General features: G+C 39.9%; 3 protein-coding genes across 4 annotated transcripts; all 3 read left to right on the forward strand.

The window, feature by feature from the left end:
- The first annotated feature begins 406 nt into the window (after positions 1–406).
- fam98a (family with sequence similarity 98 member A) lies at positions 407–7216 on the forward strand. Its single transcript, XM_004554624.5, has 8 exons — positions 407–572; positions 1273–1421; positions 1663–1797; positions 2894–3075; positions 4523–4603; positions 4689–4805; positions 5628–5795; positions 6035–7216. The coding sequence occupies exons 1-8, from the start codon at positions 535–537 to the stop codon at positions 6632–6634; spliced, it is 1470 nt and encodes a 489-aa protein (XP_004554681.1). The 5' UTR covers positions 407–534; the 3' UTR covers positions 6635–7216.
- Positions 7217–9471: 2255 nt separating this feature from the next.
- LOC101470923 (cadherin-1-like) lies at positions 9472–74497 on the forward strand. Of its 2 annotated transcripts, XM_076891936.1 has the most exons (13): positions 9472–9778; positions 62695–62835; positions 63924–64079; positions 64673–64814; positions 65129–65301; positions 68518–68646; positions 69264–69449; positions 69600–69847; positions 71760–71902; positions 72720–72811; positions 72996–73128; positions 73263–73478; positions 73580–74497. In XM_076891936.1, exons 1-13 carry the CDS (start codon positions 9575–9577, stop codon positions 73711–73713), a joined length of 2097 nt encoding a protein of 698 aa, XP_076748051.1. In that variant the 5' UTR covers positions 9472–9574; the 3' UTR covers positions 73714–74497. The 2 variants fall into 2 exon arrangements, with proteins under 2 accessions (XP_076748051.1, XP_004554682.2); XM_004554625.3 differs by lacking the exons at positions 62695–62835; positions 63924–64079; positions 64673–64814; ... (7 more) ...; positions 73263–73478; positions 73580–74497 and adding exons at positions 17686–17831; positions 17937–18519; positions 19427–19991; ... (2 more) ...; positions 23470–23585; positions 29662–30896.
- Positions 74498–77690: 3193 nt separating this feature from the next.
- On the forward strand, positions 77691–105953 carry LOC101464797 (B-cadherin-like). The gene is made up of 18 exons (XM_012920019.3): positions 77691–77880; positions 78581–78695; positions 81975–82063; positions 82211–82432; positions 83672–83812; positions 84845–85000; positions 85731–85872; positions 86181–86353; positions 86909–87037; positions 94371–94556; positions 94711–94961; positions 99798–99940; positions 101527–101618; positions 101763–101895; positions 102290–102511; positions 102616–102746; positions 103122–103265; positions 104338–105953. The coding sequence occupies exons 1-18, from the start codon at positions 77830–77832 to the stop codon at positions 104551–104553; spliced, it is 2736 nt and encodes a 911-aa protein (XP_012775473.3). The 5' UTR covers positions 77691–77829; the 3' UTR covers positions 104554–105953.
- The last annotated feature ends 16390 nt before the right edge of the window (positions 105954–122343 follow it).

The following is a 122343-nucleotide window of genomic DNA, read 5'->3' on the forward strand; positions in this document are numbered from 1 at the left end:
CAATGCCAATATGTGCTTTAAGGGTAGAATCAGGTGAAATGCCACTATATATTAGAAGAAAACTGTTAATAGTTAATTATTAGATACATTTGAAAGGTCATAATAAAAGTCATCCTGTTAAGAAAGTGTTAGAAAATTGTTGGGAAAGAGGAAAGGATTTTTCAGGTACAAGTACAGTGACTATTTGCAGATTTATACAGATGGATCGAAAAATCCAAAAATTAAACAAGTGCGGCAGTTGTCATTCCAGAAGAAATTCCTAAGGAAATTGAAGTGTCGCAGTATAACCCAAGAGATGGCAGTAGTGCAACACTGATAGACTGCAAGCTGCCGTAAAAAAGCGAAGAAAAAACACGAACGCAGTCACCGATCGCGCTCCAGTCCAGCAGGTGGCGGAAAAAAGCTCGATCCAAGTTGGGGTCACAGCCGCCAATGAATCCAACGAAGAAGGAGAAGAAGTTAAACGTGTATGCTGAGCTGGCTGATGTGGAATCTGTATTTCGTGATTTTAGTAGATAACTCGGGAACAGTAGGATGGAGAATGACATTCTTGTCTCTCTGGAAGATTTAGGGTAAGTGAAAATACGGTTATGTATCCCGCTGTGGAAACACTGTGTGCCTAGCCACGCTCCAGGGAGCAGACCTGCCCATTCTTTTCTATTTTAGCCAGCGCAATACAAATATAGCTTGAGCTAAACGGCTAAATTGGTGTGGTAGCTAGCGTTCGGGCGGTGTTGTGTATTTATTTATTTATTTATTTAAATTTAAAATCGCTGCTTATGAGTGTCATATTGATGTGTGTACATAGTCATGCAAATCGAGCCTACACAGTGATTTGACATGATAAGCTACAGGCTTCGTCAGCAGCAGCAGCAGCTGCTGCCATGAAAATGCATACGAGGATAGCTCCAACACATTATTTTGCATTAACCAGTTCAGACCAGTTTTCTAAACAAGATAGAGAAGATGGTTCCAGATTAATCTCTTATACGCTGAAATTTCCAGTAGGTTCTCCCAAGTCACTGGGGCTCTCGTGCCACTTTCGTTGCCTCATGTAAGCCTGACAGTAAGAAGAGAGTCCTTAAATAACCACATTTTAAAATGTGCTTTGGTTCTGTTTGGAGACGCTCTGGCTCTCTTAGCAGGCTTCATTTCTACTCGTCATCAAGAGTGAGAGAGGTTTTATGTGTTTTTTTAATTTTTGTTGTTGTTGTTGTTTTTTAATATGAGCTCTATTTGTGTGTGCGTGATGGATGGATTGATTGAGTGCAGGTACCAAGGCCCTCTGTTGGAAGAAGGAGCTCTGGAATCTGCTGTGAGCGGAGGAGCAGCTTCACCCGAGTTTACCAAGCTCTGTGCTTGGATCGTCTCAGAACTCAGACTCTACTGCAAGCTGGAGGAAAATGTCCATGCTACCAACTGTAAGCGCTGCTCATTCACTAGGACATGAAGCTCTTCCTGATGCTAACAAATGTAAAATATAATTGTTGAATAGTTGTACAGCAGATTATCAATGAACATCTATTCCAGTGTTTGTTATTTTCTGGCCTCCAATTCCAGTCCATGATTGTGGGTATCATACATGAGTTAATGAAATGAGATCTAACCAACTTGTTTATCTAAAAGCCAACATTTAGAAAGTGCTTTTTGTTCTTGTTCCAGGCCCGAGTGAGGCAGAGGGCTTCCAGCTGGAGATGAGCGGCCTGCTGTCAGAGCTCACCTGTCCATACTCTGTCCTCACCAGTGGAGACATTACCCAGAGGTTCCTGAACAGGACAGACTGCCTGCTGCTTATAAGTACGAAAAACACTCTTAATAACCACGCCTGTCTTTAAAGAGCAACTTAAACCTGACACTTTCTATGAACTGCTTAGACACACACAGGCTGTGATAAAGGCCCACCTAATGTCAACATGTCTTCTGTATTTAAATGTCTAATGTGGATGAAAGCAAAAAAAAGTGAGAGGAGAGGAAAGATGTGAGTCTTGTGCACTATGCTCTCACTGCAGGCAAAACAAGTGAAACATTCACTGTGAGTGTGCCACTGGTGTTTGAGTTTTAAGGACTCATACATTCAACAGGTGTCCAGTTTTACCTGTTGGTTGGAGAAGGTGTGGCAGCTTTACTAGTAATATGCTGCATTTAGAAATGAAGTGTCTTTATTCTGGTAGGTGCCTTCATCTAGTTTTACTTCTTTCACTGTGGATTACTCTCATACACGATCCATAAATCTGCAAATCTGTCTGTGCAGTGGCTGGTGTTCATGCAGCATTACTGTAGTCACCCATGTTGTCATCCTCTGAATTTCCTGACTTCATCAGCGCATAAACGGAGTAATTATACTATAAACACTGAGGTCCACTGGCTTCATGTTTTTGCTGTAGTTCAGGTCAGAGTCAGGTCAGGAAAACATAATGACAAATTACAAAAATCTGTTCATCCTTCCATCTTCTTAACTGCTTCTCACACCTGTGATAAGGTGAAAGGTGCTGTACAGTGGACATTTCACCATTCTGTGGCAGGGCTGGAGTCAAACATGAGCAATAAATCTAAACTGAGCTTGAACAACTACGAACATAGTTTGATGATGGCAGGAAAATCAGCAGCGGATACTGGATCTGACCTGTCTGGACAGAACGCAGCCATGGCTGTCGCCACAGTTTTCACCCTGACACTCTGTGTGTCTTTTAACTTGGGCAGTTCCCAGTCGGTTTTTCAGAGGGAAGTAAATGAAGGTGGAGTATTGCTTCACTGTCTTGGCCTCAAAACACAGATTAGTGCCAACTTGTAAATCTCAAGTGGAGCTGATTTGTTTGAAATGTGACTTTCAGAAACCTGATCTCACTGTCAAAGCAATAAGAATTTACTCAAATTCATTTTTGGGGGGTTTCAGCTTTTCTGGTTTCTGAGTTGGAGGCGTCGAGGATGATCCTGGTTAACAAGCCTCAGAAGAAAGCCCAGGAGTCTGGAAGCCCTGCGTTCCAAGAACTGAAGGGCATCTGCATGGCACTGGGCATGTCCAAGCCTCCAGCCAACATCACCATGTTCCAGTTCTTCAGTGGCATAGAGAAGAAGGTCAGTTAGACACAGAGGTGGTGTCCACTATAAAGTAGGGTCTCTAAAAAAGAGCAACACCATATTACATCGTGTTGTGATAACTCGCACTGGGTGAGAGTTAAAAACAACGAGTGAAGGAGCAGCAGCTGTAAAGGTCACCTCTGACCTTTGAAACAAGCAAAAACATCTGGGACAAAAGGGTGCAGCAGCTCATACGGATAAATGGGGCAGAACCTTTAAGAGACATGAAGACAAATAAAAGGATTTTGAATTCATAAACGAGCAGCCACTGAAGTTATGCTAAACTTGAAGTGATGTGCTCTCACTTGCACCAGAAAAAAAATCGAGCAGCGTGTTTTGCACCAGCCGTAAGCGAGCAATGGAAGCCTGGCTGATCTCTATGAGAAGTGCATTGCAGTAATTGAGATGAGAGGTTATAAATGTTTATGATGATTATTTAATATTTTATTATCTGATAACATCTCATCTGTGTCAGCACTCTAGGCAGACTTTAACATTTGCCTGCCCCAACCCAAAGATTTCCCACTGCTGCTAATTTATTCGTTTTCACATATATGAGATAAATGATTAAAATATAACTGTTTTGCAGTGAATAAACATAAAATGGCTAAAGTTTCAGGGCCGAGGCAGAATTTCATAATGAATTTTGCACGTTACCGTTACAGAGAAATACAAAGCCTTCTTGTTATTGGGGTTTTTTTTGTTGACCTCTGCAAAATGTACCCAAACTATTACTACCAAGGGGCAGTGTTTTACCAGAATATTTCGTGTAGTTGCCCACCCTCTAACATGAAGAAAATAAAATGTATGGTTTGCTCTTAGATTCCACAGCAAAGTAAGTCTAATTGAGGTAATCACATGCAGGGCATTTAGTCTAAAATGACAAACAAGAAGTCCATTTGGGAAACATTAGCACTTTATTAATATAGCCATTGCTTTGTGGCTTCCAATCAACATCATCACTCATTGTTTTCATCTCCAAAGCTGTAGAAAGCTGCTGTCATGTGGACTTTTTATCATTTGGAATAGATACTTGTCATGTCCCCGTGCTCCTCCTCTTCAGGTTGAATTATGAGTGGATGCTGCACCATCTTGTGGTAGAAACTGATATTACATGAAAGCACTGCTCAGCACTGTTTTCACTCTTTTTGACATTTAGTGTAAAACAGGTGTATAAGCATGGTACTCGTGTTCATTTTAGAAAGTGTGTAAACTTACAATGAGTGAACGAGTTTTAAAATGTAGGCTTAAAAGCAAAGGAAGGATGTGAGCTGCCTGCCAGCAACACTGAGAGAAATGAATGTTTTGCAACAACCAACCATGAGGCTGACAATCTGAAGTCAGGGAAAGGATTCCTGCCCTCCTAAAGTGTTTTTTCTTTGAAAGCAGATACTTTTACAATTCAACTTGCACACATCTGCACATGCTCTCTTTTTCCTTTCAGCTGAAAGAAGCCCTTAGTCGAGTTCCACCAAACCATGTAGGGGAGCCGTTGTTAAAGAAGCCCCTTGGACCTGTGCACATGGTAAGTAAAAATGGTGGAGAAATGCAGAACAGTCAGTGAATAGTATGTGAAGACTCTTTCTTCTCTCTTAATCTTTTTACCTTAGGAAAAAATTGAGGCTATAAACCAAGCGCTAGTGAATGAGTATGAGGTGAGAAGGAAGATGCTGTTGAAACGTCTTGACGTGACGGTGCAGTCCTTCGGTTGGTCCGATAGAGCAAAGGTACGTAGCAACGTGGCATCCTCCTAACCAAGTATGAAGCACGTGTCTAGCTTTTTAAACAGGAGCACTGTGGGTTACAGAGGTACTGCTCTTTGCTCTCTTTCATAGCAAATGTTCTTAATTGGGTTAGCTACAAAATCTTCTGCTCTCTTAAATGTTGTTCTTCTCACTATAAAAATGTTGGGCCAAAACCAAAATAATCCTTATTTATCTTTTGCCGGTGTTTGTGCTGCCGTCAGTTTGTCCTGCATCTGAAAATAGCTATTTTGGCTCTTCTCCTGTAAGGTCACCATTCATTTGGTGGGTGTGGCTGCTTTGCTGACAAACAGAACTGCGTGCGACATTACGGCCACATGCTCTCGCTGACATCATATAGAGCCAGGAGTAGGAGTTTGTGCCTGAGCTTTTGGCTCACATGTACATACGCTGGACTCATCATTTAAACTTTGGTTATGTTTAATATGAGTATCTGAACAGGAGATATGACAGAAAATATGAAAAGGCAGAATAGGTGGACTTGAAGTAATAACTTCATCCGGACCACAACTTTTCATAAGTAATTATTATTTGAAAATAATATAAAACGGTGAGAAATTCCTGCCTCTAGAGGCTTCCTGAAGAGATACAGCCTGAAATCCAGAGGAATATAAGCTGCTATAAAATGATGAAAAGAGTAATCATCTTTTCAAATAATTCTGCCAGTTGATTGTTGATTCTGAGTCTCGTGTTTAGTCATATACTTTGAAAAATACTGTTTAATACAATAGATGTGTTACTGTCCTGTTGTGGATTATGGGCTTTATTGTGCTCATCTCTCTTCAGACACATGCTGATAAGTTGAGTAAAGTTTACCCTCCACTGCGTTCAGCTCTTGCCAACAAAAGTAAAGTCTCTGTTGCTCATCTTCTTGCCGCTCGCCAAGACTTCTCCAAGATCCTCCGCACAAGCAGCGGCAAGATAAGAGAGAAGACGGCCTGTGCCATCAATAAGGTGGGCTCATCAGTGCAGTGACACCTGTCCTTCTTCCTTTTCATGTCTTTTACTCTGTTTTTATTTCAGTGTAAAATGCGTTGATTTAATACTGACTGTTTGGTGGTAATAAACATATAAAGCTCAGCACAGTAACTTTAGTTTGAAATGTTTCTCCTGGTCATCCACGCGTCACGTCTAGTGGCGCTGTGGTCAAGCGTCCCACAACTGTTTGATTTCAGCACATTTCCTCTCCTCAGGTTCTGATGGGCCGAGTACCAGACAGGGGAGGTCGGCCGTGTGAGATTGAGCCTCCGCCTCCAGAGATGCCCACCTGGCAGAAGCGTCAAGATGCTCCCCAAATCGGAGGACACTATGGCGGCGGTGGGCACGGAGGTGGCAGGGGAGGATACGATCACGGCTCTCAAGGTGGCCGTGGGGGCTATGAGAGGGGAGCCGGGGGAGGAGGACACGGGGAGAGAGGAAGTAGAGGAGGAGGTGGAAGAGGGAGAGGCAGTTACAACCAGGGCTACTATCAGGATGCAGGAGGTCATCACGGGGGAGGAGGAAGAGGAGGTTATGGAGGAAACCACCAAGGAGGCTTCCAGGATCCCAACTACCATGGAGGAGGAGGCGGCGGATACCATGACGGCGGTCATTACCAAGACAGAGGTGGCGGTCGAGGAGGTCGGGGGGGTAGAGGAAGAGGAGGAAGGGGAGGAGGAGGACAAGGAGGGGGCTGGGGAGGAAGAGGGGGGCAGAATTTTAACCAAGGAGGACAGTTTGAACAGTTCTTCCAGCATGGTGGGCAGCATTATAGCCAGGCTGGCTTTAGTCAAGGCAGACATTATACTAGCTGAAGGCAGGGCAGCACAGCAGAGTCCACGTCGACTGCTTCTCGTTCATGAACTCATCTAAAATGCCTTATCAGCTGATCTTCAACTATTATAATGGTTACAAGCTGACGTTATAGAAACACAGGTAGTATTTTTCACCAGACTGTTATGGTCTCTATTCAGGGCAGTTCTAAAGTGGCCCTTTGTTTTCAGTTGTTTTCATATAGATCTGCTATAAGTGGTTAGTCGACAAGTTGGACTCTGCTTAATTAGCCTTATTGTGGACATTTTTTTTCGAAAACTAAAGGTCCCTAAAATTTCAGTGTGTGTGCATTTGCTGTATCTGAAATTAGAGGTGCACACTGATATTACAGGATTCTTGAAATTCTTCTAGTTTTGGTGAATATGAGAATGACTTGAAGGGAAAAAAGCATCATTTTCCAGTCTTAGTTTTGTTTCGGTTAATCTGACTAGAGTCCTTTGTTACTTATTTAAAAAAACAAAATGATGCTATCTTGTACTCCTAATGGAAGCTTGTGTGCATACAGGTATGGATGTTGAAAGGTTTGCATGGATGAGTGAATGAGAAATAAAAGCTGAAACGAGTGTCACAGGTTCAATGGTCTTGATTATCTACATCAGATGGGGACATTCCCTCATTGCCAATTATTTACATCAGAGTTATAAACTCACTGGGCATTTTATTAGGCACACTTTGATGAAATGATTAATTCTAATATAGCAATCTGTCTCGTGCGACACATACAGTTAAATTTGTTGTCTCTCTTGAACAGTTGAAAATGGCATAGCAGTCCTATGTATGCAATATGCTTAAGAGAAATGCTATTATAATTTTAATTGTTTTAAGACGATACAGACTACCATAAAAACTGACCTGAATGCTTTAAAGACAAGGCACAATTTAAAGGGAATTGTGCCAAGTGCATCTCATGACTTGCTTGAAGGATGCCAAAATGAGAACCAAGTGCAGTTATGGCTGTTCAATAGAACCTGTTCCTGAATCTGGAAGTGCAGGTCTTTTGAGCCCTATGCTGTCTTCCAAATGGCAGCAAAGAGGATGGCTGATAAAATGGATTGGTAACGTCCTTTACAATGTTGCTGTAATGCTGGGCTGACAGTGTGGATACCTAACTTTGTGCAAGAACCCTAAAATGAGGAGCAGTAGGAGTTTCAAGTTGATACCATAGAGGTATCTACTAGGAGGCTGAGGGGTGGTTGCCAGCGGTTTGACAGCAGCTGTGTAGTTTCCCTACCAAGCTGTTGTACAGTATGATAGAATGCTTTATATTGAGCAGTGGTAAAAAGACTAGCGGTTTTGCAGAGAGCTGGAGCAGAGTTAACAGTCAGCTTAAGGTCCTCACCAGTGTTGATCAAGTTACTTGAAAAAAGTAATCGGTAACTAATTACTGATTACTTCCCCCCAAAAGTAATCCCGTTACTTTACTGATTACTTATTTTCAAAAGTAATTAATTACTTAGTTACTTTTTAAAAACACGATTTACAACCTGAAGAGGTGATAAATCGATAGATCTTTCAGCCCAATTCTACTTTTTCTGCATAATCCATCATACAAAATGTAATCAAATGGAAAAGTCTCTTTTTAAAACTTGTTTTATTAGTTTTAATCTTTTAACTTTATGCATCAAGCAAAAATTTAACTGTATGCACCATTCTCTGACTGGAAGAAATTTGTTTAACGTTTAAACCTATTTTCTGCACATTCCAGCACATAAAATAAAATTTGTTTTCGTGTTTACACTCACTCTTTCGAATAGATGCAAGTAAAACACAGCAGAAAATAAATAAAGTCAAAGACTCAGCGGTCCTGTTGCTCTATTTTCACCTGTAAAGCAGGAGTGGGGCAGGCGGAGGTTTACCCTGGTGTAGGTGAGCTGCAGCGGTCAGTTGAAGAATCGGCGAGTTTCTCTGAATTTCCCATTACGTCATAGCGCACTCCCAGTGCTTGCTTGGAAGTTTAGGGGTTTTTTTTTTCGCTGTAAAAAGAAGTTTTCTTCCCACACACAACGGACACTAATGTTTTTGTCACTCTTTATGGAATCAAACTCAAAGTAAGGTCAGTACGTCCACGCTTTAAACGCTGCACGCTCACACTCTCTCCCGCACTCGATATATGATCCACTGTTGATCTGCACACAGCTGTTGTCACGAACGTCGCACTCGCTTACATCACTGTCATGAGGCATTCTCGCAAAAAAAATCATGGTTTTAGTAACGCAGTAACGCAGCGTTCCTACGGCAAAGTAACGGTAATCTAATTACCGTTTTTGCAATAGTAATCCCTTACTCTACTCGTTACTTGAAAAGAGTAATCCACTTCCTCTCCTGATGGTTTTTAAAAATGACGTCATAAAATTGTGCACTGACCTGCTTCTGAAGCCAGCTTCAAGGAGCTGTTTTGAGGTTCCTACTTGAAATACATACTCTCACTAACCCCCCGACCGACACCAATTCACAATTATATAGCCTAGTAAATACTTGTCACGTCAAGACAAGTTCACAGCAGTAAGTACACTAAATAAATTACTAACAAAGCGGTTCACACATTCATAGTATGTCCATAACAGTACAAAATAATTACTTGCATCATGACATTGATTTAATGCAAGACAACACTTGCATTAAATTAAGGAGTTGTATATTGTCAAGGATTTTTGTGTTTATATACAGGGTATATAATTTAAATATCCCTATGGTGAAAACTGGGAAATGACGTTATAGTCTGAAACATTTAGTGAATGTCTAAGCTCTGACCAAAACAAAAAATAGTGGACTGTATTTTGAAAAGATTACTCCGGAAGTGTACTTGTTGTCTTTCCGGCGGAAGCTGCAGACGGCGAGAATTGCAGCGGCAAACCCTAAACACACACTGGGTTGAAAAGAGCTTCTCTTATTCAGCGTTACGTGTCCTCTTGAACACAGACATGTATCGCCCGGGTGAACCTGTTCGCCAGGTGCCTCCACCGCTGCCGTTCGGACCTCCACCGCCTCACGGCCCTCCTTTTAGACCCACAGGGCCCTGCTCTGTTCCTCCTCCTGGACACTTACCCCCCAGGCCCTGTGGACCATATCCGGTCGCGGCACGAGATTATCTCCACAACAGACCGCCGAGTGGGCATTTCGTTCGTGTACGTACCCAAGACTAGGTAGTACTAGCTTAGTGGTGAAGTAACATGATTGGGAAAAGGGAGTTGGCAACCATAACGCTAGCGTACGAATTCATAGACCACTGTGAGATACAGCTCTGACACTCCTGTATGTGCGGGAGGCCTCAGTGCACAGCATGCACCTCTCATTGTGAAAGAAGTGGTTGGTTTCTGTATCCTAACTCAGTTTTTTGTGGGTAAATGCGAGTCACGTGACTGACACGAGCACGCTACACAACGTTTGGCTTCACGCTTCATAACGTTGTACTACAAATATGTGTAGCCGTTTCTTATTAGGTCTACCATATTTAGAAATAAATTTAATATATGTATATGATCGATGCATAAAGCAATTTTGAGAATTCATAAAGTCATATGTAGTTCAGAAAAAAACAAAAACATTTTATTTAAATTAAAAAAAAACACATTGTTGGGAGGGAAACAAAGAGAAACTGGCTTCTTTTTCCACTCTAACCGTGTTTACAGGCCGTTATCTGTTTTACACACTCAATCAAATAACAAATACAAAATAAAACAAAAAGCAAGTTAAGAATCATAATGTCTCTTTCAGTGGACATAAAAAAAGTCTTCGGCGTAATGTTAAGTCTTTTGTGCTATTTGGTGCATCTCAAATATATAAAAGAAATAATCCTAAAAGTAGCTATATTAATACTGAAACAAACAAGAACAGAAAGTAAAATATTCCCTCCAAACAAAACGTATAAATACGAAACATGCAATTCAGTCCATGCTCCGCCCATCTAGTTATAAAGCACCAAATCACAACAACTGTCCTGCAAGGCATGGCCAGCGACACTCCCTTTTCTGTCAATGTAAAGAACTTTAAAAACACATTAAATCCCTTAGATATGTTAATAAAAGACAAATAAGTGCAATTTTAACTGTATGTATCAGTTTTTGTACATGATAAAAGAAATCCGTCAGCGTGGGCAAGAAATAAGTGTGTAAACATGCAGAAAACATTCTGGTAGCTCACTGGCCAGACTGTCTTTTAATTATAAAACGCAAGACTTCTTTTAATCAAAGCCATTTTTTCCCCTACCACCCTAAGGCACATAGTGGAAAAAAACAGGAAAATTTCTGTCATTTAATTGTTTCTGTTACTTAATTACTTTTATCCGGTAAGTTGTAAAGGTTAAGGACATACAGTTAAAGGTCTAGCATCTACGCTGTCCAAAGACACACTGGGCTGGATTGGAGTCTTTGTCGAGCCAGTTCTGTTCCCTGGTCCTTATGTTTGACAACCATGATGTAGACAGATACAGTATATAGCCTACAAATTTCTGCTAGACTAAACATCATTTTAGACAAAAGAGTGAATGAAATTAAAAAAATGTAGTTTTTGAAATGGTAAAGAAAATCAAAATGTCTTCTTAAGAAAAAAATGTTTAAACATTAACGTCTTGTGTTTCAATTTTGAAAAGTAGTCACATTCCTTATACATTTTTAATAATGTAAGCTGGCTGCAAATAACTACTAACATTCCATTTGTTACCTGCTGTCTAAAAATGACCCTCTTAAATTTATAGAGGTTGCTGGTAGAAAGACATACGAGAAAGGAAAGAAATTTTAGAAAAGGTATAAGAAATACACTGTTATCAACCCTAAAACAGCCGTAATAACTCGGAATGCTTGCAAACTTGCAGACATAATTAATCTTCTTTAATTATGTCTTGCATTGGTTAAAGGTTTTTAACCCCCGGATAAAGTACAGAAATGCTAGTCCACCTGTTTGTTTCTTTCTAAGATATGGTTGAAATGGTGCTGCTGTCTTCTGCTGATCCATTTTTTTCTGTAAAAGTAATTAGTACTTGCTAGCTTCCTATCTAATCAGCAACTGTTTATGTTTATATGTATGTATATATTAACATGGTACTTAGCTAGAGAGGGCTACTTTTGGGTCAATTCATACGCAACGTTTTCTGTCTGCTGTGGAGTACTGACAAGCGGCTGGCTTTGTGGTTAATTTGTCAGTTCCGTATGGATCAGTATTTGCTCTAACTGCTTCACATCAACAAGGGTAAGTTGGCACTTTTTTTTCTGATGAAAAACAGTCTAGATCATTTGTGAGTTGTAGTGTTTTATAGTGTCTCTGTATGTTAATTGCTAATGCTAATGACAATAACTGAGCCGTATCATGAAGTGTATCTCCAGGGAGTCTCTTGTTGCTACAAGTCAGTGTTTGGACTTCACTTTGATTAGTCTGTTCTGTTGAAATAACAAAGTCTGAGTTGACGTAGAAAAATGTTGGTGATCTCAGGAAAAGAAGTATTTAGATAGCATGACCCAACCAATAAGGTCAGCAGTGTAAGCTACTGTTGAATGAGCTTGCTGCTGTTAGATATTATTAGATCAAATGTGGAATTATGCCAAACATCATATCCTACTTAGATCATCTGACTTTAAGGAATAAAATTAATAAACCATTCTAATGCTGGGACATTCATCCCCTTTTAGATAGCAGAAACCATCTTAACAAAATGCAGCCACTACAGATCCCTTTGTGGATGTGTTAGTAAGAGCATCTAGCGTAAAAACCCAAGTAGCTCTTTATCTTCAGTAGTTTGTGTGAGATTCTTCACCGGGAGTGTGATTCTCCCTCTGTGAAGAGTTCAGCTGAGCCAGTGAACCTGGACTGCATCTGTACTGTTTTAAATGTCATGTAATAAGGTTAAACTGTTATGTAACCTGAAAACTTGTAATGGAGAAGTTAGTTATCCCCTTCTTAGGATTGTACCATTAGTTTATGTCTCTGTTTTGTGTTACCAGTGAAACATTTTTATGAACATAATATATTTTCTGATAGTGTTTATTTACTCTACATTGTTTCCCATATTTTGCAGGATAACATTTTAAAATGAAATCGAATTGGATTTTTAAATCCTGAAGATGCACTGAAGAATTGATGGGATTTGAATTGTCCCTTATTTGCTTTTAGGAATGGGCAAATACAAGTAAATATGTTGTACTGATTCATGACTTTTTTCTTAAGAAACATATAACATGTCATTTTTAGCCTTCATGTAGAGATTTGTCTTCCTTTGTACAGCAGGAAAAAAACAGTACTATCTGTGGCTGCTACTCAGTTTGACTTGGTGGAAGTTGTATGTTTGTGTGCCTACATTTATCAGAGGAAACTATTGTGTATTTTAGTTTGTTTAGTTTTACAATAGCCAAAAGTCTTGCTAAAGAAACATTTTGGAAGTTGCATGTTTTATAGTCACATGCGGTAATTGTACAAGCCAGAGTTCAAGAAGCCTTGGAAGCATTTAAACACCATTCTGATTACCATTGTGAGCACACACGATTATGGCCATGGCTGATTTTTATAGCATTTTGATATATTTATTGTATGTGGCACATGTTACATTAGGTAATTAAGGAGCTCTGTTTTTTTAACCTGTCACAGTGTCTTCATTTGCTTGGTTATGTTGTGACAAAATAACAAATGTATGTGTACAAAAACCTTTCAAAAAGTAAAGAAAACCTGTGTCCTGTGCTGTTTTTTTTTTTATTTTTTTTAAAACAATTTCATTTTTACTTTAGAAACATCAGCTAGTGTTACTAGAGTAGAGCTGGCTTTTTATGCTTTTATTGAGACTCAGCTACTCCATTTGCATCCCTTCAAAGTCACTGACTGCAGGTTGTCATTCACACAGTGGTTCAGTCACTTTTTACAGCATGTACTCTGTTCAGAATGACCTGAAAGGTGATGTTGATGCTTAGCACTGTTTACTTTATTAAAATTCCTGAGAAAATAGTTGCCACCAGTGTTGGTCAAGTTACTTGAAAAAAGTAATCAGTAACTGATTACCGATTACTTCCCCAAAAAAGTAATCCCGTTACTTTACTGATTACTTATTTTCAAAAGTAATTGTTACTTAGTTACTTTTTAAAAACACGATTTACAATCTGAAGAGGTGATAAAGCGATAGATCTTTCAGCCCAATTCTACTTTTTCTGCATAATCCATCATACAAAATGTAATCAAATGGAAAAGTCTCTTTTTAAAACTTGTTTTATTAGTTTTAATCTTTTAATTTTATGCATCAAGCAAAAATTTAATTATATGCAACATTCTCTGACTGGAAGAAATTAGTTTAACATTTAAACCTATTTTCTGCACATTCCAGCACATAAAATAAAATTTGCTTTTGTGTTTACACTCACTCGTTCGAATAGATGCAAGTAAAACACAGCAGAAAATAAATAAAATCAAAGACTCAGCGTTCCTGTTGCTCTATTTTCACCTGTAAAGCAGGAGTGGGGCAGGCGGAGGTTTACCCTGGTGCAGGTGTGCCGCGGTCAGTTGAAGAATCCGCGAGTTTCTCTGTGAGTTTCCCATTACGTCGTAGCTACTCGGTGCTTGTTTGGAAGTTTAGGGTTTTTTTTGCTGTAAAAAGAAGTTTTCTTCCCACGCACAGCGGACACTAATGTTTTTGTCACTTTTTATGGAATCAAACTCAAAGTAAGGTCAGTACTTCCACGCTTTAAACGCTGCACGCTCATACTCTCTCTGCACTCGATATGTGATCCATTGTTGATCTGCACACAGCTGTTGTCACGAACGGCGCACTCGCTTACGTCACTGTCGTGAGACATTCTCGCAAAAAAAATCATGGTTTTAGTAACGCAGTAACGCAGCGTTCCTACGGGAAAGTAACGGTAATCTAATTACCGTTTTTGCAATAGTAATCCCTTACATTACTTGTTACCTGAAAAAAGTAATCAGATTACAGTAACGCATTACAAGTAACGCGTTACTGCCCATCTCTGGTTGCCACACAACCCCACTCACATTTAACTAATAATAATCTGTATGAACAGTTCCAGTCTGGTTTTCACCCCTCCCATAGCACTGAAACAGCACTTATAAAAATAACCAATGATCTTCTTATGGCAGCTGACTCCGGTTTACTTTCCATTCTTATTCTCCTCGATCTGAGTGCTGCTTTCGACACTATTTCTCACTCTATACTTCTCAGTAGGCTAGCCTCTATCGGTCTCTCCCATACTCCACTAGCCTGGTTTAAATCATACCTGTCTGATCGCACTCAGTTCATTCAACTCAAATCCTTTACTTCTCAGCCCTTTCCTCTGACCACTGGTGTGCCCCAGGGATCTGTCCTGGGGCCCCTTCTTTTCATTATCTACCTTCTACCGCTTGGACATATTTTCCGTAAATACAATATCCATTTTCACTGTTATGCCGATGACACCCAGCTTTATCTGTCCACTAAACCTGATTCTGCTCTTCCCCCATCCTCCCTTACCCTCTGTTTAGCTGAACTAAATTCATGGTTCTCTTCTAATTTTCTCAAACTCAATAGTAATAAATCCGAGCTCCTCTTGGTGGGCACTAAATTAACATTATCCAGAACCAACAGTTTCTCTATTACTATCGATAACTCACCGGTCTTCATTTCTTCCTCTGTGAAAAGTTTGGGTGTCATCCTCGACTTTATCTTTCAATTCACACATTAATAATGTTACTCGGTCTGCATATTTTCAATTGCGCAACATTAATCGTCTCCATCCTTTTCTCACCCCACATGCTAATGCCATTCTTGTCCATAGCCTTGTTACTTCCCGGATTGATTATTGTAATTCACTTCTTTTTGGTCTTACTCAAAAATCCATCCACAAGCTCCAACGCGTCCAGAACTCTGCTGCCCGTATCATCACCAGGACCCCTTCTGTCCACCACATCACTCCTGCCTTGCAGCAGCTTCATTGGCTCCCGGTCAAATATCGCATCAATTTCAAAATACTCTTGTACACATTTAAGGCTATTCATCATCTCTCTCCTCCATATCTCTCTGATCTGGTTAAGATCACCGCCCCATCTCGTTGTCTCAGATCTTCTTCTTCCCTTTCACTCTCCGTCCCTTCCCCCCATCTTGCAACCATGGGCAGCAGGACTTTCAGCTGCTCTGCTCCACGACTCTGGAATTCCCTAAATCCTGATTTAAGAAATATCTCTTCCTTCTCACTCTTTAAGTCCAAACTCAAAACCCACTTGTACAAAATAGCTTATCCCACATAACCTCTCCACTCTGCTATTTTATTTGTTTATGTCTTATCCTTTTATGTTGCTTTTATTCTACCGTGTACAGTGACCTTGAGTGTTTTGAAAGGCGCTTTCAAATAAAATTTATTATTATTATTATTATTATTATTATTATTATTAGTCTGGTGAGATTATTTTTCTCTGCAATTCATGAATAGGCATGTTACTGAACTTGCATTTGAACAAGAAGATGTGATACAGAGTTTCCTCCATGAAGAATTTTCCTCATCTTAAAATGAAACATGAACCTTTTAAAGTAGAACAAAAGTTTCACATTTCCATGGTGGTTAGCTAGGGCCTTGTATCTTAATTGCAAAATCCTAACTCTGATATGCTGAGACAGGCAGGATTCACATGGATGAATTTCTGGCTTCAACACTCTTATTTGCCTTGAATTGGGTAACATCATGCATCGCTGATCTAAATTACAGATCAATTGCTTTGCTTTGTCTGTACTATAAGTGGAGAGACATTCAAGATCTGAAGCACCAGTGCAGACATTCAACAGTCATGATTATTCACTTGTGATTTGTGCAGTTTGGCATCTAAATGTAAGAAATAAGTTATTCATTGCAGTGAATAATCACCCTGTCGTATTTGAACAAAATTACTCCGAGGAAGGCACCTCGGCTGATGTTAAAGGCTAATCAAAGCTTGGCTAGCTTGCCTTGTGATGATTGGTTACTATTGCTATGACATTTGTGCCAGCAAAGTTACCCCCAAACATCAGGAAAGCTTATGTCAAACGTTGGAAGCAATGCATTGATGTGAATCCTGCCTTGACTTACACAGGTGATAATACTGCAAGGGTTGACTCAGCTAAACAAACTTTAACTGACTATAACTATAACTGATTCTTCTTCACAAAAAGAAGAACCTCACTGCTTAGTACTCATCTATGTAAAGCTCCAAAAGGAGCCACTCACTGCATTCAGATCTGCTGTAAAAGCTTTGCTATTCTAACATTAAGATAAGTAAAAGACTATATAAGCAAAGACACAGTTGTTATGGAACAAATGCAGACTAACTGAAACGTAAAATTAAAGTTTTATATTGTCAAGAATAAACAGTGAATAGTTTAGAGCAAATACTCTCAAAAGTTGGAACATTATTTTACCCTGGCAGCTTAAGTTGCCGTCACACTGGAAACGATTCCCTCATTGCATATTTACTTTGAAGCTGACGACTGGTCACTTAGTAGAATGCCGGGAAGTTGAGAGATGTTTCTTGGGTCCTGCTCGCTTTGAGTCACCAGCTGTTATTTTCCCCGTACTTGCTCGACGCGACTTTCTATGGTCTCTGGTTGTTACATCAGTGTAAATTGCTTCCAGTATGGATGCAGCTTCAGTCTACAAAAAAAAAGACAGGCTTGACACTTGACGCAAGTAGTAAAAGCATTAATCCACTCTGTAGCAATAGTGACAGTTATACTCTGTGCTCTACATAGAATAAAAACTGTCAAAATTACTATGGGTTGCAAGATGAGGCAGGTCAAACATAGGCTGTTGTAAGATTTTGTAAAAAAATTCTAAAATAAGCTAATAATTACCTGTTGTGACCAGACCACTTAAATGGCTAATCTTTTGTTTTTAAATGGAAAACCTTCTAAGTGCAATCATTTAGTGTGATAAACCAAAACTGCATGGGCTTGACCATTTTTAGATAAATACTATCATTTGGGAAATGTCTATTTAAAATCTCTTTAGAAGTTATTCCATACAAAATAAAAAATGCCATAGATAATCTTCTGCAGTTATAACCTGTACAGCACTATAACATGAAATCTTAATGCTCTCAGCCCCACTGTAGCAGCTTCTCCATAGACCGTAGTACACCAATTGCTTTGGGAGGAAGCCAGCAGATTGTTACTCCTGCTGAACCATCAACACATCCGGTACCACAGTGGAATCCCCCTCCAGTGGAACGTCATTCTCTAGATAATAGGTCTGTGTGTGTGTTTGTGTGTGTTTCTGTCATTGAAATAGTGTGTATAAGTCAAAGTTTCAGCATTAAAATATTCTTTTGTTTGTAACACATGTTTGTTTCCAGTGACCGTGCTGGTGAGGAATTCCTGAGATGCATTGCAGCCAACAAACCTCTCCCAAACTATCTGAAAGGCAACATGGCATACAACCTGGCTGACGCATTTAAGTCAGCTAGTATCTTGAAAGAAGCAGTCAAATCAGACCGTGAATTCCAGAAGCATGTGCCTAGAAGCAAGAGCCGTAGTCGAAGCAGAAGCCGAGGCAGGTCTCGAGCCAAGAGTCGCGGTCGAAGCAAAAGCAGAGTACGCAGCCGAAGCAGGGGAAGAAGCAAAACTCAAGCCTGTGGGAAGAGTCGAGCTAGAAGCAAAAGTAGGGCTCGCAGTAGGAGTCGGAGCAACAGTCGAAGTGAGAAAAAAAGTCATGTACGGAGCAAGAGTCGAGCAAGGCGATCCAAGTCACGAAGTAGCAGTAGTGAAAAGAGCCGAGGCAAAGGCAAAAAGAAAAACAGGAGCCCCGGACTCATCACTGTCAACAGCAGTAATAATCTGCCAGGAAATAGTCTATTAGAAGGATTGAAGCTGGTTATGAGCAGCCAAGATTTGGAAGATCACCTGCCATCTCTCAAAGATATCATCCTCACTATTAAGGTAGAGCTTATTACTTATTCCACAAGTTATGCTAAGATCATTGTTTTGCTGGACCAAATTGAAACCAGCTGCATTGTAATAAAAAAATCAACATTAAGAGTTCACAACAACAAACCCTAACATTATAGTAATGTTTGCCAAGTACTAGTATGATTTAGCATTTGTAAGTCATTAATTAGTGTATTTTTTTGTTTGTTTTTAAATTAAGACAATCTTGCAGTGCAAAACAGAATTCTCTGACATGCTTTATGTAACTTGATCTAAAAATGACATTGTGTATGGAAGTAACTAGTAATTGATAGAGATTTCAGCAGCATTATTTATATATATATATATGTATTTATAATATAAAGAAATTATCAAATTCTATGTAAAATGTCTTTAAGTAGAAGTGCATATGTCAAGTCAAGTAAAATTCTTGTAATTGCAGAAGCTGTTTTTAGGAAAATAAGACTTTTCAGTGAAACCTGTACAAATTATGTGCTGTATCTACCCTGCATGTTACATTGGGACAATACTATTACAAATTGCTATTATATTTAAATAATAGCAGCTTAAATTAATAGGAGCTTAAATTGAAATTTCTTAACACAGCACATAGACGTCTCGGACATTGGCAGTTGTAAATGTTAAAAGCTATAGTTTATAATGGCGAGGTTTCAATATAGGCCATATGATCCAGGAAAGAATGTTAGTCTTAAGTTAAAGCATGTAACAGTGCACTGGAGCTTGAGGTTTTTAGTTGGTGTTTATGCTGAACTTATTTATGCTGAAATGAGAATTACATTGACCTACAAAGGCTCGTGGGTGAACAATTGATTGCTTTAGCCCTGAACCTTTAAACTGAGCAGTATAATTGTGAGCAGCCACAAATTCAGTGTATCTAATTGTGATTTCTTCTACACAGGCTCCAGATGAGGGCAAAAAAGTTGAGTGTGTATCTAATGAGCCTACACACATGGAACATGACAGTCAAGACAGTTTATCAATGCTGGAAAAGGAAAGCATGCTGCTTCCGCATGAAAGAGTTGGTGGTGATTTCTCATGGCTTCAAGGACAAAGTCAAGAAGATGCTGCATACCAGAAAGCTAATGAACTTGAAGATGAAGAGTCTTTCTTGTATGGGAATGAACCAGCTTCCCAGATTAATGAAAAGGCCAAACTACAGAAAGAGAGTAGTTCCCTTTCCACTCGTTGTGGACATCTTCTTGATCCAAATCAGTCCCTGCAGTTGGCTTCTTCAACTTTAGTCCACTCCAATCTGGACAACATGGAATATGAGAAAATCAAGACCATATTAAAAAGCCTGGGTTCATCAAGTGAGATCAAGGTGAAGACGCAGGGTCAGAATGAGCAGGAGTCATCTCCTACACTTGTCAATTCAGACAAAGCAGCAGCAACTTTAGCATTGCCAGCACTCAATAACCCAAATGTACGTCAGGCTCTGGAGTCTCTGCAATCTCTGATCAAAGGTGAGAGATTTCTATTAAATGAAAGATTCAGCATAGTTTACTCATGCTACTGAGTTCTATTTTTTTCAGTATTTTGTGTTATTAACGATAACAGTTGTTTGATTTACTTCATTATGGCAGATTATGAGTTACACATAACATACTTTTAAATTTTAAACCTGAAATTGTATGTTATTTGACTTGTCTGTGAATACAAACCATATGCAGTGTATTTAAAATAAACATAGATAATTTCAAAAGATGCACTAGTTAATGGACTACTGTTTTCAGGACTTGAGTTTGGCATTTAGCTAACTTCGTCTTTTGTTTTTGAACCAGAAGGGATTTGGATTTTATATTGGAGGAAGAGTGGAGATGCCCAGAATCCATGTTTTTTTGAAGTCCAGTATCCACAGTTACTGATAATTTGTGGTGCCGCTTCATCTTCCAGTGTTTGTAGTGATTGATCCACTGTGTTTTATCAACTCCATTTTCAGTACAGAAGATTGTACAGCACTATCTCACAAGTGTTATGGAGATGCTGGTTTCTTTTACCAACAGGACCTCTATCTAACGACAGTGCCAAAATTACTAAAATGATTTTCTGATCTGTTTATAAAGTAAACAGTAATAACATACTGTTACTTTATTTAACAGCATGTTATTGGTCAGCTAACTCATCTGACGCTAACCCCATAGAGCAGCGGTGCCCAACCTTTTTTGCGCCACGGACTGGTTTAATATCAGACAATATTTTCACGGACCGGCCTTTAAGGTGTCGCGGATAAATACAACAAAATAAAATGAAAAGGCCAAGACAAAACTGTGGTATTTTGTAAATATAGTAATAAACACTAATTCACTGTGTAATTGTGTAACTTTATTAGCAGCGTCCTCCTGAAATGCTCCAACAAATTTGAGAGTAACATAGTCCTCTGTGCCACTTGCTCTCGCGTAAATATTTCTTTCAAAATAAGACACACAACTACAACACGGGAAAAGACCCAGGGAAACAGAGTTAACGATAAAAACCCTGAAAACCATACATTTCACAACCAAACCTCAAATCTTGCGGCCCGGTACCAAACGACTCATGGACTTGTACCGGTCCGAGGCCCAGGGGTTGGGGACCGCTGCCATTGTTATATTTATATAACATACAGACGAGGTAAAGGGTGCTCAGGCTCCTAAACACGTGCTTAACTTTTGGTGAAAGAGTCTTGGTTTTCTTTTTTTCTGTTTTCTTTGAACTCTTCTTTTTCCAGGGTGGAATGATTGTACAGCATACATTTTTAATTACTTTAAAAAACAAGAATTGGGTGCACAAGTTTAAATTTATTTTGAATTTTCTTTAAACCACACTGTGTTAACATTGTACATACAGGCTCAAATATATACGTCCCCACTAATATTTGGTTAACCGTCCCTTAGCAAATTGCACCTTGACCTGATGCTTTTAGTACCCATTAACAAGCTTCTGGCGTAATCCTGGCTAGATATTTGACTAGTCTTCTTCTAGCTGCTGATCTGAGGAAATGTAAAAGAGGAAAGATTTTGGAGGTTGTAGTCCTCCTTCATTATTCCAGCCACTTTGTGCAATGTACCAGTACAACTGTTTCATGTGAGTGGGACAGTTTGCGTGTTCTTTTTATTCTTGGCTGTGCTGACATATCCAAATAACTTGTACTTATTTATAATTGTTTGAATTGATGATTCTGGAATGTGTAGTTGTTTAGAAATGTCTCCGTGAAACATCCCCTGCATGTGTAAATCTACAATTATCCATCATAGATCTTCACAGAGTTCCTTAGACTTTTCCAGTGTTCTAGACATCGGTCAATACCATGACTGCTGGCAACCAACTTTTTATGCTGGAAAAGAGAAACTACCAATTGTAGTCAACTGGTAGTTTTGACAAGTCAATAGGTAAAAGCCTTGTCAAGTTAAGATTCTGTAGAACCCTCAGCACCACTTATTAAAACATAGTGAAGTGAATGTATAGATTTAAGCATACATATAGTTTTTGCACTTTGTAGATTAGAGACAATCCATCAATTTAAACTTAGGAACCAAATTCTTGTTTTAAGTAATATAAGGTGTTGTACAATCAGTCCACATTGGAAAAGGGTTAGGGTTAAGACTCAAGTGACTACTGTGACTACAACTGTAAATGTGCATACTTTTCAGATGTTAGACATTTCTGTATTGCAAATGCTTTTTGATTGATATGAGGAAATATTCTATAAGTCTGAGGTACTGGATTTCTGATTTTCACATGCTGTTAGCCATAGTCATTGATATTAAAACAAAATAAGCTATTTCACTTTGTTTAATGAATAGGAATGAAATAGGAAATATATATGTAAATTTATCCCCTTTAAATCAAGTAAAAACAAGAATATTTTTACCAAATTATCAGTTTTTTAAAATAGACTCATAAAGGGTAACTTTTGCAGTGGACATGAAAGGGGAAAATGGGAGAAAATTATAAAGATCAGACCTTTTTCTTGTAGCAGTCTGTAATGAGTTTTATTTAAGCAGTGAAGTTGGGCATTTTGATATGGGAGTCTGTGGAGATTGAGTTGCTTTTGGAGGCATCCATGAAACTGCATTTTCTGGCTCCCTGAAATTTGCTTCCTTTTTAAAAAAAATCCTGAAAGGGAATTGGGAAAGACCAAAAAAAATAATGGTTTAAGTAAACCATTGTTTTTTGTATATATTTAAGCATATATACGCATGCTTAAATATATACTTCACTCTCTTTTAATCCAGTTTCTGGGTAACTAAACTATAATGATTTGCTAATTATCACACGTTTTGCATTAGATTTTTACCGAGGTAAAATTCTTTCACTGTGTTGCTGGTGTGGTTGTGATTTTTTTTTCTTTTTCTTTTTTAATGAAAGAGGTCATAAAACATTTTAAATTTCATTAGGTCAGCCATGAAGAAACTTATAGAACGCCCAGCATTATTGTTGCCTGAGGGATGGCAACAAGCACAAAAGTCTGCTTGTGTGAAACGAAGAGACTTGTATGACAGCTATTTACCCAGCTGATGTCACCTGGTCTGATGTCTTAGACCTCTGTTATTATTCTTTTATACTTTTATTAGTGAAAGCATAGTTATACATTAATTACCGTTAATCTTTGATCCTTCAGCTACAAAGGAGAAACGAACAAAAAGTGACTGCGCATCTCAAGCATCTGATAAACATAAGGTGAATTTTCAAACATCATTTGTGTAATGAAGTGAGATACAGGAAAAAATGCTAAAGCACCCGCTTATTTTGAAATTCGAATGTGTTTCACAGGAGGGTGACAGTGAGGAAAGGAAGAGAGAGAAACAAGAGAAAGTAAATAAAATGGAGTCTTTGGCCAAAGAACTGGATGAACTGTTAAAACAAGATGGTAATGTAGTGTTCGTTGTTTATTTCCATTTTGTTGTCTCCCACAGTCTAAAATATTCCTTACACTTAAATACTTTTCTTCTCCATTTGCAGGACTGGGTTTTATAACTCCAGTTACTGGCTTTTACTGCCAGAACTGTGAGGAGTTCATTGGAGATTTGAAGTCTGCTGAAAACCATGCAGCTATCCGCCATCATAGTAACTCTATTGTGAGTACCCATTGTACATAACTCATTATGGATGAGGCACATGATACTCTACATTCTTTTGAAAAACATAAAAGGATAAGTATGTAACCGATTTCAACTTAGCTGACATCTTTTTCACATAGTCAACGTGCTCCTTGCATATACAGAAAAAAAATGTTCAATGATTTTCAGTTATATTTGATTTAAATAGGATCATAACCCTTCAACTTCATGACTACATATTTAAAGGTTTTAATGCCACTTGTGCTTATGTTTCATGTTACTCACCAAAACACACTGTGTGTATCTTTGCATGTTGCTGGAGCTATTAATTCTATGAAAAAAACCCCAGATGGAGTAGCCCTGCACCAACATTTTTGCCAGTGCAATTCACCAGTTGCGATTTTCTTTCTTTCAAATTTCCTTCTAAAGAAATCAAACAGCTCAGAACAGTTGCGTCATTACATACACTCATCATGACCATGTCTTGATAATTTTGGATTTTTTGGTGATTTCTTTGAGCTGTTCTTTTTCCAGGTTAGACTGATTCTGCAACATATATCTTGAGTGATTTTAAAAAACAAGAATTGGATACACGAGTTTGAATTTATTTAGGATTTTCTATCATCCACACAGGGTCAAAAGTATACATATAGGCTCAAATATATGCATATACTCAAAAATTTTAATGAGTGGCGTCAAAAGTTCTACAGTATATTAGTTAGTAATAAAAGTATATATTAACTTAGTAATAAAAAAAGAAGTGTATGTGTATTGCACACTGTTATTATTGCACATTAATTATAATGCACCTTGTTATAAATATAAATATTATTATTGTTAGTTTTTTTTACCATTGTTACCTCCCTCCCAAAAAAGTCCAGGGAGGTAGCCAATCAGGTCAGCTATTTGCATTGATCAGGGCTATTGCCCTGTTGTAAAAGCTGTCCTTGAGTCTATTTGTTTGGGACCTCAGCAGCCTGAACCTCCTGCCGGACGGCAGCAGCTTAAACACCCGGTGTCCTGGGTGTGTGCAGTCCTGTAGGATGCTGTGTGCCCTCTGGAGACAGCTCCTCCTTCAGGTCCATTTTTTCTAAGGATTCTCAGAAAGTGGAGACGCTGTTGGGCCTTCTTTAAAACCACAGAGGTGTTAGGTGTGTCTATGTGCACACCCAGAAACTTGAAACTGGAGACCCTTTCCACACACTCCCCGTTGATGCTGACAGGCTGCAGCTCAGACTTCCTCCTTCCAGGTGAGAGATGGTGGTGTGGAGCGTTGTAGCAATGGCATCTTCAGTTTATCTGTTAGCTCTGTATGTGAAATGGAGCAGGTCGAGTGTGGGTGGCAGGCAGGACATGATGTGACGTCGGACCAGTTTCTCGAAGCACTTCATTATAACAGGTGTTAGAGCAACTGGTCAGTTGTCGTTGAGGCTGCTAATGTTAGTACGCTTTGGCAGTGGGACAATTGTAGCTGACTTTAGGCACGGCGGGATGCAGGACTGGGACAGTGAACTGTTGAAGATCTTAGTGAAGACCCCAGCCAGCTGGTCTGCACACTCTTTTAGGACCCTTGTGGTTACCCCATCTGGTCCGGCGGCCTTCCTGGGGTTCACTGCCCTCAGTGTGCGCCTCACCTCATATTCCTGCACTATGAGGCTTGGGCTGCTACTGCTGTCCGATGTTTCTACTGCTTCTGCCTCTGGTCCCTTCACTTAAAGCGTGCGAAGAAGTGGTTCAGCTCCTCTGCAAGCACCGCGTTACCCTCAGTCAACGTGGTATTGCAGGGGCTTGTAGTGCTGAACTCCCTGCCATACCTGTCGTGAGTTGTTGTTGCTGAAGTGGTCTTCGATCCTTCTCTTGTACGCTGCCTTGGCCTCTCTGATGCCTCTTTTCAACTCAGATCTGGCTACACTGTAATGCATACCATCGCCGGATCTAATCTAGTCTATTGACTTCTCATTACTGTTCATGATTGACTACGACTGATAGCCTCTCTTTGCTACCATAAAAACAATTAGTTTTACAACAGTCATTATACTGATCAATACTCAGAACCAATGTTCCCCCTAAGTTGCGTGCGTGCGCAGTTGCGCACTGCTGGCACGGTCTCTGCACACAGAAAATCTGCATTGCGCAAAAAGAAATCTAACCTGAATTGAAATGAAAATAAATACGTTAACAATTCTGTTTTGCAGTGTTAGTGTTAGTAAATGACTGGCTGCTCCAGTATGGCAGCCACCTTATCCCATAGTCGAGCCAATGATGCGATTCACATTCATATACAGTGGGGCAAAAAAGTATTTAGTCAGCCACCGATTGTGCAAGTTCCCCCACTTAAAATGATGACAGAGGTCAGTAATTTGCACCAGAGGTACACTTCAACTGTGAGAGACAGAATGTGAAAAAAAAATCCATGAATGCACATGGTAGGATTTGTAAAGAATTTATTCGTAAATCAGGGTGGAAAATAAGTATTTGGTCACCTCAAACAAGGAAAATCTCTGGCTCTCACAGACCTGTAACGTCTTCTGTAAGAAGCTTTTCTGTCCCCCACTCGTTACCTGTATGAATGGCACCTGTTTGAACTCATCATCTGTATAAAAGACACCTGTCCACAGCCTCAAACAGTCAGACTCCAAACTCCGCCATGGCCAAGACCAAAGAGCTTTCGAAGGACACCAGGAAAAGTATTGTAGACCTGCACCAGACTGGGAAGAGTGAATCTACAATAGGCAAGCAGCTTGGTGTGAAAAAATCAACTGTGGGAGCAATCATCAGAAAATGGAAGACATACAAGACCACTGATAATCTCCCTCGATCTGGGGCTCCATGCAAGATCTCATCCTGTGGGGTCAAAATGATCATGAGAACGGTGAGCAAAGATCCCAGAACCACACGGGGGGACCTGGTGAATGACCTGCAGGGAGCTGGGACCGAAGTAACAAAGGTCACCATCAGTAACACACTACAGCGGCAGGGAATCAAATCCCGCAGTGCCAGACGTGTTCCGCTGCTGAAGCCAGTGCATGTCCAGGCCCGTCTGAAGTTTGCCAGAGAGCACATGGATGATACAGCAGAGGATTGGGAGAATGTCATGTGGTCAGATGAAACCAAAGTAGAACTTTTTGGTATAAACTCAACTCGTCGTGTTTGGAGGAAGAAGAATACTGAGTTGCATCCCAAGAACACCATACCTACTGTGAAGCATGGGGGTGGAAACATCATGCTATGGGGCTGTTTTTCTGCCAAGGGGACAGGACGACTGATCCGTGTTAAGGACAGAATGAATGGGGCCATGTATCGTGAGATTTTGAGCCAAAACCTCCTTCCATCAGTGAGAACTTTGAAGATGAAACGAGGCTGGGTCTTCCAACATGACAATGATCTAAAACACACCGCCCGGGCAACAAAGGAGTGGCTCCGTAAGAAGCATTTGAAAGTCCTGGAGTGGCCTAGCCAGTCTCCAGACCTCAACCCCATAGAAAATCTGTGGCGGGAGTTGAAAGTCCGTGTTGCTCGGCGACAGCCCCAAAACATCACTGCTCTCGAGAAGATCTGCATGGAGGAATGGGCCAAAATACCAGCTACTGTGTGTGCAAACCTGGTAAAGACCTATGGTAAACGTTTGACCTCTGTTATTGCCAACAAAGGTTATGTTACAAAGTATTGAGTTGTATTTTTGTTATTGACCAAATACTTATTTTCCACCCTGATTTACGAATAAATTCTTTACAAATCCTACCATGTGAATTCATGGATTTTTTTTTCACATTCTGTCTCTCACAGTTGAAGTGTACCTCTGGTGCAAATTACTGACCTCTGTCATCATTTTAGGTGGGGGAACTTGCATAATCGGTGGCTGACTAAATACTTTTTTGCCCCACTGTATACGCAGCTAGTCAACGTCGTTGACAGGCTATGACAGCATCCTTATGTGCCGACACCGGTGTTTTAGCTAGCAAAGCGGCGTGGCTGATGTGGAGTGAAGCCACGTTAATGACAACGTGAACAACCATTGGAGATGTGAGCAGGACAGACGGAACAATCGACGGAAAAAGTGTGGACTTTATACCAGTTTTTAAACTGTGTTGAAAACACGTAAAACCAGAGTTATGATAAAAATATGCAATGTTTGTTTTTTTCTTGAATCCTATCGTTGTTTATATTTACTGGAAAAAGAAACAGTAATAACGGTGTTTTATAAGGAAAGCGCTCGAAAGCACTCTCCCCCTGTGAGCAAAAACAAAACACAAAACCACCCCCGCGCCCCTCGCCTTTCCTATTGGTGGAAACATGTACGATGTGGACCAATCAAAAAATGATATGGCAACAAGGCATTTAGTTGTTTAGGAAGGGAGGAAGTTTTAGGAGTGACGGCGGTGTTTTGAGATGTGAGAGATTTGCGACGTTTAGCGCAAATCTTGTGTAGTCAGTGTGTAGTGTAGTCAATAGTTTTGTTGTGTGTGTCAGAACAATGAAGCGACTGCTGAATGTTACAGGTGTTACAGCAGTGATACATCTCCTGTTGTTAGGCCTGCAGGTATCAGGCTGTTGTTCTCCTTTATCTCATAGTGGACAGAAATTATTTTTTGGAGTGGCAGAAATAATTTGTGTGGCATCAGATTTGATGCAGAACAGCTGATTGTTCTGTAAATAGTTTGAAATGTTTATTTTAAAAACCACCTTGGCTGCATTTTTAGGTAAACCGCTGCAAAAAACTTTGTTTTTTGAAAAACTCAGTTACTTTTTTGAAGAAGTAACTATATAATTAATTGCACAACATTGGCCATTATATACTGTATTTTGCAGACAGAGTGACAGGACTCTCTCCCAGAGCACAGACTCATACTCATAATACAAGTCAGAGCTTTATAAAAACAAAATAAAACAAAGTTGTAAAACTTTGGTTTTGTTTTGTTGTTTCCAATAGTGTTAACATACTACACAGGTCATGAACAAGATTTTTTTTTAATTTTCACTGTAAGTGGGCTAAAGCACTTAGAATAGAATAGAATAGCCTTTATTGTCATTGTACAGAGTACAACAAAATTGGAGTGCCACTCCCTTGGTGCAAGATAAATAATAAATATAAATGTAAAATATAAAAAGTACAATAAAATAATCGCAAGTACTCAAACAATAGTAAGTACGATATATACAGGATAGCAGCATTAATATAATGACAGTATGAATAGCAGCATAATATAATGGCAGTGACGGTATGGTATAGCTAAGCAGGTTCAATTGATTTTGTGCTTAATGCTGTAATTTGATTATTTTGATAAACCACGTGACTTGGATGGATTTGATGCTGGCGTGACCACAGTGCACACGTCTGCTGTTGCTCACAGTGGTCCAACGGGCCTCTCAGGGAGTTTGTGTGTTCGCTCAGACACAGAAAGAATTAGAGGGAACATTGCTCAGAACAAGGGTTAAAGTTCAAGCAGCCAAGTGAAAATCTAAGACAGATAATTAGAAATGTCCAACTTGGAACATGTCTTGGAGTAATTTTTAAACAAGTACAGATTCCAAGGTCATTGATCCAAATTGTTTTTTGCAAGTACCCAGATGTGTCACTACTTTGAAAGGGGCTAGAAGCACACCCAAACCATCACCCTCAGATAAAATCTGGACACAACTCTGTGTTCCAACAGGATAAGGATCCTGAAAATTTGTGGACTGTGCTTAAAATGTAGGTCGAACCCAATCTGCAAAGAAGAGTGGTCAGATATCCAGTTATTATGCGCTAAACTAGTTGATGGTTGCCAAAAGTCAGTTGTAACTTGCTACGGGGCATTTAATCAAAACTTAGTAGGGGTGTGTATAATTTTGACCCTGTTTGGAATAAAGAAAAAAATCCAGTTGTGGACCCAGTTCTTGTTGTTTAAATGAATCAAAGTTGGAAAAGGAGCAGTTCTAAGAAATTATTAAAAGCCTAAAATATACTATGATGAATGTATATAAACCTCTGACTACAGTTATATAACTAACCGCATATACAAGCTTGAATCTAAAAATTTTGTTTTCACAATGAAAAAAACTTTACACTTATCCCAAAACTGTTTATGTTCAATCCCCCCTCGTGTATTTGTAGGCAAAAGAACAGACGGACAGGCACTCTAAAGACATCAAAGGACACCCACATCATTACAGTCCCTCCAGTAATCGACACCCTGACCCCCCAGACAGGAGAGATCACAGGGGTTATGGTTACCGCGGGGATTCAGGAAACCACCGGAATAGCACAGACCATCTACGGAATTGGAAGGATGGCAAAGATTTCAGAAGCCGATACCATGATGATGACCACAAAAGTCACAAGGATAGAGATAAAAACATCTTCTTGAAAGAGGAAATGAAAAAGGAGCGAATGTTTATAACAGTCTCCGATGGACTGACACCTTCAACTTCTAACATCAGGGTCAAGGAGGAGGTGGACAAGGAGAAGGCCACTGGAAGCCATGGTAAAGTTAAAGCGAAAGACCTAGAATCATCCAAGGAAAAGAAAGGCAGCATTGAAAATGATCAATACAGTGATAGCACTGATGATGACGGAAAATCACCTAAAACAAAAAAGAATAAAAAGAAAAAGAAGAAGAAGGAGAAGGAGAAAAAGAATAAGAATAAGAAACAGAAGGAGAAGTCTTAGGTGTTATTTTGTCCTTGTCATATAACTCTGGGATGATGGTAGCAGCTTATTTCTGGACTGATTTTCTAACATAGTTTTCTCACTTTCTTTTCCTCCACCCAATTGTTTTTTGTTACTGTCATTAGAAGAGGAAGGTAGACCTCAGAGTGATTCATCATGTATGAAGGAATAGACTGATATGTTAGGAAGCACGTTTGTTGGTGGTCTTTCTCTAAAAGAAGATTAGTATTACTTTTGTCTTTGTGTATCTAGTACAGTGGTCTTTACCTCACTTAGAACTAAGATTGAATTTTCTCAGTTAATTCAGGTATTTTTCCCCCACTTCAGACAGCGTGTTTGCTCGGTCAAATTAATTCTCATGTGGAATGAAATGTTCTCATGTGTTCCTCAGTAAACAGGCAAACAAAAACCTTTTCCAAGACGTCTGTTCCTTTTACACATTCTGCACAGTTTTCAGCACTGTATTAAAGTCTGCCACGTTTCAGGTATGGCATCACATCTTGGTTCTATTTTTTAATTAAATGTTCAATAAAATAAGCAGTAAGAAAATAAGCAGTAAGAAATTTTTTTCATTTCATTGGACCAACAGCATTGTAGTTTTAGAAAAGGTATACATGTATCTGACATCTTGTATTCATTTTGATCTCAAATAAAGACGTAAAATAAACAAATGTGTACTATTCCTTAGTTTTTGGGGTTTTCTTTCTTGATTTTATGTTTGATATTATGTTTGAGTGGCTCCCATCAGGAAGTACATGTAGACTATGCTTCCAGGTTGTAGGACACAAAAAAAAGGGTCACTAATGTCCCTACAGCATTTCAACATCTGAACTGTAAGCCTTTCCCACCCCAGTATTGCATCCTTTTCTTGCTTCCTTCCCCACACATTCAGTTCCTTGGTAATTGAACTGATCATTGAATCTGAACTATGATTGGTCATTTTATACTGATGCTTTTATGTTCTATGTCTTATGTGGTGGTCTCTGTGCCTTTTTAATTGCCCCTTGGGGATAAATAAAGGGAATTTGAATTGTATCAATACATTTGAAGTGATCATATGCGTGTTTGATTTAATTTTAAATTTACCACAATTTGTTTTTAATATCTGAAATGTTCAAATTTATTCAGGTAAATGGCAAAGAACCTGCATCTAAAGAGTAGTTTAGAATTCTAGTACAAATTGGAAATAGTGAAACTACAAGTAACTCAAAGTTACTTTACTAAGTTCGTAAGCTAAGTTATTTTTGCTTGACGTCTGTGGAGAAAAAAAGGTCTGACTGGTTTGACTGTTTTTACATACTAAGGCTTTTGCCTGTGTCTAATGTAATGCAGTCGAAGCTCATCTATCAGAGATGAATATGCCATCCAAAAATGGAGGAACACACTCCATATTTTGTTGTAAATTATTATAGGTATATCATATGTATCTTTTTTCTATTGTATTTACCAACATCAAGAAGTCACAAGAAAAGAAAGACCACACCATGGTACATGTTTAAATACGGAAAGTTTATTGATCTAATTTATTTATTAAACAAAAAGACAACATTTTTTTCACACACAAGGGTGGGCCAATATCAGACAGAAATGTGAACTCCACTCTGTACAGTAGGCAGTAAACTGTGATATGTAGATTCAAGCTGTTCATATTTTTGGCCACCAGATATGACCGTGTTGCAAAGCTTTGAGTAATGTTAAGTGGAGTGATTCTTATATAGCGCTTTTCTACCCTCCCAGGGTACTGAAAGCTCTCTATTCAACATGCCACATTCACCCCATTCGCACCAGCACCGTCTTGTATCAGCTCACTAACTACTAGTGATGGGTAGATGAGGCCTCGTGAAACATTTCAGCACATTCCCCAAACTGTATCGATACTGTGTCGACACAGTGTTGCTGTTTTGCTCCATACTGACACCTGCTGGACCTTAAATATAATTGCGGACAACTTACTTGAGACTCACAACAGACTGATTCAATGACCTGGGGCCCGTTCTTCGTACGTCGCTTACTACATCCAAGATCAAATGACACATCCAAGACCAAACCATCGCGCTAACCGTGAGCTCGCTAATCCGGTTCCCCGAACACACCTGCTGTTGACGATTAGTACAGCTGGATGAAGTAATGTGAGATCACTGGGTGTCGTAAAAGGGGCTACGCATCGATAGTAGAAACATTGATCGGCAACCCTCTGATTGGTCGGCGAAAATGTCAAAGGAGAGCGCTCGGTATTTTTCGGCAGCAGAGCAAGAACTCTTGAGTGAGGGATTTCGGGAGTTTCAGAGTTTAATCAGAACGCAAGGGAACACTGCAAAGGCTGCAAAAGGAAGGAGAGAGGGCTGGCAGAAAGTTGCTGACAAATTAAACTCGTAAGTAATTTAATAATAACAATAATAATGGAGTGGATTGATATAGCGCTTTCCAAGGCACCCAGAGCGCTTTACAATGCCACTATTCAGTCACTCTCACATTCACACACTGGTGGAGGCAGCTACAGTTGTAGCCACAGCTGCCCTGGGGCAGACTGACAGAAGCCAGGCTGCCATATCGCGCCATCGGCCCCTCTGGCCAACACCAGTAGGCGGTAGGGTAGATTTATTATATTACACTATATTATCCAATATTATATTACATTATATTATATTATGTTATATTATATCCCCTTACACATTAGAGCCACAACAGGACCCACTAGAACATGGGAACAAGTAAAAGGGAAATATAAGAATATTCTACAGAATGGTAATATTTATCACTTATATTGCTTTTCGTCTCTTGGAAAGAGACCCTGGAATAATCTGTTTGTTTATAACAGCAACCAAGAAAAGGGCAGAGCAAAAAAAAAGACAGGTGGTGGTCCTGCACCCCCTCGTCAACAAGTTGGTTAAGTAAATAATACCCTCACGGGAATATCGATATCTCTCTATGAGCACACTGTCGCGCTGAGCTAAAGGATCCTGTCTATCCCGCAATATACGCTGAATTCTGGAAACTCTCCTTATCAATCTTGCACCTTCCGCAATGGGCTGCTCGCGTATACGGACAGGATATGACTGCGACAGACTTCCCAAATCCACCTTCGCTTTTATAGCCGTGGTCTCCCATCTTGATTACACGAAGTAATTTCCAATTACTACTCTGAAATATGAATTACATCTGTAATAATCACATACATGTAATAGAATGTTAATAGTACATTTCCCTTTTTTAGGAAATGACCTGTATGTATCTGTGTGAAATCAATAAATGGATCAGGTGCTGCATTATCTTTAGTTACATTGATGTTATTTATTTATGGTGAAACAGTGGTGGAATATCGCTGTTGCTTTCGTATAAATGAAGCGGACATACCTGCGTGGCCGCGATCTGATCCTGTTTACATAAAGTGAACCTGCTCCCGAGCAGGTTTACGCTTACGGCTCTGTTGCTATGGCAGCAAGTCCCGGATGAGCTTCGGGGAACCGAACGATCCAAGATCACGCGAAATCGTCAACAATCAAATCCAGCTAACCTACTTAGCGAAGTACGAAGAACGGGCCCCTGGTCATACTTGTACACTGTAAGGTATTGTATTTTCCATGGAATCATTTTGTATCTTTTACATTTCAAATATTGTAGAAATCTTTAAAATATATTGTGAATGACATTAAGTGAAAATTAAAATGAAAGTATTGTGAATGTAATATTACTCATTTAAATGTAACTGACACAGAGTTTATTATAAATTTCTATTCAGAAAAATAAGTTTATCCAATGTTTTTCCAGCTTTGGAAAACTCACAGGCATAGATGAAGCTGGGGTACACAAAAACTGTAAAGCCAGGTGGAAAAGGTTCAGATTAGATGCCTTCCTATTCCCCCAGTACGTTAAAGGATCCTCTGATCTTGGAATGTTTCTCTCCGACACTCTCCACAATACTAAGGGGTTGGCAGTCCTTTATAATAAAATTCAGGACTGCCTTGTCCAGAACAGTCTTCCTAGATGCTTGATTTCAAAATAATAAAACACATATTAATAAAAAAAAATCATGATAAAGCTGTTCAGTGTCAATATAGGCCGACCTGTGTTCATTCTCGGTATGTTTGTGTCCTCATTTTCATGTTTGGCTCTGTAATGCCTAAACACTGATGAGGTGCTTTTTTGTGTAAGAAATGCAGAACAGATGCGACATTTAACCTGCATAAAATGAAATAATTTACACTGCAAGTCACATTGCTGTTTTTCCTATTCTGATAGATTACACTGAAACAAAGACAACGAACTATTACCTTATTTGCAGTTAAAAGATCACACAGCAGAAACATTTCTTTTTCTTAATGATATTACTCATTACCCGGACCTAAATTTGCAGCTGTTGTACTTACATTTGTGTCTCAGCGGCAGGTGGGTCACATACTGTAAGGGCAGAACCATGAAATAATTTCCAGAGCATTTTCATTTTTTTTAAACTGGGGTGTCCATATATGTTAAACTCAGTATCGAGACAATATACATGATTTGTGGCAAGATTAGTCCAGGAGGGGGGTACAAGTTTCTGATCTGCCCTGCAGCATCCTCAAGTGGTGGAAAACTAAAACATCATTTTGAAATGAGAGGGGGCAGGGATAGCTCAGTAGGTAGAGTGGTGGCCCCATGACCAGAAGGTTGGGGCTCAAATCCACTGAATGGCTACCCTGAGGTACCCCTGAGCAAGGTACCGTTCCTACACACTGCTCCCTGGGCGCCCAATGGCTGCCCACTGCTTCACTGAGTGAATGGGTTAAATGCAAAGATGAATTTCCCCACGGGGATCAATAAAGTATAAGTATGAAAGAGCCACACGAAGCAGAATATGCTTGTGTTTTTCTACTGATATCAATTTAACTAAACACAACTTTTAGAAGTGTGCACCACAGGAGGCCAAGATTATAAACTAAACTTAAAAAACATCAACAAAAAGCACAGCCATGTTAATAAATTCTGAGCTTTTCTAAATCTCTAAAAGACAAAGGATCCAGCAGGTTGATGCCCTGGGATCAGCAATGACACACCTCACACAAAGCTGAGACCCCACAAATAAAGTAACTCAGATCTGACTAAGAAAGAGTCCAAAATGAGCACACATCATCTGGTCTCTCTTTTTTAAGATTATTTTAAAAAGGATTAAAACCTTTATTGGATAGTGTAGCAGTGAATATAGACAGAAAGCTGGTGAGAAAGAGAGGGAGATGATGCAGCAACGGACCGCAGGTCAGACTCAAACCCAATCCCCTACACATGCTATATGGCATGTGGTCGCCTGCTCAACACTGAGCATGCAGTATCTGATGCCCAGATGCTGGTAGTTTTGAGGCTGTTTCATAACAGTTTCATATGATTTTTTTTAGTGATTCTTAGTAAACAACTGTGGCTAAAGTCTGAATTTCAGTGTGTGTGTATGGGTGAGAAATACACGGGGAGTGAGAGACACATTATCAGGAAGAGGAAGAGACTGAAATCTTCTGAATGTGGATGGCTGAGCTCGGACTCAGATCATTGCTGTCTATATAGGTCTATATTTCGAATTCTTCTAATTATTATTGGTTACAATCATATATGTGCAGGGAATATTAAAAAAAGAGCATTTACACAGATGGAGACTGCTTGGCTCGCACTTTTTGGCACTTTAGTCATCGCTTCTGAGGTGAGACTTCCTTCTTTGGTTATGATTTGGCAGTCTATATTCACTCATTTCTCTTACTGCCCATTCTGTTTAAAGTTACGTAAAATAAATGAATTTTGTTACTTGTTTCACTGAATTTGACAGCACCATTTCTTTTTAAAAGCCGAGTAAACAATCTGTTAAAATTTGGCTCACATCTACCAAGGCCTTAAAGGTTAACTTATTGAAAAATTGATTGAAAATTGACTGAAAACTTTATAACGTAGACACTAGGATTCTTACAAGTGTGGTGTCTGTTGTCACCATAAAGAAAGTATCGCAAGAAGATTTCAAATATCATGTCTGACTTCTCACCTCTCCTTTAAAGTCATTAGATTAATCTGAATGTCAAAGTAATAATAATGCATTATAGAGCTATTTTTTTAAACTGTTTTTTTACTGCCATTTTTTGTAATGACAACATGTTGAGATTTAGGGAATGATGTGATGATTCCAAACAGCATGTTATTTAGGACCTCTGAACTAATACACTACATGTCAAAGGTTTGGACACACCTTTTCATTTAATGTTTTTTTTTTAATTTTCATAACTCCCCAAAATTTGATTCTGTTCATCTGGCCGTAACGTTTTTAGTGGGAGAAACATTTTGTCACTCATCCAAGTCTTCAGACTTCTTCAGTCTCAGTTGACTGCAGGTTTCTCCAACCTTATAAACAGTAGATTTGCACATTGACTGAAATGTGTTAGTGTAACCATTTAAATACATACCAATTTGAATAAAATAAATGTTAATATGTATAAAAAATGAAAAAATCAAAACCCAACTTTACCCATACGGAAAAGAAATAGAAAAAAACTTATAAAAGACTTGCATAAGATTTGCTTACTTCAATATAGTGAATCATATAAGGCTTATATGATTTACTCATGAAAGTGGCCACTTTCTCATTACTTTCATATATTGTTTTAGTAAGTATCCAAAACATACAAGTTTCATTTATATAATTTTTCAAGGGATCTTATATCTGTTTTCACTCTTGTATGCTTTTCATACAAGTTTCATGCAAGACAGATACAAACTCTATAAGGTTTATATATATCTTTTCCATATGGGTAGCCATTCTGTATAGACTAGCTGCTGAGCACACACTAATTAAAAAAAACAATCATATTGCAAAATTGGAGCTACATGTGGAAAAATGTCGTTAATTTCAGCATGTTTCAGTTTACAAACCACGTCCCATATTCCTAACGGTGTGTTCACACCGACCGCGATAGACGCGAACACAGCGTCAGGTTTACATGTAAAGTCAATGGAAAAGCGAGATGACCCGCGATTGCGGCTCCCGCGAAAATTCGGAAGCAGATTTGCGTCGCTATATGGCAAGCCATTAGTGCCAAAAATCGCCACTTTTCTAACCCGTTTGGTTAAGAAATGGCGTAAAAAATGCAGTTTAATTGTTTAAAACGCCGAATAAAACGGCGCTCTGTTCCGACAAACACCGTTTTTTCCGACTCTCACATGGCGCCCTGAACACACCATCCGAGTGACATAAAAAGCGGCATTCAAAGACAGACGGAAACGCTGTTTTTTCCGCCACTCGGCAGAAAATAGTGTTCGAAGATGTACCGTTCCTACACACTGCTCCCTGGGCGCCCAATGGCTGCCCACTGCTTCACTGAGTGAATGGGTTAAATGCAAAGATGAATTTCCCCACGGGGATTAATAAAGTATAAGTATGAAAGAGCCACACGAAGCAGAATATGCTTGTGTTTTTCTACTGATATCAATTTAACTAAACACAACTTTTAGAAGTGTGCACCACAGGAGGCCAAGATTATAAACTAAACTTAAAAAACATCAACAAAAAGCACAGCCATGTTAATAAATTCTGAGCTTTTCTAAATCTCTAAAAGACAAAGGATCCAGCAGGTTGATGCCCTGGGATCAGCAATGACACACCTCACACAAAGCTGAGACCCCACAAATAAAGTAACTCAGATCTGACTAAGAAAGAGTCCAAAATGAGCACACATCATCTGGTCTCTCTTTTTTAAGATTATTTTAAAAAGGATTAAAACCTTTATTGGATAGTGTAGCAGTGAATATAGACAGAAAGCTGGTGAGAAAGAGAGGGAGATGATGCAGCAACGGACCGCAGGTCAGACTCAAACCCAATCCCCTACACATGCTATATGGCATGTGGTCGCCTGCTCAACACTGAGCATGCAGTATCTGATGCCCAGATGCTGGTGGTTTTGAGGCTGTTTCATAACAGTTTCATATGATTTTTTTAGTGATTCTTAGTAAACAACTGTGGCTAAAGTCTGAATTTCAGTGTGTGTGTATGGGTGAGAAATACACGGGGAGTGAGAGACACATTATCAGGAAGAGGAAGAGACTGAAATCTTCTGAATGTGGATGGCTGAGCTCGGACTCAGATCATTGCTGTCTATATAGGTCTATATTTCGAATTCTTCTAATTATTATTGGTTACAATCATATATGTGCAGGGAATATTAAAAAAAGAGCATTTACACAGATGGAGACTGCTTGGCTCGCACTTTTTGGCACTTTAGTCATCGCTTCTGAGGTGAGACTTCCTTCTTTGGTTATGATTTGGCAGTCTATATTCACTCATTTCTCTGGAGCTGGAGCTACCGCATAAAAATGGCGTTTCTTACGGCGTTCTGTGCCAGCTGTAACGGCGTTTAAAGCTGCGTTTTATTGAAATTATGCAGGGCACTCCCCATGGTTCCCTCATCCAATTACTTTCAACTCATTTCACCCAATCAAAGAAGAGGAAGTGCAGACCACACTAATGCATCACTGATTCACCTTGCTGCTAAGTGATTGCCTATTCAGTACCAGTGCTTGTCACAGTATTGACTTGTATTATAATCCCACTATGCATTTTGATGTGTTTAAGGCATGATCAAGCAAACAAACGACAGAATACTTTTTCTGAAACCTTAACTGTGTTACATGTTATGGCAGCTAACAGGTAATAAGCAGAGCTAGCTTCTTTCTTATTTTCCTCTTTACTTTTCTTAACCTTTAACTTATGTCTTAGCAATCAGATTCTGCCATCATGCATTACCGCTTCGTGCTAGTTATGTTGACTTTTCTCTTCTTTTGTCTCCACTTTTTTCACCCGTATTTGGACACTCGGTGCATGGCTTCTTTGTTTACGTTAGGGATCAGCTGTTAGCGCTGCGCCCTGCAGCTACGCTACCGGCAGACAGACCCTACGTCCCCAGTGAGGAAAGAGACGGGGGTGATGTCTCCCGAGAAGGACACCTTACACACCATCTCTCCTTCCTGTAATCACTGTAAATGTGAGATTGCTCCCTGATATGATTGAGGAGCTAATGACGCTAACCCGGTCACAGTGGCAGTATACAGGTGTCGTGCCAAACTAGGTATCCCCGACAGAATTTGTTTCCCCTGCGTCGGGAGCACACGCTGGACTGTCCAAATCACGGGAAACAGTATCCCACATTGTTGATTTTTAGTTCACAAACACCTCTTATTATGACGCATTACTCCTGAAACTTTGGAGGATTTAGCTCTTTATATAGTAAAGTTACAGGAGAATAAAAATAGTTATCAGCCAAAATGTTAATGGTTTGTTAAAATAATCCCATCTGATAGCGTTAGCATCCGTGGAGGCAGCCTGTGAATCTCTGTGGTCCGCAGATTCCAAACGCAATCTCCGACAGCTCTTCTTATAATATCAGGGGACTTTAATCATGTCTCACTGGACGCTACACTGCCCACCTTCACCCAGTATGTGACCTGTCCCACTGTAGGCAATAAAACATTGTACTTAATGTATGCCAATGAAAAAGTGGCATACAGTTCATCACCTCTCCGATCTCATCGTAACCTAGTGCGCCTTGTCCCTGTGTGCAGCCTTTAGTGTGCACGGAGCCACTAATCACCCACACATTACAGAGATGGTCCGCGGAGGGCATATAAATAAATAATAAAAGCAAATAAATGACAGAATTATTTTTTTGAAACAAGTGGAGACATTAACTTTGATCAAAATCCTTTTGTGTTCAGTTTAAATTAATACCATTGTATAATAGCCTTTAAATTTAATAATGTTAACAGTATCTCAGGGATATTTTTGCCCTTTCAACATGCATTAAAAAATAGGTATGCAGTTTTGAATTAGACCTGTATGTACAGGGAGTGCAGAATTATTAGGCAAGTTGTATTTTTGAGGAATAATTTTATTATTGAACAACAACCATGTTCTCAATGAACCCAAAAAACTCATTAATATCAAAGCTGAATGTTTTTGGAATTAGTTTTTAGTTTGTTTTTAGTTTTAGCTATTTTAGGGGGATATCTGTGTGTGCAGGTGACTATTACTGTGCATAATTATTAGGCAACTTAACAAAAAACAAATATATACCCATTTCAATTATTTATTTTTACCAGTGACACCAATATAACATCTCCACATTCACAAATATACGTTTCTGACATTCAAAAACAAAACAAAAACAAATCAGCGACCAATATAGCCACCTTTCTTTGCAAGGACACTCAAAAGCCTGCCATCCATGGATTCTGTCAGTGTTTTGATCTGTTCACCATCAACATTGCGTGCAGCAGCAACCACAGCCTCCCAGACACTGTTCAGAGAGGTGTACTGTTTTCCCTCCTTGTAAATCTCACATTTGATGATGGACCACAGGTTCTCAATGGGGTTCAGATCAGGTGAACAAGGAGGCCATGTCATTAGTTTTTCTTCTTTTATACCCTTTCTTGCCAGCCACGCTGTGGAGTACTTGGACGCGTGTGATGGAGCATTGTCCTGCATGAAAATCATGTTTTTCTTGAAGGATGCAGACTTCTTCCTGTACCACTGCTTGAAGAAGGTGTCTTCCAGAAACTGGCAGTAGGACTGGGAGTTGAGCATGACTCCATCCTCAACCCGAAAAGGCCCCACAAGCTCATCTTTGATGATACCAGCCCAAACCAGTACTCCACCTCCACCTTGCTGGCGTCTGAGTCGGACTGGAGCTCTCTGCCCTTTACCAATCCAGCCACGGGCCCATCCATCTGGCCCATCAAGACTCACTCTCATTTCATCAGACAATAAAACCTTAGAAAAACCAGTCTTGAGATATTTCTTGGCCCAGTCTTGACGTTTCAGCTTGTGCGTCTTGTTCAGTGGTGGTCGTCTTTCAGCCTTTCTTACCTTGGCCATATCTCTGAGTATTGCACACCTTGTGCTTTTGGGCACTCCAGTGATGTTGCAGCTCTGAAATATGGCCAAACTGGTGGCAAGTGGCATCTTGGCAGCTGCACGCTTGACTTTTCTCAGTTCATGGGCAATTATTTTGCGCCTTGGTTTTTCCACACGCTTCTTGCGACCCTGTTGACTATTTTGAATGAAACGCTTGATTGTTCCATGATCACGCTTCAGAAGCTTTGCAATTTTGAGACTGCTGCATCCCTCTGCAAGATATCTCACTATTTTTGACTTTTCTGAGCCTGTCAAGTCCTTCTTTTGACCCATTTTGCCAAAGGAAAGGACGTTGCCTAATAATTATGCACACCTGATATAGGGTGTTGATGTCATTAGACCACACCCCTTCTCATTACAGAGATGCACATCACCCAATATGCTTAATTGGTAGTAGGCTTTCGAGCCTATACAGCTTGGAGTAAGACAACATGCATGAAGAGGATGATGTGGACAAAATACTCATTTGCCTAATAATTCTGCACTCCCTGTACGTTTTCTGAAAAGTGATGTAAATAAGTAATCTCAAGAACATGAAATAATTGTTTCCCATTTAAACTGGAGATGTCCTTGTCAATGTCATCAGAGTACTCTGGATGTCTTACACGAATTTGACAGTGGCACATGACAGCGCTGCACATAACATAACTAGTTTACCTGTTGTTAAGGACAAAAGAAATATTTTTAATGTGTATCTGCTCATTAGATTGTTTTATGTACTTTAATAATGAAGGCTTGTAGAGCAAGGCCACTTTTGACTCACAAACTAAGTGCTCAGCCAGACTAAAAAACAGGAAGTTGTAGTGCACAGGCATATTAATAGACAAGATACAGAAAAGAGGAACTTTGCACGTCACACAGTCTGAAACATTGCTTATATGGAAAGTACCAAAATAACACCTATATGAGGCACAGCTTATGATTCTAATGTTAGAGCTCTTGCAACTGGCGTTTGAACTGTGCAGGGGTCTCTCTCTTCCAGAAGATGATTGAATAAAAAGAAATATAAATGTTTTAACACACTATGAGTCGGTTTTCTCTGTTCTGTCATGGGGACAAAAGAATCAAACAAACAAACTGCCATGCATCATGGATATTCCTCTCAATCCACTTCACCAGGTACTTCTCTAAAAGTGTGACTCGGGTCTGTTGCCCAAAAGGATACAGGAAATGCACTGATTTCCATGATAGAATCATGTCTGTTGCTCCATGATGATAACTTTCCTATGAGCGTTTGAAGATCACTGACATCATGGCTTTTAGCCTCATTGTTTCTGCAAAGAGATTTCTCCAGTCACTGAATCTTTTGATAAAATATATTTTGATACCTCCAGAGGATGCACTATTTCAAGTCTTCCCAACTTAACCCTGAGAAACATTATTCTGAAATTTTGGCACAATTTGTTAATGGAGTTTTTTGCAGATTGACCAACCTCTGCCCACATTTCTTTCAGATCATCTCTGCTTCTCTAAAATGTTATTTTAATATCGAATCATGTTACTGACCTGTTGCCAAGTAACCTAATTACTTTTAAAATGTCCCTCCAGCTGTTTCTTTTTAGAACCACTTATTTTTCCAGCCTTTTCTCACCCCATACCAACTGTTTTGAAACATATTACTGCCATCAAATTCAAAAGGAGTTATTTTTAACGACATAGTCTAGGTTTAAACACATGACATATTTTCTATGTTACAGTGTGAATAAATAATGGCTTTGAGATTTGCAAATCACTGCTTTCTTCTCTCTCTCTTTTTTTTTTTACATTTTACACAGGAGACTAGTATTTTCAGAACTGGGTTTGTACAAAGTCTGTCTGGAGAAAAGTGATCTGCTCTCTAATGTTAACACTTTTTTTCAGCTGTGTACTGTCACAACACCAAACACACACCAAATCACTTTATGTCCACTGCACTGTACTGAGCCACTTCAAGACCTACTATACCGTTTTTTCTTCATCTAATTCTTTACTGTAAATGTTTGATAGTTGTTTATCATTATCAGCTGCTGTAACGTTTACGCAAGTTTAGTTTATTATATATATGAGATATGTACGCAATATTTTAAATTAAGTATCAGCTCATCGTTCACAAACACTGCCTTTCCTCTCACCGCTATCTCGTCCTGTCAGCCCGCAGCAGCTGGAAACCGGGCAGCTCCACACTCATGTCCGGAGTTTGCGGTGTTAGCCAGGACTCCGTTAGCATCATGATGCTACACTGCGGTAGCGCAGCGCTAATAGCTGATCCCTCAAGTAAACAAGGGACCCATGTGCCACACAGTTAAGGTCTTGTTTCACAAAAAGAATGCCGTTGTTTGCTTGTTTGATCATGCTTTAAACATATCAAAATGCATAGTGGGATTATAATACAAGTCAATACTGTGACAAGCACTGGTACTGAATAGGCAATCACTTAGCAGCAAGGTGAATCGGTGATGCATTAGTGTGGTCTGCACTTCCTCTTCTTTGATTGGGTGAAATGAGTTGAAAGTAATTGGATGAGGGAACCATGGGGAGTGCCCTGCATAATTTCAATAAAACGCAGCTTTAAACGCCGTTACAGCTGGCACAGAACGCCGTAAGAAACGCCGTTTTTATGCATCTTTGAACGGCGTTTTCTGCCGAGTGGCGGAAAAAACGGCGTTTCCGTCTGTCTTTGAATGCCGCTTTTTATGTCACTCGGATGGTGCGTTCAGGGCGCCACGTGAGAGTCGGAAAAAACTGCGTTTGTCAGAACAGAACGCCCTTTTATTCGGCGTTTTGAATAATTAAACGGCGTTTTTTACGCCATTTCTTAACCAAACGGGTTAGAAAAGTGGCGATTTTTGGCACTAATGGCTTGCCATACTAATGGCTTGCCATATTTTGCGAAAACGCCAAAACGCGTGAAACGCGTGTCAGTGTAGCGCGTTTGATTCGCGAAAAAAACCACGCGCGTGAGTTTTTGTGTTGCATTTTGTGCATACACGCGTTTCGCGTCTACCGCTCAGTTGGAAAAATCTGAACTCCAGCGTCAAATCGCACCGCGACAACCAATCAGGAGCCTGGTGACGTGCTCTGACCTAGGTCAAAGGGGCAGATCCAGCCAAAGCCCTTCATTCTTCAATGGAGGGAAGGCTAATCAACGCAGTAGCAAACCACCCGGAGCTGTATGACACCAGCTGCTTTCTGTACCGAGACAGGAATATAAAGGACTGAGCTTGGAGGAAGATATGTGAAGAGACGGGCAACCTGGTAAGTTCATTCATTTCTCTTTTGAAAGTTTTCACTGACCCGGGGAAGCCGCACAAAAGCTAGCAAGCCACCGCTATTTTCCCACTGACGTACAAATACCGTTCTGCTTTTATGCATGTTGTCATTTAGGAATATATTTTGTTTATTAATAAACAGCACACAGTGGTCCCGCTGTTCATCCGTCACTGCTTCGCTTTTTCGCTGATTTTCTTTTTCATTTTCTTTTTTTTGCACAGTACAGCATTGCAATCTGCAGCCTGATTGACAAATCTGCTCCGTGTCGTGTCTCCTGCGCTTGCCAAATTTATCACGTTTGGTTTTGATAACCATCACGTCCGATAGAAAAAACAGCACAAAAACACTCATAACTATGAGCCTCATTCGGAAATAGACACCTGCACCGCGAGGGAAAAAGGCGCACGAAAGTGGCGGGCAGATGAAGACAAACCGCGGCATAATAATACTTTTACGTTTTGCAATCTACAAAGGTTTGCACTTTGAGAATCAATTGTGAGAACTGTGACCAATGTTCATGTGTGTGTGTGGAAAAAAGTGTATAAAGTGCGTGGCCAGGGGCTAGTTATTCTGAGAACCCCTGCTGCAATAAATGAGGGACCACTGTCTACTCTATGATTATTATATTCAACCTGTTAACATTTAATACTGTATTGATAGAACCAACTGATTCTGCAGCAGAGCATCCCCAGTCCCTGAGCTGCTGCTGCTGCACCACAGGTATGTAATTGTAGCATCAGATGTACAGCAAGCACTGATAGCTTTTTAGTCGGTGGGATTGCCTTGTGATCACCTTTACTAAATATCTACAACCAATCTGATTATATCCTGTTTTTTTTTGTTTTTTTCGATCTTGAAATTAAAATCTAGTAGCAGTCTTCTCATTTCTTTGTGTTTTGTGCTGTTTTACAGGCCCACAAAGGAGGACGGCTCCAAGGCAGATGAGGGACGTTGTTCCAGATTTACTGGCGTTTAGATCAACTGGCGTTGGTCGAACAGATGTGTGGCAAACGCCAGTTGATCTAAACGCCAGTAGATCTAAACGCCAGTAGATCTGGAACAACGGTCCCAGGACGGTCCATCGGCGGTGGAGCTGGCCATCCTGGAGTCCCTGAAGAGGCCACACCAGTCTCCAATGGAGCATTTCCTCCTCAGCCTTGTTCCTGCTCTTGAGAGCAGCTGGTCCTTTTTATTCCTGTCTCTCTGTAAATACTTATATTTTATGTTTAATGTTTTTCTGTGTGAGAATTTTAATATTATTTCAAATAAATTTTTATAATGACTAATGTCTCAGTTCTACTACACGTATGTCCTACTACACACGACTTGACACATGTAGAATTTATTTCATATTATACTAATGACAAAATATACTAATACAGTGGGATGCAAAGGTTTGGGCAACCTTGTTAATAGACATTATTTTCCTGTATAAATCGTTGGTTGTTACAATAAAAATGTCAGTTAAATATCATACAGGAGACACACACAGTGATATTTGAGAAGTGAAAAGAAGTTTACTGGATTTACAGAAAGTGTGCAATAATTGTTTAAACAAAATCAAGCAGCTGCATCAATTTGGGCACCACAAAAAAAGAAATGAAATAAATATTTAGTGTATATCAATGTGTGTGTCTCCTATATGATATATGGGGTGCCTTTGTCTGGACGTGCTTCCCATCCAGAGCTGCACAGCACAGAGGAAAGTTCCAGCGCTCCTGGAATCCCTCTGTGATGGACCGCCAGTCTTCAGTTGAAGGCACAGCCATGGAGTCGTCCACTAGACAGTCCCAGATGGCCGATGGCCGTCGCTACCTGGGGGGTGATCTGGCTCACCGTGGACACACCGACTCTGAAACTGAACGCGATGGTCCTGAAGGAGTCCCCGGTGACAAGGAACCTGGACAAAATTGTTCAAAATCAGTATTATGTGTACTGCAGTTACAAAATACATTATTCAAATTCCAAAACACTTTTGTGATGTCAGATATAAATCACAAAACATAAATCTTACATAAAACATTTTGTAATTATAAGGATAATTACAAAATGTATATTAGATAATATCTAAAACAGTTGTGTTTTGTTTTAACTTTAACATATCATAATTTGATTGGTAGCAACTTTCACAACTACAGTGAGCCAATCACTCATAATTCCTAAACATGTCAATCAGGTAGGAATGAAGTAAGACATTAATAGAAATAAAGAGTTGTATGTTGACATGTAGCCCTTTCCTTGCTTAAATCATTAATATTTTTGAAAAATTAATCTGTGATAAGACAGCTTATCAAGATAGAACCATGTAACTAAAGATGAACCAAACTGTTCACAATTTTATCTAGCTCTCAGTTTTAAGAAAGGCTGGCGACCCCTGTTATAGAGTCTGACAGCTGCAGGAATTATATACAAATATTCAACTATCCCAGAATTAAACCAGGGGCCCGTTCTTCGTACGTCGCTTACTACATCCAAGACCAAATCATCGCGCTAACCGTGAGCTCGCTAATCCGGTTCTCCGAACACACCTGCTGTTGACGATTAGTACAGCTGGATGAAGTAATGTGAGATCACTGGGTGTCGTAAAAGGGGCTACGCATCGATAGTAGAAACATTGATCGGCAACCCTCTGATTGGTCGGCGAAAATGTCGAAGGAGCGCGCTCTGTATTTTTCGGCAGCAGAGCAAGAACTCTTGAGTGAGGGATTTCAGGAGTTTCAGAGTTTAATCAGAACGCAAGGGAACACTGCAAAGGCTGCAAAAGCAAGGAGAGAGGGCTGGCAGAAAGTTGCTGACAAATTAAACTCGTAAGTAATTTAATAATAACAATAATAATGGATTGGATTTATATAGCGCTTTTCAAGGCACCCAAAGCGCTTTACAATGCCACTATTCATTCACTCTCACATTCACACACTGGTGGAGGCAGCTACAGTTGTAGCCACAGCTGCCCTGGGGCAGACTGACAGAAGCCAGGCTGCCATATCGCGCCATCGGCCCCTCTGGCCAACACCAGTAGGCGGTAGGGTAGATTTATTATATTACACTATAATATCCAATATTATATTACATTATATTATATTATGTTATATTATATCCCCTTACACATTAGAGCCACAACAGGACCCACTAGAACATGGGAACAAGTAAAAGGGAAATATAAGAATATTCTACAGAATGGTAATATTTATCACTTATATTGCTTTTAGTCTCTTGGAAAGAGACCCTGGAATAATCTGTTTGTTTATAACAGCAACCAAGAAAAGGGCAGAGCAAAAAAAAGACAGGTGGTGGTCCTGCACCCCCTCGTCAACAAGTTGGTTAAGTGAATAATACCCTCACGGGAATATCGATATCTCTCTATGAGCACACTGTCGCGCTGAGCTAAAGGATCCTGTCTATCCCGCAATATATTCTGAGGACTCTCCTTATCAATCTTGCACCTTCCGCAATGGGTGGCTCGCGTATACGGACAGGACATGGCTGCGACAGACTTCCCAAATCCACCTTCGCTTTTATAGCCGTGGTCTCTCATCTTGATTACACAAAGTAATTTCCAATTACTACTCTGAAATATGAATTACATCTGTAATAATCACATACATGTAATAGAATGTTAATAGTACATTTCCCTTTTTTAGGAAATGACCTGTATGTATCTGTGTGAAATCAATAAATGGATCAAGTGCTGCATTATCTTTAGTTACATTGATGTTATTTATTTATGGTGAAACAGTGGTAAAATATCGCTGTTGCTTTCGTATAAATGAAGCGGACATACCTGCGTGGCCGCGATCTAATCCTGTTTACATAAAGTAAACCTGCTCCCGAGCAGGTTTACGCTTACGGCTCTGTTGCTATGGCAGCAAGTCCCGGATGAGCTTCGGGGAACCGAACGATCCAAGATCACGCGAAATCGTCAACAATCAAATCCAGCTAACTTACTTAGCGAGGTACGAAGAACGGGCCCCAGGTCTAAATAAAAAGGAGTGAGTATCACTACAAAGATTAACCCACAGTGGTCCTCGTACCAGTTTGATATCAGCAAACACTGAGAGCATACATTGATGTGACACCACAGCCATGCTATCATTGCAAACACTGATAACAGCATAAGTCGAATTAAATCGGGACTTGATGAGACCTTTCGAGTATCACTAGAAATATTATAAACAGTCGTCTCTGTACCACAGTTTGCTATCAGTAAACACTGACGGCATTCATTGATAGCATGTCTATAAACGATAGTTTAGCATATATTAGCACAGGTATCAATAAAGGACTACCATATTAAATACTTTTACTAACCTCAGGCAGACGGACAGGCGCTCTGCAGGTGGGATTGAGCGCCTGTAGTTGGTGTCTAGGCGGCGATACTTGGACCAACGTGGGACAGCAGGTCCTCAAATTGGGCGAGGGAAAGACGGCGATATCGCAGAAATCGAATGTCATCCAGGTGCAGCTCCTGGAGCAAGTGGTGAAACTCACCAAACTGCTCACCTGTCTGGAGGACCTGATGGACCCAGGTACGGCGAGGACGTCCTTAACGCCGCTGTTCTGCTCTCCACAGTACATAGAGAAAGGAGACTCTCTCTTCAAACGCTAGCTCGACAGCTGCCATCTAGCAAAGATGCTGGTCTGGCACAACTTCCTCCCACATCCCTCCCACATTTCCGGTTCACGCGCCTCAAAATTGCATATTTTGAGGCGCGATGGATTTTTCTTGGACACGCGTGGAGGTGCGAATGTGCACGCGTCAAATTAGGGGCGTTTGGGGCGTTTTCGCTAATAATCAGAAGGTTGAAATGATAAGATAAGACTTTATTGATCCCATGGTGGGAAAATTTGTGCGTTACCACAGATCAGGTAAAGATAGCTGAAGAATACAAGAGTATACCAAGAAAATAAAGTCAAGACATACAAAATAAATAAGATTTCATTTTTTTGTTAGTCAGTTAACACTGACCTAGAAAAAAAGCTTAGTCGCAAAAACACTTCCATAGGACCAACTCAGTATGTAAACTGAGTGAGTTTATAATTCTTATGATTTTATACACAGTAGATATTCGCTGTAAACTATACAGGAACATCTACACACTTGCTAAATTGTACAGTACCTTTGACACAATAACAATCATGCTATTCTTATAATCTCCACTAGATGTCAGCAGTGAACCATGGCAAATGATGCTTTGAACAATAACTCATGCGAATTTTCGGATGAATGCTCTTCTTCACCATCCATGGCACGTATGGGTGCCTCAGGAGCATAGAGAGAAAATGCCTGAAGTGTTTGACCATGAGGATTTAAAGGGGGGGGGGGAACAGAACTTCCTCCATCACCTTTACCTATTTGATGCAGTGAGAATGGTAACATTTACATTAGTTAGCATCAGATTAGCTTACAGCTTAGTTAGCATCCAGAGGGATCCAGAGGGATCTGTTTCCCCATCAGCACCTGATACACATGCTTTGTGTGTATTGTGCACACAAGGTTTTGTAAATGAGCCAGAGGGTTGTTGTGTACGTATTTTTAGACATTTGCATACATGTGAAATGGATGCAAATGAATATGTTACAAATGTAATTATGGGCAGAAATCTGTGCCACCAGAAACTGAATTTGAAAAAGTTAAATTTGAATTTGAATTGCTCAGACTGAATCTGAATTGTAACTTGAATAAATGCTTTTAAAAACTGAATATGAATTAGCCTAATTTGAAATTCAATTTATTGGTTTGAAAATGATCATCACTAAACTGAAATTGAATTTTATAGTTTGAAAATGAATTCATTTGCTTTGAAACTGCATTTTATCCTTTAAAAATTTAGCTCTCGAATAATTTCAGATTCACTTCTCACCATTCAATTTCACTTCTACACTTCAATTTCAGTTCCAAAATTCATTTTTTTTGGGACTTACATCCGGTTCCGGTTCAAGAGTAATCAAGCGCAGATTAATAGAACTACGTTTTACATAGTTCATAAAAGTGTCAAAAAAGATCTTTCTAGATGGATGGATCTCCCGGTCTCCTGGATAGGAAGAATAAACTTAATTAAAATGAATGTGTTGCCACGGCTTTTATATCCCTTACAAATGCTCCCAATAACTCTTACCAAAAAAATTGTAAAAGAAATTGAAAAAGATCTGTCAAGGTTTATTTGGAGGGGTAAGAAACCCAGATTAAGTATGAAAATGTTACAGCTGCCCAAAGATAAAGGGGGTCTTGCCTTTCCTAACATTTTGCTGTATAACTGGTCATGTCATAGTAGACTTATACATCAATGGATCCACGCATATCTAAAAGAGACAGAGAATCCAAATGAAGCCTGGACATGTTCGCCATTTAATCTCCTAAGCGAACTAGTGAGTAAATATATTAAAAAACGTAACAAAGTAATGATTGATACTTACTTAAAAACATGGCGTGATATGAATAAATACACTGAAAGTAATCCTATACTAAGTTATCTAACACCTTTTATAAATAATCGGCACTTTACACCAGGAATGAAAAGTGTAATATTTCAGAGATGGTTTGGTGCAGTGTGGTGGGTGATTTGTTTGATGGGAATGATTGTATTTCTTTTGAGCAGGTCCAAAAGAAATATGGAATACATCAAATGGATTTTTTTGCATTTTTACAAGCTCGTCACCTAATTACTTCAAGTTTTGATACTTTGCACAATACAATGCAACTAGGACCCATGGAAATTTTCTTTTTACACTTAAATGCAGATAATTGTACTATAAGACAGTTTTACAATACACTAGAAGGTTATAACAAACATAATATTGGAAAACTGATTAGGAGTTGGGAGGGTGACCTCCAGTGTCATTGTGATGATCATGCCTGGAGTGAGTACATACAATCTGTGCATTCTTTATTTCTTAGTAACAGATTTAAAGAAACACAATATAAAATTTTACATAGACAGTATAGAACGCCTATTTTTCTGAATAAAATTGATCCGAGCAGGTCTGCACAATGTATTAAATGTAAATCTGCGGCGGGTTCCTACTTGCACTGTCTTTCGACTTGCTCAAAAATCTCAAAATTCTGCTTCTGTGTAACAAAAGAATTAAAAGGTATATTTAAAAGCAGAATACAAAAAGATCCAGCTCAGTATTTATTGGGGCTGCCAATTCTGAACAAATTTCCAGATAAAAACAAATATATACTATTATGTAAATTATTGTTTTTGGCAAGAGAATGTATTCTTAGGGGCGATCGTGGCTCAAAGAGTTGGCAGTTCATCTTGTAACCGGAAGGTTGCCGGTTCGAGCCCCGGCTCGGACAGTCTCGGTCATTGTGTCCGTGGGCAAGACACCTCACCTGCCGCCTACTGGTGATGGCCAGAGGGGCCGATGGCGTGATATGGCAGCCTCGCCTCTGTCAGCCTGCCCTAGGGCAGCTGTGGCTACAACTGTAGCTGCCTCCACCAGTGTGTGAATGTGAGAGTGAATGAATAGTGGCATTGTAAAGCGCTTTGAGGGCCCCGAAAAGTGCTATATAAATACAATCCATTATTATTCTTTTCAATTGGATTAATGAAAAACCACCAACAATAATTCAGTGGTATAAAGAAATCTTTAGAGTTTTACCAATGGAAAGACTGAGTGCAAAATTAAGTGCCAATGAAGATATTTTTTTGGATATATGGCGCCCGCTATTGGATTACTTACCTGATGATCTGAAGAAAACCATAGTGAGAGAGGCAGCCCCACTCCAATGGCAGGTTGAGTTTGTCAGGACAAATGTGTAAATGACTGGTAGACCGAATTATATATACTGTATTAATTTTTCGTTTACATGTCTCAGACTGCTTATTGTGTTTGTTTGTTTGTTTGTTTGTTTGTTTGTTTGTTTTTGTGTTTTCTCTCTGTTGTTGTTGTGGTAGTTGTTTTTGTCTTCTTTTTTTTTTTGTATAAAGGAAAAAAGTAAATAAAAATATGATAATTAAAAATAACTGCAAAGTCCTGAAAGCATTTGTTAAATTCCCAGAAACTGTAGCTGGCTGTAGCTCAGGAGGAAGAGTTCTCTACTAATCGGACGACCCACTAATCAGATCGTCCAATTAGTAGATAACCTCATTAGTAGGTCTAATAATCAGAAGGTTGAAATGATAAGATAAGACTTTATTGATCCCATGGTGGGAAAATTTGTGCGTTACCACAGCTCAGGTAAAGATAGCTGAAGAATACAAGAGTATACCAAGAAAATAAAGTCAAGACATACAAAATAAATAAGATTTCGTTTTTTTGTTAGTCAGTTAACACTGACCTAGAAAAAAAGCTTAGTCGCAAAAACACTTCCATAGGACCAACTCAGTATGTAAACTGAGTGAGTTTATAATTCTTATGATTTTATACACAGTAGATATTCGCTGTAAACTATACAGGAACATCTACACACTTGCTAAATTGTACAGTACCTTTGACACAATAACAATCATGCTATTCTTATACTCTCCACTAGATGTCAGCAGTGAACCATGGTAAATGATGCTTTGAACAATAACTCTTGCGAATTTTCGGATGAATGCTCTTCTTCACATCCGTGGCACGTATGGGTGCCTCAGGAGCATAGAGAGAAAATGCCTGAAGTGTTTGACCATGAGGATTTAAAGGGGGGGGAACAGAACTTCCTCCATCACCTTTACCTATTTGATGCAGTGAGAATGGTAACATTTACATTAGTTAGCATCAGATTAGCTTACAGCTTAGTTAGCATCCAGAGGGATCCAGAGGGATCTGTTTCCCCATCAGCACCTGATACACATGCTTTGTGTGTATCGTGCACACAAGGTTTTGTAAATGAGCCAGAGGGTTGTTGTGTATTTTTAGACATTTGCATACATGTGAAATGGATGCAAATGAATATGTTACAAATGTAATTATGGGCAGAAATTTGTGCCACCAGAAACTGAATTTGAAAAAGTTAAATTTGAATTGCTCAGACTGAATCTGAATTGTAACTTGAATAAATGCTTTTAAAAACTGAATATGAATTAGCCTAATTTGAAATTCAATTTATTGGTTTGAAAATTATCATCACTAAAATGAAATTGAATTTTATAGTTTGAAAATAAATTCATTTGCTTTGAAGTTTCAAAGCATCTTATCCTTTAAAAATTTAGCTCTCGAATAATTTCAGATTCACTTCTCACCATTCAGTTTCACTTCTACACTTCAATTTCAGTTCCAAAATTCTTTTTTTTGGGACTTACATCCGGTTCCGGTAATCAACCGCAGATTAAAAGGGAGTTTTTCCTTCCCACTGTCGCCAAAGTGCTTGCTCATAGGGGGTCATATGATTGTTGGGTTTTTCTCTGTATCTATGAAGCGCCTTGAGGCGACTTTTGTTGTGATTTGGCGCTATATAAATAAAATTGAATTGAATTGAATTAATAGAACTACGTTTTACTAGCGGACCGAAAGTGTTACTGACGGGAATCTACAGCATCTTGAGCTAAATTAAGACTTCAAGGTATGTATTTCTATTTCACATCATTTATACCTGTGTTACTGTGTTACAGACACGTTTATATTCAATGACCACTGTCTGAAAGCTTTAGTTAGGTTTAAGTGCAATATCCCATATCCCAAAAATAAAGTAAAAACATTTGATCCTTGTATGTTGCAGATAAAAATGGAAGGCAGTATGAAGCTGTGAATGTTTTTTATTGGATGACATAATTGTGCAATATAACTTACTGAAGATGTTGAAGATATTAGAGCAGTACACAGATGATGGTTGAGTCTAACAGGAGAGAGACGATACAGAAACAACACATCCTTATAAGAATGTACAACCTTTCACAGCTCTTTGAACTTTTTATTTAAATGAGCTGCATACATTTCCCACTGAAACTAGCACAATTCCACTTTAATGAAAACAATATTTTAACTGAATATATTGTGGATAAATAAAAGCATTATCAAAGTTTGGTTTCCTGAATGCAGCTGGTATAGTTTGAGTTGGAGATAGGTCTGCATTTACACAAAACAAATATCTAGAACAGGGGTGCGGACTGCAGACCTCAAGGGCCGGTGTCCTGCAGGTTTTATATGGCAGTGTTCTTCAACCTTTTTTGAGTCGCCGCACATTTTATAGATCACAAATATCCTGTGGCACACCACCAACCAAACGTTTTCCAAAATGACACACTGTAGCCTTGTACAATACATATAATGGAAAGTTGGTCCCTCAGTTTGTTTATACTCACTCAGTGAGAAACCTGGGCCTATCTAGATGAACACAAAGATCATATTCTGGGAGGAATTTAAGAAAGGCATACACAAAGCTCTTCCTCAACAGCTCTTAATCTCGTTCTGTTTTTGGTTTGTATAGCAGCCATGCTTGAAAAGTTTAGCTCACATAAATATGTTGTTGAAAATGGGAGCAATGTCAAAATAGCTCTGTTTGTTAGAATGGGGAACTACATGGCAGCAGTCAACCGTAAACTGTGCAAAGATAGATCAGCAAAACTTAGCTTTAAACCACGGCCTTGTCTCAGTTCAGTTAGTTCCTCCTGCTCCTGCAAAGTCATATCCTTTTCAAAAACTGCTGCTGAGCTATATGGGTCCTTACCCAGTAAAGCCATTCAAGTGGATACTGAGGGGAAATAAATGGACAACTTCTCCTCAAGCGTTTTCAAATGTTTACCTATTATTTCACACAGTGTGGCAGTTTTCATATCTCCTTGCCATTTCTGAGTGAGCGGGAAAATGCCAATCTTGGCACTTTCCAGATGTTGTTGCCAGAGGTGCACCTTTGAATGGAATCCATTTATTTTATCTTTTGAGCAGGTTTTCATCTCGGCCTTACATTTGTGTGCTTAGTTCATTTAAATGCTGAAATATATCTGCCATGTAAGCCAGCCTTGCACACCACTCCTCACTTGCAAGCAGCTTTGCATCGTTGTACCTCTCATCACTCAAAAACACTTTTAGCTCTTTCCACAGCTCATACGCACGGGCCAGTACTTTTCCAGATCTGCTGGTAAAGTCTCAGTAATGAGTGCCTCGCAGTGCAGAAATTAGTGCATAACAATAACATCTGGGTGTATCGCTTTCACTCTGCTAAACCAACCTTTGATGTGCCCGCCCATGGCTGCTGCTCCATCAGTGCAGACACTTGTGGAGTTTTCCCACTTAAGTCCTCCTTGTTCAACATATTTGGATGTAACCCAAAACATTTCCTCTCCTGTTGTTTTTTCTGGCAGTGCCTTGCAAAATAGAACGTTTTCTCTGATGGAGTCCCCATCCACAAAACGCAAATTGGCCAAGAGTTGGGTTTGTCCAATAATGTCTGTAGACTCATCAAGTTGCACTGCAAACTTCCCACTGATGCGTATCTTCTCCAAAACCACACTTTTAGTGTCTGCAGACATGTCATCGATACGTCTGTCAATTGTGTTATCTGAAAGCGGGACACTGGCTATTTCCCGCGTCAGGGCCGAGCAATCTCATTCACAATGACTTTGCAGGCAGGTAGTATTAATGTCTCTGCTACAGTGTGTGGTCTTTGGGATTTGGCTATAAGTTCAGCTACTAAGTAGCTAGCTTTGAGAGCTCTTTCAGACACATTTGCGTTTTTTCTCATTAAAGTTACCTGTTTCTCAGCGTGTTCATACAGGCGAACAAAATAGCCTGTGTTCTTGTTTTGAAGTGAGGGATGTTTTGTGTAGAAATGGTGTTTAAGATAAGATAAGATAACCTTTATTAGTCCCACACGTGGGAAATTTGTTTTGTCACAGCAGGAAGTGGACAGTGCAAAAGTTATGACGCAAAAATTAGAATACAATAAGAATAAATACAGTACACAGCTGTACAGAATAGAATAAAATAATATACTATATACAGTAGAATAAAATAGAATAAAAATATACAATAAGATAAAAATAGAATACGAATGCTATATACAACTGAGTAAAAATACAACGATGCCAGAAAAGATTATTGCACTTAGTGTTATTGCACATGTGTGGATGTGTGTGTTTGTTCAGTTAAAGTCTTTGTTGTGGAGTCTGACAGCAGTGGGGAGGAAAGACCAAGCTTGCTACCTTGGCACTGTTTAAGAGCTTTTCCACACACACCAAAAATAACAAAGTCGTTGCATTCGGATCTCCAGTGAAAGTAATTCCAAATGAAAGATAACTTTCGCTGTACATTGCCTCGAGCTCACCGTTTTTGCTTCTTGATTAGAATGTTGTCCAGGGCCCAGTTCAGAGCCCTTAGTTTTTGATTTCAAATATTTATCCATCTTGGTTGTAAGTCTATTTCCAGTCCATTTTAAATCTTTACTGATTTAAAATGGACTGGTTCAGTGGTTCAGTGTTTGTGCAGATCTACAAATTAGATCTGCACAAACTTAAGTGACAGAGCCTTCTCTGTGCCAGGTACCAGAGTCCGGTACCTGGCACAGAGAAGGCTCTGTTGCCATGAGATTTAGGTTTAGACCATGAAATCGATAACATCCGTTTCAAACAGGACCTCGTGGTTCTTTCTGGAGCATAAATAAATAGATCATAATAATAGCTCAGATAATAATGGTAGTGTAGTAAATTTAACATGACAAATAGTGTCTTTATAATGTTGATTAATAATAATGATTCACTTGCAAGGCTTCCACAGTCGATGATCCATGCAGGAACGTATTTCTGTGGAGGTCACGTGTTTCCGGCTACTGTGGAGGTCCCAATATGGCGAAACTCTGGAACAGTCTCCCCCCTTTCATAAAATCCTCTTCATCCTTACAAAACAATGGCAACAGGTCTTACTGAATGATATACACACCACCGCAACCAAGTAGTTCCTGTGGTGGGATGCAGTGATTCACAATAAACAGGTTTTGAAGAGGCCTATACAGGTGGATAATAGACAGTTTCTGTAAAAGTCTGTGATGAAGTGTGTTGTGGCCTAGGGGACACAAAAAGGCTAAAGCTACATGTACCCAATGAACAGGTAAAAACAAACAAAAAACAAAGACTCAAGAGTTTGCTTTTTTTTTTTTACAACTCTCAACATTTAAGTTGATCAGGTTAGAAACAGAAAACTCAGTCACTTTATTTGCTAGAACAGAAACAGCCAACACTCTCCGACCATAGCAACCCAAGAATCAGTCGGAGTAACGGCTCACTCATGCACAAGAATAGAAGAAATAGTCTTAATGATTGTAGTTGGAACTTCAGGGAGCCCAGTGAAATGAGCTGTGGCTGTGAGAACCCCACTTTCTACTGAAAGAGGGAGCAGCTGGAATGGAGGTTGCGAGCTCCTCATCCTCTGCCCACAACACTGCCAATGAGGAGGCTGGAAATGGCAGCTTTACTTCCAACAGACCAGTCAGGACAACCTCCCATTGAGCTGGGAAATAGCCATTTCCAGACTGAAGACCTAAGTAGCAACTGTGTCGAAGCTGGAAGGCTTGGCAGCAAAGTGTTAGTGAGTACCAAAGGTCTAATAAACCATAGGAGAGCTCCTGATATGTGACTCGAACTAATGATACTGCCTCCACCGTCAGGACCTAGGCTTTCAGGTTGATGCACTGGCCAAGAACAAGTTAATAGTGAGGCTTGGGAGCGGGTAGATGGCACAGCTGGGTTTGAGGATTGTAACAGCGACAAGCCGGCTCATGAGGAGTACTCAGACAGGGTAAAGAGCTAAAAGTGCAGCAGCAGGTTGGAACTGTTTAAAAACTCAAAAACTGTTTTGAAATCACAATGATTTCAAAACGTTTTTTTGTTGCATCTCATAAATGACAAATGGTTCTGTTTTGGCAGTATATTGCGTTTTTTGAGATACTTCGTAAGCAACTTTTGTTAATGTCTGCATTTTAGTGTGTGTGCATGTATGCTAGTTAATTGCCACAGCAAGGAGAGAATGGTGAACACTCTGATTGGCTGTTGGCCCCTGGTGGAATCATGCTCCTCCCATGCAGGTAACGCATGCCCTGGCCGGAGGACTTTTTAACAAATAGATTTCTTCAATTTGGGATGTTTACCATTCCAAATAAATGAAGTGATTAGTGAGTCTAGAGATTTAAAGTTTAGAGTTTGATCGGGAGAGATTATAGCAGGAAGAATTTTTTCCAGCCTGTGCGCCAGTAGCTTAGACAGAATTTTAACATCCGTGTTTAACAGAGATACAGGCCTATAAGAAGCACAGTCCTTGCCCTTCTTAAGTAACACTGTGATACAGGCCTGGTAGCATGAAGGAGGAAGTGCCCCAGAGTCTAGCAATTCTGCAAAAACTTTGCAAAGGAAGGGAGACAAATCATCCAAGAATTTTTTATAAAAGTCTGTAGAAAATCCATCAGGACCTGGAGATTTCCCAGATTGCATAGATGCTATTCCCACCTGAATTTCTGCCTTTGAGACAGGGGCTTCCAGAGTCTGTCTGAGCCCTGGGGGGAGCGAGGGCATATCAATGGAGTCAAAGAAACCATGCAAATCTTTTACATTAACAGTAGATTCAAATGTGCAGCATTCGATACTGTCGACCATAATATCCTATTAGAGCGATTAGAACATGCTGTAGGTATTACAGGTACTGCACTGCAGTGGTTTGTATCATATCTATCTAATAGACTCCAGTTTGTTCATGTAAATGGAGAGTCCTCTTCACACACTGAGGTAATTATGGAGTTCCACAGGGTTCAGTGCTAGGACCAATTCTGTTTACATTATACATGCTTCCCTTAGGCAGTATCATTAGAAGACATAGCATACATTTTCACTGCTATGCAGATGACACCCAGCTCTATCTGTCCATGAAGCCAGATAACACACACCAATTAGTTAAACTGCAGGAATGTCTTAAAGACATAAAGACCTGGATGGCCGCTAACTTTCTGCTTCTTAATTCAGATAAAACTGAGGTTATTGTACTCGGCCCTGAAAAGCTTAGAAATATGGTATCTAACCAGATTCTTACTCTGGATGGCATTACCTTGGCCTCCAGTAACACTGTGAGGAACCTTGGAGTCATTTTTGACCAGGACATGTCCTTCAATGCACATATTAAACAAATATGTAAGACTGCATTCTTCCATTTGCGCAACATCTCTAAAATTAGAAATATCCTGTCTCAGAGTGATGCTGAAAAACTACTTCATGCATTTATTACTTCCAGGCTGGACGACTGTAACTCATTATTATCAGGATGTCCAAAAAACTCACTGAAAAGCCTTCAGCTGATCCAAAATGCTGCAGCAAGAGTCCTGACAGGGACTAGAAAGAGAGAGCATATTTCTCCTGTTTTGGCTTCCCTTCATTGGCTTCCTGTTAAATCCAGAATTGAATTCAAAATCCTGCTCCTCACATACAAGGTCTTAAATAATCAGGCCCCATCTTATCTTAATGACCTTGTAGTACCATATCACCCTATTAGAGCACTTCGCTCTCGCTCTGCAGGCCTACTTGTTGTTCCTAGAGTATTTAAAAGTAGAATGGGAGGCAGAGCCTTCAGTTTTCAGGTCCCTCTTCTGTGGAACCAGCTTCCAGTTTGGATTCAGGAGACAGACACTATCTCTACTTTTAAGATTAGGCTTAAAACTTTCCTTTTTGCTAAAGCATATAGTTAGGGCTGGACCAGGTGACCCTGAATCCTCCCTTAGTTATGCTGCAATAGACATAGGCTGCCGGGGGATTCCCATGATGCATTGAGTTTTTCCTTTCCAGTCACCTTTCTCACTCACTATGTCTTAACAGACCTCTCTGCATTGAATCATATCTGTTATTAACCTCTGTCTCTCTTCCACAGCATGTCTTTATCCTGTCTTCCTTCTCTCAGCCCAACCGGTCGCAGCAGATGGCCGCCCCTCCCTGAGCCTGGTTCTGCCGGAGGTTTCTTCCTGTTAAAAGGGAGTTTTTCCTTCCCACTGTTGCCAAAGTGCTTGCTCATAGGGGGTCATATGATTGTTGGGGTTTTTTCTCTGTATCTGTGAAGTGCCATAAGGCGACTTATGTTGTGATTTGGCGATATATATATAAAATTGAATTGAATTGAATTGAAAATGTATATAAAAAAATGTCACCACTCCATTGTCCGCCCTCACTCCGGTTATGATTTGTTTAGCCCTAATACCACGCAGTTGAGTGGCCAAAAGCTTACCGGTCTTTGCACCATGTTCGTAAAAATCGTTCTTGTTTCTAATCAGACATTCTTCCACTTGTCGAGTGGAAAGTAGGTTGAGTTTGGTTTGTAGACTTAAGCGTTCTTTGTATAGCGCCAGTGATGGTGACTGAGCGTACTGCCTGTCGATGTTTAAAATCTGGTCTGAAATAAGCCTCTGCTCCCGCTGTGCACACTGTCTTTTAAATGCTGCCACTGAGGAGATTTCTCCTCTCAGGAATGCCTTCAGAGCTTCCAACACCGTCTTGTTTGGCATACCAGGTGTTCTATTCTCGTTAAGAAAATTTTTAACTTTAGAAGAGATGTTAGAAACAAATTGTTCATCCGTGAGCAGCAATGGATCCAATCTCCAGAGCTTTCTCTGAAAAGCAGCCCTGAAAAGCTACTTTGAGCACGAGGGGGGCATGATCAGAGACAGTAATGCTTTCATAGCTGCAGAATCCAATACTATTAATTAGCAAATTATCAATAAAAAATTATCTATTCTAGTGTAGGTGTGGTGTACATGTGAGAAGAAGGAATAGTCTCTACCAGTAGGGAACAAAAACCGCCAGGGATCTGTGAGACTATAATCTTCAAGAAAAGACTTGACATAAGTTGCAGATTTGTTAAGAGTAGCAGCTTTGGGGGATGAACGATCTAAAACCGCATCCAAATAAAGATTAAAATCGCCAGAATTAAAGAGTGAGTATTTAAGTCCAGGAGGTGTGAAAACAGGCGTAGAAAAAATTGCACATCATCAAAATTGGGTGCATAAATATTGGCCAAGGTCACAGACCTGTCGCAGAGTTTGCCAGACACTATTATAAACCGACCGTTTTTGTCTGACACAACAGTGGATGGAACAAATGTGATGTTCCGATCGATAAGAATAGCTGTACCCCTGGCCTTTGCTTTAAAATTAGAGTGAAACATCTGTCCTGACCAACATTTCGCCAAGCGTGAGTGATCCGAATCCTGCAAGTGAGTCTCTTGCAAAAAAACTATCCCGGGCTTAAATTGCTTCAGGCGTGATAAGGCTCTCTTTCGCTTTATTGGGTGGTTCAACCCCCTCACATTCCAGCTAACAAAGGTAAGATTACCACTCATCAAGGAAGTCCCACATTTTTATGTGCAGAGTTGCCCAAGGAGGGAAGGGAGGGGACGAAAACAACAACAACAACAACAACAACAAAAAACATGACAACCAACCCCACCCCAGAAATAAAATGCAATACAATAACATATCACTGTGTAAAAAAAAAAAAAAAACCAATACCACCCACCAATATCTCCCCAGCAGGTTGCAAAAGCAACCGCGTAAGCCCCTGCTTTCTTCCCATACTAGTCCCAGTTTTCAGGACACGAAGAAGAGAAAGAAAAAAGAACAAAAACAAATCCTACCCGTTGTTTCTACGCATGCGCACAACACAAAATTCTGTGGCGAACCGTCCTGCCTTTGTGAATATAAGCTACAAACATACTTTGACTGGTAAAATTAAGTGCCAAACCGTCCTACCTTTGTAAATGTGACGTACAAGCATACTTTAACAGCTATAATTAAGTGGCAAATCAACCTACCTTTGTTAATAAGAGCTAGAAACATACTCTGACGGGTAAAATTACGTGCCAAACCATGCTACCTTTGTGAATGTTACCTACAAGCATACTTTAATGGGTAAAATGAAGTGGCAAACCGTCCTGGCTTTATGAATGTGAGCTACAAGCATTCTCTAATGGGCAAAGTTACGTGGCAAACCGTCATACCTACTTACATTTGTGCTGGAATTACTCTGTGACAGCAGAAATGTGCATAAACTACTTACGGTAGGACGTTTTGCCAAAGTAGGACGTTTTGTCAGAACACCGGAAAACGGAAGTCCAAGGATGGAGCTTTTAACAGTTGCTTCTGCGTCCTCTCCAGTAGACTTTGGGATACACAAAGTTATCCCTCATGCTATGGGCCGGGAGACAGTATCTTGAAGCTTAAAAAAGTTTGTTTGATTCTGAGCTAAGTCTCTTTAAGGCACAAAACCTACTATTAGGTTTGTTTTCTACCAAGTCTCCATCACTCCCTCTGACTTACCTCTCACTTCTCTAAGTTGTGTAATTCTGAGATATACAATATAATCTGTAGTCTTTATTGCAGTTTGTCAATTTGTGAGTGTTCTTCTATCCAAGCTTTCTGCATGTTTTCCCAGATTACCAATGATCCACAAGTGTCTGTTCTTCAATCCCCCAAGTCTGGTGGAGGGGTGAGGAGGAGGAAGAGAGACTGGGTTATTCCTCCACTCAGTGTTACTGAGAATAAGAGAGGAACCTATCCCCTGAAAGTAGCTCAGGTATGAGGAACTGAAGGACCTTGTGAAGAATTTGACACTAAAGTGCATTGTAAATGTTTATATGTTTCCTCTGCAGTCAGCAAGTCTTTTCCCCCTATTTTGAATTCTCATTATTGAATCTGCAGAGTTTTCACTTTTCTTGGATGTGTCTTTGTCATAAGCTGACCTTGTTAACTTTAGTTGAGTAAAAATATGTACATTTTTGGTGAAAGAAACGTTATTTCTTAAATACAGATCAAAAGTTTATTTGCTATTTACGATAATGAGAGCAAGATATTAGCAGTCAACAGTAACTGTCCCACACCTGGGGGAAAAATTAGAATAACAGATTTATCCTAACCAGAGACCACATACACACATACAGAGTCATGTTTCACCCTATTTACATACAGTTGAGCTTAATTTGTCTCACCATAAATGTATTGATATCCACTGCAAGGAAAGAAAGTAAAATGTTTATTCATATTTTGTGTTTGAAATTTCAGCGTTTAAATGCTAAGCCTGGTCCTGCTGGAAATTTCTTCCTGTTAAGAGTGGTTTCCCTTCCCACTGTCACTAAGTGCTTCCAGACCAGCTGATTCTTGAGGTTCTTTCTCAAATATTGTAGCATCTTTAGGCGGCTTTTGTTGTGAATTGGTACAATATAAATAAAAGTGAATTGGGGGCCACGTGAGCTCAGTGGATGAGCAGGCAACCACACGTCACATGGCTGCAGTGCAGCAGTCTGAGTTTGACGTGCAGCGCTTTCCTGTGTGTGTGTTTCCCTTCTCCTTCTTCCCCGTTTTCTGTGTATCTTCACTGCTACATTATCCAATTAAGGTAAAAGATGATATTATAGAAAAAAAAACATTAAAATGGTTAGCACCAACAGTAAGCTAATTAGTTAAAATTAGTAACTGTAGCTTGTCTTCTGATAAAAAAGAAACACATTTAAAAAATCCCAAGTGCTTAGAGAATCTAGCAATCTTGTTGATTTGAGGAATCTCTTGATATTTTTGAAGATGAACTTCCACAGCTTCTTTATTGTTGCATAACCTTTACCATAGACAGTGAGAGTGATCTAACTCCGTCCTGTGTGTTTTTTCCAGATCCGCTCTAGTGACGATAAAAAAAAGAAGCTCTTTTACAGCATCACTGGTCCTGGAGCTGATCTGCCTCCTGCTGGTCGTTTCACAATGGACAGAGAGATGGGCAATCTGTATGTAACACAGCCACTCGACAGAGAGGAAACAGCCAGTTACACGGTAATCATCCTCACTTTGTCCAAATGTGTTCCAAAGTGAGTATGTTTTAAAGATCACTTAGTAATAAAAACTTTTATCCTGATTATTCTATCATGTTGTTGTTTTTTTGTAACATCTTGTGTTTCAGGATCATATTGAAATTAATTCAGTTTTTTAATCAACTACAGACAATACTTCACAGTTAAGAAATAAGATTCTTGATGTGCAGTCTGAAATGTTCAGTTTAGATAAGTATTAAGAGTCTTTACTAGTTTTACTAGGTTTGTTAAACCTTTACAGCTGGACATTGCAGGTCTTTTTGGCTGTTTTGAAATGGAACACACAAAAACCCTTTTGAGAGACAGAAACAAGAAGTCAAGTGACGCCTCACAAAACCTACTGTAAATGAATCAAATGTGTAGAGTCAAGACAATAAGTCTTTTCATTTCATTTTATTTCTAGAATTTTAAAAGAATTCGATTCAGTTTATATTAAATTCACCAGTCACACTGAAATCTTTACCTTGTTTGTATTGTGTGTAATGTTGAAGGCGTAGAGATAAGTGAATCAATTTAAAGCTGAATCAAACATGTTGAAATCTTCTGCCTGTGTAGTTTGAAGCACATGCTGTGGCTGATGGAGCAGGACAAGCTTACGATCCCATGGAGATTAAAGTCATTGTGATCGACCAGAACGACAACAAACCTTATTTTACGGTGGAGTACAACGCAAATGTTGCTGAGGCCACGGCCATCGGTATGTTTAAACATATTTTTGACATTATTTTGTTTTTTGAGATATTGAACAAGCAAACTTGTTGGCACTTATTTGCAGTTTTCTTTATTTTTTAAAACTATCTACAATTCTCATCAATAGAAATCAATGTAGTGCAGAGGTTTAAATGCAATGAATTTTAAGATAACCTTCAGAAAATTACAATGTGGGTTGGAATGAAATTAGACTTTTTACGCTAACTCTATTTTGATTTAATAAATTCTTAAATGAAGCAATGTGAAGACCTTCTAAAACTTCTGCTCTTTATTTCCTTTTTCTGAATTCCTCCACTCCAGGGACTGAGGTGGTTAGGGTTGAGGCCAAAGATGACGATGAGCCAAATACTGACAACTCAGAGCTCCGCTATCGTATTCTGAACCAGGACCCACCGCTGCCCACTGACAACATGTTTGAAATCAACCCAATTACTGGAAGCATCAGAATCACTGGTAGAGGACTGGATAGAGAGGTAAGACTTGTTAAACATATTTAACGTACAAGTGTCCTTTTACACCTAAGTACTGAAAAAAGCATTTTATAATGAATCAGGATCAGTAGTCTGCCTGTCACTGCTAGAAATCAGTCAGAAAGAGGGTGCTGCATCAAAACACTGCTGGTGATTTCTTCAATTGTGAAACTTGAAACTGTTTGCCTTCAAATAAAAGTTTTACTTAATGTTGAAACCAACAGATTTCATGAGGCTACACTTTTACTTTACAGGCTAACAGTCTCTATTTCTGGCTTACATTTCACCAGTGGCCCCCAAACCCCGGGCCAAGTCGTTTGGTACCGGGCTGCGAGAGTTGAGGCTCGGGTGTGAAATTCATGGTTTTCAGGGTTTTTATTGTTAACTCGGTTTCCCTGGGACTTTTTCTGGGGGTTCTTGGGAATCAGGGCTATCCGGCCTTCAGTTAGCCATTCCAGGTGTGGAAGAGGTCTCACTGACAAGCAGCTGGTTCATTTGTACTTATAGGCGTTCACATGGAGTACAGTATGTTTCTTCAGTCAGTAAATGTGAACCACGTCGGGGCCTGGTGCTGTCCAATTCTTCATAGAGACCCTTTTTTGGCTGTCTGCCACTATGATGGTTACCCGTAGCTGTTCAGGAAAGTTGCTGTTGTCTGTTCTTAGATCCACTAGCCACTGAGCATTGGCGTTATGGGTTGCGTACTTCTATATGCGCTTCGAATATTGCTTTGTCTACAGCCTTGGTGATGCTATTCCCATATTGTTCCCCTGCCATTCTGTTGCTCACCCCTTCAGTGGAGAACAGCTGGTTTATTCTGTTGCCTTCTATTACTCTGGTATAGTTCTTTAAGCAGCTGGCCCAGGCTGTAAGTCATTGTTTGGCAGTTTCTAAGGTCTAAGGTATGGACAGCTTGCTGTACTTACGCACATTCTTCATTGCACCTTTCTGCAGCTCCGATAGTTGGCAAACTTCCCTCCCTGCCACCTTGAGCATACATAGATCAAGGTATGCATGGTATATATCAATCATAGACAAAAAATGCCAGGACTGATTTTTTTTTTGTCCCAGTCCAGTCTGGCTCTAGTTAAGATAGGAATCCTTGCACTTGGCAGCAGTGTTGGGTAAGTTACTTTAAATTAGTAACTTAGTTACATTACTAGTTACTTCTATCAAAAGTAACTTAGTTACTTCAAGTTACTTGTTACCTTCAAAGTAACTAGTTACTAGGGAAAGTAACTTTGGTTTTACTCAGAATTCTCTTGTTAATGTGTTGCTTCCATAACTTTGCCAGTCTTGTGCGCCTTTTACATCCAACACAAAAACTGCAGTCGTGGTGCTTTCGATTGTACTCAGAACTCGGAAATTCTGCCTTCTGAATAGGAAGATGCAGGTAACACCAGACTGCAGATGAGTTGCATACAGGGCTGGACTGGGACAAAAAATCGGCCCGGGGATTTTGACTAGAGACCGGCCCACCATTATAGGAAAAATCATAAAGCCTTTGAATGAAAACCAACGCTGTTGTGACAGTGATGTACACTGTTTTGATGGTATATATGTCTCAATCTATCAATCGTTTGTTGTAAGATTAAGATAATTATTTTTTAAAAGCTAGATATTTTAAATGAGAATAAGAAAGAAAAGTATTTCTTTGTGCCCCCCTCTCCCTGTTAATGCCCTACATGCCCCCCTGGCAACACTTTGCTAGACCCGCCCCTGCACAGTTACCAGCTGTCAGATACTTAGAAAAGGATGCTGGTGTTATTTGTCTCTCAGAAACAGTTCATAACTTCAACTCATTCATGTCACCTAAAAGGTAAACCTGTTTCTCCATCACCTGTTCAGCTCTGATGATCCAGTAAGGACATCTCCTGGTTTCATCTTCATGTTTCCCTCTCACCACATATCCAAACCGACATCATGACCAGCAGCTTTACAGCTGTGGCTCCAGCAAACATCAGCTGATACTAGAAAGTAATATTAAATAAATTCTAACAACAGCTGATCAAGCTTAAACGTGCTGCTGTTGTTTAGCGCGACATCAGCTGGTTTCCTCTTTCTGGCGCAAAGTGGGCGATAAACAAACAAGAGAGAAAAGCCGATCAGCTGATCATTGATCAGTTTCATGATTGAAGTAGAAACAGGAGAGGGAGGGGGGAGAGAATGAGAGAAGAAGTGGCAGCTGACAGCGTAATGACAGAATAACTCCAGCTTTGTGTTTTTCCATTCTAGCTGACAAACTGTGTTCCTTTTCACCTCAATACGAAACGCGTAATATTTTCTCTGAATAAGAGACGATTCGGTTTTTTAGGGGACGGTTGGCAACTCTAATAATTAACTTTATGAACAAAATAAAGTTCAACATCAGTAACATAGCACCCACCCAGCTGTATAGAAACCCAGTCATGCTAGCTAGCACGCAGTACGGGAAAAACTCCACCTAAACTTGTTTTTTTATTGGTTTACCCAGACAGACTGCAGGTCATAACTTCTTACCTGAAGTTCAGTTCACCTGACACTCGGACCGGCGCCCGCCTCGGGTCTCTCTTCCTTCTCCGTCCCCTTTCTCTCATCCACCTGCTTGCCTCCACCACTTGCTAATGTTACTGAATCTGTGGAAGCTCTGCGATGTCACCACACGAAGTAACGAGTAACGAGCCTATCTAAATCCCAGTAACGACTAACGCGTTCCTGATTTTAGCATAATAACTAGTTACCGTGCTCGTTACCACAATAATAACGTAGTTACCCAACACTGCTTGGCAGTGTGTAGAAGCAGTAGGTACCCCACCTGTCGAAACTGGGGTGAAGCACACCAAAACCTTGGTGAGTCGTGGTCACATGACCTAGGTGTTTTGAACCACGCTTTGGAGCGGTGTATCGAAACTTCTGTGCTTCGGAAGCTTGACACAGCGTCGACACGTCTGTTTCGAACTTCCCATGCCAAACAAACAGCCTCCTGCTAGCTGGTCAGGGAATACACTATATTTAAAAAGTTTCGACACGGCTATTATTAGTTAATGGCATCAGGTTTACAGGTATTTGTCATAAGCAAAATATAAAATGAGTTTCGCTTCAGCCTTTCGGCAGAGTGCCAAGCCTTCATAGATGAACGACTCTAGTCAGCAGTTTGAAAGCTGTGTGTTATAGAAGTGTGTAAACTGATGTCAGTGTTTCTTCCTTCCTGTTGATGAGCTGATGTCTGTATCTTAACAGAAATATCCACAGTACACTCTGACAGTGCAAGCAGCAGATATGGCAGGAGAAGGGTTAACTGGACAAACAAACGTCATCCTCACAGTGACGGACAGCAATGACAACGCTCCAGTCTTCACTCAGAGCTCAGTAAGTATGAAGTAACTGGAAACTTCCTGTTTAACTGCTGCTTTTTCACTCTGTTAAAGCAGAATACATTCATCCTGTATCTAACTGCATTGCTAATGTTGCACTCACACATAGTAAAAACAGCAAAAACCCACAATAGAACAAAACATGTCCACAGCACTTTAGCAGCTGTTCAACATGTGCTACATTTTGTGTGTAACTTTGGCATTTACATGTGGACAGCCGGCAATGAGTAAAATACTGCTGTCAATTTAAGTAAAAATTATTAAAGAAATTATAATATTTATATCTACATAGTAGAGCTGCCTCCACGTAGTTGACAACTAGTTGTCACAAATGAAAATGTAGTTATCTATAGATTTTGAGATGCATCAGGGTGCCCTGGTTTGTACAGGGAATAGTGAGTCTTTGACAGCACATGGAAAATATGCTAATATGGTTAAAAACACTTTTGTTCCATTTTTAGTGAATTAACTTTATTTAATAAAATTCCACAGCTGTGCAGTAAGTAATGAGCCCAGTATAATGACACAGACTACAAAATGAGGCCATTATTCTCTATCCCTAATGAGGAGGCTTTAGATCTGTTTTCACTGCCATCCTTTATTTTCCCACAGTATACTGCAACAGTTGATGAAAACAAAAAGGATGTTGTGGTGGTTAGGATGATAGTAACAGATGAGGATGAACCACAAACTCCAGCCTGGAACGCCAAGTTCAAGATCGTCAGTGGTGATCCTGATGGACTTTTCACAGTAAAAACAGGAACTAACAAACATGAAGGAATCCTTTCTACTGCAAAGGTAGGAAGAAAATCAGGAATTCATTCATAATATTGGAAGATAATTGTCATCAATGAGTATTTTCTTTAGTCGATGGAAGTACTTTCTGTGATTTGTTGTAACTTAACATTGCCAACACCCTTATGTTTTTTTTCTCTTCCTTCCAACCAGGAGCTGGACTTTGGGACGGCCAGCAAGCACACTCTGTTGGTTTCAGTGGAGAATGAGATTCCTTTTGCTGGTGTTTCTGTGGTCACTTCTACCGCCACAGTGGTGGTGAATGTGAAGGATGTGAATGAAGCTCCAATATTTGATCCAAAGGAGAAGCTTGTGGTAAAACCAGAGGACCTTGCTGTGGATGAAGTCGTGGTGCAGTACACTGCTTCAGACCCAGACACTGCACGCAAGCAGACAGTCTCGTAAGTCAAACAGGACAAAAAAACGCCTTTTTACTATGAACAAATTTCTCACTGACAGAGACAATGTATCACTAACCTCATAAGTGCCTCAAACATTCAGTTTTTCAGTCAAAAGTACACTATAAAAACACTTCATTAGTACCCAGACTTTGTTTTTTGGCACCTGGCAAGCCGACTGAGGGGCTGTAAAAAAGAGGCGTTCAGTTTCCAAACAGGGAATAAAAGTCTGTAAAATGTGTAATATTTCCTTGTAAATTTACATAAATAATAAATTGGTGGAAACAATAGTCGAAGAAAAGAAGTGACTATATATCCATTGATCATTTGAAGGTAAAACTATAGTATATATATCATTTATTTTTGGCTCCACCCACATGGAAAAGAAATAGTAAAAACTTATATGTGATTACTCATGAAAGTGGCCACTTTCATATATTGTTTTAGGAAGTATCCAAAACATACAAGTTTCATTATATAATTTTTCAAGGGATCTTATATCTGTTTTCACTCTTATATGCTTTTCATACAAGTTTCACAAAAGACAGATACAAACTTTATAAGATTTATATACATCTTTTCCATATGAGCATAGTTGGTTTGGCAAGTGAGAAGTTGTATCTGAAGGGAATGTCCAGACTGCTTCAAGCTGATAGGGGGGCAACAGTGACTCAAATAACCACTAGATATTCATAGGTAGACATGCATAACCATCATATGAAGAGCAGCATCTCTAAATGCACAGCACATTCATCCTTGAAGCAGATGGGCTACACCAGTGAACCATCACAGTGCGGGACACAGTTGTTAGCTAAAAACAAACAAACAAACAAACAAACAAACAAACAAACAAACAAACAAACAAAATACAGTTCACTTGGGTTCACCAGAGTTGGAAAAACAAAGATTGGAAGAATATTGTCTGGTCTGAAGAGTTTTGATTTCTGTTGGATGGTAGGATTACATTTTGACAAGCATGAAAGCAATGAAAAGCATGACTCCATCCTGCCTTATGTCAACAATTCAGGATGTCAGTAATGGTGTGAAAGATGTGTTCTTGGCACTTTGAGCCTCTTAATACCAATACTAATTCCACGGCCTGCTTCTGGCTGTATCCCTGCCTTCGGTGTACCAATCTTCGTATTGCTGCTTCCAGCAGGATAACACACCATGTCACAAAACTCAGATAATCTCAAACTGGTTTCTTGAACATGACAGGAACGCCCTGTTCACTGACTACAATTTGCATGATGCTGTCAGGTCAATATAGACCAAAATCTCTGAAGAATGTTTTCAAAATAGGTTCCAGCCCAGTACTACCACTGATTACCAGAGAGAGATGAACTGGTTCTCTCTTTTCTTTTCTTTTTTTAAAACACTTGATGTTAACAATAGATGTAACAATCCTAACAATGCAAAGTGTTGACGTACTTTACAAAAAAACCCACTTTGTATATGTAATTCAAAATAGATGTGGTACACAAATATTTCTAAAAATATTTGTGTACCACATCTATTTTGGCTACCTCTGGCTACCCTCATAGTACATTTGGTTTGCTTATCAAAGCCCCAAATATAAAGAACGTGAGAAACCTGTAACAGTTCATTTGTCCAATTACAGTTATCATAACACCATGGATTAAACATGAGGGAAGAATTAAGAGATAAAATAATGATAATATTAAGAAGAAATATTAAAAAGAAGAAATATTAAGAAGAAACATATAAGATATTAAGAAGAAAGATAACTATTATTGTCACTCGTGGTCTACACAGAGCTACATTTGCATAATAAAAATACAGCCCGACAAATGTCCAAAATCAAATAACACACTGTGCCATATTGTGAAACATGCTAATTCTAATCATCCTGCCTGCACAGTATTGCCATCTTTTCGGTGACTGTCTTGTACAGGTACAAAATAATGAATGACCCTGCAGGCTGGCTGAACGTGGACAAGGACACAGCTCTTATTAAAGTGAGAGCGTCCATGGACAGAGAGGCCATCTTTGTCACAAACAACAGATACATCGCAACCATCGGGGCCTATGATGATGGTAGGTGGGAGTTAAGACTGATGCAGATTATTATCATCATTTGACTCCCATACACAATGACCACTGATATGATTTCATAAAATAACAAGTGTCTGAATAATTACACTGGTAAACAAGAGTTTTGCTGTGGCTCTTTCACCTCTACTTTAACAAATCTGTACAATGTCAGAGATGAACATGAGGAAAGAGTTTATCAAGAAACAAAAGTGATATCAGGGAAACAGGCAAACAAAATGTATTTTATTGTTCACTGGATTAAGGTGTGTGTGCACGTGCGCTCGCTCTTTGCAATACAAATTCCAGTACAAACAGATGTTCCTGGCATGCTCACAGCTAATAACATTGTTGCCCTTTGTTAATGGGTTGCATTTATATAGCACTTTTCTAGGCACCCAAAGCGCTTTACAATTCCACTATTCATTCACTCTCACATTCACACACTGGTGCAGGGAAACTACAGCTGTAGCCACAGCTGCCCTGGGGCAGACTGACAGAAGCAAGGCTGCCATATCGTGCCATAGGCCCCTCTGGCCAACACCAGTAGGCGGTAGGGTAAAGTGTCTTGCCCAAGGACATAACGACCCAGACAGAGAGAGCAGGGGGATCGAACCGGCAACCTACCGGTTACAGATAAGCTTCCCAATCTCCTGAGCCACGGTCGCCCTTTGTTGCAGTACCTTCAATTATTTGTGTGTCAAATGTCAGTTATGTAAGAACTGGAAGACCAGAGGAAAGTCTCTGAGCGTTAAAATTTGGACTATATTTCACTTTGTCGATGGAACCCACCTGTGAACATCTGTGTTTGTTCTGTGACCAGATGCAGTCCCAGCTACAGGAACTGGTACTCTGATCATTCAGCTGGAAGATGTCAATGACAATGCTCCCATCATTGAGCAGCATAAAATTATGGTATGTCTTATTTCCCACCAGCTCAACAGGTGTTTTCATCTAACACATCAAATAGTGGTGCAGGATGGGTGTATTTATTGAATCTACCGACTTCAAGATGCGATCAATTAAAAAGTTTAACCAAGCCCTATTTATGCAGTCATGTGATACAGAATATTAGCATAAAGGCTTTGTGTTTCCTCAGGTGTGCAACAAGGATCCAGCTCCTCAGCTGCTCTCAGTAACAGATAAAGACGGACCAGAATTTGGAGCTCCCTACTCGGTGTCTTTACAGGGCATGTCAAAGACCAACTGGACCGCTAGGATGAACGACACCAGTATGTAAACTGTATAAAGTGATGCTGTCCAGTCACATGGCCAGAATTTGAAATATTTTGAAATAGAAACGTAATATATTTCATGACTTGTGTTGAGATTATTTCCTGCGAATATCTGTTTTGGGTTTTTTTAGGACAAGGCATCATCTTGAATTTAGCCACTGAGCTGCCCAGTGGAAATTACAGTGTTATACTGACAGTGGCAGACAAGCATGGGTTGGGGCAGGACAACATCATCAAAGCTGAAGTGTGCGACTGCAAGGGAGAAGATTTGATGTGTACTCAGCGTGCTTTAGGTGGCAGCAACCTGCCCATTATTCGGGGAGTACTTGGAGGCATTCTGCTGCTCAGTGAGTTGTGAATGGATTTATAACTTGTAGCCTCTGTTTTCTTTCCCAGCTAAGTGGATTTGGTTGGTTGTTGTGTGCTAAACTTTGTGCTCTGTGTTCAGTGCTGGTCCTGGTTGTGCTGTTTGTCAGTCTGAGGAAAGAGGAGCAGAAGGAGCTAACATCTAAAGACAACATCTTCTACTATAACAGAGAGCAAAGTAGAGAGGATGATCAGGTAAATGGACACCAGTTCTGATTGCAGCGTTAGCCTCATCCACACCTGTGTCTTCATCCACACCTGGTCCGGCCTCTGTGTCTTCATCCACGCCTGGTCCGGCCTCTGTGTCTTCATCAACCTCGTCTGCTCCTGCCTCGTCTGGTCCTGCGGTTGCCACACCGTCATTGGACCCAGCTCATCCTATTCCGCCTCGCCTCTGCCGGCCGCTTTCCTTTTCGCCACCGCTGGCTTCGCGGTCGTCCTCCGGACCTGCTCAGTGGCCACCACTGCCTTCCAAGTGGCCGGCCTCCTGATTTGTTTTGTCTGCACCACCGCCGTTGCCGTGTGCACGGTCGGCCCCCAGAACTGTTTGTACGGTTAGATGTAACGGTTTAGGATTTGTGTTCTCATGTTTTGTGTGGGTTTAGTTCCATGTGTCATTTTCTGTCTGTCTCTCAATGTCGAGTCTGCGTCTTTGTGTAGTGATCTGCGTCTCATGTGAGTGTGTTCAGTTTACCTGCCTTGTCTCGTCTCGTTAATTACTCCCAGCTGTGTCCACCACCTGTAATCTCCCTGTGTTTCTCTGTGTGTATTTAAGTCGTATCTTCTGTCATTGTAGTTGCTGGTCCGTCTGTGTATCTACCATGTTCCTTTCGTGTGTTCTCCCTGCTGTCACAGTCATATACCATCTTCCGTCTTCCTTCATGTTCAGGTTCGTGTCCTTGTTCAGGCTCAGTAGTTTAGTTGTCCAGTATAGTTTAGTTCTCCGTTTACCATTTGTCCATCTATATTTTTGTGTTTAATAAACCACCCTCACACCTTTGCAAGTGCCTGCGTTTGGATCCTCCTTTATTTCTTCCACACGGCTCATCTCACTCACCGTGACACTTCCGTTGTGTTTTGGAGTTTGTATGTGCTTTGTCTCTAGGGGCCACCGTATGTGACTGATGCAAGCCAGATCCTTTTATTTAGCAAAACTGTGATTAATAGTTAAATATTATTGTTGAGGGGCACAGACAGGACCCCACCCCGCTCTGCACGTGCCTGATTTTAAGTATAAAATGGAATCCTGTTGTTGCATAGAGAACAGAAGTGCACCAAAAGTTTGTGGTCACGTGACCTGTGTGCTTTGAACTGCGTTTCCAAACATCTGCGCTCGACACATTGTCGAAATGTCAGTATCTGCAGAATGTGGCTTGCTGAGCTCAGACTCAGAGCACTGTTGGTAATACTGCTGCCAGCTCCTACTATCTGCTGTGTATCTGTGAAGTCAAGGGCGTAGATTTCGTTTTGGCATTGGTGGGGACGAATGATTCAGTTTTTTTTCCCTTTTGTCTTTGCTTCTTGATAACAAAAGGAGAAATGTACTTGCCTACATATGCTATTCTACATGCTTTTAAACCATTTAAAATTACAATTGATAGTTTTATATGTGAGTTATATAATGCTAAATTACAATTAAACAAATGACTAAGTATTTTAGACTTTGGTTTACTTCAGCCATATTCAATATAAATCAGGTATCATACAAAAATAAAAATAACTTCATATTCAGCAGGGCTGGACTGGGACAAAATATCGGCATTTTGACTAGTGGTCCCACCATGGTATTATAGGAAAAGTCATAAATCCTTTGAAGCCTTTATAATTAAACTTAAACCTACACCACCTTCCCTATTCTGGTATTCTAAACAGTAACACCTCATTTATAATTACATATACCTATAACTAAAAGGGTTGCTAACTCCCAGCAAAAAAAGAAAAAAAGTAGGGAACCACTCCCCCACCCTCTGCCTCAAGATGCTTAACTAACAAAACCGATTTAAATTTAATGCGCGTATAAAACAAATGCACATAAATCTATTATTTTTCTCCAGTAATTAAATAGATTCAACATCTTTCTTCAACAGAATTGCAGACTGCACAGAAGGTACCTTAACAAAGTAAAGAATACTATAACTTACTAGGGTATATACTAACGAGACTTAATATTTACTGAATACAATAATGGATTTCTATACATTTTACATCAGATGAAAATGTTGGTTGAAAGATTCAGGTAATTATTTATTAAAAGCGAGACATTTTAAATGAGAATAAGAAAGAAAAGTATTTCTTTGTGCCCCCCTCTCCCTGTTAATGCCCTACATGCCCCCTGGCAAAACTTTGCTAGACCCGCCCCTGCACAGTTACCAGCTGTCAGCTACTTAGAAAAGGATCCTGGGGTTATTTCTCAGAAACAGTTCATAACTTCTCTTCAACTCATGTCACCTAAAAGGTAAACCTGTTTCTCCATCACCTGTTCAGCTCTGACGATTCAGTAAGAACATCTCCTGGTTTCATCTTCATGTTTCCCTCTCACCACATATCCAAACCGACATCTTGACCAGCAGGTTTACAGCTGTGGCTCCAGCAAACATCAGCTGATACTAGAAATTAATATTAAATAAATGCTAACAACAGCTGATCAAGCTTAAACGTGCTGCTGTTGTTTAATGCGACCTCCGCTGGTTTCATCTTTCTGGCGCAGAGAGAAAAGCCGATCAGCTGATCATTGATCAGTTTCATGATTGAATTAGCAACTTTCTAGCTGAAGTAGTACGGGACAAATCGCGTTCCTTTTCACCTTAACTTTAAAGTTTGACCTCCTCGGCTGTAATTGGTCCAGGCCAGAGTCGATCATGACCAACTGGCCAATCCACCACCGTTCATTTATACCGTTAAAAAAAGAAAAGGAAGAAAACCCCATCGGCCCATAAAAACGAAAAATCACGAGCGGCCCACTGGGCAAATGCCCGGTATGCCCGATGGCCAGTCCAGCCCTGAAATACAGTCATGACAATAAACATGAGTTCAAGGACTTAACAACATTACTTCAGTTATGTTGTCAGTGACCTCGCCTCTCCACCTCTGTCTGAGCTACAACATGGCAGAGCTGCCTCTGTCACCTGATAAATAACAGTGAGACATTCAAATACATGCAGTCACACATGTGCTTCAAATACAGTCATTGAAACAACAGGTCATCATCCAATTCCACCTGTGATCTTGTGTCACCATTACTCTCTGAGCTTTGTGTTGGTTCTTCTGTCACCTGACAAATAGGACATACATGACAATAAGAATAAAATGTGCAGCTGCTTCAGTGTTTCTGTCAAATTGTGCAGATCTTGACTCATCAGTAATGTTTGTAGGGTGAGTGCATTTTTACAACAATTTGTGCAAACTGCACTGCAAGGTGGAATATTTGCAAAATCGTGATTACCTCATGATATTTTGTCTCAAAAATTAACCCTATGAATATGTCAGTGCCATTAGGATAAAATTGTCACCAACATTTTGACTTTAGACATATAATTTTAACAGCCTCTGTAAACTAATATCCTGGCTCGCTCGAGGCTACGTTTTCTCTGACAGTTTCAATCAAAATTAGAAATGCTGCTCTTGGAGTGCTGCCTGTTGTGCAGTTAGTTTCCAAAACACGTTATTAATGGGTACATACAATTTTAGACTAATGTGGGCCAAAGCCTAGCATAGCCTGTAACATTATTATGACGGACACATTTTATGAGTGAACTTGAGTTTAAGTGACTTACAGGTTTCTTTGAAAAATACTTTCTTATATCCAGGTTCTTCCTTTTTGCTGCCATCCTCCTCTCCTCCTGGCAGCGCAGGCTTGCCGCTGCTAAAACTAAACAGAGCTCACTGAAAAGCACAGCCAATCACATTGGCCATATTTCTCACATGACGTAGGACTCAAGTAGAGAACATAATTTAACTCTTTCTGCACCGCTGGGTGAATGAGACGCTGACAGATGTTTTTTTGTTTTTTCTTTCTATCGGGTTGTTTTTCTTTACTCAAAGAGATCAAATTATTGGTGGGGACAATTCAATAATTGCCGGATATTGGTGGGGACATGTCCCTTCCGTCCATGCCAAATCTACGCCCTTGTGTGAAGTACTCAGGAACAGAAACAGAAACTACCATGTTATGTCTCTTTACGCATGACGGAACCAGGGTGTTGCGCACCTGTAACCTGACATCATCTGCTGAAAGTACTTAAACTTACTTCCATCCAGCTCACACCCAGTTACTGAAGCTACAATTACGGTGCGACAGGAAGAACAGGAATATTAAAGAGGGGATTTGGAGAGATGGGGACCGCTTGGTTCGCGGTTTTTGGCGCTTTAGTCATCGTTTTTCAGGTGAGACGTCTTCCTTTTGTTATAATTAATTTCTGCCATTTTCCATTCTGTTTAAAGTTACTTAAAATAAATATGGTTAATGTTACATTACCTGCTGCAATTAAATAAAATTAGATTCATTTTCATGTGGAAAGCACCAAGTCAAAACAACAGTCACCTCAAAACCCCAGCAATCTAAGAACCACCTAGGAGCAAGTACTTGGCGACAGTGGCAAGGAAAAACTCCCTTTTAACAGGAAGAAACCTCCAGGAGATCCAGACTCACGGAGGGGCAGACACATTTGTTGTGTTTATGCATCAAGTAAACTTTTATTGTAAGAAGAACACTTTTATTAGTCATAGCACTTGCTGATGCTCTTTAAATGGGCAGAAAAAACTTGTGCAGGATTTAAAAACTAATTAATCTGTTTCACAGGCATAGCAGGCTTTTTTCCCCATATCCCTCCACGTTGATTCCCATTATTCCACTGATGACGTTGTGTTTTGTAGTTTTATTGTTTCCTCTGAAAAATGGCATATACACGTCTTAAAGTATTCATATTATGCGATGCAACAAAAGTATTTTAATTGTTGTTTAAAATGCCAGTTATAGTTATTGTTATATTGTCTTGTGTTATTCAGTTACTCTTATTTTCTCTTGCTTATGATTAGTCACTTTATTATTACAGGTCCAACCAAAATACTCTTTCTCCTCTTCTAGGTCTCATCACCAGAAATAGCTGCGAGGTCGACATGTGTGCCTGGATTTGAGTCAGAGCTGTTGATTTTCAGAGTGTGCAGGGAACACCTGAGGACGGGCATGAGACTGGGCAGAGGTAAGAACAACCCAGGAATCTAGTGTCTTACTGGTAACCTGAATGAAATGGTTCATGTTTCTTAACATCCAGTAGAATATCATAATAGATATGTGAGGATTTGTTTATACAAACCTGTGGGAGCATTTAGACGTGAGTTACAGCCCTACATGAAAAAACTTTTGTAAAGGATTCCTCATGCCCAGATGGCCTTTAACAGGTTAGCTGCTTACGTTGTTCTCGGTTGAAACCCAAACAACATCATACCATTTGTTCCAGATTAAGTTTGTCAGAATATTCGAGTTCCCGATCAGAATTTTCATCTGGACCTCAACTCCAAGTTTCATCTTGGAAATTAGCAGCATCCTCCATTTAATTGTTGTCAGTCCAAGATGGCAGCAATGAAGGTAACAATACTATAATTTTTAATCTGTTCTGCCACAAACTGTTGTTTGTGATCACTAAATAAAGCATATGTAAGGCACTGACAAGGCTGTGTCCAGACACCCATATTAACCCCCCCAACCCCAAAAAAACAAACAAAAAAACAACAACTATGATGCTGTATTGCTTGCAATGTATTAATAGCTCTACCTTGCTTTGAAGTAAAACACGTCTGTTTTTTGGTGCTTTTCCAGCTTAACTAGTTGTGGCATCCAACTGCATCTGAGTTGTAAGGTTTCTGGAATGCAGATTCAGCTCTCACACTGCTCACAAATACTTTTAACCTCAGGTCAGAGCAATGTCACCAAGCCTGTTTAGCAGGTTTTGCTATTCAGATGTTATGAAGCACTGAAAGAGAAGGAGAACTCTGTTGGTTTCATAAAACTGAAAGATGATATAAAACATAAGTGGACTGTAGCCTTTTTCAAATTAACTGTAGTTATGCAGGCTTTAACATGAATATTCACTTGTTGCCTTGCTTTATTTGCCTTTAGTTGCTTTTATATAGTGCCAAATCACAACAAAAGTCACTAAGGTGAAAACCGAGAGAAAGAAAACTATGAATACATTTTGGCACTTCAATTCAAGTGGGGATGAAAAACTGCCTTTTAAAAGGAAGTAACATCAAACAGAACCAGGCTCAGAGGAAAGCATCTGCCATCACCGGGTGGGGGGTGAGGCGAGGAACACTGAAATAATATTCATATCAAAAGTCTTGCGCGACATACAACATAATGTCGAGCAAACAATTTAATTTCACAGATGCAGGTATTCATTGTCATTCACACAATTAAATTCCTTACATGTAAACATTTCGTTACATTTAAACACACAAAGAATAAAGAGGAAGAGCAGTTAGTGAGACAGTGATGTCAGGTGGAGTGAAAGAAACTGTTTTTCTCGTATCTAAAAGAGTTTTAGATACGAGTTTAAGAGTCTCGCAGTACTTGTGACATACTGATCTTTGCTGGGAAAAATATAGCAGGATTCCTTCGTCAAACCACCTGCTTAACAAGCTGTGAAGAAGAGTTTACTTTTCAGCTCCCCCAATTCACCACTGTTTGTTTTACACAGCAAAAAATCTACATTATAGTATTGTACTATAATCACACCTGTAGGATGTGATTATAGATGAACAGATAAGACCCACATAGTGTTTCAGTTGCACACTTTGACAGCAGCTGTGGCTTTCTATCACAGTGCTACCTGTGCCGTGGAGGGGTGGGTGTAAAGAGAGGCATCAGGTTTACTAGAATTTATTGTTTTATTATAATAGATTTTTAGGCTTTAGTAACAAAATATTGCCAATTTAGGATAATACAAAAGATAAATCGTTTGTATTAAATGTTACTATTTCAAATCATAGAAATAAAAGCTTTTTTGCCTGCAAAAAATGTACAGGGGCCAGTGTAAACTCTGTGCTACTGACCTGAGGCCGTTAAACTGGACACTGAATTATTAAGATTAGTTTTTAACATTAATTAATCTACATTATCAGAGCATCTATTTCCAGCTCCAGGAAACTTCAATGTGCAGGACAAGACTCAGTTCTGAGAATGTTTATGCTCACTTTGCTTCATTTTAGCCGCCACATGTGCAACGTATGCACTCATTTACTAGTGCATGTAGACACACACACAAGAACACATGCACACGAACAACAAACATTTTTCTCTTTTTTCCCTTGTCTCTTGAAAATGTACTGTTGCTCATTAATAAGAAGTATTTCTAATCCAGTTCTACCCATTATCCAGTGGAATCATGGGTAAAACTGGTTAAGAAACAAAGAGCAGCCTCCAGCAAAATTCAGTACTTAGCAAAATAAAAAAGAAATTTCCTGCCTCAGGTGGAAACCACAAAAATATTTATCACGATATACATTTGAAAATTTGCGATAACGATATAACTGACGATATAATTGACACTAGACAAAATACTTTACAACTCCACAACTTTCTTAGTGCAAAAAAAAAACATCAATGTATTTTCACTTAAACAAGCAGCTGTTTTTTGCATTAAAGCTATATAAAAATTTAACAGTGCAAATGCAAAATCCTTGCTGACAGTTTAACCAAAAGGCATTTCCAGTGGAAACTGGCTGACATATCCTCAGCATAACCATGTATAATATCCACAAAACTTAAAAAGAGCTTATACACACAATATACGGTAATGTTAAGCACAGTACGTATCACTCCGCGAGGCTCCTCCCTACGATAAACGTAATGCTCCGACAATCCATCAAGTGTTGCGGGTTTGAAGCTTAGCAAAGTCGTACTAAAGCATCAGTCAGTAAACACAACCAGAATTCATACATAAGGCACACGGGATTATATGGGGCACTGTCGATTTTCAGAAAAATCAAAGGATTGATTTTAAGTGTGCCGTATTTTCCAAAAAACACGGTAATAACGACGGCCCGCTAGCATGCGCTACCAAAAATAGTGCTTTGTTGTGTATCTGACGGCTAAACCAGTTCCACACTGAAGTTTTCACATTTTTACAAACCAATTCTGGTTCATCTGTTTCATTCAACGATCCGCTTTCGCCCTTCTCATTCTCTGTCGCCGCCGTGCCTTTTTCGCCATGTGCGTATGAAAACAAAGGCACAGCGCATGCGCGTTTTACCCAAATTCTATTGCGATACTTCATTTTCTTGTCATTGCCCAACATTATATCGGTATTACCGTGAACGGTATGATATGGCCCAGCCCCAGTGAGTATTCTGTTGGAAAACACTAAAAAATACAGCAACACTACCAGCAGGACATATGCAGCAAGGTGGTGTAGACTTGCCAGTTATTTCATTACATGTTCCACATTTATAATGATTCACTTTTTTCTATCCTTTCTCAGTGGGCTTCACTGACTGCACAAACCGCACAATATTTCTTTTCGGCACTGATGACAATCGCTTTGGTGTAAAGGCAGATGGTGTATTAATGGTGAGTTAACTTGACGGCAAAGTTGGAATTACTGTAAAAATCACAGGAAAGTTTGTATAATTGTTCTAATGAAATGTAGAAACTCATTTCTAATGAATTGAAGTGTAGTGGATGCACTAATAAAACTTTTGTTTTTTTACTTTCCAGGTAAACAGAGAAGTTGTTCTTTATAATGGACACCAGAATTTCTTCATCCACTCATGGGACTCTCAAGGTCAGAAAATAACAGTTCCAGTCAGGGTAGTTCATTATGAGCATCACCGTGGACACCATCATGGTCATCAATGTGGAAAGCACCACAATGGAGACCACATAGAATACAGTCATCAGCATCACAGTACTGAAGTGAAGTCTGCTGACCACACAGAGGTAGACACTGTTTCATACGGGACTGTTTAATGTTTTATAGACACTGTTTAATGGGGCATGAAGGAAAAGTTCAAATCTATTTATATTTTTTCCAAAACTACACATTTACAGACAGGGCAGGACTGATAATCTGGCATATTGGACATTTTTCTGGTCCACTGCACACTGACAGCATCCCATTCAATCATTCCACCTTACACAGCCTTCGCTGTGCAAGTTTAGTGTGGAAGAATTGGCAAACAGGTGGAGCTGAAAAGCTGAAAGAAAACAATAAAAAGAATATAAGTGGTACCAGCAACTAGTAACTGGGCCTCACAGTCACAGGATGATGCTGCTAGCACCAGCTGTGGAGGAGTGAGGAAGAAGTGATGGAAGATTAGATTAATGTGGTAAGAAAAGTGAAATGAATGGCTACTTTATCCATGAGCCACTGCTAACAGCTAAAGTGTAACTTTTAATGCTAGGGCCAATTTTTTTGTCGCAATCCATTCCATTCAGATGTGAAGGTTGTTTCTGGAAATCATCTCTTTATTTTGCATGAGAGGCCAGACTTTTACCTAATGCAATTTTTTTTGAAGTGTTCTCCCAGCTTCATGAAAGTCTTTCAAACTGATTTTTCGGACATTGAAAATTATTTAAAAAGTAGCCAAACTGGTCCTTGGTACCCGAGAAGGGAATGTTTTTTCAAGCTTAATTTTAACCTTGCAGCTTAACCTTAAGCTGCAAGTGTTGACTTGATGGATGTACATGGGCGTAAAACTCTTATCAGCTGTTTCTACTGAGTTTTGTGGGGCTGGGATGATGTCTTTGTAAATGTGTGACAGGACTGAACACACTAACACCTCATGGAAAACCTCAAATTTAAAATTCTGCTCCTCAAATACAATACTTGAGTAATCAATCCCATTTTATCTTAATGACCTTAAAGTACCGTATCACCCCATTAGAGCATTTCGCTCTCAGACTCTGGGCTTACTTGTGGTTCCTAGAGTGTTAAAAGTATAATAGAGAGGCAGAGCCTTCAGCTTTCAAGTCCCTCTTTTGAGGAACAGCTTCCAATTTTTCTAATATTTTGTTCGATTTTTAATCTATGAATCAGCTGTCTTAGGTTAAAAATGGTGTAGACGATACACAGTCACAGATTCTGAGATATATTATAAGATCTGTGGTCCTCATTACAATTTCTGAGTCTTCTTCTGTTCATGCTTTTGCCAACAATATGTCTGCATGTTTTCCCAGAATGCCACTGATCCACAAGCGCATGTTCTTCAATTCCCCAAGTCTCTTGGAGGACTGAGGAGGAGGAAGAGAGACTGGGTTATTCCTCCTCTCAAAGTTTCTGAGAATCAGAGAGGAACCTATCCCCTAAAAGTAGCTCAGGTAAGGGGAACTGAATGACTTTTGTTGACATTATTTGTGGACAGGATTTCTCTGTTGTTCCTCTGCAGTCAGCACGTGTTTTTCCCATTTTTAGTTGTCACTATTGAATCTCCAGAATTTCCAGTTTTTTTAGATGCCTCTTAGTTATGAGCTAACTTTGTTAATTCTAGATAAATAAAATATCTATGAAAGAGAATGAAAAGTTATTGCTTTAGGGAAAGATCTAAAGTTTATGTGCAGTAATGAGAGCAAGATGTTGGCAGTTAGTACATTGACACTTGTTTTATTACTGTCTTTTCCATACTGTGTGTTGGAAATTGTTGGAATAACATAATTATTCTAAGAAAACTACAGAGTTGTGTTTCACGCTATATACTGTATATTGGTTAATTTATCTTACGACATCCACTACTGTGCTGTCTTTCTCTGCTCTCTTATGTTTGATATCAGGATAACCAGGATTCTGTTGAATATTAATGTGCATAGCCTCTTTGCTGTTGTATAAACGTTAAATGAACTGGTTCATGAACAGAAATTTTTTTACTTCTTCATTCTCTTTCTGAGCACTCAGAGTGCTTTATACAACTTGTCCTATTCATACGAGGACTTTTTCCCATGCTTTTTTTGTGAAAGTGCTTTCTAACATTCACAAACATTATAAAGCAAATCATGGTTAGTATCTTACTCAAGGATATTTGAAAAGCAGAGTGAAGTAGATAGGGATTGAACCACCAACCTTATGATCAGTAAATTACCTGCTTGACATCCTGAGCAACAGCTATCCCAGAACTGTTATCCTCATCACTGAGAGTGATTTAAGTCAATGTGGTTTTTTCCAGATCCGCTTAGAGAATCTAGCAATCTTATTGATTTGAGATCACAAGATGACTGAATCATTCTGATCTGTGTATCAGGATAACCAAGAATCTCTTGATATTTTTGAAGATGAACTTGCACAGCTTCTTTATTGTTGCATAACCTTTACCATAGACAGTGAGAGTGATCTAACTCAGTCCTGTGTGTTTTTTCCAGATCCGCTCCAATGAAGATAAAACAAGGAAGGTCTTTTACAGCATCACTGGTCCAGGAGCTGATCTGCCTCCTGTTGGTCGTTTCAGAATGGACAGAGAGACTGGAAATCTGTATGTAACACAGCCACTTGACAGAGAGGAAACAGCCGAATATCTAGTAAGCATCCCCACTTTGTCCAAATGTTTTCCAAAGTGTGTATCTTTTGATGATCATCAAAAGATACACACTTTCATCACACTTGATGATGAAGGCTTTTATTCTGATTATCCTTTCATGTGGAGTGACTTTGGAAAACTTTTTTATAAACATTTTATGTTATAAGTTCTGTTAAAATTGTTTGTTTTTGATGTTCTTTGTACATCACATAAAAGAATCAGCCCCCATCTTATCTTAATGACGTTAAAGTACCGTATCACCCCAATTAAGTGCTCTCAGACTGCAGGCTTACTTGTGGTTCTTAGAATATTTAAAGTACTCTTCTGTGGAACCAGCTTCCAGTTTGGATTTGAGAGATAGACACCCTCTCTACTTTTAAGATTAGGCTGAGAACTTAGAACTTTTTTCACTCATTGTGTTTATACACTGCTCTGCATTCAATTATTAGTTATTATCAATCTCTAGCTTTCATGTCAGCGTGTCTTTTGTTTTGTCTCCCTTCTCTCGGGGTGAGAGAAGGGAGACAAAACAAAAGACACGCTGACATGAAACCAGTAGCAGCAGGTGGCACACAAAAGAAAAGAATCACAACAAAAGTCACATCAAGACACTAAAATCTTTGCTTTGTTTGTATTGTGTGTAGATTAAAGGTGTAGAGATAAATGAATTAATTTAAAGGTGAATCTGAAACTTTCTGAATCAAACATGTTGAAATCTTTTGCCTGTGTAGTTTGAAGCACATGCTGTGGCTGATGGAGCAGGACAAGCTGAGGCTCCTATGGAGATTATAGTACGTGTGATCGACCAGAACGACAACAAACCTTATTTTACGACAGACTACAAAGCAAATGTTGCTGAGGCCACGACCATTGGTATGTTTAAACATATTTTTGACATTATTTTGTTTTCTTGTTGGCACTTATTTGCAGTTTTCTTTATTTTTGCTACTATCTACAATTCTCATCAATAGAAATCAATGTAGTGCAGAGGTTTAAATGCAATGAATTTTAAGACATTCAGAAACCTTCAGAACCTTCAGAAAATTACAATGTGGGTTGGAATGAAATTAGACTTTTTACGCTAACTCTATTTTGATTTAATAAATACTTAAATGAAGCAATGTGAAGACCTTCTAAAACTTCTGCTCTTTATTTCCTTTTTCTGAATTCCTCCACTCCAGGGACTGAGGTGGTTAGGGTTGAGGCCAAAGATGACGATGAGCCAAGTACTGACAACTCAGAGCTCCGCTATCGTATTCTGAACCAGGACCCACCGCTGCCCACTGACAACATGTTTGAAATCAACCCAATTACTGGAAGCATCAGAATCACTGGTAGAGGACTGGATAGAGAGGTAAGACCTGTTAAACACATTTAAAACACAAGTGTCCTTTTACGCCTAAGTACTGAAAAAGCATTTTTATGAATCAGGATCAGTAGTCTGCCTGTCACTGCTAGAAATCAATCACAAAGAGGGCACTGCACCAAAAACACTGCTGGTGATTTCTTGGATAATGATAATATTTACCTTTGAAGTAAAACCTGAATTTACTGCTGAAAACAAACACTGTTCTTGAAGCTTAACTTTTACTTTAGAGTCTAATGGTCTCCATTTCTAGTTTGTGTCATGCTTGTCAGTTTCACCACTGCTTGGTGAATAATACACTATATTTAAAAAGTTTGACTAAGGCTAATATCAGATAATGGCATCAGGTTTGCATGTATTTGTCATAAGCAAAATATTCTATGAGTTTATCTTCAGCTTTTCAGCAGAATGCCAGGCCTTCATAGGTGAAGGGTTTTAGTCAGTTTGAAAGCCGTGTGTTACAGAGGTCTGTAAACTGATGTCAGTGTTTCCTCCTTCCTGTTGATGAGCTGATCTACCTTAACAGTCCTCGTCTCTTAACAGAAATATCCACAGTACACTCTGACAGTACAAGCAGCAGATATGGCAGGAGAAGGGTTATCCGGACAAACAAAAGTCATCCTCACGGTGACGGACAGCAATGACAACATTCCAGTCTTCACTCAGAAATCTGTAAGTACAAAGTACTGGTAACTGGAAACTTCCTGTTTAACTGCTGCTTTTTCACTCTGTTAAAGCAGAACACATTCAGTCTGTATCTAGCTGCCTTACTAATGTTGCACTCACACATACTGCCACAGCTAATGCACACCATTTAACAAAATAAGTCCACAGCATGTGCAGTGATGCATGTGAAATAAGAAATGACACAAGGAAAAAGTATTGAACATGCTTACTGATGTTTAATACTCCATCCAAAAGTATTTTGGATTCAAGATGCCTCCTTTATGGAGAAACTAGTCGCATGCATGCACACAAGCAGTTTTCAAATCCTGAAGCTTCTGTGGGGCACTTCTATGAATTCTGAAAATGTATAGACAGAGCCGAAGCTCAGGTGGATTCTGGTCTCAGGGCTGGGCCATTCTAGCAGCTTTATTATCTTTCTCTGTTACCAACTGAGTCTTTCCTTGGCTTTGTGTTTGGAATCATTGTCTTACTGAAAGCGACCATCCTTGCCTCATCTTCATCATCTTGGTAGATGGCATGGTGAGTGGGCAGGCAGTTGAGTGCATTGCTTATTACTTTCTTTGAAACAATTGTAACTACTGCATCCACCCTGCAGGGGCCTGTCCTTCCATAATGGTTCCTACTCTTGCTCCTCTTTCTTGGGTTTCTGCTGCTTGAGTTATTCTCTAAGCACGTGGTCAGTCATGGCCATCTTTTAAGCAATGGTTTAACTAGAGCCAGCTTGAAAGTCTGTTGTCCATCCATCATCTTCTCCTTATCCGAGGCCGGGTTGCAGGGGACGCAGCCTAAGCAGAGAAGCCCAGACCTCCCTCTCCCCGGCCACCTCCTCCAGCTTGTCCAGGGAACACCAAGGCGTTCCCAGACCAACTGAGAGGTATAATCTCTCAAGCGTGTCCTGTCCCTCCTCCAAGTGGGACACACTCGGAACACCTCACCCAGGAGGCATCCTTGTCAGATGCACGAACCACCTCATCTGGCTTCTTTCAATGTGCAAGAGCAGCGGCTCTACTCTGAGACCCTCCCGGATGACTGAACTTCTCCCCCTATCTCTAAGGGAGATTCCAGCCACCCTTCAGAGGAAGCTAATTTCCACCCCTTGTATCCGCAATCTCATTCTTTCGGTCACTACCCACAGCTCGTGACCATAGTTGAGGGTAGGGATGTAGGTCGACCGGTAAATTGAGAGCTTTGCTTTTACGCTCAGCTCTCTCTTTATCTTTTAGAGAGCTTGTCCATTCAGACACTGAGTCCGAATGGACCATGTTCAGCACCTCCATTGCCGAAGCTGCTACACTGAGCTGCAAACCGCAAGGTTGTTGGAGTCTGTCGTGATGGTAACCCCTGAACCAAATGGTGGACACCAGAGGTGAAGGGAGGCACCAGGCTAAAGAAGGAGTCCTATTGGGCTTGGTTAGCCTGTGGGACTCCGGAGGCAGCTGATAGGTATCGACAGGCCAAGCGGAATGCGGCTCGGGCAGTGGCTGAAGCAAAAACTCGGATGTGGAAGAAGTTTGGAGAGGCCATGGAAAAAGACTTTTGGTCTGGTATGAATAGCCGGTTATTAGCGATAGGTTCATCTCGGTTGTGGGCAAAAGACCTGCAACTGACAAATAAAGGCTATCTCATCTCTCATCTCATCATATTTAAGATTTTAGTATTAATTAATGGTAGGACTTGAGCCGTCTTGTAGGAATTGGGTCTGAAAGAAATGTTCATCCTTTACTAGAAGTGATTACCAAAGTTAACTCAGAAAGATCTCTTGGAAAAAATTGTCTAAATAAATATCAGTGGTATTAAAAGTAGCTGCACATAATTTTATGTTTGTGATTTGTTGGAGTGTTTTTTTTTCTTTAATGGCTAAAATTTTATTTGTGAAGAAATTCATGATGTCATTATTATATACCATCAACAGAATGGTTGGCTTAACAAAGCTCTGACATTTGACATATACATGTGAGTCTGGCTGCGGTGCTGAAGAGAAACCTAGGATTGTTCTTATTTTCTTTAACCTCCTAAGACCCGAACTCTTCCATGGCATGCATTTTAATTTCCCTTTGATATTTGGGCTGGTTGGGACCTGATGAACTACCTGATTTTTTTTTACCATGACTTCATCCACAGCAAGGTCCTCTGGTTTCTGTCGATGTGAATTATAATTTTACAGAATTTACATTTACCCTTAGCCAGCAGTTTTAAATGTCCCTCAGTGTCGCCTTTTCTAGTCCCTGGAAGGCACTTGACTATGATTGCTGGTGTCTCTAGCTTCACATGTCCCAGAACATCCATCTCCACTTTTCCAAGGCCGGGTTGGGGGGGGAGGCAGCAGCCTAAGAAGAAAAGTCCTGACCACCCTCTTTCCGGCCACCTCCTCCAGCTTATCCGGGGTAACACCAAGGCATTCCCACACCAGCTGAGAGATATAATTTCTCCAGCGTGTCATTGGTCTGCGCTGCAACATGCTTGGGACACCTCACCCAGGAGGCACCTAGGAACCATCATTGACAGATGCCTGAACTGACTCAACTGACTCCTTTCGATGTGGGGCAGTAGTGGCTGTACTCTGAGCCCGTTCCAGATAGCTGAACTCCTCACCCTATATCTAAGAGGCAGAGTCGAGCCATCCTTCGGAGAAAGATCATTTCCTCGATTTCCTTCTTTCGGGCCTACCCAAAGCTCATAACCATAGGTGAGGGTGTGGATGTAGATTGACCATTAAATTGAGAGCTTTGCTTTTATACTCAGCTCTCTTTTCATCACGATGGACTGGTACAGTGTCACTGCAGCCGCAGCACCAATCTTTGTTGATCTCCTGCTCCTCTTACTTGTGAACAAGAATTTAAATTAAAACTTAAACTCTTCCACTTGGGACAGTAAATTGTCCCTGACACAGAGTGGGCACTCCATTCTTTTCCGGCTGAGGACCATGGTCTCAGACTTGGAGATGCTGATTGTCATTCCTGCCGCTTCACATGGATGTGAACCGCTCCAGTGCGAGCAGGAGTCTGCACAAGTAGAAGCCTTTTGCAGCCTATTACAAGTGTTGTTATTGCTAAAGCAGGCCGATGACTAACTAAACATCTGAGCAGGAAAGTGCACGAGGCACAGGTAAAGAGGCCATGCTGCTAGCGGGTTGGCTATGAGCTAAGCTAAGCTAGCAAATCCCTAAAGACACACTGAGTGACTACTGTGAATGTAATTAGTGGCTGAATCATTCCATAAAATCATCATTCCATAAAAAACTCTGATTAAAAAAACCCCCTGAAAATCAAGTAGCAAATATTTATGTAATTCACATAGTTTTTGAGACGTCATTTTACTGGTTGTTTTCTAATGTCCTGTTTTGTGAGTGCCCCACTTCCCAATTTAAGACATCAGCCAAGTCCCCACAAAACTTAATCCAGACAGCTGATATGAGTTTCACACCCACACATCCACCAGTTAACCCTGGTCTAATACATTATAATTTGAATGACTGCAAAGTTAGAACACAGTTTGAAAAAAGATTCCCCTTCATGCAAAGGCATTGAAGCATTAAAGCAGTCAATGTCCAAAGAACAACTTTGAAATTATGGACAATCTCTACTGCATCTCTAGTACAAATGAACCATCTGTGGATGAATGAGATGCCAGAAAGCCTGATCTCCCAAGGATCCCCAGATGGGACTATTCCCATTCAAGTACCAGCCAATAACTTATCTTAGCACAACATGGAAAGGCCTGTCGGATGTCAGAGGGGCAAGACACTAGCTCGAGCAGTTGCTCAACACTGTAAGACCAGACTGACGAACTTGTGAACCACCTGGATTGTTTAAGTAGTGGGACTGAAAGATAGCACAGAAACGCTTCATCATCATAGCAAGACATGAACGAGTCCTAAGCAGAAGATTGATAGAGAGTGGGGGGCTACCACACCACTCAAGATCCCTGGTGCAGGCTGTGCAAAGAACCCCCTTGAGAGAATCCAACACATAGCAGCAGGATAAAAGATGCTAGCAGACTGGTATAGTATACAAGGTCAATTTGGGATACACCCACTCCAAGATGATTGAGAATGACCAAGCTATGATCCTGTGTGACTCCCAGCTACAGACAGCTACAACTGGTGATGGCTAACTAACTGGACATAATAGTTTTTGATAAGGAGAGGAAGAAGGCTGTAGTGATAGCAAGTAATGGTAAAGCACTTCAGAGCGTCATTATTATGGCCCAAAAAAATCATTGTCCATCCTCTTCCTTCCCTAAAGGACCTGTAGAGCACTCGCTATCTCAAGAGGGCACGCAGCATCCTACGGGACTGTACACACCCAGAATGTTTAAGCTGCTGCCGTCTGGCTAGAGATTCAGGCTGCTGAGGTCCCCGACAAACAGACTCAGGGACAGCTTTTGCAACAGGGCAATAGACCTAACCAATTCTAACAGCTGACCTGAGTGACTACCTCCCTAGACTTTTTGGGGGGCAATAACAATAACAATAATAAAAACAATGTACAATAAACATACGTTCTTTCTTTTTATTTATTAAGATAAGTTACTGTGTTGTGTTGTGTTATGCGCAGTGCTGACGCGGGTATGACTGTGCAGTGACAATAAAGAGTTATCTTATCTTCAATCCCTGTTTACATCCCAAATATGTTACTTTAAATAAGTATCAACTTTACATAAACGTGTATAGTGCTCGTATGCTGCTCTCACCTGAAACACAGCAAAACAGCAGTTCTGTGTTACTGATGGCTTCCATATAATAACCGGCCTGTGTTACTTTTTGTCATGTTTCAGCTGTGTGCAGGCAGAAAAAGGACCCAAACGGAAAACTCACAACAACAAAATTAAACTCAAAAAGCTGCTTTATTGTAGAATAGCATGGAAAAACTAAACTAAACTGGGACATGGATAAACTGACACACAGGGAACCACAGCCATGAGGGAGACTACAACACTGACAAAGAGAAACACAGGGCTTAAATACACTGAGGGATAACGAGGGAATGAGACACAGAAGGAGAGCACAGCTGGGAGTAATCAGGCTGGACCAGACAAGGGAAGCAAAACTAGAAACACTGACATAAGACACGGACCTTCAAAGTAAAACAGGAAACACACTGACTGAACCCTAGACATGTGAACTTAACAGCAACTGAGGAGAAAGAACATAGGGACCTGAAACATGGGACAGAAAGGCACAGTAGACACAACGTGGACATAACAACGCCACAGGGAAAGAGTAAGACAAAACACAGAACACAGGACCTCTTACAAAATAAAATAGGAAACATAATGAAACGCAGACATGACTACATGAACTTGACAGCATAAGAAGAGACATGAAACACATGAAGGGCAAGGGGGACTTAACAAGGGTTGAAAACACAAGGGGAAACTAATAACAAATGAACTTAGATAACCTAAAGAACTTAAACATACCATAAACATCAAAATAAACTAAAACTCAGAACGTGACACTTTTGTAAGGGATTACTTTGCCAGTTACTAATTTGTCTGAGCCAGTAGGTGGCAGTAGGTGGCCATTGCCACGTACTGGTGAAATTAAATATCGCCTTAACACCACATCAGGTGGGAGCAAATGAGCTTTTCACTCTAGGCTATGAAGTAAACTATTGTCACAACAAAAGCAAAAAAGGTGATGGCAACATTAAAAGAACTTCAACAACAATTCTTAGACTTGTTTTTGATACTTAAAATACTCAGGGTGCCAGACATGTACAGAAGAAAACAACACCCCATCTCCCATAATTGTTTTGAGGATCCTGAAAGGCAGTATAGACCATCCATTCACGTAAACAATGGAATCTACAGTATAAATAATAAATATTGTCTTATTAGAATGATTACTCTAATACAGGAGAGAGAAAACCACAGACCGAATATTTAGCTCCATTCGTTCATATTAGAAGAGAGAAAGAGAAGACTGTGCTGTGAATTCATTAACATCTGTCAAAAATAGCCGCTGCTTTCAAGGAGAAAAATAAAACAAGCATGATTTTTCAGCTCTAAGCTATTCTCTTTTTTTAATAATTTCAACAGAAATCTTTATCTTATTTAAAATAAATTAAATGCTGCATCTAGTACTATGCAAGCTTCTAGCTTTGCTTGACAATGTTTAGAATAAACCTGATGACATGACATTCCAGAAAGTCTACAACAAAAGACGAAGCAGACTGAGCCCAGAAATTGCTAAAAACTTGTGTTACTCTTACAGTAAACACATCAGTCTTGTTAACAAATAGAGAATTTGTCATCACTCTTAAGTAATTAGTTCTTTGATATTTTGCTGAGTGCTTTATGAAGTTAATGGGTTCATCTAACATGTCTGCTTTATCTTTAGATTGTGATTTGTTGTGTTGAGTTTTGGTCAGAAGACTATTGCTGGCTACTTTCCTTTTTGTGTTGTAATCCATTTGACATTTATTTACCCATTTATTTTTGTAAGTAGAAGGTCTATATTCAGTTGCTGGAGTTGAATTGTATGTCTAGTTTAAGTAAGTTGGTATTTAAATATTAAAAATTCACATTTTTGGGCCAGGTGGGTGAGTTTGATGACTGTGCTGAAGTTTTAGTTGATAATTATGTTTGTTGATTTGGTTAATAATGAAAAGAGGTTGTGGAAGAAAGATGGATTGTCATTGCTGGGGCCACAAATGTTGACTAGCATGAATATTTTATTACTTAGGGATAAACTGATAATCTTATTGGATCACTGAGAGATGTATTACAAATTAATGTTTTTTTCACCTCCTTTACTATTATATGTTTGATATTATATCTTGTCAAACTTTGTACTTTAAGATTTCGGATTTCATAGTGAGCAAGTCAGTTTCTTGCAAGAAGTATATGTCTGCAATAAGATTAGACGGAATTGAACATGAATTATTGATGTACAATTTAAGTTATTTGGCGGTTAGGCGACCGTGGTGCTGGAGGTTGGGAAGCGCATCTGTAACCGGAAGGTCGCCTGTTCGATCCCCAGGCTCTCTGTCCTGGTCGTTGTGTCCGTGGGCAAGACATTTACCCTACCGCCTACTGGTGTTGGCCAGAGGGGCCGATGGCGCGATATATAGCAGCCTCGCTTCTGTCAGTCTGTCCCAGGGCAGCTGTGGCTGCAACTGTAACTTGCTTCCACCAGTGTGTGAATGTGAGAGTGAATGAATAATGGAATTGTAAAGTGCTTTGGGTGCCTTGAAAAGTGCTATATAAATCCATTATTATTAGACTCCGATGACCCATCACAGCAAAAACAGAACAGAACACCAAGATCTGTTTTGACTCCCATGATTCTGACCCATCCTTAATTTTCTCACAGTATAGTGCGACAGTTGATGAAAACAAAAAGGATGTTGTGGTGGTTAAGATGATAGTAACAGATGAGGATGAACCACAAACTCCAGCCTGGAACGCCATCTTCAAGATCGTCAGTGGTGATCCTGATGGACTTTTCACAGTAAAAACAGGAACTAACAAACACGAAGGAATCCTTTCTACTGCAAAGGTAGGAAGAAAATCAGGAATTCATTCATAATATTGGGAGATATTTATCATCAGTGATTAGTTGATGGAAGCATTTTCTGTGATTTGTTGGGACTTAATAAAAATCTGTGCCAACACCCTTATAATGTGTTTTTTTCTCCCTTCCTTCCAACCAGGAGCTGGACTTCGAGAGGGCCAGCAAGCACACTCTGTTGGTTTCAGTGGAGAATGAGATTCCTTTTGCTCCTGGTGTTTCTGTGGTCACTTCTACCACCACAGTGGTGGTGAATGTGAGAGATGTGAATGAAGCTCCAGTCTTTGATCCAAAGGAGCTTCTTGTGGTAAAACCAGAGGACCTTCCTGTGGATGAAGTTGTGGTGCAGTACACTGCTTCAGACCCAGACACTGCACGCAAGCAGAAAGTCACGTAAGTCAACTAGGAACTAACCCCCCCCAAACATCTTTTTACTTCAAACAACATTTGAAGTAAAAAGGTAAACAAAAAATGTGTCACCAACCTCATAAGCAAACATTACATTACTTTTGAAATATTGAAAAAAAAACCACACTATAAAACACCCCTAGTATTAGTCAGAATTTGCTTTTTAACACCCAACAAGCTGACAGACGGGCTTGAAAAGTTTAATTGTTTTCTTAATGTTTTCTTGATATCAGAGGAGAACGGCCAGACTGCTTTGAGCTCATAGGAAGCTAGCCTTGACTCAAACTACCACTAGAGATTCATATGTAGATATTAGGGGTGCAACGATACACAAAATTCACGGTTCGGTTCGGTTCGATACTTTGGTGTCACGGTTCGATATGTTTTCAATACAAAAAAATATTCATGCCTTTTTAATTTGTCATTTATTAAAATTATAAATATATATTTTAACTCAAAGGTACAGTTTTTAAGTTTAATGTTGCTGAAACAACAAAATAATAAAAAAAATAAATCGATCTGATCGAGAAAACACTCATCTTTGGCCATTTCTCTTTATTACAGAGAAATGTCTCTTTCCAAAATAAAAGCTATACTACACGCTTCTTCTGGGCTATATTCTCAGCAGCATATTAAACATATCAGGTCCCCATAAGGAGAATCATGTGCTAACGGCTGTCTAAATGACTCGGGTAAAGTTTGTAGCATGCGTGCTTGTTGTTTTGTCTGCTTCCACTTGTCTTTGCACCAGGATGATGTCAGCGTAAATACGCAGTCATATTCGTTGTGTTCCCACTAGTGCTGTCAGCGTTAATCTCGTTAAAATGACATTAACGCCATAACGCAGCAAATCTCCGTTAACAAGTTACCGCGGATCGCCGTGGACGGCGTCGACACGTTAACAACCTAACTGCGCTAACGCACTAGTTCCCACCAATTGAGCATTGCGTAGCACATCCGACATACTGTTTTACTTTTGTCCATGACTCGCTTACCATCAGGGTCATACTTCACATGAAAACCAAAATAGGTCTAAAGGCCAGATCTGAATGAGGGTGGGGGAGGTTCAATTTCGGGTAGCGTTGAGGCAGTTGCCATGTTTCAACGAGCTTAGCTTCTGTCTTGCTAGCTTGCGCTGCGCTCAGTGTATATGCACTCGACAGTGCAGCCTAGGCAGAGTAGTCGAACGCAGATCCACTGAGCGCTCAACACAGACAGCATCATCAGAAGAAAAGCTGATAAAATAAATAAAAAATGTTGTATTGTTCAATACATGTGCGTACCGAACCGAAAGCACTGTATCAAACGGTTGAATATTGATACATGTATTGTTGCACCCCTTGTAGATTTGGATAACCATCATATGCAGAGCAGCATCTCTAAATGCACAGCACATTCAACCTTAAAGCAGATGGGTTACAGCAGTTAAAGATCAAACCAGGTGACTGGGTGATTTGTTAGCTAAGAATAGATAACTGAGGCTACAGTTTACACCACACCTGGACAAACAAAGATTGGAAGAATATTTTCTGGTCCGAAGAGTTTTGTTTCTGTTGAAAGGAACAGAATTTGTCAGTAACATAAATTACACAGCCTGCTACATGTCCCTCCCTTCAGTGTATCTGCCCTTCTTATTGATGCTTCCAGCAGGACCACAGACCATATCTCAAAGCTTAGATAATCTCAAACTGGTTTCTTGAACAAGGCAGTGAGTTCACTGTACTCAAGTTGCTTCCACAGTCACGAGATTCAATCCAATGGCACGCTGTTGGGATGGAATGGGAGATTTGCATGATGGCTCCAGAGCTGACAAATCTGCATGATGATGTCATGTCAACGTAGACCAAAAACTTTGAAGAATGTTTTCAAGCACAACGGGGTCGAGCCCAAAACTTGCATTGTGCACCAGAGAGAGATAAACAGAATAAATTGGTTCTCTCATTTATGAAAACACTTGATGATAACAATAAGTGTACAATCTTAACAGTACAGAGTGTTGTTGATAGCTGATTGGTACTTCATAATCGTCACACAGACTAATTATAGATTTTAAATAACATTTGCGGAAGGGGCTCAGAGTAGAGCCGCTGCTCCTCCACATCGAAAGGAGCCAGCTGAGGTGGTTCGAGTATATGACAAGGATGCCTCCTGAGCGCCTCCTGGGTGAGGTGTTCCGGGCATGTCCCACCGGGAGGAGGCCCCGGGGCAGACACAGGACACGCTGGAGAGATTATATCTCTCGGCTGGCCTGGGAACGCCTTGGTGTTCCCCCGGATAAGCTGGAGGAGGTAGCTGGGGAGTGGGAGGTCTGGGCTTCTCTGCTTAGGCTGCTGCCCCCTGCGACCCGGCCCCAGATAAAGCGGATGAAGATGGATGGAAATAGCATTTGGTTTATATATTTTTCTGTGATGCAAAATAAATTTGGTGCCCAAATATTTCTGAAAAAGAACATTCTCTGGCTACCACATAGATGTACTGAAATCTCTACTAACCCCAAGTGAATATGAATGTTAGATAGAACACACTTGTTATACAAAAAAATGTTTGAATGGGTAAATGTGGCATGTTATGTGCTAAGGTGGAGCAGAAAAGTGCTGTGTAAGAATCAATCCATCTACCAGATTTTGCACTGTCGCTGCAATTAAGTTCTCATTAATGACAATATAAGGAAAACTGAATTATGACAACACACAGTAGAATCATAAAATGATCTCTAATGATGAAAAGCATTTTACCTAAAAAGTAGAATTTGGAACCTATGTCAGCTGTGGTAGAGGCAGCGTACACCGTGTCTCGCAGAGCCAACACAAACAATTATTCACTCTCCCCCACACTATGGGCACGCAGGTCTTTGGACAGTGGGAGAAAGCTGCAATAGCCGGAGAGAACATGCAATGTCCACACAGACCCAGGACTCGAGACCTTCTTGCTGCGAGGCAACAGTGCTAACCACCATACCACCTCCCACAAACTGCCATAGTAGCAGAAACCCCTAAATAGTTTAAAATTACAGCTCAAAGTTAAGTTTTTTCAAGAAACTGGGTGCCACGGTTGCTATACCCTCAGAGTGAAACCATACTTCAGAACTGGTTTTACTAACATGGAAGGAAATGATTCCTTCCTTTTAGCACATAAAAACACTTTGTGATGGTAAATATGACGATTTTGAAAAGATGGTGCAGGAAGCTGCACCTGGAGAAGGCCTTTGTGGGGTAGGCGCTTTTTCTCTTAGACTCACTAGACAAGGGAATCTTCCAGTAGCCTTTAGTTGAATCCAGTGTCGTCAAAATACGAGCAGTACCAAACTGGTCCAAGAGCTCATCAACCCAGGGTGTCATGGCCAAAAACCAAAAGCCACCAGGTCAGTGGGTGACCTGAACAACAGCACAAGAGTCCATGGTCACCAAGCCGACGAGACATGCTGGCTGCTTGTCTCCTGAACCTCCAGCTGAGGCAGACAGTGGTACTGGGGCCACTGGTTGCTGGGCTTGACCTGTACGTCCAGCAGAAGTTGATGCAGGACCGGTATGGAGACCCCTGGCAAATCAGAGAGCTGAACAGGAGGCTGAGCTGGTAGCCGAGCTGAAGCCTGAGGGGAAACAGTCTGTTGGGACATAACTCCACACTCCGAGAGGGCAGGTGAAAAACAGTCCTTAGTGCCCACAGCTTTTAAGCAAGTGCCAATAAAGTGAACAGTCTTAATGATCACAGATCCTGAGCAAGGAGTCTTTGAGTTCTCAGAGTCTGAGTAAACAGTCTTAGAATCTTTAAAGCCAGAGTTCATTTTCTCAGGCCTAATGTGAGATAATTAGGTCACATGAACAACATTTGCATTGCTGCTAGTGAAAACGTCTTGATGCACTCGCAATCATCCAGGAAAGTAAATCTCCAAAAAGTTGATTCTGTTCATCTGGACGTAGCGTTTTGTGGGAGAAATGTTTGGTCACTCATCCAAGTGACTGGATGGTTGTTTCCATGCTTTCTGCTCAGGTGCATGTTCATGTTTTTCGTTTCCACATGTACCGTTTCAGATTCATGTTTATGCTCTAAAGTCACAGTTAATCATAGTTTATTCCCAGTTTAGATTTTTAGTTAGTTTATCTCAGTGCGCTTTTGCCTTTGTTTTTTCCGGCCTCCAAAAATTTTTTTGGTAAATCAGATTCCTGCCTTCAGCATCTTAAATAAGCTCAAGGTCTGCTGCTGAGGCCCCGTGACGTTTATCTTCCTTCTGGTCCTGATGCCCCTGAAATAACTGAATTGCTTTCAGCTGCCCTGCCAGCCTCTCTTGTACTATCCCTTGGGCCTGCTGAACCAAACCCCCTCTGCAGCAGAGCCACAGACCACACCTCCCTCATGACTTTTAATGACTCCTAATACTACTTTGGATTATCGTTATCAGTAAGGTCTTAAAAGCCATTATTAATATTATTATTATTTCTATTTTTTTCTCTGTTTTTTATTTCTTTTTCTGAAGAAAAGCATTTTTTTTACCCTTCAGCCGTAAAATCCTGATTAATAGGTGTGTCTACTAATGAGCTCAGGGGTAGCACTGGTAGGATACAGGAACCCTGTGACAGTTAATGTGTTTCATGAGATTTGCAAATTGAATTGACTGTTGTTGTGATTTATCACAATATAAATAATACTGAATACTGAATAAATGGCATTCTGCGCCTAACCTGTCACTGTGTATTTAGCCTAAGGAAAAAGTAAGTCTATGTCAAAAATCAAATAACACATTGCGCCACATTGTGAAACATGCTAATTGCAATCACCCCGCCTGCACAGTATTGCCATCTTTTCTGTGACTGTCTTGTGCAGGTACAAAATGATTAATGACCCTGCAGGCTGGCTGAATGTGGACAAGGACACAGGCCTTATTAAAGTGAGAAGATTCATGGACAGAGAAGCTCCTTTTGTCACAAACAGCAGATACATCGCAAACATTGGTGCATGTGATGATGGTAGGTGGGAGTTAAGACTGCTGCACACTATTATCATCATTTGACTCCCATACACAATGACCACTGATATGATTTTATTAAATTACAAGTGTCTGAATAATTACACTGGTCAACAAGAGTTTTGCTTCTGGGATTCCTTCACCTTTACTTCAGGAACTTTCACTTGCTGAATAAGAATCTGAAAACTGTTTTTGTCTAACACATCCTGGTTTACAGTATGATGTTCCAAGTACTGAACAACGAAGATGACTGGACAGAAACAGCAGCGCGTTTCAGCATTTAGGAAATACGTTTTGTTTCAAGAAATATGTTCTGTCTTTAGAAATAAAGTGAAAAGAAAGTGAAGCTAAAATTAGGTTTGTCCTGAAATCTGTGAACTCATACTTGACATTGAGCTCAAAAGGAAACTGAGGCCAACTAAACGATCAGTTTGTGAAGCATTCATGCAACCAATATCAGGGAAAATTGAGTATGATGGGTGAATACTGTTGGTTCTCACAAAAAGAGAGATGTGCAGTACAAGCACAAAAAAGGTGCCTCAGACAGGTTTCAGCTGACTGACCTCATTTTATTTTGAGCTGAATTGAAAGAAATATATTTTAACACATCTGCGGTATTGTCATCTAATTCGCTTTCATAATAAAGACATTAAAACAGTTTTCATGAGAAATTATTAGAAATCAATACTTTCTGTTGATTATACTATTTTGATCTTCACAAGTATTAAAACGATGTGTATCTTAAAAAAAACAGAGGCTCAAGCTTAAATTGGATATCACATCTGAAATCAGTGTAAAAGCTGCAATAGCTGGTCTGAAGTTCCCAGTAGCAAAATAATAGTGATATGAAAGTGTGTTATTGCCCTGAAGTTTTTTTCTTCTCTGTTAGAGATTTTCTACATTATACATTATAACCAAATCTCTATAAAACAATATAATCAAGTAAGCCTTATATTCTAACCAAGTAAACCTTATATTTTAACCAAGTATGCCTTATATTTTGTGTGTTCATATATTTTCACATAAACAAGCCTATTGTTGAAGAATCACCTAACCAAGTCTATTGTTAAAGGAAAACTGATGCATTCTTTTCCTTTAGTGTCTGTGATGTCAGATAAAGCATGATATACTTCTGTATTCTTATCCCAGTGTGTGAAAGATCAGATAAGCTGATTTAATGTTTAACCTCTTCCCTGACAGTTAAAAGAGGAAGTACTATGTAACCCATTTTTGCCTTATAAATAAAGCAAGCGAGCCTGTGCTCGGTGTTTTGTCTTCTCAGAGACATTCACCCGTGCGCACGTTTTCTAATTACACTCTGAGTCGGTCTGCAGTTGTCTCATTTCTCTTACTTGTGTTTGAACAAATGTCTACCCCTGACATTCTCCTTAAACAAAATTCCAGTACAAACTGATGTCCCTTGGATGCTCATAGCTAATAACACTGTAGCCCTTAATTGCTCTGCCTTTATTTGTTTAACAGCCAAATGTTAGTTATAAGAATCAGTCCAGAGCAAAGTTTTTGAGCAATAATACAGATTTTATTTAAATACATTTTGGTCTCCTGATGTGTTTGTTCTGTGACCAGATGCTGTCCCGGCTACAGGAACTGGTACCCTGATCATTCAGCTGGAAGATGTCAATGACAATGCTCCGTTTATTGAAGAGCGTGAAATCAAGGTGTGTCTTATTTCCAATAGCTCAAGAATCGTTTTGTGTTGAACTTGTCTAATTGTGGTGCAGGATGGGTGTGTTTGTAAGATTTCCAACTACAGGATGGTCATCAGCATGAAGAAAAGCTTCACTGTGACTTTGTTTCCTCAGGTGTGCAACAAGGATCCAGCTCCTCAGCTGCTGTCAGTAACAGATAAAGACGGACCAGAATTTGGACCTCCCTACTCGGTGTCTTTACAGGGCATGTCAAAGACCAACTGGACCGCTAGGATGAACGACACCAGTATGTACACTGCTAACATGTGACAAGTACAAACTTATGCTGTCCAATAAGATGGCCAGAATTTGAAATATTTTGGTACATAAATTTCACTGATATTTTATCAGCTGTGTTCTTTTGCGATAACAAAAATATTTCCTGTTGTGAACATCAGGGCTGCTTCCTTCCAAAGGCTAAAGTTTAGCTCATACATGATTCAGTTTTCATCACTGAGATTAGAGTGATTGGTGCTTGTGTGAGGAGAGTGAGTACTGCCAGAAAAGAAACCCTAACACAACATACTTAAACGAAGGATGATTGGCTTTATTCAGATGTCTCATTTTCAAAAATATGTAACAAAACAAATCCATCAACACAGAACTATAAAGCTACATTTCTGCTGTCTTGTTTATTTCAGGAACAGGGGTCATCTTAAATTTAGGCACTGAGCTGCCCAGTGGAGATTACAGTGTTATACTAAGAGTGGCAGACAAGCATGGCCTGGAGCAGGACAGCATCATCAAAGCTGAAGTTTGCCACTGCAAGGGCAAGGGAGCAGAGGCGACATGCACAGACCGTGCTATAGGTGGCAGCAACCTGCCCCTTATCCTCGGAATACTTGGAGCCATCCTGCTGCTCGGTGAGTCACACATCTGTAGTCTCAGGTCAGAGCATTTCTTTCCTTTCCCAGCTAAGTAGGTTTTGGTTGGTTACTGTGTGCTAAACTTTACACTCTGTGTTCAGCACTGGTGCTGCTAATGCTGCTGTTTGCAAAACAGAGGAAAAAGGACAAAAAGAAGCCACTGCTGCTAGATGATAGTGTCAGGGACAACATCTATTACTATGATGAAGAAGGAGGTGGAGAGGATGATCAGGTAAATGGACACATTTACGCGATTACACATTTACACAAGTACAAAGTAATCAAAGCTGCACACGCAGGAGCAGAAAACCTTGGAAAATATGTCACTGTGTTTATTGGAGTACTGGAGAATTCTGCCATTGCCGTTCCCAAGCCTGGATGAAAAAGGAGGGGAGTTGGGTGAAATGCCAAAAAGAAAAACGGAGAGTTTTAAAAGGCTGATTAAATTTGCTGTATTATTTCAGTGATTTGACCCAGGCCTTTTAGTGATAGAAAAGTATGAGTACACAACAGGCCTAAAGCAGTGAGTGGATGAAGAGTGTGGATTGCAGAAGTACAGCATAAAATATTCCATATAATAATGCATCATTAAATCACTTTCTATCAGGACTATGACTTGAGTGTTCTCCACCGTGGTCTGGACAACCGGCCTGAGGTGTTAAGAAGTAACGTGGTGCCAAACTTCATGCCTGCTCCTCAGTACCGACCTCGGCCCACCAACCCAGAAGACATGAACAACTTCATTGAAGATGTGAGTGAGATTCTAAAGTACCTTGAAACTTACTCAAGCATGGTTACAAGATTTCACTTAAGTGGGCTCACCACCCACGGGAGGTACCATAGGGGTTAAGGTGCATTGTGTGTTGGATGGCTGTTATGTGTGCAGGCCCTGGCAGTCTGATCCCTGGCTGTTAAGACTGGCTCTGAGGACATGATGGAGTTGGTTGCGTGGTAAGAAAGGAGCAAGTGCATGAATTTAAAAGTTTAATCTGGTTCACAACTTGGAACCAGTGTCCTGGAAAACAGCTAGACTCTACTCTAGTCTGGAATTTCCGTTGGCAACATGGCAAGCAGGGACGGGTCCTGTTTCACCTTCCCACTGTCACCAGAGGCTTGTTCACAGGTCATCTGATTATTGGGGTTTCTTTCTAATATTGTAGGATTAACTTGATAATTCCAAGTTTCTTGAGTACTACTGTTTTTGTTCTGATCATGAAATGCTGTACCAGCTCTTTATGCTCTAGAGTATTCCAGAATGCCTAAACAGCTTACATGTGCTTTGTCACACTTGGAGAAAGCATTTTGTGCCTTGTGGGCAGTTCTTTTCAAATGAAGGTTTTCTTAGGGGAACTGTGGCTCAGGAGGTAGAAGGGGTTGTCTAAAAGTCATAATCATGGCTGGCTTCCTGGCTCCAGTCCTCATTTTCAAAGGATCCTTGTGAAAGACACTGGACCCTGATGTATCCACTGTGAGTGTGTGAATGCTAGACAAGGCACTTTAGTACAGATAAGGTTTGTATGAATGTTTTTGTTATTGGGTGAATAAAACTAGGTTTCCCCCTGGCGAGGTGTTTAAGGCATCTCCTACCAGGAGGACGCCCTGGGCATGAGCTGGAGATGGTGGCTGATGAGGGAAGTCTGGACTTCTCTGCTAGCAGACGATAGAGGCATGGATGTGGATAGATGTGTACGTCAATTGTACGTCATGTCTGGGCTTTAATAACTTCCACATTCATTATTCTGTTATCTTTATCCAGGCTATGTAAGGTAACCAAAACAAGTTGTGTAAAATTTCTAGAAAAGTTATCTTTGCTCCTCCCTCAGAACCTGAAGGCTGCAGACAACGACCCAACAGCACCCCCTTATGACTCCCAGATGGTATTTGACCATGAGGGAGGTGGTTCTGATGCAGGAAGTCTCTCCTCTTTGAACTCTTCAAGTAGTGGAGACCAGAACTATGACTGCCTCAGTGAGTGGGGCCCTCGCTTCAAGAAACTGGCCAACATGTACGGAGGAGGAGAAGATGATGATATGCTGTAATCGTACCACATGGCATGGCCTCATGTTTCATTCAAAGCAAGCCAGAAGGGACTTTCAACTACACATTAGTGTTTTGTCTTGTTTTTCATAGATATATATATATGCATTGTGGTTTGCCTTCTCACTGAAATGCCATTATCAGTTATCGGCCACTGCTGAGAAGCCAAAGGATGAGCGCTTTTGTTTTGTTGTTTTTGAATTTCCTGTTTTGATTGCATTAGGCTCTGTATGCCTTTTTTACATCCCTGTTTGACCTGCAGGCTGAACACATAAATACTTTGGTAGTTTTCTGTTGAATGAGTGCTGGAGCCATGTGTTGCCTTTTTCATAGGGTTTGTGTTTCTGGTCTCTATCTGTTTAATAAGTACTCTTGTGTATTTTCATTTTTTCATTTGAACACAATAACACACTCTAGTTCCTGATCAGCCATTATATATATCCGTGTGTGTCATTTCCTGTTTAGGTCAGTTATGTTTGTTTGGGCAGTCATTTGGTAAGTTTGCAGTTCTTTGCCTGAGTTTAGTTTTGTTTCTTTGACCTCTTTTATGAGCTCAACATTTATTACTTTTGTAAATATAATTTTTTGGTTAAATAAATGGAAACCCTATTTTTCTGATAATTCCTGTGACTCCTCTCGTCCATCACAGACAGTAATCTAACCTTTGATAAACAGATTAATGCTGTAATCAAGACCTGTTTCCTTCACCTCTGGCTACTTGCAAAAGTGAAGCAATTCCTCTGTTTTAGAGACTCTGAGAGAGCTATCCATGCTTTCATTTCATCTCACCTCAACTTTTGTAATAGTCTTTACTCAGGTGTCAGTCTGTCATCAGTTAGCTGCCTGCAGCTGGTCCAAAAAGCTGCAGCATGGTTACTAACTGGCACGACATATCTCACATACTAGCATCCTTACACTGGCTGCCAGTTAGTTTTTGAATTGATTTTAAGATTTTATTATTCGTTTTTAAGGCGTTGCACGTGTTAGCACCCTCATAACTTTATGATCTTTTAAATTGGTACACTCCTGCAAGATCACTGAGCCCTGCAGTTCAAATGCTCCTGGCTGTCCTGAGGTCCAGATTAAAGCACAGAGGTGACCGGGCCTTTGCTGTGACTGCTCCTAAATTGTGTAACAAAGTGCCCCTTCATGTCAGGGCCTCCTCAACATTAGACACTTTCAAAACGCATCTGAAAACCCACTTTTATTCCTTGGTTTTTAAATCAGAATGATTTTGTACTACTTTTGTCTTGTTTCTTACTCAAATCTTCTCATTTCATGCTTCTTTTTCTTATTTTTTTGTCGTGTATTTATAGAGATAAAAATCTTTTTTGATTATCTTAAATGTTGTTCAACAGTTGTTTTAAATGTGCTATACAAATAAATTTGACTTTAACTTTAATACGACTGGATTTGTGTGGTCTCTAATTTCATGTGAGCCTGGTTCTGCCGGAGGTTTCTTCCTGTTAAAAGGGAGTTTTTCCTTCCCACTGTCGCCAAAGTGCTTGCTCATAGGGGGTCATATGATTGTTGGGTTTTTCTCTGTATCATGAAGCGCCTTGAGGCGACTTTTGTTGTGTTTTGGCGCTATATAAATAAAATTGAATTGAATTGAATTTGAATGGAGGTCTCGCTGACACAAAGTACAGGTTTTCATTTTGTGAATAACTCGAAAATCTTAGCTCAAACAGCTGCAAAACCGATTTCCCCAGCATGGAGATGCTGGCGGTGACATTTAACGTATTTTATCCGATAAATAAACCCTGTAAAATGTATTTACCCCCCCCAACAGCCCTTTTGATTGTCTCCCTAGTATGGCCACAAGACCTCACTCTTGGAGCACTTTTTTTGCCACATGTATCGCAAACGACGTCTCAGCTGTTTGTGGACGTAAAATAAGTCCGCACATGACCCCAATTGCGCTCAGCCATAGTTGTGAGTAGTGAAGTGCGAATCATGAACGAATCGTTCAGTACTCGAGAATCACTTTACTGACTCATGAATCATGATTCACAAGCCCAACTGACTCACTGACTCATCCCTGTTGCTGTTAGCAGCAATGTATCTAGCTTATAATTAAAATTATGGAGAAAAACACAACATTACAGCAGAGAGACTGGATGTGATGTCAGAACCCTCTAAATCTTGTAATTTACAGATGTAAATGGCCTGTATTTGTATAGCGCTTTACTAGTCCCTAAGGACCCCAAAGCGCCTTACACATCCAGTCATCCACCCATTCACACACTGGTGATGGCAGCTACATTGTAGCCACAGCCACCCTGGGGCGCACTGACAGAGATATTTAATTCCAAATGATTTGACTGCATCATTGTGTCTTTGAGTTATGACCCAAACTCTCTATCAACTTTGTGAGAAAAATTCATGTGTGCCCAGGTGTATGATGTGGCTCTTTGCGGTGACACAGTAAAAATTGTGGCTCTTTGTCTGTGCCTGGTTGGCTGCCCCAGCCCTGGCCCTTCATGTATTTCAGTAATGTCTTTTTCTCCCGTCTCCTCCTCTCGTTTACATGTTTCGCCCTTGTGACCCATCCCTTCTGTCACGTGTGTTTTCCCCCCCAGCCATCATGCTCTGTTTGTGCTTAGTTATGTCCATGTCTCATCCCCAGTCCCCTTTTCCCTCTGTATGTATTCACAGTGTACGTGTTCCTCGTCGGTTCGTCATGCTAAGTCTGCGAGTCTTATTCCGTCATGTGTCATGTATCACTCCAAATCTCACTACCTTTAACTGATAATAACTGTTTCCTGATTGTTATGTCTAAAAGGTATTGCACAATCGCCTCTAGTAGAGGATCAGGTTTGTTTTCCACTGATAATGGATTTTAACATGACTGACCAATGATTGTGGAGCACGTCCATGTAGGATCTTATAAATACAACGAGCAAACTTAAATGTTTTAAAATGTTCAAAACTTAATATATTATATTTCTGAAGTATGACGGAAGGAAAAAGTTTCACATTTAAAAAAAATCCAATTTCATATGATCAAATTTATGTCAAAAAGTTCATATTTATTCCCTCCTACGTCATGTGTGAGTACTGTACTGTAAATGTCACATATATCAGATGATACTGATAACCTAATGCTAATTGCAATAACTATGCAGAGGTCTCTAGGCCTCGACTTTTATGGAGCATGTGAAGTTTGGGGCAGAGTGGACAAAGAAAAGTTTCTCAGCAGGTTCAACAGGTTGCTACAACACAGGCCGATGGAGTATTGCACTCACTCATCCAAACTGGCAAACATGTAACATACACCCTAAGACTGATCCTGCTCTTTACTCCTTTGCTATGATTTAATTTGATATTATGTAGCCTTGGAGACAGTTTGCATAGATTAGAATGTTAGATTCCTGTGATGTCATCAATGCCCGATGTTTTGTTTTAATGCCTTGTGATAGTTCTAAGTGCAGACAAAGTCAGAGTTCAAGTGAGTTTAGTCCAATTTTGAACCAGTTTCTGACATGTGGTCAAAATCTTGGCCGACCTTTACCACACCACGTGCTGTGGGTGTGCGTAAATATCTGGATGAGTAAAGTCTCCTTTACCTGTTAAATTCAATTTGTTTGGTCTCTCTGTAGAGGACTTTGAAGAAGACATTAAGCCAGACAAGAAGAAATGGTAGGTTGTCAGCCTCACTGTTTAAATGTCCTTGCCTGCCCACACGCTTAGTGTCCACATGAATTCCTTACCATGAATAATTACTTTCTGGATTTTAGGGACCAAATCAGCCGCTGTAAACTGGCAGGACTTTAATGCCACCACAGCAGATTGTGTCACAGTTTTGCAGCTGGGTGCGGTGATGGTTTGGCTGGTACGTCACATCATCCCTGATGACAACAACACATCTGAGATGCACACTGACATTTCAGAGGGTAGAAACCTCAGGACTCCCTACAGTTTCTGCAGAGCTCCAAAACCTCCTCTTGTCATGGTCCTGGATCATTTTGACCCAGCGTTTTGTGTTTCCTTGAAGTTCATTTTTGTGCCTTGTGTTTATTCTGATTTTGTACTAGTTTAGGGTTGAACCTGAAGTTTGGTGTATATTCAGCCCTACCTGTGTCTGTCCTTGGTGCTCTGTTCATGTCCCCGTGTTGTGTTGTAAATCAGTCTGTGTGTTTCCTGCTTTACTTTGAAGGCTCGTGTTCTGGATTAGGGTAGAACACTGCTCACCAAAGCCGAGGGTTTGTCTCGTCTGACCTATGCTGCTCAATCTTTACATGTCAATAACTCTACATGCAAATCTGTTGATAAAATATTATTTATTTTTCTGTGGAAAAACAAAGTTCACTACATTTGCAAATCCGTAGTTATGAACGATTATAACAATGGTGGCTTAGATTTTATAGATTTCAGCTCCCTAAATTACACTTTCAAAATAAATTGGATTAAAAAACATCTCAGCTACTCTGCAAGTACAATATTCAGAAAATCCCAATTAACTCTCAAACTTTCATCAAGCTCTTTTGGCATAGTCCTTAATCTATAAACATAACTTTTCTTCACAAAGGTTTTATATTTGGAACAACTGTAACACTAATTACAAGAATAAGTCGCTGATCTTTGAAAACTGGTTTAATAATGGTATTCTTCTGGTGAGTCAACTATTCAATACCGCGGGCTTATTATACAGTTCCTATCCAGATATAACATCCCAGTATCCCCAAGGGAGTTTTGTATTGTTTTTGATGCCATACCGTCTGGTCTGTCCATGTTGTTTAGAAATACCACTGCCTCCCCACTCCTGTTCTTGTCCCGCCCTGTCCTGAGAGGCTCCTTTAGGTTAGGTTTGTTTCTCCTCTTGTAAAGGTGTGAATTTGTGGAAAGATATCGCTAGTTTCATCTCTAAGAATATCTTATCAAATGTTGTGCTTTTTTACCAAAATGTGTTATTTGGTTACACTGACTTTAGTCGAAAAGACTCGAATGCTTTTTACCTCATTAATCTGATTTTACTCCTCGCCAAATACCACATCCATAAATGTAAGTTCTCAAGCAAGGAACCTCAGTAGTAATATACCTATAGCTATCTTATCATGTCAGAGGCCAACAGAAACCATGTCCAACAGAGTCTCCAAAGGCTTTCCACCTTTCTCTTTACAACCTGCTCTTTATATCTGCATCTCAGAGCCCAACTGAAACCAAGTCCACCTATATAAAAACACCCCATCAGACACACAGTATTTTCATCAGCACTTCACAACTGCCGCAAGGTATAGCGTTTTAACTTTTTATTTTTTCACCTGAATGTGCATTGGAGCCGACTTTGCTACCCGCACAGAGCGTTTCTGACAGTCGGGCGCTGCTTATACAATAGAGAAAAGCAACAATACAGAGTGTCTCTCTGCTCCAAGAACTCCGAGGGCCTTTCACAAGGTAAGCATGTCTGTTATACCCAGGGCATAAATGTCTGTATGTCAGTGCTGATTATTCAAACCCTGTTTAAAATGTGACACATATGTTGTCCGAAAACAATTCCTCTAAATTTGCAAAGTTACTGATTTAAAAAATATATATTTTCGAATTTTTAGTTGCATGTCAAACATATGATAGACTCTTGAGCATATTTGTATAGCTAAATTCACAATGGTATAACCGTGCTAAATAAAAGAGGCCCAAGCACCAATGCACTCTAATCCACTCCGCTAAACTGTATGTTGATAAGTACATGAAGCGTACCTCTACCTCTACAGCTGAAAACAGTTTGTATCCGCACTCTGAGGGTCTGCTGAATTGTTTTTAATACGGCACTTTTTGACGAACAGCAGATGATGAAATCCTCTTTATTGTAGAAACTGTCCCTAAGCTATTGTTGCTCATACTTACTGAGGTCCCTAGCTACTTCCTTACTATGTCAGTAAACCTTTTTGAAAAGGAAGCTGTTGTAGATTTAAAGAAACATCTTAACTGAAGCAAAGGCAAAAAAACTGGAATGAATTTTATGTGACTGTTCATATTAATAATGACTTTAAAACATCCATCCATCTTCATCCGCTTTATCCGAGGCCGGGTCGCGGGGGCAGCAGCCTAAGCAAAGAGGCCCAGACCTCCCTCTCCCCAGCCATGTCCTCTAGCTTATCCGGGGGAACACCAAGGCGTTCCCAGGCCAGCCGAGAGATATAATCTCTCCAGCGTGTCCTGGGTCTGCCCTGGGGCCTCCTCCCGGTGGGACATGCCTGGAACACCTCACCCAGGAGGCGCCCAGGAGGCATCCTTGTCAGATGCCCGAACCACCTCAGCTAGCTCCTTTCAATGTGGAGGAGCAGCGGCTCTACTCTGAGACCCTCCCGGATGGCCAAACTTCTCACCCTATCTCTAAGGGAGAGGCCAGCCACCCTTCGGAGGAAGCTCATTTCTGCCGCTTGTATCCGCGATCTCGTTCTTTCGGTCACTACCCACAGCTCGTGGCCATAGGTGAGGGTAGGGACGTAGATCGACCGGTAAATTGAGAGCTTCGCTTTTACACTCAACTCCCTCTTCACCACGACAGACCGGTGCAGCGTCCGCATTACTGCAGCTGCAGCCCCAATCCGTCTGTCGATCTCCGGCTCTCTTGTCCCATCACTCGCGAACAAGGACCCCGAGATACTTGAACTCCTCCACTTGGGACAGGAACTCATCCCCGACCCGGAGTGGGCACTCCACCCTTTTCCGGCTGAGAACCATGGCCTCAGATTTGGAGGTGCTGATCCTCATTCCCGCTGCTTCACACTCGGCTGCGAACCGTTCCAGTGCGAGCTGGAGGCCCTCACCCGATGAAGCCAACAGAACCACATCATCCGCAAAAATCAGAGATGAGATTCTGAGGCCACCGAAGCGAAAGCCCTCCGCCACTTGGCTGCGCCTAGAAATCCTGTCCATAAAAATTATGAACAGAACCGGAGACAAAGGGCAGCCCTGGCGGAGCCCATCACCCACCAGGAACGAGTCCGACTTATTGCCGGCAATGCGAACCAAGCTCTTGCAACGGTTGTATAGGGATCGAATGGCCCGTAGCAATGGGCCAGACACCCCATATTCCCGCAACACCTCCCACAGGACACCCCGAGGGACACGGTCGAATGCCTTCTCCAAGTCCGCAAAACACATGTAGACTGGTTGGGCAAACTCCCATGCACCCTCAAGTATCCTGGAGAGGATAAAGAGCTGGTCCAGTGTTCCACGACCAGGATGAAAACCGCATTGTTCCTCCTGTATCTGAGGTTCGACTAGCGGACAAACTCTCCTTTCCAGCACCCTTTAAAACACTTAACTCTAATTTCTGTGGTTTATTTTAAGTTTACAGAATATAACATGTGGTAAGACGACGAGTTTTACTTCTCACTGTCCGTGTTATGTGTATCTATTTATCATGTATGCTACTTTGCTCTGTGGACTGTAAAATGTTTCATTGTGTTCATGAAATAAACCAGACTTTCACCGTCTGCATCTTTTACTGTTTTTCTGCTTTTGTTCACTCCAAGTTTGACAAAACCTACAGATATCCAGAGTTAACTCACTAACAATGTGGAGCAGTCTCAGTGTATTTAGCTGCTTTTTCCCTGAACACAACCAACTGAGAGAAACGCCTGTAGGCCTCACTTTGGTCATTTGAACGCTGAAGGAGATTTGTTCCATAGACACATACCGTACTAGTGTTTCCTGCACTACTATGTTCTATTTAAATCCAGATTCCTTTTATAGTTTGCAGTGAAATTTGTTAAACCGTTGCTTAATGGGGCAGAAGTACACGTCACTCTTTACTAACACATTTGTAGATGAGTTTATTGCTGAACAACACAGCTAGCAGTCTCACACACTCTTTAGGTTTTTCAAGTTATGTGTGTAAGGGTTTAGTCTCTCAAACCTTACCCTTTTCTCCCCAGTATCACAACAGTACGACTCCCAAAGTACGGCTCAGTAAACAACCAATGATTCTAAAGCCAGAACAGAAAGATACAGTTGGAAGATGAATGATTGCGTTTTTATGATGCGTAGTAAAACGACCCCCTCTTCTTCTTCTCTGTGTTGTTCGTGTGTGTGTGTGTGTGTGTGCGTGTGTGTGCCTTAGAAGTCAAATAATACATTAGCCATACTTAAAAAAACATCAGAATTTCATTTAGAACTGAGATTCTAAGTTGTAAGCAGAAATCTTATGCACAGCCAGAAACATGTTTCCCCACTTTCACAATGCTGAGGTGACAAATCCACAACCCCCAACAAATGGTTTGTTACATGCAGGTGTGAAGGGCAAGCTTTACTTACACAGCCTCACACACAGCAGATTTTTAAAGTTGTTGGGTACAGGGGTTTAGCCACAGATGCAACTTCCACTTTTGATAAAGATCACTCCACCTGTTTATTTCTTAAGAAATTAAGCATCTTTATTAAGCTCTTATTTATAAAAGTCTACACAATAATAGACACCGTGTGCTCTGTGACATTATAGTCTTCTACTTCTGCTTCCATCGGTTTGCATTTTAAACTCCCAGCCTTTCAGTTTGTTATGAGCGACTTATATTTCTAACATTTTGTGATATAAAAGTGAACCATGCGACTTTTTTTATTTTCTGTTTGATGGAAGGACTTAAGACACGAGTTATTTAAACAATTCTAAATGACAGTGTGATGGCCATAGTACTTTATGTGGGCCAAATGTGTTAGGGATAATGTTTATCAATGTAAAATTGCAAAGAACTTGTGGATAGATTATAACATTTTGTAAACAATTACCTCAGAAGCTGTACTGGCAGATCTATGTATGTAAGGTAAAACTTTCCAAAGTACTTCCACTTAAACACATAAAGTCACCCTTAACCAATAATCCACTGCTCCTTGAAAAAGTAGCACAAACAGACAACTGACTGAGCAATGATAAGTAGAGCTACCCGAGGCCGAGACTCAAGCAGAAGAAAATTAAAAGTTGTTTTTGTGGCTCGAAAAATTAAAGAAAGTATGTTTAATAATTCAACAAGACCCGCACCTTCAACACATGTACATTCAAATTTTGGAACAGGCTCAACATTGCTGCTGTTCAATAGTTTTAATCCGTTCGAAAAAGTCATTTTACGGCTTTAATGTTTCCAGCTGATAAGGAGAATGAGGGCATTTCAAATGAGCGTCCAAAGGCTTTTAAACATCTGCTTTGTCTGTAACGACAGTATCAAACTACAGAGCATTGTTTTTACTAAAATTCAACATTTTCAGATGAAAATTTGGCTGCTTTTTGTTTTTTTCACTGTAACACCCACCTCAACGCCGTTTTTAGGATATTCTTGGTGATCCCACCTTTTTCATATTTATGCTTTTGGCACTGAGGGTATCTAATACGCATGTTGTCACTGTGTTTTTGTACTACCAGCTGCGAGGGCTCTGCTTTTGCTTTGAGCAGTCTGTTTTTATTTTGTCTCGTGACTGTGTGTTTTTTCAAACGAGATCCTCGTCAGTTTGATTTTGTTACCACAAACTTTGTGTGAAGTTCACAACAGAGGTAAAGAGATTTAAACACCCCAGTTTAAGGAGGCAGGCAGGGGTTGGACCACCTGCACAGGACAGGTGAAGCAGAGAGTGTCCGGGGAGATGTGCAACAGAAGCAGAGGGAACATTTTACAAGATGATAAATGGCAGATTTAGGTGATTAAGGACTGTTGACAAGATTAAAAGACACGTCCGTCAGAGTTCAACAACATTACAGTTTGATTAAATAAAAAGTTTTTAAACTACACAAGGGTCATTTTCTCCTCTGATAGTAATCACATTAAACATGTCAAGAAAGAAAGAGTATAAAGAAAATAGTAAATGTGTGTCTAATTAAACTCTTCCTGTGAACCTTACATCATCCTTTAATATGTTGTCATGTTTCGGCTGTGTGGCAGGCAGGAGAGGACCCAAACGCAAACTCACAGAGACAAAAGGTAAACTCAAAAAACACAGCTTTATTGCTGGCGTGAAGTGGGACACGAAAAACAATACAAAATAAACTAAACTGGGAAAACTAAAGCACAAAGAGCCACAGGGAAAAATCACACAGCTATGATGGAGACTACGACACTGACAAAGAGAAACACAGGGCTTAAATACACAGAGGGATAACGAGGGAATGAGACACAGGAGGGCACAGCTGGGAGAAATCAGGACTGGACGAGACAGAGACGCAAAACTAGAAACACTCACATGAGGCATGGACCTTCAAAGTAAAACAGGAAGTATCACACAGAGACGCGAACTAGACACAGTGGAGACAGCAACTAAGAAACAGAGACAAACCATAAGGCAGAGGTCTAAGAACCAAAATACACAGAGGGAAATACTCAGCTTTGAACACAAGAGACTAGACTAGAGGGAGTAACAAAAGACCAACCATGAGAACATAATGCACAATGCAGGGTGACAGAAAACAAGAAACTCAAACATGCAAAGACACACAATAAACAGAACAGAGGGGGCACAGAGAGACATGAAGGGCAGGGGAGACTTAACATGGGTTGAAACACAAGGGGGAACTAATAAGCAAATGAACATAGGAGGCCTAATGAGCTAAACATACTATAAACATCAAAATGAACTAGAACTCAAAACACTGGGTCCTAAGACCCAGGATCGTGACATATGTTCGGTGTTACAAACTTGAAGAAGCACAGAAAAGATCATCAGACATTAATCTAATCACTTTTCAGCCTTCATTCATATTGAAAAGTTGAAATCTTCCCTGCTAGACCCAAGTGCAGCGTTTAACACCGTTGGCCATAACATTTTATTACAGCTATTATTAAATGGAGAGTCCTCTTCACACACTGAGGTTAATTATGAAGCTCCACAGGCTTCTGTGCAAAGACCAGTTTTGTTTACATTATACGTGCTTTAGAAGGCATAGCATAGCATACATTTTCACTGCTATGCATATGATACCCACTTTTATTGGTTAAACTGCCGGGATGTCTTAGACACATAATGAGCTTTAATTTTCTGCTTCTAAGTTCAGATAGAACTGAGGTTATTGTAACGGGGCGTAAACATCTTAGAAACACTGTGGCTAACAAGATCCTTACTCTGGATGGCATCGTCTTGAGCCGCCTGTTGTAGTGATTTGGCACATTATAAGTAAAATTGAAACATACAATCCCATAGCACAACATCAACATTTATATAAAAAAAATAAAAATGCTCTGTAGTTTGATACTGTCGTTACAGACAAAGCAGAAGTTTAAAGCCTTTGGACGCTCATTTGAAATGCACTCATTCTCCTTATCAGCTGGAAACATTAAAGCCGTAAAATGACTTTTTCGAACGGATAAAAACTATTGAACAGCAGCAATGTTGAACCTGTTCCAAAATTTGAATGTACATGTGTTGAAGGTGCGGGTCTTGTTGAATTATTAAACATACTTTCTTTAATTTTTCGAGCCACGAAAACAACAGCTTTTAATTTTCTTCTGCTTGAGTATTATTATTAACATTATCCTTAACACATTTGGCCCACATAAAGTACTATGGCCATCACACTGTCATTTAGAATTGTTTAAATAACTCGTGTCTAACGCTACCTTGTGGCAATTGTGAAGTGCTGAGGAAAATACTGTGTGTCTGATGGGGTGTTTTTATATAGGTGGGGCTACTTTCAGTTGACCTCTGAGATGTAGAGATAAAAGAGCACGATGTAAGGAAGAAAGGTGGCAGGCCTTTGGAGACTCTGTTGGACATGGTTTCTGTTGGCCTCTGACATGATAAGATAAGATAATGGAATTAACTGTTTGTGAAGAAACACCTTTGGGCTGGGATGCTCTTGATAAGGGAGCCTCTTTTGTTGCGTCATGACTTCTTTTGCAGACTGTTGGGAGCCTAACCCCCCCCTGTCTAACTGTTACAGGGTGTGGTTAGGTGTAAATATGTGTTTTTTAGAAGTATCTGGGATGGGTGCTGGGATGCTCTTGATAAGGGAGCCTCTTTTGTTTACTTCATGCCTTTTTGCAGACTGTTGGGAGCCTAAACCCCCTCTGTCTAACTGTTACAGGGTGTGGTTAGGTGTAAATATGTGTTTTTTAGAAGTATCACAGTTTATTTCTAAAAGAATACATGTTCTGTCACCATGTAACCGTATTCTGTTTAAATAGATTTTCCCTGAGAAAGTTACTCTTTAGTGCCCCCTTTTGGCATGACCTGGTGTAACGTGCTCAAATCCGTCTCTGTTCTATGATGTCATCAGAAAGCGCATGTTTTTTTTTTTGTTTTTTTTTTTAAACTTTTCCTTTTTCTTTTTTTTTTTTTTTTTTCTTTTATTAGTAATATAAACATACAAACAAAATGCACCATATATTACAGATTCAGAGAATAAACATTTCTTACATATTAGCAACTTTCATATATAGTGAAAATAAAATATAAAGATGGGGTCACATAAATTAACAGATTATTAACTCACTAAATCAAAATCTTCTACAAAGGAAACAAAAAAAGCAGCCTTTTTCTTTTTAACTAAAGTCAAAGATTTAACCAACAGGTTTAGGTCGTTTTTCCAGTGAGCCAGTGTTGGTTTAATCTTAAAAAAGCGACATTTATGTATAAAATACTTACACAAGATTAATAACACATTAACACCATAATTAGCTTTCTTTTCTTTCAAAAACACTCCAAACATTATCATATTTAAGGTAAATGGGGTAATTTGAATCCCACTGGAATAAAGCCAGGTATGAAAATCCAACCAAAATATTTGTATAAAATTGCACAAAAAGAATAGATGGTCCAAATCCTCCTCTTCTGTTTCACAAAATACACAATTACCCGTTTCTATTTTGAATCTATCACTAAGGAGTCTATTTGTCGGGTAAATTTTATTCAAGATTTTAAATTGGACTTCTTTCCCTTTAGGAGGGATAGGGAAGGTGATATAATCAGTTCTTATTTTTTCAATTTCTTCCCTTTGGAAATCTTTTAATATGTAATTACGTCTAAGTAAATTTGGAGAATAAAGACTCCTTAATGAAGATCTAAGAAACTTATTGTTGCATTTAACATCACAAAATCGAATACCATCTATATATAATTGCCTTAACTTGGGGGAGATGTCAGAATATATTATATCATTTACAACTATGTTTTTAAGTGACAATGGAATGGATTTTATAACCCGATTAAATTTACTTTTAGAACATTGGATATTAAACTTTTGGCAAAAATCTTGATGTCCTAGAACATGTCCTTCCTCATCTACAAAATGGGCAATTGCCCAAACACCTTTTGATAACCAATTTTGAATAAAAATAGATTTTCTGTTCATCAGTATATATCTATTGTTCCAAATTGGGCTATTATGTGGAGTGAAATTATGTTTAAATAACATTTTCCAATAAAGAAGGACCTGTTTATGGAATTCAGAGAGTTTAGCAGGTAGCTTAGTAATTTCAAAGTCACACTTTAGGAGAAAGTCGATACCCCCTAGTGTGTTAAAGACCTTACTTGGTATAAAAAACCAAATGGAGTGTGGATTATTTAGGAAGGATTTTAACCATTTAAGTTTCAAAACACCATTCATTATGTCAAAATCAATTGCGTTTCCACCGCCTTCAATGTATGGTTTAACCAAATCATCTTTAGATATATAATGGCACTTATTCCTCCAAATAAAATTAAAATTCAAGCTATTAATTGTTTTAATAACTTTATTCGATATTGATAGAGTAAGCTGGATATATAAATCTAGATAAACTATCCATTTTGGTTAATAATATTCTTCCAAAAATTGTGATGTCTCTTTGTAACCACTTATTTAGGATTGTCTTACATTTGTCAACATTATCTAAAATATTTACTTTTTCTAAGACTTTGTGATCTTTTGAAATTGTGATGCCCAAATATTTTACCTCCTTCTTCACCTTTATATCGTACAGTAATTGTGAATTACACTCCTTTAATGCCAATAATTCACATTTATTTAAATTTAACTTTAAGCCTGAAGCTTTTGAGAATGTAGTGATTATTTGTTTTACCAGGGGAATCTGATGTTCATTTTTTAAGAAAAGAGTAGTGTCATCCGCAAGTTGACTAATTATTAAAGAATTGTCCATAATCTCAATTCCGGCAACGCTGCTGTTTTTAATTAGAATTGCGAGCATCTCCACAACCATTATGAACAACAACGGAGAGCTTCCACACCCTTGCCTAATTCCTCTTTTGACGCTAAATCTTTTACCAGTGCCATAGCCTAATGACACAGAGCTATTTATATCATTATACAGTATATCTATTATCTTCCTAAATTTATCCCCAAATCCAAATCGAGTTAGTGTTTCTAAAATAAAAGGATGTTCTACTGAATCGAAAGCTTTATAAAAGTCCAAGAAAAGAATAAAACTGTCATCACTAATCAGATCATTGTAGTCCAGTAAGTCTAAAACCAATCTGATATTATTATGAATGTTCCTGTCTTTCAAAAACCCTGATTGTGTCTCACTAATTATACTTGAAACCCCTTGTTTGAGCCTTGTTGCAACTGAGCTAGAGAAAATTTTATAATCTGTATTTAATAAAGTTATGGGCCTTAAGTTATCCAATTGTCGTTTATCTTTGTTTGGTTTAGGAATTAATGTAATTAATCCTTGTTTCATGCTAGACATCAATTCTCCCTTTTCAATACTGGCCAGTATAGCTTTGAATAAAATTTCCCGTAAGTCTTCCCAAAAAAATTGGAAGAAATTAACTGTAAGCCCATCTGGACCAGGGGATTTATTAAGTGCCATTTTCTTAACAGATGCATCTAACTCTTCAATTCTGAAGTCAGATTCACATAATTCCTTAAATGATTCATCAATTTTAGGGATCAGATTATCTATTTGATCAAAAAAGACATCACAATCTGCTTGGGAGAACTGTGAGGAGTATAAATTGGAATAGAATGTATAAGTTTCATTCTCCAAAATTTTAGGGTCGTCACATTCAATGCCATCAATTAACAGAGAAGATATAAAATTTCTTTTCTGTCTGCTCTTTTCTAAATTAAAAAAATATGAAGAATTTCTTTCCCCCTCCTCAATCCACTTGGCCCGTGAACGCACAAAAGCTCCTTCTGCTTTATTTAGGTAGAGCTGATCTAATTTAGTTTGCAACTCCATAAGTTTACTCCTTTCTTGGGTATTTAAATCATCTTTACTACAGCAATAAGTAATTTCTTGGAATAATTTACATTCATATTCTCTTTGCTTTTGACTTATGTTTTTACTGAATTGAATACTAAATTCTCTAATTTTGAATTTAATGAATTCCCATTTATTGATATATCCTACAATTAGATGATCAGCCATAATATCTTTTATAATTTTTTTGACTATGTTGCAGTAGTCTTCATTTTGTAAAAGTTTGGCATTGAACTTCCAATAAGTTCTTTTATTTGATTGTCTAATTTCCGATTCTAAGCACAGTTCAATAAAGCAATGATCAGATAGAGGTGCATTTGACATTGCAACTTTTACAGTGTGGCTAAGAATGATGTCACTTCCTAGCCAATAGTCTATTCTAGATTTACAAGCTCCATTTGGTTTAAACCAGGAAAAGCTCTTAATTTCTGGATTTCTTACTCTCCAAATATCTGTCAAGTTGTTATTAATCAAAAAATTCTATAATTAGGTTATTTTTTTGTGGTCTACCTGTCCTTGAGGGCCATCTATCAGTCCATTCATCAGGAGTCATATTCCAATCACCACCCATTAAAATGTATTCTGTAGGGTATCGACCTTTAAGTTCAAAAATATTTGAAGTTATAGCTTCTAACATAATTTTATTCTGACTTTCATTGTTATATCCATAAACGTTGACTAAAATGAAAAACAAACTTTCAACTCTCATTACAGCAATCAACCAATGACCATTCAAGTCAGTTCGTTGTATTACAAGATCCCCAGGGAAAGTTATTGAATAAAATTGCTACACCCCCCGACCTCATTGAGCCATGGCTAAACAGGATTTTGCTACCCCATTGGTTTGACCAAAAAGATACATCACTATCAGATGAATGAGTCTCTTGTAGAAAAATACAGTTTGATTTTTTACCTTTGCAGTACAAAAATAAGGCTTTTCTTTTAACAGATTCTCTTAAACCCCTAACATTTAAAGAACCAAAACAAATGTTAACATTCAACATGAACTATAGACAGAATATCACTCACCACGTGAGAAAAAGAAGAAAAAAAAAAGTACTAAATGCTGAGCTCCTCAGACCGCGAACAAGTTTCCACTATTTCAGTTTTTGTCATTTTTAGTTCTCCTGTCTTTCCTCAACTTTGCGTCCATCAATGAAGGCATGTGGACCACGAAAGTAGGCCCGTTTACCCGCACGTCTTGCTTCCTCCACCAGAGGCCATAGGCGCTGTCGATCTTGTATGTCCTCCTGCGGCAACATCTCCGCGAAGCTGATGCCTTCTTGCTTGCAGGTTGAAGAGTCTTTGGTGCGCCTCCACAATTCTTCTTTAATTCGCCTCTGTGTAAATAGAATAATGATGTTTCTGTTTCTGCCATCAACTCGTTTCCCTAAGCGGTGGACAATATCAACGGCCTCTTCTAAGTTCAAGTCAGGGGCAATCTTCTGAAGCGTTTGCAAAACCTTCACTCTAATGTTTTCATCTTTGTCTTCCTTCACCCCTTTCAGTTTTAGGCACCACCTCATTCGGTAGCGCTCTTGTTCTCTCACTCTTCTTTTCAAGTCTTCATTTTCTTTAAGCAGCTGTTCATTCGCATTTGCCAGTTTAACAACTTTCAGTTTGCAATCAACTATCTCTGCAGCATTAAACTCTACAGCCTTAGCCAAGCTGGCAACCATAGCTGCACTTTGTTTGTTTTGTTCCTTGATATCCTCCAGTTGTGCTTCAAATTTTTTGTCAAGTCCCATAATGGCTTCAAAAATAGTTTTATTGGAGATATCATCTTCCTTCTCTGAAGATTTTGTTCTTTTCTCCTCTGGCGGTTGTTTTGAAGGAGTTGGCGGCGCCGAGTCTGTTCCCCGTTCTCGCTTGTTTAAGCCCACGTTGGCAGCTTCAGTGCTAGCATAGCCATGGTCACTGACTTTAGCATGCGACGACGTCTTAACAATGGGGTTTGACGGCACAAATTGCAGCTTTGCATTCTTAATAACCTTTTGGGAATCCATAGTTATAGTTCGAGTGGAAAGAGAATAAAGTTACTTAGTAAATTTTGCGGTCTTTCGGAGCTCCTGAAAAAACACGACTGTTCAAGCCGCCATCTTGGTGCCTCACCAGAAAGCGCATGTTATTGTTTGGGGAAAGGACTGTCACTACCCGATCCGTACCGGAAACCCGATCGGCATGCGCAAATCTTACGTCACTTCCTCTCTTTGCCAACATTGCGACATTCAATATATTTGAATGGTACGGTTAGCGCCCAGTTAGCTCCTAGCATTTCTCAACAGCTCTGCCTCCTTTTCGACTCCCCGGGACATTTAAACAATGGATAATCCGTATACAAAGAAATTCATGCTTTTCTCCTCAACAGAGAGCGTCCCCCGATTGAGCAACAGCGCCGTAAAATAAGAAGAATGGCGCCTAATTACAGAGTTAATAATGCAGACTTTGTAATATCTCACGTGTAGATTCATCAGCCAGATTAAGTGTTTACTGACAATTGACAGTGATAGCGCACATCATCATCACTATTCCAACAATCCTCTCCTCACAGACAAGCATAAACACACTCGACTATCGCTAAATCAGATTTAACACACGTTTGTAATGACGATAATTCAGTTTATAATAGGGTTTATTCGCTCGGTCAGCAGGTGGCGGTATCCT

This window comes from Maylandia zebra, linkage group LG13 (assembly GCF_041146795.1).
Source record: "Maylandia zebra isolate NMK-2024a linkage group LG13, Mzebra_GT3a, whole genome shotgun sequence".
NCBI lineage: Eukaryota > Metazoa > Chordata > Actinopteri > Cichliformes > Cichlidae > Maylandia > Maylandia zebra.

Coding starts and splice junctions, on each gene's coding strand:
- fam98a (XM_004554624.5), top strand. CDS start 535: ATGGAGAATGACATTCTTGTCTCTCTGGAAGATTTAGG. Junction 4,604..4,688: donor CCCTTGGACCTGTGCACATG/GTAAGTAAAAAT, acceptor TTTTTACCTTAG/GAAAAAATTGAGGCTATAAA. Junction 4,806..5,627: donor GTTGGTCCGATAGAGCAAAG/GTACGTAGCAAC, acceptor ATCTCTCTTCAG/ACACATGCTGATAAGTTGAG.
- LOC101470923 (XM_004554625.3), top strand. CDS start 9,575: ATGTATCGCCCGGGTGAACCTGTTCGCCAGGTGCCTCCACCGCTGCCG. Junction 23,378..23,469: donor TGAACTGTTAAAACAAGATG/GTAATGTAGTGT, acceptor CTCCATTTGCAG/GACTGGGTTTTATAACTCCA. Junction 23,586..29,661: donor GCCATCATAGTAACTCTATT/GTGAGTACCCAT, acceptor GTGTATTTGTAG/GCAAAAGAACAGACGGACAG.
- LOC101464797 (XM_012920019.3), top strand. CDS start 77,830: ATGGGGACCGCTTGGTTCGCGGTTTTTGGCGCTTTAGTCATCGTTTTT. Junction 86,354..86,908: donor GTAGAGGACTGGATAGAGAG/GTAAGACCTGTT, acceptor GTCTCTTAACAG/AAATATCCACAGTACACTCT. Junction 94,557..94,710: donor GAATCCTTTCTACTGCAAAG/GTAGGAAGAAAA, acceptor CCTTCCAACCAG/GAGCTGGACTTCGAGAGGGC.